Source organism: Canis lupus, chromosome 12 (genome assembly GCF_011100685.1).
Source record: "Canis lupus familiaris isolate Mischka breed German Shepherd chromosome 12, alternate assembly UU_Cfam_GSD_1.0, whole genome shotgun sequence".
NCBI classification, from domain to species: domain Eukaryota; kingdom Metazoa; phylum Chordata; class Mammalia; order Carnivora; family Canidae; genus Canis; species Canis lupus.
The window spans coordinates 3,125,194-3,263,544 of record NC_049233.1 but is presented as its reverse complement, the minus strand read 5'-3'; the positions used below and the strand labels follow the sequence as shown (position 1 = coordinate 3,263,544).

Below are 138,351 nucleotides of genomic sequence, written 5' to 3'. Positions count from 1 at the left end.
CCACTTGGCATCCCTACAAATTAGCTCAAGCCACCAGGCTTTGAGGAACTGAGAATGGACTAAAATGACACCCCAACCCCACCCTGTGCTTCGGAAGTGCCACGGCTGGGTCCTGTGACCAGGGCTGGGAAAGACATGGCAGGCTGAGGCCTCCTTCAGCTCCCTCTGGGGACCCAAGTGGGTGGCAGGAACCTCAGGCCTGGGTCAGGGCATGAAGGAGCTGGGACCTGATGAGGAAACTGATGGGAACTGATGTTCCTGATGTTGAGGAAACTGGGATGGGAACATCCTCATATAGTGGCCAAGCCAGGGCCATGGGCTGCCTTCCAGGTAAAATGGGGGCAATGAGGCAGAGAGCAGTGTCTGTTCTGGATCTGAGTCCAAGGTGGGTTCAGGGGAGTGAAGGCTGGGTGGGGAGGGCCACCATTTGTGGACCTCCAGGCAGGGGCACTCTGGGCAGCTGGCCAGCGTCCATGGGGCAGGCTTTTTGTCCACACTCAGCCTTCAGGGCATGACTCTGCCAGCCACCAGCCCCTCAACAGGATGATGAGTGCCCAGAGAAAAGACCTCTTTCAAAGGTTTTTAACTGTTGTGACTATAAGCTTCTGTGCTCGTCATCTAAGTATCTGCAAAAAAAGTGATGAGGAAATCCAAATAAGTCAGTCAAAAACTCACTTGCATTTCAATGATCAAGATAACCGGGAAGGACACGGCCTAGCCCTATGAGTGTTTCTCAGAGTATGTGCTGGGATTGACCAAGGCTGATTGGGGGGCGGGGGGGGGCGTTTAAAATGCATATTCCCAGGCTCCCTTGCAGATCTGTGCACCAGAACCCCTGGGATCAGGGCCTAGGAATCTGTATTCAGCATGTCCCAGAGTGAGATTCATTCATTCATTTATATGCCTTGAGCCCCAGGCACTGCTTCAGTCCTGGCTTGCCAAGACCTTCCGAGAGTCTGAGGCAAGATAGATGTATATGAGCACCACACACAGAGAGGGAGGGGCAGACGGCTGGTGTGCAGTCTGTGCATACCTCCCCTGGGGTCTCTGGAGCCGCAGGCCAGTGTTGCCCATCAGCTGTGGGTCACTGCCCATCCTGTCAGAGCGCCCACTGGAATGAACGTCTGTCCTTTCACAACCGAACTCAACCTAGTAAAAGGGTGGCAGGATCTTGCGTGGGGTGGCTCCTGCCCGCAGCATTTCACGCTTGTTGGACACAGCTCTGGAGCTGAGACAGACCGCCAGGGCAGTCACAGGCAAAGAAGGGAAATGTAAGAGGCTGCTTAGTCTCCAGGACCCCATCCTGATGCCTTCCCTGTGTCCTGTCTACACGTGCCCATTCCTCCACGGTGGGGGGTGTAGTGCAGCCCCACTCTCGGGCACCCTCAGGCACTGGTCTCCTGTCTAGACCCCTACTCTATACTCTGCCTCCCAATCCAGGTCGGGCTCATCTCTGGTACCTCCTGCTAATTTGATAGATTAATTGAAGCCAAGGCATCACAGCTGCACGTATCAGCGGTCACAGAACATGCTTCAACTTCTGTCCTGGGGCTTCACCTGGGGGATGGTGTTTCCACACGAGCCGGGAGGGGGCTGGGTCGGGAACCACAGGACACCCCTCAGGTGAGACCACATAGCCCTGCTGAGGGTGAGGCAGGGTCCACGGACTCGAGTGACTCCCAAACATGAGGTTTCCATGGTGCAGAAACGTGGATTCACTCAGCAGCCAGAACGTGATCTGCAGGGTGCCGTTGGCCAGGCACCACGTAATGAAACACACATCTAGGGAGACAGTAGAGAAAGGCCCAGAACCAGAGCCCTCACACTCTCAGATGCCTGAAGCAGGTGGCTGAGGTCAGGTTTTAGGTGGGAAAAGGTCCCTCCCAGGGCTCTCAGGCTGCGCAGGTTCTCGTTTCACCAGATAAGAAAAGTGGGATCAGCTAACCGTCGGTGCTCACTCAGTGCAGAACACACTGTAAATGGTTTCCACTATCAACTCAATCCTCACAACAACACTCTGAGGCAGGTACTACTACGATCCCCATTTCACAGGTGAGGAGACGGAGGCCCAGAGAGGTGACAGGACTTGCCTGAGGCCATGCAGCCAGTGAGAGGCAGAGCTGGGATTCAGAGCTTCGAGGTCTGGCTCCCAAGGGTAGGCTTGTGGCCATCAAGGCCTGCTCTACCAGCCACTGTTACCCAGGAGACGGGCTCCTCGGATGCCGGGGCTCAGGGGTCATCTAGCCCAATGAAGGAGGGGATGTGATTTGCCCAGTCACTCAACTGGTGACCTCAGGTCAGGGGGACTGCCACAGGGGGCCTCCCTTTTTCTCCCCCATGGGAAGGGCCCTAGAGAGAGGGGCAGTTTCTGTAGTGGCACTGTATGCCATGGAGCACAGCCTCTCCCTTCTCACTGCCCTGCTCTGATGGCACCCGGGAATGTAGGGCATGGACGTCACTCCAAAGGGTAGCCTCCCCATGCCAAGAGCACGCCCGGGCCTTTTGCTGGGCTCCTCGGCACAACGGCATCTCAGGGCTGCATCCCTCTGCCTCCCAGCGTACCTGTCAGCTTTGGACATGCAAGGACATACTTCTAAGTCTGGCTGGTGAACAGATAAGCCAGACTCATACTACAGACACCGGCGAACAGATGCTCTCACGAGCTTAAAAATAAATACAGTGGATGAAAAATCTAAATGTGACACAAGATTCCATCAAAATCCTAGAGGAGAACACAGGCAACACCCTTTTTGAACTTGGCCACAACAACTTCTTGCAAGATACATCATGAAGGCAAGAGAAACAAAAGCAAAAATGAATTATCGGGACTTCATCAAGATAAAAAGTTTCTGCACAGCAAAAGAAACAGTCAACAAAACTAAAAGACAATCTACAAAATGGGATAAGGTATTTGCAAATGACCTCTCAGATAAAGGGCTAGTATCTAAGATCTATAAAGAACTTATTAAACTCAAAAAAAAAAAAGAACTTATTAAACTCAACGGCAAAGAAACAAACAATCCAATCATGAAATGGGCAAAATACATGAACAGAAATTTCACCAAAGAAGACATAGACATGGCCAACAAGCACATGAGAAAATGCTCCGCATCACTTGCCATCAGGGAAATACAAATCAAAACCACAATGAGATCCCACCTCACACCAGTGAGAATGGGGAAAATTAACAAAGCTGGAAACCACAAATGTTGGAGAGGATGCGGAGAAAGGGGAACCCTCTTGCACTGTTGGTGGGAATGTGAACTGGTGCAGCCACTCTGGAAAACGGTGTGGAGGTTCCTCAAAGAGTTAAAAACAGACCTGCCCTACAACCCAGCAATTGCACTTCTGGGGATTTACCCCAAAGATACAGATGCAGTTAAACGCCGGAACACCTGCATCCCAATGTTTCTAGCAGCAATGTCCACAATAGCCAAACTGTGGAAGGAGCCTCGGTGCCCATCGAAAGATGAATGGATAAAGAAGATGTGGTTTATGTATACAATGGAATATTACTCAGCCATTAAAAACGACAAATACCCACCATTTGCTTTGACGTGGGTGGAACTGGAGGGTATTATGCTGAGTGAAGTAAGTCAATTGGAGAAGGACAAACATTATATGGTCTCATTCATTTGGGGAATATAAGAATTAGTGAAAGGGAATAAAGGGAAAGGAGAGAAAATGAGTGAAAATATCAGTGAGGGTGACAAAACATGAGAGATACCTAAAACTGGGAAATGAACAAAGGGTAGTGGAAAGGGAGGTGGGCGGAGGGTTGGGGTGACTGGGTGATGGGCACTGAGGGGGGCACTTGATGGGATGAGCACTGGGTGTTATGCTATATGTTAGCAAATTGCACTCCAATAAAAAAATAAATTAAAAAAATAATACATACATACATACATACATGCGTACAGGACAGAACATTCCTGGAGGCTAGGGAAGCTGCTTGGCCAACCCAAACTGCTGAGATGCTCTGGGCGACACTTTTGCCTGTAAGCATTCCTGTGCGCTCAGCTGGCAAGACTGCAGGTTGGGGAGCCTGGGGGCTGGTGACAGGCTCACAAGGCTCAACAGGCGGGGGCCGCACAGTGCCGGGAGCCCACATCCCTGCAGGCCCAGCCCCCATGGAAATACAAAGCAAGCCAGAAGCCGGGCCAGGACCGACATGACTCCTGACCAAAAACCAATCCAAGCCCCAAGGAGTCTTGATCCCACTGATATGCTGCTTTGGTGAATTGCTGGCAACTTGAAGTCGTCTGCAAGGCAGCTATCTGCTACAGGTCTCGGGCTTCAGAGGAAGGTCTGGGCTGAGATGGAGATGGCTGTGGGAAACGCAAGGAAGATGGACAGGCAGAGACACAGAGCCACAGGCGTGCAGAAAGGCGAAGCAAGGAGGCAGGGCCATGGAGTCTGGCTGGGTAGCTCTGACAATATGAGGAGTAGAAATGACTTGGATTTTATTGGGGCTATTTTGCAACTCTGCTCACCTCCATTTATTTAGACACTCAGATCTGATGAGATCAGACAAGAGCTGGAGCCTAGAGAAGTGGGTGAAGGTCACATTTCTTGTCCTTCCAGGGAGGCCTCCTGAGGCCGGGGGCTCCCCGAGACAGTGGTTTCTGGCAAGAGTGATACCATAGTCCCACCACGGGGAAGACCAGATGGTGAGCTGACCTTTACAAGACCCAAAAGGGCCTTGCCCTTGTCTGGCACACATCCTGGGCTCCCCAGGCAGCTGGGAGGCTCCAAGCTCCCCAAGGACAAGCACAGAAGCCAGAGCGCTCTCCTTTCCCCACTGTGGAGGGGTCGGCTCTGGGACCTGGTGCTGGCTTCCGGGTCAGGCCCTCTCCAGGGAATAAGCACAGCAACCCTCCAAGCCGAGGAACTAGGAATGGAAACATAAACACCATGTCCTGGGGCCTCTTGGCACTCCCAGCCCTCTGGACTGATGACCCTCTAAGGTACTGGGATCATGGTTTCTCTGTTCACTCTCACGGAACAGACTGGCCAAAACAAATCTGATAGGGACACAGCAGGAGTGTTCCTCACCTACCCACAAGTAAACACAGCATGACGACACTGCTCTCCCGATAAAAGGCTAAAGACCTCAGCTCTGTGTTACAGCTTCTCCCTTCTTCCATACCCACGTGGAGCATGGCCTTCTCAAGAGCTCCACCCCTACTGTGTGACCTTAGGCACCTTATTCCATCTCTCTGAGTCTCAGTGACCGCAGACAAGGGCATCACAGGCCTGCTAGAACTAGGTAGTAACAAACGAAAAGCACAGAAGCAGACACCTGGCACTGATTACTACCACCATGGTTCTTTCTCTGACCTGCCATCAGTCCCCTGTTCTCATGAGCGGAACACCTCTGGTGGGCTCCACCTGGGGATGCATGCCAGTGTTCAGGGAAACCGCAAAATGCCAGGTTCACGTATGGTATTATTAGTAGTATCATTATTAATTCACAAGACTCAGGGGCCTGACATGAGCTAAGGAAAAGCAGAATTCTTTTTAAGGAGCTAGAGAGAACTGAATGTCACTCTTGGGCTGCAAATTTAGGGCACCAGGAATCTGAGATGACAGGACTAGACCGGAGAGACCGCTGAGCTAGGCACAGATGGCCTGAGGAGTGACTTGCTGAATTATAGAGCAGCCCTGAAAGCAAGCGTCTGCACTGACCAGCCAGGGCAGGGACACAAGCAGGAAAATCAGATGCCCTGAGTGCTGGTGCAGCAGAAATTACCACATGTCCAGGAAAGTGACCAAGTGGCCGGGGGAGGAAATAAATACTTGAGAGGACATGATCACGTGCAGCCCCCCCTTCTCTCAGTCAGAGTGCCAGCAGAAAATGAGTGGTATATTGAAAGGGGTTTAAATGAGGAGAATTTTCAAAGGGACGGCTCATAGGAGTGCATGCAGGATTAAGAGGACAAGGGGGGGCTGATGAGGCACAGAGGGGCCAGCAGCACTGAAAGGCTGTGACCACCCCTAGGCCCGAAGGCCACAGAGAGGGAACGGTATTACTGACCCAGCAAGAGGGGGGCCCTAGAGGAAAGGATCATGCTGCAGCACCAAGGGAACCAGTAGGATAAATACCTCCACCTTTCTCCTGCCCCACCCCATCTCCTGCCAATGTCCTTCACTGGCCAAACCCCTGGGAAACCAGGGGCAAGGAAGCCACTGGTACACTCCACAGGGTCAGCCTTGCAGGCACAGAGAAAGGTGGGGACAGGTGGAGGGTAGCTTGGTGACAGAAGGAGCCAATAGAACAGTCATGGCATCAGCTGCAGGAAGAAGTCTAGAGATCCAGTCCTTGCAAAGCCATCTGTGTGGCTGTCTCCCATGCCACCAGCAAGAGTATAACTCCGACTCCACCAGAACTTGGGTGAGGCCAGGCACCCACTTAGCTCTGATGCTAAGCCTACTCCACAAGGGAACTCCTAGACTGTGCCACCAGAGCAAGAAATCCAAAGTGGGTGGCCACGGAGTCATTGGCATTCGTGCCAGACCTAATTACGTGACCTGGCCAATGTCCCGGAGGAGAAGCCCAATTAGCACATTTGTCCACTGGGTTCCCTTGCACTCTGACTCTCACAAGCAGCGAATGAAGCAGGCTGTTGTGTCTCCATTACAAACACCAACAGTCAGGAGTTACCGTAGCTGGAGAAATCCTACAAGTCTCCTGTTTCCTATCAAAGAACCATGTTCCATTAATAATATTCACATGCTGTGTGTCTAGCTGAAGGAGATGGCAGGCATCTGTGTTAAAGCCAGAGACCAGGGGTAGGGGTGGGGGTCTAAATGAAGGTGACACAGGTCCTGGAAGGCTGTCTGAGGTGGGCTTCCTGGAAGAAGAGAGAGGGAAAGGGAAGGGAGAGAAAGGATGATGAAGGAGGCAACGGGGAGGAATGGGATGGGCCCCAACTTCCCTCACAGCCACCCTGAGGCAGAGGGGTCCTCCCTACAGAGGACCAGCTCCAGTGACGCCAGGTTGTGCCCCGTGGAAACAGCTGTTTTGACGGGGAAGGTACCACTACTGAGGAGCCAGAAAGTGAGAACAAAATGTATGGGACTGACTTTGTCCAAAGCATGAAAGGGCAGAGAGATGCAATGAAGCGCAGCCTGTGCCCAGATCAGCCCAAGGCTATTTTCTGCAGGTTCCATGGCCCTGGGCTCATTCTGGAACAGTCCCCATAACTCTTCCTTGAGAGAAGAGTTAGGGAAGGGGTGGGGGGGTTGATCAGTGACATTACATTAAACTACAATTCAAAAGGATGTCACCTCTTGCAACACATCCACCAGGTAAATTCCATCTGGTTTCCCCCTCCCTTCCTCCCTCGTGTGCTCTGCAGGCACCATCACGGTGCACCTCCAAAAAGACAACCGAGGCCATCTCAGCCTGGTGGCCAACCCGCTGAAGGAGAACCGGGGGCCCTTCAAGGTCTCCACGGAGTCGGCGGCAGTGGCACTATGGCAGACTCTCCAGCAGACCACCAGCGGCAGTGGTGGCGCCCACTCCCTCACCCAGTGGCAGCTGGCACACTCGCTCGAGGAGAGGTGAGGGCCATGTGGCAGGATGGCAGAAATCCAGCAGGGACCAGTACCACTCCCACCTGCGCCAAAGCTAACGGCTCCCCAGTAGGGACAAGGGAGTGAGAGATTCACATGAAGTCTCTGTCTAGAAGCGCAATGGGACCCAGAAAAGGAATGGATTTTCTTTCCTGTGGTTTTAGAGGGAGGACTGATGTATTTACCTCAGAAGCTGCCGCATGTACAGAGTCCTATGTAGAGCAGGCATTCAGTACATATTTGTTTAATTAAATACCTGTTTCACCGAGACCAGGAAGTGTCTCTGGTGGGGTGTGAGGGTGGGGGCAACGCAGAAACCCAGAAGACTTGACACAAAGGAAAAGTGGCTAATGGCAGTCAGAAATCACCTTTCCCTAGCAATCAGGAAGGGAAAAGGAGAGGTCAGTGAAGTCCCCCCTGGGACCTTAGAGACACAGGCAGCTCAAGGCACCCGAGATCCCAGAGAGGTCTCCAAAACCTCTGATAATGTTAGCTGACCTTTCTCAGATGAAAAGGACCCCTGGGAACTTATAAAACATTTCTGGAAAACAAAAGGGAGCTAATACAATGAAAGTACCTCCCTTCCCCAAGGAGCTCAGCGGATCTAATTAAGCCTCTTGGCTCAGCGTCAGGAAGTGGGTACAGATTATCTCCATTTCACAGATGGGAAAGCCAAGATGCAGAGGACAGGAGAGAGGGTGGACCAAGGATCCAGGATTCCCACCCCTGAGGACACTTTGAGGTCTCAAGGGAACAATGACATGGCACACTCACAGCCTAAACCCCCAGTCTTCTGATTCTAGGGAGGGTTGCTCTCTCCACGCTGTGTCGCCTCAATAGCACAATAGTAATCCAGGTCACTTACAAGTGAATTTAAACCACCTCAGCCCTCTAAGGAGGAGATGACGTTTCCTAATGAGTTCTTCTGGGGTTCTGAGAGACGCCATGCCAGGGCTGCAGTGTGGACTGATCTGGTGCCCAGGGCCTGAATGGGGCAGGAGGGGCATACAGAGGCCCTGCAGGCATCCTGGAGAGTAGGCAGGGACAGTCCGTGTCAGGGCCCAACCCTGGAGAGCCCAGTCACAGAGATGGGCACCCTTCCCCAGTCCTCTGGCCATTGCTGGCCTATCATTCGCTTCTGTCTCCCATAGCCCGGCCACGACGCTCCTGAGGTCCGAGTTCCAACTCAATGCCCAAGTCTCCTCGCTGGTGGAAGATGCTAAAGGGAACCAGTCTGAGAGGAGGAGCTTTAACCCGTGGGGCCTGCAGTGCCATCAGGCCCACCTGACCCGCCTGTGCACCGAGTACCCAGAGAACAAGCGGCACCGTATCCTTGCTCACACTCCTACCACCTATCAAAGGGTGGGAGGATTGAAGGCGGGTGGTGGAGACAGACAGACGGGGTGTACACAGGGCCAGGGGAGGGGGAAGTGTGGGGAGACTGATGTGAGGGACACTTCAAGGCACAAGCCCTCAAACCTAGGACCTAGAAGAAATCTGATCCCTCCAAAAGAAAAATTAGAGAGTGTGGGGAAGTCAGACTGGAAATTGAGCTGAACACAGCGCCCATGGTCAGGCCACTGGCTGTGTCACTGCCACCTGGGCAGAGGGGGCTGGGCTGGGAGGTCTGTGTGTGCAGATAGGAATGATGACTGCCATGCTGGGTGGGGGCAGTGGGAGGCTCAGAGGGATGGGTCGGTTCCCCACACCCCAGCCTCCCTTTTATCCCTCCAAATTCTCCCTGAAGATGTCTTCCTATGGATCTGACGGAGTGAGGGGGGTGGTTCCCCCATCAGGGAAGTGCCCGTGAGGGAGACATTCCTCCCTCATTCTCAGGCTGCCATGTTCTGAGTACATGCAGGCTTGAAACGCCCCCTTTGTCAGCGCTGGGCTCCTTCCTGCAAGACGGGTGACTGGTTTCACAGTATTTACTAAGACACATCTGCAGCCCTAATCCCTAAGAAGCTTTTGCAGGATAATTACTCCGCTGAAATTAATATTCCTGCAACTCATCTCCAAAGCTAACATCAACCTACTTCTCCCAAAAGGTACTGGCCCGTTCAGTGACTCAAGGTTTTAGCCTTATGATTTTCTGCCATAAAATGTAAATTGGGCATGGTCTGCCAGGGATTTCACGCCTGCATTTAGATTTCAACCTCAGAGCAAAAAGGAAAAAGAAAGCTCACATAGTCATAAACTCCCCTAAATAAATGGACTTTTTTTTTTAAATAAATGGACTTATTAAAGCAGCCTGCAAAGCTAATACTTGGAATTCTTAAGAGGGACGATGGGCTTGTCTGTAAGGAGCCGAAAGAGAAGGAATAGCTAGCTTTGTGTTCCCAGGCATCCGCCAAGGCATGCTAACTGCCTCCGTAGGGGCAGTGGCCTTCATGTCGGCGGAGCCTTCCTGAACTTGGCATGACCAGGGTTTCTGCTGCTGGAAAACGTCGTGTCACAATATAAGCACCCCTGTATCCTAGACCTGAAGATGGGTACCCGGCAGCACGGGGATGATGTGTCTGAGGAGAAGAAGGCCCGCCACATGAGGAAGTGTGCGCAGAGCACCTCGGCCTGCTTGGGCGTGCGCATCTGTGGCATGCAGGTAGGTGCAGGGCTGGGCATCCTGGCATGTCCACTGTGGGGCGATGAGCGTGTCTCCCAGACACCTATGTGTACAGAGCCACACAGGAGGCAGCTGGGCACAGCCTGCCCAGGCAGGAAACGCTATCTACCCTAGGATATACTGGGATTTCTATAAGAGCCCCTTTCAGGAAAGTGCTGCCAAAAAGTCACTTTTTTTTTTTTTTTAAACTCTGTCTCAGGGTCTCTGGCAGCTTAAATTTCCCAGTGGCCACATGGGTCCTGTCCATATTGACAGCAGACCTCTGATGACAGTGTGTGAGCAGGGGCTGGGGAGAGACGTGAAAAAGAGCTTCCCTGTGCACTCCGTGACTTTCTCAGTCTCTTGAAAGATAAAGCTGAACCCTCTCCTTCTCCAGTGCTGTACAGCACTCTGCTTTTTGAATTCTTAGAAGCCATTCCTTCTTCCTACTCCACCTTTTCTGGGTTTTTGTTGTTGTTGTTGTTGTCTGCTACCTGTTCTGGTTAATGAATTAAGCAGATCGTAGCCTGCTGAGGCAAAGGAAAGTTAATTTTTTACTGCCCAGACTCTACCCCAGTTTTGCAGCTCTGATGTGGCCTGTGGCAGGGGCTATAGGAAAGGGAAGAAATAAACTTTCCCCACTCGTTTGATTTTGCAGTCTATCTCCCCAAAGCAAAACCAGACACCAATTTGACGGTACACGTTAAAGCTTTCCTTAATTGAAACTGCCACCCTTGAAGCTGGAAGTGGAGTCTATAAATTTGTTGCACAGATGTCCCTTGGAAGGTTTGGAATGCAGTCCTCAAGAGAATGGAGTGTGATGATTTGGGGTGTAAATGGAATCTCTCTCTGGACCTCCAATCTTCTGAAAATGATCTGATTTATTTAGACAATGACACCTGTCATGTATTTATGACAGCTAATTTAGCAGCCCATCTTCAGCCCTCCAAAGCAAGTCTATCATATCTTTCTGATTTTTTCAGCACTGGCTTCCCATAAACATACCACATAATCTGAAGGTAGGAAAGACCTGAGAAACTATCTTGGCCAGGTGTGGGCTGCCCTTCCCAGGTGTGCCAGGTAGAGGTGTGCCAAGTCACGGCCATGCTAGCCACTGGCCTTGGTACAGCCTCTGCCTCTGCCATCTGAATGAAATGGGAGCGGGTGCCACTGTCCCCCCACCCCCCATCAGCATCTCCTCCATCTGTTCCTTTCTGGTGGCCAAGACATGACAGGGGAGAGGAGGTGCTGGTGCCAAGGAGGAGCCACCAGTTCCTGGGGCTGCTGTGAGGCTCCCCTCAGCTGAGCTGGCTGCCTGAAAACCCCACCCATACCTGATCCAGCCCGTCTTTTGATCTTTTTATCTTCAGTCAACCCTGCTTTACCTCAGGAGCCATGATTGTTTCCTTAGAATCTGCAGAGAAAGGACTTTATAAACTTAATTAGGGAAATTTGAATCTAGTTGGCTTTCCAAGGCCATTGGCTGTGATTTCAGATTCCTACTGAAGCTTTCTAGCTTGGGTTTGCTAATATTTGAATTGAAGAGGGCCAGAAGCCAGGGTTTAAATCATGATTTGGAGGATGACACTGGAAATTCACAAGAAAGGTGATCCAAAGCTTTTCCTCCTGGGTGGAGGATCACCTTTGTGGGGTGAAGAATATTTAGACCCTGGATTCCTATTAAAAGCTTGCACAGAAAGCATTTTGAAATGTGAAAGATCCCCTGGTGCTTGATGAAAGATCATCCTTCCATTCATTTCAGCCATGCTTGCCCTGCATCTCCCAGAAAACTGTTTATATATCCTATTAGTTTCTGACACTGCAACCATAGCAGTTCCAAGTCTGTTCTTAAGTTGGCAATTCTTCACATTTTTTTTTATTATAAGGTTTATCAAGTTGATAAGAAGCACTTTCTCTGCAAAGACAAGTATTACGGAAGAAAACTCTCCGTTGAGGGGTTCCGACAAGCACTCCATCAGTTCCTGCATGACGGAACCCGCCTCCGGACAGAGCTCCTGGAGCCCATCCAGCACCAGCTCCGGGCCCTCCTCTCGGTCATTAGGAGCCAGAGTTCATATAGGTTCTACTCCAGCTCTCTCCTCATCATCTATGATGGGCAGGAGCTGCCAGAAAGGACCCCAGGAGGTCTGCATTCTCAGGAGGCTCCGCAGACGACCCATGGCATCTCTGCCGGAGGTCTCACCAAAGTTGACATCCGGATGATCGACTTTGCTCACACAACATACAAAGGCTCCTGGAACGAACACACCACTTATGACGGACCAGATCCGGGCTATATTTTTGGCCTAGAAAACCTCATCCAGATCCTACAGGATATTCAAGAGGGAGAATGAGGCTTGTTGGGCCTATCCAGATTTTTTTGGAGTCTAGATCTCAAAAGGGACCTACTGCCAGCCAGGGTACTCTAGAAACTGTTAGATGTCTTTGTAATAATTATATCCACATTCAAAAGCCATACATGGCAGGTATATTACTGGCTGCTAAAGAAACTAGCTCTGGAGGGAATTCCACGTATGCTGGCATCTTATACTAATGCTGGTCATTGGAGACTGGACAGTCAGTGTGAAATGGCACCATTTTGCAGTACATTGGAGGGCTGCGGCATGAGAGAGAAGCCAGCATTACAGTAAGATTCTGGAGAATTTGCGTTGAAAATTTTTTTTTTAATTTTATTTATTTATTCATGAGAGACACAATGAGAGAGAGAGAGGCAGAGACACAGGCAGAGGGAGAAGCAGGCTCCATGCAGGGAGCCCGATATGGGACTCGATCCTGGGCCCCCAGGATCAGGCCCCAGACTGAAGGCAGTGCTAAACTGCTGAGCCACCAGGGCTGCCCCAAAAATGCTTTTTTGTTGTCACACTGAAGTCTTGGCAAGCTATGAGGCAAAAAACTCTACTTGAAGAAGACCTGAACAGTGAGTTCACAAGTGTATGATTTTTCTGGAGCTCACGAATGACTGTCTCCTACCTTCCCAAGAGGCATTTGGGTGGGGCAGGAAGGAGTGGGGCAGATCTGCCCATCTCACCAGCTTCCTACCGAGGGTCTGAATGGGCAAGGGCAATCCAGACACAGCCCTGGCAAATCAAGACCCCAGGTTCTCCATTTTTGCCCATGGAGACAAGGGTCTCTTTCTAGACTTCCAAGTACCTATTGGGAGCGATAACTTGACTAGATCCTGGCCACAAAATGGCTCTAACCATGAAATGCAGCTTCCAGTGGGGGTGGACTGCACGAAAGGATGAGCTACTGATGTTAAATTATACTATTTGCTTTCTATTTATTTATTTTGGGGGTAGGGTGGGGGAATCAGGAGAGAGAAGGCTGGAGGGCCGAGGAAACCAGGTGTAATGTTTACAAGACTGGTGGACAAGTGTAAATACGGAAGAGCAAACAGTCCTAATTAATTAGTTCTTCTGCAGTGTGGAAACCCATTACAATGCCCTTGAGTCGAGCATGAAGATACGTTACCCAATTAGGGAAATAAATTTGTTAATAAAATTGCTGAGGTCACCAGTAATTATTTGGTGTGCCTTATTACCCTTTCTGTTTGTTTATTCTGATCACCACACTGTATGGCAGTTCCAATTTATGGGCGACTAGTGTGTACAGCAAGAACAGTTCCCTGGAAAAAAAAAAAAAAGAAAGAAAGAACAGTTCACTGATTTCCTACAATCCTTTGGAGATCCTGGGTGGAAAACGGTAGCTAATCAAGTATTTCCATGTATCTACAAGGATACATGGTACCAGACCTCATAAGTGGTCCTTTTATCTGAACTTTCTATAACATAGAGTTAAATAATTTTTGTATTCTCATGGCTAATTACCATCAACCTTCCAAAATCCACACTTAAGGAAAGAGTGGCTTGGATTAAAAAATTTTGTTTGTTTAATTTTAGGATATATTATATGGATTTCAAAGCAAGTTATTAACTTCCTTAAGTATGTGTGGCTGAGGTAACATTGTGATTAATTTGCATGCTCTGCACTCATGATGGGAGAACTGAGACAAAGTATGTTGGGTGGCAAAAAGAAGTCAACCAAAAACTAAATATTTGTTAAAGACAAAATGGAGCCCTAAATACTGCCTTTTCTAGGGCAATTCCTTGCTTAAAAATCTGGTTCAATCAAATCTGGAGCTCCCTGCCTTAGCTTCTGATTCCTGTCCCTGTTCTCAGCCCTGGGTATTGTGGGACCTGCCTGAAGATGGGGGGTGGGGGCGGTTAGCTAGAATATTAGTCTTTCAGGGCTGGCCATGCATGTCACTCTCCTGGCTCCTGTCCACGTGACCCTTTTTCCCTCAGCCAGTCCTTTATCCAACAGTGCCCTTCACAGGAGGCCTTCCCCCTCTGCCAAGCCCTCGAGGCCCAGACCAAATCCCACATACCCCTGAAGATGTCACCAACAAAGGTGGAGTTTGTTGCAAGGGGCAAAGCTGGCTACCAGTTTTAGACTGTGCTTCCCAGACTCAGAGGAGTCTGGGCTCAGAGGAGTCACCACTGTCTAGAAATGTGTACAAGGCTTTGCTAACCCAGCTGAAAGAGTCCACTTGAGCACTGAAAATCCAGGCATAAGGAGAAGATCAGAGAGATACGGGAAGAAGAGAAGATCGTCAGCATGAATGCATTTGATATCCAATGGCAGTTTACTTTAAAATGGCAAAAGAGGTGAGGGGGCCCGGAGTATCCAGTAACCATTAAGAGTACACTGAACTAAGGAGCTCTTCCCTGTTTTTGCTAAGCACTGAAGAAGATCCAGCTCTTGGGAGCATAGATTCTAGTATTCTAGGAGGCAAGAATAACACGTGTGAACTAACAACAAACCGTACAAAGAAGGTACCCAGTGATACAGAGGATTCATCTGTGTGGTGCAGATGATCAATCCTAAAGTTCACAGAGGTCAGCTCACAGCTAACACAGAAACACAAATCACAGAAACTGTTGGAGAGGGTGGGACTTCATTTAGGCCCTGAATGGTGATAAGAATGGGGAAGGAGCTGAGTGGAGAGAAGGAAAAGTCCAGCATGCTCATGAGTCTGAACAGACCAACCCATCCAGAATGGGGATTTTGTAGTTGGGAGTAGTAGAATGAAGAGGAAAGAAATGGAGTGAGCCCAGATAGTGGAGACACTTAAAAATCTGGCTGAGTAGCTCATTCATTTATGATTACATTATTCTGTCCTTTCCTTCCATTCATCCAACCAATAAATATTTCCCCAGTGCCTGGTATATACGGCACAGTGCTGAGACCTGTGCCAGAAACAAGGAAGTGTGTGAAGATCATGTCGTTATCCTTAAGAACCTTATAACGTAATGAAAAGGTGAATACCATCATGTGAAAATATCAGGGGTGCTTCAAACAAGGCCTGGGGACCATTTGCTCAGCCATGCAGACTATTATCAGGAGAGGAGAGGCAGGGAGAACTCACAGCCATGTGGGGAGTTCATGGAGGTGGTGTCTGAGCTGTGCCCTGAAAGGGAGGCAAGTCTCAGAGGTTATAAAGAAAGCAGGTATTATGAACAAGCACAGGGATAGGAAGCAAGCATTTTGCTCAGGAAATAGCAGGGTAGGTGTTGGCCACAGGGGTTGATGTGAAGAGGCACCAAGAGAGAATAAGATGGAAGTGAAGAAAACTCAGCACTTGAGGACCATCAAGGACCTCCAAACCTCCCGCCTCTTCTCTTGTCTGGAAGCGCCTCCTGGCTGGCCTCCCCTTCCCTGGACTGGGGAGTCTCTTCTTTTCTAAACTGAGAAATGCACAATTATTAGTCAGGGTGGGCCATTATAACAAACAATCTCCAAACAACAGTAGCTTAACATTACAATCAGGTTTAGTCAGCAGAGAGAGAGCCTCTCTGCTCCACACAGTCATCCAGGGACCTTCCTCAATCAACCAAAAGGTCTAAAAGTCAGACACAGAAAAGGCACACCCACATTCCAGACACAAGAACTAGCCCTGGGCTCAGATGCCAGCAGGCTGAGATGTACTTTAACTATGAGCCTAGAAAAGGAAATAGGTTCGAGGAGACCCCAGCAAATCTGTTATAACCTCCATAATCCTCCTGTCAGCAGTGGCCTGATGCAGATCCTTCGCCCAGCTGCATCCTCACACAGTGAGTATGAGCCCAGGGAGCTGGTAGACTTGCTTCACGTCTCCCGACCCCAGCTGCCCCCCAGGAACTTTCACTTGGTCCTCCAGACAGGTGACATAGAGGAGCAATCTGCTCCTGACCTCCCCACCAGGGAGGACTAGGACGGCCTGGGAGACAGTCACCCAGACCTGTCTCCTCCCTCTGGCGTTCCTGGTGTGATTGAAGAGGAAGCTAAAGAGCAGAATGTTATTATAGCTTTTCCATGACGCGATGTCATCAGGAAGCCCTGGGCCTCTGGGCAGCACGCTGGCAGTCCCATCATTCTTCCCCGCCGCATGGAGTCTTGTAGCCCATGCTGGAAAGGGCAGGAAGCAGTCTCCTAAAACAAATGGCAAGGCAAGACCACTCATCAGCAGCTCTGCAAAATGATCTAAGCTTCTGACTTTTGATTTACATCTGCATCCACAGTGGCCAAAAACATAAAACAGAAGATGAGGAAAGAACTAAAATGAAGGCATGGGTGCCAAGAACTAGAGGGACGGAGGGTGGGAGGGAGGGAAAGCAGCTCTGGGACAGTACCAAGTCGAGCACCAGCTGGGCAGGCTGACCTGCAGCCAGGTTAGGTCCTTTTCATTATAATGTAATTTCATTTCAGAACTTCTCCCTACTGTGACTAGGCTGCCCTGAAACGGCTAATCCAAGCAAGAAATCTAGAGATCCACTTGCTCCTGATGTGTCCTCCTACCTTTCTCCCTCAGACCTCTAGAGAGGAGTGTCTCATGGGGGCAGGTGTCTGGGTGGGAACAGGTAGGCGGGGATATCCCAGCTCCAGACTCTGATGTTGCCGGTTCTCTTCAGATTCATTTAGTGAGAGGTGACTCTCTGCCAGGGCCTGCTGTCCAATAGTGACTAGCGTTTTGCAGGGACCAAGAGTAGCAGGCCTATTCCCTGAAATGGGGGCCAGGGAAGGCCTCTCTCTGAGGTGACCTCAACTAGAGCAGAGTGAAGGGAGGCAGGGCCCAGGGCAGATGACAGATTTCCCACAGAGCCAAGGAACTGTGGGTACATTCACTGGGCTGTGCTTTAGGACACCACTAGCCTACCCCAGCACACCTTAAATACCTGTGAGTCTTCTTTTTAAGATTTTATTTATTTATTTATTCATGAGAGACACAGAGAGAGAGAGAGGCAGAGACACAGGCAGAGGGAGAAGCAGGCTCCATGCAGGGAGCCCAATGTGGGACCCCAGGATCACACCCTGGAGCCACCCAGGAGCCCCAACACCTGTGAATCTTAAAAAGCAGCTCACCTCCAGAGAAAGGCAGCAATATACCACCAGCCTGCCCCTTCTGGCTCACCTTTATGCAGGGGCATTAACTGACTAACCTCTTCCATGCAAGTCCAGACCACTTTTTATGGTAACATATCTAGGTATTGTAGCCAATTGTTTCCTCCAGTTGAAAGAGTTGAAAGAAGAAAAATCAGGCAACTATGCTCCACAATACAGCTAAGTGTTTAATTCGTTTTTAATGTTTACATTATTAACACCAGCATTACAAAACGATATTTTTACTTTCAAGCGATTTAAATGTGCAATTTGGTGTCTCAATTACCAGGATCATTATAATTTGAAAAACTGAAGCAGTGCTTACTTTCTCCCCTCCCCTCCCCTCCCCTCCCCTCCCCTCCCCTCCCCTCCCATGGTGTCTGTTTCTATAAAAAGCAACCAGGATTCCACAGAGCCCAAATACCCATTCCAAATGGGTCGGGAGGTACAGCTCTGGGAGGGAGTTTTCAAGGAGCCAGGGGCATTCACTGTGGAATGAGTGACAGTCAGCAGGTGGGTGTTAAAATGGTCATAACTCCCTGAGGACTGGAACTGCCAAGTCCCATTCCAGGCAAGGCTTATTAATGTGTCCAGAATGGCGCTGGGTGACTGACAAGCCAATGGGCCCAGACTCTGGCTCTGACCACCCACAGGCATCAGAAGGTGGGGGTCACAGGTAAAACAAGGCTGGAGGGCCCTAGAGCCCCCTGGGAACCTGTCACGTGTCCCAAAAGACACCATGTATGCAGTTCATGATAACACCGAAGGGGCCTCCTGACAGGGGGTGAGTGTGTAGGCTCTGGACTCAGTCAGCCAGGGTTCAAGTCCAGGTTCTGCCACTTACCAGCTGGTGACCTTGGCAAGTTCTCATCCTCTCTGTACTGTCTCCACCTCTGTACAATTGGAACAATAACAGTACTTGTCTCTGAGAGCCATCATAAACACTAAATGAGCCACTACTGTATGAGGCATTAGGACAGTGCCAAACACAGAGCAAATACCCAGAGAAGGGTTACTTTATCATTATAATTCCCATTTTAAGATGAAGAACTAAAGTTCAGAGAGATTAGGGCCGCCTGGATAGCCCAGCGGTTTAGCACCGCCTTCAGCCCAGGGCCTGATCCTTGAGACCCAGGATCAAGTCCCACATCAGACTCCCTGCATGGAGCCTGCTTCTCCCTCTGCCTGTGTCTCTGCCTCTGTGTGTGTGTGTGTGTGTGTGTGTGTGTCTCATGAATAAATAAATAAAATCTTTAAAAAAATAAAATGAAATAAAATAAAATAAAATAAAGCTCAGAGAGATTAAATAGCCCACTCAAAGCTGGCTGCCCTGAAGGCTTCTGCTGCCCCCATGCTAGGAAGCCACTCAGGTCTCTCTCATACACAGCCCTCCCCTAGACCACTCAGACCCACCCTGGCCCCAATCACTGTGCACCCAGCACCCTGCCTCAAATCTTATCTTGTTCACTTGCTAAACGACTTAACACATACAAAGTACTATTAGTATTGTTATCATAGTTCTGGGCAGCCCCGATGGCCCAGCAGTTTGGCGCTGCCTTCAGCCCAGGTTATGATCCTGGAGACCTGGGATCGAGTCCCGCGTTGGGCTCCCTGCATGGAGCCTGCTTCTCCTTCTGCCTGTGTCTCTGCCTCTCTCTCTCTCGGTGTCTTTCATGAATCAATAAATAAAATCTTTTAAAAAAAAGTACTATTATTATTGTTATCATAGTTCTGTTCAGTTGTTGTCCATCTCCACCTACTTAAATATAAAACTCACAGGATCAGGCCCTCGCCTGTCTCGTCTACCATGGGGGAGGAGCCCAGGGCTGCTTCATGGGTGTGTGACCTGTGTGGTCACACAGAGCCCTGAGTGCCCAAAAGCCCCATACTGGTTTAACGCTTGGCTGTTACTGTCTTGAAATTCTTTCTTTCTTTCTTTCTTTTTTTTTTTTTTTGTAAGATTTTATTTATTTACTTGAGAAAGAGAGAAAGGGCATGAGCACAAGCCGGGGGGAGAAGCAGGCTCCCCACTGATCAGGGAGCCCGATGTGGGGTGCAATCCCAGGACCCTGAGATCATGATCTGAGCCCAGGCAGACACTTAACCCACTGAGCCACCCAGACGCCCTGTCTTGAAATTCTTAATAATATTTTAACAAGGAATTTTATATTTTCACCTCATCCTGGGCCTCCACAGATTACATAGATAGTTCTGAATGAATGAATGAATGAATGAATCAATGAACAAGCCCACATTCCAACTCGGGTCTATAAGACGCCAAGGCCTCACTACTGAATCACCAAAACAAACAAGCCTCCAGCGGGTGAGAGAGGTGGGCAGGGCAGTCTGAACCAGGGACAACCACAACCCTTCTAGAAGACATTGTGCTAGGGAAAGGAGAGCCTGAGAAGGAGTTCCAGTTGTTCTGGAACTCAACTGTCTAGTTGTTCTCAACCTCTCAATCCACTTGTGCCTCAAGCGGAGTGAAAACTATTTGTTGCCACCTAATGCTACTCTTCCACTCACTGAAGACAGAGGGACCTCAGGCCCTGCCTCCTAGGGACTCTGTCAGCCAGCCAGGTGGTCTTCAGAGCCACAGCTGTGGTCAGGCCTCAGGCAGAATGACAAGACCTCTAGGTACCCAGCACAGCCCTAGGCACCCAGAACTTGACAGTAAACAGATATAATCCTTGACCTTTAGGCCTCATGGCAGCCATCAAAACTATGTGGCTATAAATACAGCTGATGAGGAGGATAGGGCTGGGAGGTACTGCTGGACTGGGAATGAGGTGGGGGTGCCCGTGAAAGCTTCATTTTCCACTCCTGAGCTCTCCTAGCCTCAGGTAGGCCCTCCCTGAACTCACTTACCTCAAGTGGGCAGTGCACACCCCAGGTCCCCAGAGGTTCTCATTCAATAGGTCTTTACTCTTAAGACCTTCAGAACAGTTCAAAGCTGACTCATTCCTGTTAAAACTACCCACTGATCTTTCCTCAAATTAAACCCCTCCCTCTCATTCCTGCCCCAGGCCTGGCTCTTGCTGCTCAGCAACCTCTTGTTCCCACTTACTCAAACCCTAACCGTCCTTCAAGGTTCAGCCCAAATGCCATCTCCTCCAGAAGCCACCTCTGATCTTTCTCCCCTTACTCCCCTGACAGCCAGAAGTAGCATTTCTTCCTCCAAACTCCGCAGCATTGCCTAACACTTCAATCAAAGCCCCTGTCACTTTGAACCTGTGTTTGGGTTGTGTGTTCACTACTCAACAGTCTACCCCTTGAAGGCAAGAGTCTCCTGAATTTACCTTTATATAGAAGGAGGGTGAGAAGGAAGAGGCCTGGGGGAGGCGAGTGTTGCATGCAGGGGATGGTCCTGGCTAAATGCAGACAGTGAAAACAAGAGCCTGGCTCAGCAAAGCTGGGCTGCGGATTTCTTAAGGGAACTGGTGGGGGTAGCTTGAAAAGAAAAATGATGACATTCCACATGATGCTGCAGCTGGAGATGTATAAGAAAAGACTTCGTGAAACAAGTTTCCCAGGCTGAATCAACCCAGCTGACTTTGCTCAAGCTGGCAAATCTGCGCCTCCCAGGGACACGTGCCCGATGGGGGGTTGGGGGGGGGGACTCCGAAAGGGGTACCAACAGGGGCTGGGGAAAGAGGAACGAGAGCTGCGGAGCAGTGCCAAGTCGTAGTGACAAGCACAGGAGCTGCAGAGGGGAGCAGCGGAGGCGAACAACAACTCGAGCATGCTACGGGATGAAGTCCACACACATCTTCATCGAATAACAATCTGCATTTACATGCAAATATATTCGTTTATGCAAATCAGCAGAGGTCTCGGAGGAAGTTTTTTTTAGACTGTGCAGTCACTGAAAAGAGAAGCAAACCTGTCCCTGGGGGTGCTCCGCGTCTCACCCGCCCCTGGGAGCGGGGCCAGTTCGAGGACGAGCACTGAACCAGCTCCACCGCAGAGACAGGAGAACAGCGCCGCCATCCGGAGAGCCCCGGAGCGCCCGCGAAGTCGCGCATGCTCGTTCCTCCCTCCCGCCCCGCCTCCTCAGGAAGCCGGAGAGCCTAAGCGCGCAAGCGCCACCTATTGCGCGGGCTCCTCCCTCAGGGGCGGAGGCAGGCGGGGCCCAAGATGGCGGCCAGCCGCTACCGGCGTTTCCTTAAGCTCTGTGAGGAATGGCCAGTGGACGAGAGCAAACGGGGCCGGGACTTGGGCACTTACCTGCGGCAGCGGGTAGCACAGGCCTTTCGGGAGGGAGAGAACACCCAGGTGACCGGACTGTGGGGTCCGCCCGCAGCGGGGCGGCGGTTGGGGCGAGGGGCGGGAAGGACGAGGCGCGGGCGGGGCCTACGAGCGGAGAGCGGCGGGGTCGGCGCATGCGCGCGCCTTCCTCCCTGGCCGCACGTGCGCGCGGACCCCCCGCCCCGGAACTGCGGAGGGCGGCGACCCAGCTTTGTTACTCAGCGCTCTCGTCTGGCTGCCCTTGGAATTCCTGAAGAAGCTCCTTAAAAATCTAGATGTCCGGAACCATTCAGCCTTCGGGAATCAGAGCCCCTGGGGGCGGGGCTTTGGTCTCTATTTTTTAACTTTCACCAGATGATTCAGGGTGCAGCCTGGGTCGAGACGCACAGCGGTCGCAGGTGGCGACAGTCACAGGCCTCTAGCTTCCCCGACACGGTGCTTTCCTGGCAGTGTTGTGCAGTGACCGAGCTAAACCTCAAGGACCTCTGCAGGGCCCCAGCTAAGCCCGTGTGTGCTCCCTGCGCCCCGGTGAGCCCGGTGCGGCAGGTTCGGGACCTCAGCCCCTGTCCCTGTGTGCGTAGCCGACCTGCGTTCTTGCTCTCCTCCAGGTTGGTGCTACAGCGGCTCTGGGCCTCATTCATACACAGCACATACTCACTGAGCACCCACCGAGTGCTGGGAACTGTGCTAGGTGCTGGGAGACAGACAAGCGCCTGTTCGCCTGAAGTTGAAGTTTACATTCTCCTCTGGGACACAGTAAGCAAGTGGACATAGGTCAGTCCAGATCAATACCGTGCTGGCAAAGCAGAATAGCATGATCAAAGGGTAGTACTAATTGAGGTAGAGAAGGCCTCGCTCAGGAGGTGACACAGAGATGAGACGCGAGGGAAGAGGACGAGCTGACTGTATACTTGGTCGGAAGGGCATTCCACCCAGAGGTCCTAGGTAGGAAGCACACTGGCCTGATAAGGAACAAAAAGGAAGGTTTTTTCGTTTACTAAGAGTTGAAATCATAGGACAAGAGCCAGGCGCAGTGCGGTCTTCTAGGCTCTGGTTAGGAGTTGGATTTTATCATAAGGCCAGCAAGAAGCCACCGGGAAGGGGTTGTGAAGACTAACGCGACCTAATTTATTTGTTTTAAAAAAATCATCTTGGTTGCGGGTGGTGAATGGATTATGGGGGCAAGGAGAGAAACAAGGAGGCTAGAGAAAAGGCTATTCTGGCAAGAAAGAATAACACCAGATGTTTTTTTGGCCTGAGCAACCAGGTGGGAGGAGGTGCCGTTTACTGAGATGGGAAAGACTAGATGAGGAGCAGGTAGGGTATGGGAAGAACATCTTGAATTCAGTGTGAGACATTAAATTCAAGATGCCAAGTGGACTTACCTCCCAAGTGGAAATGTCAAGTAGACAGTGGGATATTTGAGCCTGGGGCTCAGGCAAGAGGTCAGAGATAGGAAATGTGATAAACACAGGACCTGAAGAAAGGACTTTTTGCCAGACTTGGCCACAACAAAGCAGGAACATGGTTTGGTTTGGTTTGGTTTGGTTTTGCAACTTAGCCCAACAAAGAGCCAAGCCAGCCCATCTCAAGGAGTTAGAACATGCCCAGTGGCATCAGTGAAACCAGATTCCAGATTGGGTGGAGGGCATGGATGAAGGGTCTGGCTTAGAGCTTGGTGGGGGCACTCGGCCAACACATCTTTTACAAGGGTCTTCACTGGCCCAACATATAAAGATCTTGAAGGCAAGAATTCTATCTCATCCCAGCTCTGCAAACACCCTAGACTTCGTAGGGCACTGCTCCCTACATATTTTTAGTGTGAGCCTCCTGAGAGTAGAGAAGGTGCTGTTTATCTCCCACCCCCCCCCCCCGCCCCTGCCCAGTCTAGCATAGTTCTTGGTGCATAAAAGACAATCCGTAAATATCTGGATAGATTTTTAAGGATTTTTAAATTTATCTATTCATGAGAGACACAGAGAGGCAGAGACATAGAGGGAGAAGCAGGCCCTCTGTAGGGAGCCTGATGTGGACATGATCCCCAGATCTGGAATCACGCCCTGAGCCAAAGGCAGATGCTCAACCGCTGAGCCACCCAGGCGTCCCTAGATGAATAGATTAAATAAATGATCTGTTATGGCTCATGAGACAAAAATCATTTGAATGTAGTTGCAGGTGTGGTAGCATTAGATGGAGAGAAGCAGTGAAGAGTGAGAAGGAATATTTCTGTGTCCTGATGGTGAGAATTCATTTGAGAGCTTGAGTGTGTGGGGAACCTCAGGAACTCTAGAAGAGGGACAGTCTGCTCCTTACCGTCAAGAAATTTTATAGTCAGGTAGACATGCAATTTAATTTACTGAAATTCAAGTGGTGAAAGCAGCCAGCAGAAAAGCTGACAGTGGTTGGGCCCTTGGGGAGGTGAGAGAGTGTGATGTTCACCTACTTGACTTAGTGTAAGGGGATCCAGGAAAGGAGGGTAGAGCTTTCTCTTTTGGAGTTGTCATCCTTTGTCATCAGCTGGGGAAATAGTTCTAATCAGTTGAAGGCCCACACAGATTTGAGTCATGGTTTTAGATGCAAGTCCTGGCTCTGTTGATGGTTCTGGAGCCACTGATGAATGTATCCCTAGTAGAGCAAACCAACATATCATGATGGCAGCAAGCACATTACTCAGGACCACTGTCATGGTACCTCATCCTAATGTCACCTGAGAATACTTCTGGGCTTAGTAAATCTTGGTGATATTTTTTAGAGGGAGCAGCCCTCTTGCCAGAATTGAGAACATCACTGTGAGTCACTCCCACTGACACCCCCGGATCATTTATAAACCTTGAGAAAGAAAGGTGGTTCTGGTGGACTCCTCATTAAGCTGGCAGCAAGCAGCAGGCATTAGACCAGTTGGCTGATGGTTAGGGAACTCGCCCTTGGTTGTGCCAGTTGCCAGAAAGACCAGACCAGAGGGGGAGCCTCCTTGTTCCCGTAGAGGAGAGGGACAGGCAGTTCTCTCCGCCTCTTGGCTTCCTGCATCTGAACAGTAACACTGCACACGTGTTCCGTATGCTTTTGCATGCATATTCTCATTTAAATTAATCCTTAGTGCAGCTGAGTAAGTTGGCCATCACTTACTCCCATTTTACAGACAAGGAAACAAAATCAGAAACCGAAACCAGCTTAGGGTCCGCTGGGAGTAAGTGGCAAGCCAAGTAAGCAACACCTGGTCCTGATTTGGCGTTGCCTCCTTGGTGCCAGATCTTTCCTCAGCTGCCATTTCTCCAAGTGGTTTCTTGCTAGAAAGTCCTCTTGATCCATGAACCCCAAGCTACTCCTTTTCCCTCCTGTACAAACCTTTCTGAACCAATGACAGTTTTGCTGAAAGCAAATATCACCCTGTGTTTACCCACCCGCTTTTCTTTGCCCCAGCCGCGACCCCCCCTAGTACAAATAGGAAGAAAGATGACTCTCAGGTAGGACACCAGTGCAGAAGGGCCAGACTCCCTAGAAAGCAAATCAGTCTTTCAGACTTGAAAGCAGAATACAAAAACCACCGCCTCCCATTTATTCCACTTGAGATTGCCCTTTGGGGAGTCTCACGGTCCACCCAGAACCCACCAAGAGGGAAGTGATGGTGGGAAGCAGGAACACACTTAACACCTCTTACACCCTCTGTCCTTTTGTGCGGTATTTTGAAAGTTAATGGTTATGGGTTTTGCCCCCCTTTGAATACAGTTTCTTCAAGAAAACAGGTCCCCTGCAGCACCAGGAGCTTTAATAAATAGAATCACAACGTGGGGGAAGATGGCAAAACAACTCTAATTGTTAGCTTAAGTACAGGGAAAGGGGCTAGTCCTTCTAATGAGTTCCCTAGGTGCACAAGCAACCGCCTGAAAGATTCTTGACTGCGCACCAGCCAGAGAATTCTTGCATTATAGCCAGGGTTAAATCATACCAATCTCATTGGAAAAAAGTTGAACTGTATCTTGGGTTTGCAGTGATGTAAATGATGTTTCCAGTTCTCTGGGGGAGTATGTGAAGATTGTATATAATCCTGTTGTCTCGGTCATCCAGCAGAGCCCTGGTCCTTGGCCTTCCTCAGTGTGGCAAGGAGCTAGCCCCACAACTGCCTGGCCTGTGCCAGCGGCGGTGATACCATCTCAGCAGTGCCCACCCCCACATGTGGGCCTAAGGATGGCCTAAGGATAGATCATGCTATTTTTAGCTATAATATTGAACCCACTGCAAAACAGGAGTTGTGAGGAGAGTCCTCTGAGAGGGAATGCAGACGACTCCATCTTTTCTCTTCCCCGAGTTCCAGGTGGAGCCAGAGAGAGTTAAGGTAGTGTTCAGACCAAGGGATGTGAGTTTCTGTGCTTGTTTAGAGATGTACGTGCTCTTCCTCCTAGAGGGATAAATTATTGATCACTTTCAGTGGGTGTGCACTTTGCACAGAGCTCTCTGGGTCTGCCTCTGCCTCCTGGACAAGTGGCAGGCAGGTTTGTGAGGCCTTCACTGTCCTCTGATCTTTGGTGCCAGCCTGTGTTTTGCCCCTCACCACACCCCAGCATGTGCCCTGGCCTCTCCTTGCCTCCCAGATTGGCCAGCATAGAAGTGGTTCTTAACCCTTGAGAATATAGTGCTCTGAAGACACCATCCCCCCAAACACACAAGGCTTGCCAAGACTTGCTGCCTTCCCATGCCCTCGAAGCACTCCTTGGCTCGCTTAAGACCCTGCTTTACCTAAAACACCTTTGTCCTCTGCTTTTTCATGGGTTCTCCCAGCCACATCCAGCTCCAGCCTTGCCACTGTACTCCTCTCCTCGGTGTGGTACTCTGGCTCCCCCTCACTCTGTGAACTGTCACGGCAGTGGAACCAGACCCCTGCCATACCTGCCCTGTTAGTCAAGCCTGGTGACTCCCACCCCTGATTTTCTGTGTCTCTAGCACTCAATCACACGCTGCCCCAGGGCCATGTTCGATTTTTAATGCGTGCATTCCTTGTCTCTTCAGCTTGATTGCCAGTTTCTCCAAGGCCGAGGCCCAGTCTTTACGTCCTCTCACAGCCCCTAGCAGAGCAGTCTGCATAGTAGGTGCTCAAGAAATAGATTTGCAATTGAATTGAAGGGAAGAGGCTCCAGAAGTTCATTACCCAGCCGTGAAAACCTTTTTTCATAGATCCTCCTGGCCCGAATCCAGCTCTACCTTAATTAGCAAAGCAATATGCAACACCCTTTTCCAAAAGTGCTTATGCGTCCCTTTGTGTGACTAGAATCAGGGCCGCTGTGTGTACCAATTGCAGTCACCACCCAAAATTCAATTTTGAAAATGGAAATCATTGCCTGCGGCCCTGATGTAGATTTGTATGTATAAAAGTTTAATATGGTAAAGAGAAATTTTCTGACAACTGAGCAGGGGAAATGCAAAAGGAGCAAAAATAGAGCCATAAAGGACACTATGTCAGTTGAACATCTATTTTATTCACATTTAAGGAGCAGAGCTGAATTTTTCATAATGTCCCACTGCTGCCTTTTTTCAAACCCAGAGCTGCTATTAGTCCTAAAATGTCCATAATCTCATTAGGTGTGAATGCAAAATCAGGTAATTTAAAGCTTGTATATAAGAATACTTCTAAAAGTGCACAGTACATTTCATCAGGAAAACTGTATATTTCAAAATTCAGAAACGTTTGTGCCAGAGTCTGAATAAAGTGTAGGATGTAGGAGTGTGGCAAGGTTTCTGGAATTAGATAGATATTTCTATTGATACCTTTTTAAGTGGTAAACGAGACTGTTTTCATTGCTGAACTTGGGGTTGGATGTGCCCAGGACCCAGAATTGGCCATGGCTGTTCTGCCCTTTGGCAGTAACAAGTGGCTAGAAGTTGGCATGCGTGGTTCTCATCACCTCCATCAAGCTGTGCTTACAGCCTCATACAGACACCTTCTGACCTCAAATAAGAAGTTGGGTGATTTTTTGGTGATTGGTTATTGTTAGGCATTTGGTTCCTTCTTGGATTGTCAATGGAGCATCAGGCATCATGTAAGATATCTAGGAGGCTGTGTCGTTAATACTAAAAGGAAGGAAGAGGACACCTGCTCACCCTTTTGAGGGTATAGTAGGTAGCTGAGCTGAGTAGACCCATGGTAAATTCTCACTGTTAGAGAAGTCAAAGGAGAAGCAGGAGGGGAATTTGCATGGACAAGATTTCTAAGGGCGAGGAGCTGGTCAGATTGGGGGTTTGATCAAGAAACGTTGTTTTGCTGGCCTGACAGCAGTGATGGGAGCCCAGCAGAGCTGTGAGGAGGGCAAATCCCAGGTGTGAATGCCTTTCCTAAGACCTCGGTTGGGAAGGTGGTCAGATGGTGGTAGAGGGGGAAGGTCCAGACAAACAACCCATTGAGTAAGAAAGGTGCCACAGTTGACTGCTTATTTGGCAGAGACCCAAGGATCAGAGTTTCATCCCCACCGAGCTGACTGGGGTGCCTGGTGGCCGCAGGGACCACCAACAGGGTCAGAGCCGGTGGCATGATCAGATGGGGCAGTTATCCACACCTTTGTTACTTCTATGCCTAGCCACAGCCCGGTGGTCACACCAGCAACACTGATCCACCCAGAATTATCTCATTGCCTCTTCCCTGGGCATGTGCTTTAACTGGCCCTGTGCCTGGAGAGCCCCCACTTCCCTCTGGTAGCTGCTGCTCATCCTCAGCCATGACCCTCTGGCTGGCAGGTCTACTCTGGCCAGTGGCCACAGCACCCCTCATTCGCCTGCCCCAGAATCACCTGTCTCCAGGGTTGTCCTGAATGGTTCTACTCTTTCCCCTCATAGTCTGTGAGGTGGAGGCCTGCTACAACTGTTGACTACCAATAATACTAAGAAAAGCGAATCACTCATATTTATAGTGTTCTGGGCCCCAACTTCAGAGCAGTCCAGGCATTACCTCATTTTTTCCTCGCACTGCCCTCAGAAATAGGGACTATTATTATCTATTCTTTTAAAAGAAAGGTTAAGTTGGCAGGTGTGCTTCAAAAATATCGGTGCCTGAAAGACAAAGAAAGACTGGCGAATTGTCCCAGCTGAAAGGAGAAAGATGTACGATAGATAAATGCCATGGGTGATGCCAGGCCAACAGAATATTTTTTTTCCTATAAGGATTATTACTGAGACAATTGACAGAATTGGAATATGGATGATGAACCAGATAAAAGTGTTGCATCAATGTCAGGTGTCCTGAATTTGATCACTGAACCATCGTTATATAAGAGAATGCCCTTGTTCTTAGGAAACATCCTGAAATATTATGGCATGAAGGAGCATCACGCTTCAACTTTCAAATGGATCAGAAGGGAAAATATGTATATAGAGATGGAGTGTGATAAAGCAAATGTGGCAGTTTTTTTCTAAAGTGTGGGGGATAGGGGGAGAGTGTGATTTGCCCAGCATCCAGTATCTGATAGGTGAAAGAGTCAAGATTCCAGGCCAGGCAGTGCAACTCCACTGCTCTTCATAGCCATGGAGACCTGCACATACCTGCAGGCCGAGCACGCTGCAGGTTCTGGATGCATGATTTAAAAAAAAAAAAATTTTTTTTTAAGATTATTTATTTATTTATTTATTTATTTATTTATTTGAGAGAGGAAGGATGTGTACAAGTGGGGGGAAGGGACAGATGGAAGGGGAGAGCAGACTCCCTGCCGAGCAGGGAACCTGATGCAGGGCTCAATCCTAGGACCCTGAGATAGATCATGACCTGAGCTGAAGGCAGATGCTTAACCAACTGCGCCACCCAGGTGCCCGTGATTTTTAAATTTGTAAGTGAACTCGTTTACACAAGAATAAAAGCCACAAGCAGAAGATAAAAATGCTTGATTTTCTTTTGATAACCGACGTGATATTTAAACCTTGATGCTGGCATTCTTCTCTTTTTCCTTTTGTGTCTCGTACCCTGTTCTCCTAGCTTCCGTGTTAGCTCGCAGTTTTGCATGCTCTGCTGAAACCATAATGTTCAAAATGCTTTCCTCCAAAGTGCCAGCTGCAGAATTCTGTTCCAACTGGACATCCCCCCACACATCCCACCCCACCCACACCCCACTCTCCAGAAAAGCTGTCCTGCAGGGGTCAGAACCCAGTCCTGGTCTCATATTTTTCCATGCATTCTTTCTGTTTAGTCCACAGCACCAGTCCACCCAAGTAATGCCTTTGTTATTCAGCGAACACTGGCTACCTCCTCAGCCCAGAATCCTCTCTTTTCTGATGTGGCTACCTGAGCAATCTCGTGATGAGTGGCCTGAACCCAGGGATGGATCAAGTGAAACTACATGACAGATTGTCTTTTTTTGTTGGCTCTGAAGTGGGGAACCTCATTTGACACATGCACAGAGGCAGAAGCAGAACTGCCTTATTAAAACACTTAACTGCTGACTTATTTATGCTTTGCCTTCTTCAAGAAAGGATTTAAGTTGGAAAATCCATCATTTGAATTCTGGGGAAAAACATAAAAGAGAAAGGGTTTTGTTTTGTTTTTTTCTGGGGAGCTTTCAGAATTCTTGGCAGAATCATGTAAGGAATAGTAGGTAAATAATAGCAAGGGCAGAAGGAAGGGATAACTAAAAAGAGAGATGAACAGGGAAAAACCACCTCACATCTGTGTGTGTCCACCTTTCCTGCAATTTCCAGCAGGGGCACCAGGTTATCTCTTGGTTTTCTCCTCCTCTACTCTCATGGCATCAGTGTTCAGGGCCTCTCCTTTCTAGCAGGACCTAATTGGACTCTCCTCTGGATTCTCCTCAGTTCACCTATCTGATCTTAAACCACGGCCTTCGTCATGTTTCTTTCCTTGTAAAATTGCAATGGCTCACCACAGATGAAAGCTCAATTTATTTTGCCTTTCATAAAAAAATATTTAATACATTTTGTATTGAAGGTTTAACTCAAAAAGCTCTTGCTCTTTCTCCCACCCAGGCTCTTACCTACACATCAGGCCCTCAGCCAGACTGGTCTAAAGCTGAGATAGTATCCATGCCTCCGCTTGCTCATACCCTCCCTCCACCAGGAGGGTCTGCACTCTCCCTTCTGCTCCCCAACTCCTGTACATCCTTCAGAACCCAGCTTAGTGTCATTTGTGTCCTACACTGAGCACACGAATGCCCCCTCCGGTTTCTTGCAGCCCACACCGCCAAAAGGTTCACCCTCCTGATACTATATTTTCATTGTGGTGGCTTCCACTGCAGCCGTTGTAGTAGTCCACAGGTCACAGCTGCTCAACTGTGAGTACCTGATGCAGGTGCTCAACTGATGTTTGTTTGCCAGTTGATTGATGGAGTTTTTCTGAAGGTTGGAGAGTTGATCTGGTGGAGCCATTATGAAAAGGTGATTTCTAATAGCTTTCTAATAACTGGAGCTGTAGGCCAAGTTTGCTCCCCACAGAGTGGAGAAGCTAGTGCTAAGCTGCAGGCCTGCTTCATTTGAATGCCTTTATGTAAGTGGGGTCCATCCTGGAAGTACAGACCCTCCTTGTGGGAGGCAGGGCTTGTTTGCTCACATGGGGGGGTTTCTTTGTTTTTCAGATTGCAGAACCTGAGGCCTGTGATCAGATGTATGAGAGCTTAGCAAGACTCCATTCAAACTATTACAAACACAAGGTGAGTGGGCCAGTCTTTTTTATAACCCCAGCCCTCCTACTGGAAAGGACCAGTGAGAGTAAGTAAAAATCTGATTCTGCGGTGCTTTGTAAAGAATTGGGGTTTTGCTACTTTCAAATGTAACCAGTAATTTCAACCAAACTAACAGAGGCACCTGGTAGAGGCTTTTAGGTCACCTAAATAAAAGCTATTTATAGTTTTGAACTAAAGCCATGTGTTTTATAGACCATTGTATGCTCAGGGTGTATCTGACAACTGTTGGACCATACCCATATTTTCCCATCTACTCTGATGGAGCTGGCATTTCCCCACACTGTGATAAAGAGGGATGCTTCGGGAAAGTCCTGTCAGACAAAGCTGGGCTTTTCCTCAGCCCTGACATGATTACTGTCAAATTCCATTTAATGTGGTTTTCCCCGAGCTGGAGTATGTTGAGTAACTCCAGAGATATACACAGCCAAATGCCTAGCCTGCAGGGAAAAGGGATTTCTTCTAAATCCTCACAACTCAAAGTGGGGTCTGTGAGCAGCAGTGTGGGCATCCCTGGGGAGCTGGTTAGAAGTGCAGAATCGTGGGCCACACCCAGACACGAATCACACAGGCAGGATTCTTGGGTCCATTCAAGCAAGGCCAAGTCTTTGACCTCTAGGTGGCGCTGCTCTTCTAGCCAGTCTCTGGTTTGTAGAGGCCCACTGGTGAACCGTGCCAGGAGAGCAAGGCTTCTCCCGGTTCGTCAGGTCTCAGGTTGTGTGCAGAAGTAATCCCTCCTCTGTTCTCTCTCCCCATGTGACCAGTACCCTCGCCCCAGAGACACGAGCTTCAGTGGCCTGTCTGTGGAAGAGTACAAGCTGATCCTGTCCACAGGTACTGAAGCCCTGCTGCCCCTTTCTGGTTGGTTTGCAAATGATTCTTTGAGTTTGAGCAGCCAAGGGGAATTGTCTATTAAGACTGCTCTGCTTGATGGAAAGTCTTGTGGAATAGCCCAGAGGAAATTCTGAAGCTTCAGGGCATGCTTTTTGGCCATAGAATATGGAGAAGGTCAAAGACATTTATTTAAAAAAAGAAAATCCATCTTTAGAGCTTTTAAATTCAAGGCTGGGCAGCAAGGAACAGGGGAATACATATTTGCAAAATGGAAGTAGTTTAAATCAGGATGGAAGGAAAATAATTTTATTTTTATGGTCCTAAGGGAGCTTTATAAACAATGAGGGTTTTAATTAAAACAAAAAGGTATTCAATAAACTTGTACAGGGATATCGTCAAAGAGTTTTTTGACCCAGGGGACATGGTTTGTGGGTTAGATATGGGTTTAACTAGGTACATTTGGGAGTTGTTGACAGACCTCAATTAACAGGAAAGGAAATACCCTGCCTAGACATCCCCTCCTTACTTCCCCATCTCCATTGTCACCAAAGGAAGAGATGGGGGTAGTGACAGTTGGAGCCTGGGTTAAAGTAGGCAAGTTCTGGAAAATTACGATTTGTATTGCCAAGGCTAGCATATACAAAAATAGGCTAACCTTTTCTGGGAGGGCATAGCCCTGAAACATTTGCCTTCCGGTACTCTGGAAATTTCTCTTTCCTATTCCTTTGGCAGCTTTTTAGCAACTAAATTTTGGGGATTTGGCCTTCCAGAAAACACTTACCCTCTGAACAAGTAAAACCTGGTGGTGTCAACTCTGATCCTCTTTTTGTTACAGTACTCTGGAAAACTGGGGTAAAGATATTTTGGCCAAGCAGAATTACTTTATCAACAATTTTCTAAAACACATACATAAATTTATTCCCATCTCTGGGCCCACATAACCACCTGCATTGATGCCCTGTGTCACTCTTGAGGGTCCCAAAGGGTTTGAACAAAGTTTGGGCTTGAAACTAGAATGGAAATAAGTTCCAGAATCCCGGCCTCCATCCCCTTTGTCAGGGCCTGGACCCCTCTGTGAGTTGGGGGGGGCAACAGACTCCCCACTATCACCCTGTGCTGCAGCTTATTTTGGCCAGGAGTTCAGCTCCAGGAAATTTGCTGATAATTTGTTTTCACGATAAGCCTCATATTTTGTTGTGACTATGTGGCATAGGCTTACTGATTATTTCCCTGACAAGGCAAGATTACACACCATACAGTGTTTGAGGGCCTGGCGAGTCTGGGGCCCAAGTGTGTTCACCTGGGCTTGGGGTCATGGGCGCCTCTGAAAGAGGCCTCAGGGCTTACACATGGATGGGGCCCCTCAGCATCCCACTTTGTGCCCCTGAGGAAACCTGGACTTCTGGGAAGGTTTCAGGGTGGGATGTTGGGCTCCTGGCTGCAGTAGTGTATGTCCTAATTTAGTCAAGAGGCCACTGATGATAATCTAAGTTGCCTTTTTGTTCTAAAAGCTATTCTTTTTTCTCTAGAAGTTTGGTTAACCCGTGAAAATCCAGGCTGAAATTTAAACAATACTGTGTGAAAATCTAAATTTAAAATACAGATAAAATTAGGTAGTGTAGAACTTTAGCCCTGGAGAGACTTTAGACTGCTGGTTCTCCACTGGTTGGGGGGTGGGGGGTATGACAAAACTGCCACATTGCCATGTGACAGTGTCTGGAGACATTTTTAGATGTCACAGCTAGGGGCCGGGTAGGGGGCTGCTACTGACATCTAGTGGGTAGAGGCCACGTTGCTGCTAAACATCCTGCGATGATCATGTCAGCCCCACAAGAAAGGATTGTCTGGCCCAAAAGGTAAGTAATGCTGAGACTGAGAGAGCTGGTTGTGGTGCCTATGGATTGTGAGTGTGTTTGCGTTTGTGGGGTCTTGCGGGCCAGCGTACTGCCACCTTTGTAGCTATGAAGCTGGCCACCTCTTAGCTATGAAGCTGGCCACCTCTTCTTGAGTGCAGGCCGGGTGCCAACACATTCTTCTATTATTTCCTTCCGTCCACGACTTTTGAGGCAGGAGTTTCAATCTCCACCAGATGAGGAACCTGAGGCTAGCAGGGTTAAATCATTTGTTTCCCAGTGAGGAAATGATTGGTGGGGATCCCATCCCAGGTCTGTTCCCCCACACCCATCCCCACCCTGCTCCACCACTTCTGAGCTGTGCGACCTGAGCAAATTACCTCACCTCCCTCTGCCTCCATTTGCACATCTGCAAAGTGGAGACGGTTAGGTCTATGTGACACAGGCCAAGTTTTGAGTGAAAGCCTCTGGGCCCCTGGGCCTGCAGGATGTGTCACTGACATGGCAGTGCCATTTCTTTGCTGCTCCTGCAGAACCAGGCAGCAGGGGCCCCAGCTTAGATGGGGGCAGAGACTGGCCATCGAGAGGTACAGAGTGCTTCGCATGGTGCCTGCTATGCAAGTGCCCCATCCATACGAGCAGTGATTTTTCTCTTAGCCCATCTGATTTGCTTATCAGAACTTGGGGCCGCACTCCCTCTCTCGGGAACACACAGTGTGAAAATCAAGGTATATCTGGATGGCAAAAGCCTCTGGGGCCAATTGACATCACCGAATTGTAAAACGCAGTCTATTTATGTATTTATTGTCTTCCCCTATTACAGACACTTTGGAAGAGTTTAAGGAAATGAATAAAGGAATGTGGAAGAAACTGCAGGAGAAGTTTGCCCCCAGGAATACCGAGGAGAAGCAGAAGGCCTGGGCTCGGTCCTTGTCTCGCCCGCACACCTAAGTGTGGAGTCTTGTATCTTGCCATCATAAATAAAACTGTCCTGATTTCCCCATCCTCGCAGTTTGGGAATCTTATCCAGCCTTCACAAAAAGGAAGCCCCTGCGCCTCTAAAGGAAGCTTCTGCCTTCTTTTTTTTTTTTTTTTTTTCTTTTTAACTTCTGCCTTCTTTAGAAGGGAGGCCATTGAGCATCCACCCCGCCCACTGGTCAGGTAGGGAAGTCTTCAGAGGAGAGGAAATGAGGGCCTCTGTCTGGGCCTGAGAAGGGAAGGTGAAGGGACCTCTGGGCAAGGTGCTTCCTGAGCAGCCACGGGAGCCCCACCTGCCAGCTGGGGGGTCTGGCTGGCTTCTGGCAAGATTCTCAGGCTCCCTTTTGTTGTAGGAGCTCCTGGGGAGAGCCAAAAATAGCAGTAAATATTGAAGAAGGCATCCTGCTGCAAAGGGAAAGATGGCAGAGATGAGAAGAGCCCACTTGGCCCTCATTCTCACTGATTCAGGAAGATGCAGCTCAGTCCCCTGCCCCTGACCTTGTAGGAAAACCAGGTTGTTTCAGGTTGGCTTAAAGGCTGGGGCAGGGCTTCGGATGGGCCTTGGCCAAGCGGGGCCTTGGGTTGCAGTCAGCTTCAGCACTCTGAGCAGCTTCTGTGGGAGGCCACAGGACAAGAGCCCCCGAGCCAGGGCCACACATGGGATCACCTTACTATGGAACCTTAGCTCTGTATTCAGTGTTTGGTCCCCCACCTGCGCTTTCTTCTGTTAAGGATAGAGCTGAGAGAAGGTGTAGGGCAGGGGCTGACAGCACCCCTCGGGAACAAGGGCAGGGGAGTTCTTAGCCTCATCTGTACCCCTCAGTATGCTTTGAAATACATACAATAAAATACAAACCAGTTACAGTGCAGTACAGCTCTGTCCAGGAATTGCTGTGAGACAGGATGCACCCAGGGCATCTACCAGGAGCCCAAGGTGAGGTGAGGCCAGGGGGCAAGGGCTCAGAACCTGTCCTCTGCCTGGGTGCCACATGAAGCCCCTCAGCCCCTGGGGAGTGTCGGAAACCACATCCCTTTCTAATGGACTAGAGTTCTATTAATTTATTTAAGGCAATTGCCATATTAGTTCTCAGGCCAAAGGATTTGTAAAATGTTACACCAAGAGATCAAACAAGCAGTCAAAAACCAGCCACTCGAACACACCCCTGCCCTGTCCTCTAGGCCAACAACTCTTCTCAGCTGCCTACTAGGAAGAGGCAGGTCCCAGGAGCAAGGCTCTTTGTCCTCAGGTCACCAGTGTACCTGGGCCCGGGCCAGAGGGATGGCCTGGACAGTAAGGTCTCTGTGCAGTCTACAGCAGATCTGAGGCCCGGGGAGCCTTGCAGCCGCGGCCAGGGTTGAACACGGCACCCTCGAATAAGTTAAATAACGAAGCCCTAAGATCACTAGCAACAACAGCATTACTGCACCTCCCCCCGGGGGCGGGGGGGGGGGCGGGCAGGCAGAGAGCAAATGTAGTGCTTAGAATAAAGAGGTGACCTCACTCCTAATGACCCCCGAGGAGGAACACAGGAATGTCAGGTACTGTTCTAAGGGACAAAGCAGTCCTTCCGGAGACTTCCTCTAAGGCATTAGGGTAAGCTGAGTCCCAGTGACTGTCTAGTTGTCTCTCCAGCTCTAGGCAGGACTGCCGGCTCTGTGGCTCCCCACTCCGTGCTGGCCGAGCCTGGGATGGCCTGGGGGTGTCCGGCAGGGTGGAAGCCAGGGGCCGAGTGGGCACTGGGCCTTGCGAGGCTGGTGGGCTGGTGCCACCCGACCCATGGGGAAGGGCAGTATTCCAGTCACACTGTCCGGGATGACCATCCCCTGTCGGGGCCTCGGGTGGCTCTCAGCGGCTCATGCAGTTCTGGACATCCACAAAGCCCAGGCGTTGCCTGCGTTTGCGCTGCTCCGTCATCTAGGATTAGACGGAGGCCTGCGGGTCGGATCGGGCTGCCCAGCGCCCGCCCTCCACCTCACCGCCCAGCCTCTTGCCCACTGGGCCCAGCTGCTGTTCAGCACTGGCAGCAGGCCAAGCCCCCCTCCCCCCGCCCCCAGGGTACACGGAGGATGTCAACCCCAAACCCTTGTCCTTAATTGGTGCATCGCAAACCCCTGATGCGCAACTGGGAAACCCCCCCCCCCCCACCTAAACGAGGCACTGCCTAAGGCCACTTAGCCACTGCCAGCTGGAAAGAAGGGTGTTCTAGGCAAGAGGAGGTCTTGACAAGTGGAAGGATGCCTTGACTTCCCCAGTCACTGGTAAACCCCTCAGAGAGCCTCCCTAGCAGCTTCTAGGGTAAGGGGTGGGCAAGGGGGAGGACCCCTCACACAGCACCAAGGCTCCACTCGGCCATGTCCTTCAGGGTGCTTACAGGGGCTGCGAACCCCAGTCTAGCTTTCCACGGGGGGAAAAGCGTACCGAACCTGTCTTCCACCCCAAACCCAAGAAGGAAAGGAAAGAATGTGAAGGTCCCAGCACCCTCCCCTCCCCGCCGTGGCAGGCTGGGCTGCAACCTCCCAGTGAGGGTCTGGAGCTGCAGAGTATGGGACCCTAGGGTGGGGCCAGCATAGGCCTGGGTACACACCTGCTCCTTGAGCTCGTTGAGCTGGGCAGTGAGGTGTGACACCAGCTTCATGGTGGAATTGAGCTTGTCCTGAAGAATCCGGATCTCATTCTGCTCCCCTTCCCCCTCATTGCTCACCAGTGACATGGCCCTCATGCGGGGGAACCAATCCAGGTTCTTGTTCTGAAAAAGATCCCGGGCAGGATGAGCAAGCTTGGGCCTGGCCTCGGAAGGCCTTGTTTATAGAAGCAGTAATGTAGGGGGAGCCTGCTGTCACATCCTGGACAAACTGCTCCCCAGGGATATGTCACGGGAAAATCTGGACCGACGGGGTCCTCCCTGGAGCCAGAGAGCTGGCCGTGAACCCTCAATGGGGTGTTGAGGCCAGAGCGTGGTGACAGGCCAGTTTCCATTAGACAGCCTCAAGTCCCACTGGTATTGACACCATCTGTTTACTCTCTTCACACCCCACGAGAGGTGGAGGGGGGCCTCTGCATCAGGCCCTGAAGCTCCTTCCTTCCTCCCTCCCTTCCTCCCTTCCGCCCCACCCCACCCTACACGCCCTACACCCCAGGAAGCTGCGAGCCAGACAAATGGCACGCTGAGGGACAGGAGGCTCTGCCGAGGACAGCTGGCATCTGACACGTGTCTGAGAGGCAAGGCCACGTTTCCCAGGACAGAGGAGACACAGGAGAAGACCACCAGTTTCCTGGCCCCTTGTCACAAGCCATGAGTTCTCAGACCGACAGATAAACCTATACTAAAGATCTGTTCAAATTACAAACTTAAGAAACAAATAGAACCCTCCCCCCGTCCCCTGCCCCTGCCATGCTGCTAAATACGTCTTTTCTCTTAGCCTGCAATTTATCCATTGTGCAAGAATTTGAAGATGTACTACATTTGATGGAATGGATGGGCTTCATTTCCCCAAAACACTGCAAGATTTTTTTTTTTAATTTACTGCCTTCCCTCCCTTCATCACTACAGAAATTGCACAGATTAACTTTGATTCCTCCTAGGTCTGATAGTTTCAAAGTTTTTCCAAAAGCTCTGTCTCAGCCTGACCATACAAAGCTCAGGGAAGCTGCCCTTCCTCCTGCTGAGCTGGCTCCCTGAGGATGGTCCACGGAGCGGTGGCCCCTGCTCCCCGGATTCCTCAGGTTCGGGCACCCACAGGCCCTGGGGACACCATGTACATTTTTCGGGGCTGGCAGGTCAGCTGTGGGCTTTTTCCAGACAACAGCGCCCAAGCAGAAGAGCTCAGAGTCCCCTCCGGCAGCATAGGCAGCTGGCGGGGCCCTGGTGAGGATGGCATCCCCACGAGCGTGCCCAACTGTCCCGCCCACCCCCGGGGTCACACCTTGATCATCTGGGCCACGTAGCTCTCGGGCCCTGTGTAGTCCGTCTTGTTTTTCACTCGGACCAGCACAATGAAGTACAGGTAGTTCCACATGTTATGTTCAAACTTGATGTGCTCCTCAAATGACACTGTCTTGTTATCGAATTTGTCTCTCTCCAGACCTGTGGGGGTGCAGAGGGGGAGTGAGGAGGACAGAGAGCCGAGGTGGGGCCACCTGGTGGAGTAGACACCGCCTCGTGGTGTGTAGCGGGTTTGTGTCCTCGGCCTAACAGGCCAATGAAGGTGAGTGACGGCCCCCCCGGCCCCCACAGTCGCAGCCCTCCACCTGGGGGCGGAGGCCCAGGGCAGCCAGCGCTCCCAGCAGCTGGGCAGGCAGGAATGGCCGAGAAGGGTCTGTCCCACAGGTGACACCTGCTCCTTAGCCTGTGGTGAGCCACTAGCACTTCACAGCAGGAGCGGGAAAAGCCCTGGAACGGGGGTCAGAGAGCCTGGGTTTCCTCCATAAACTGAGAAGGCCCTTCTCAGGGCCTTTCTGAGGCCCTTTCCCACCCCTTCTATGACCTCAAGTTCAGGCAGGGTCCTGTTCACCTCAGGACTGGCCTGAGCAAAAAGTCCCGGAGCCACCAGCCCCAGGGCAGGGCCCTCTGGTGGCCACGCGAACCTGGGAAGGGCCAGACTGAGGCTGCCATGCCCCCCCACACACGCCCAGTCAGCCCGGGAGGCAGGAACCAGGCCTCACCACAGATGAAGCACGTGGTCTTGAGAATTTCTTCCTTCTTCTGCTTCTCGCTGCGCAGGTCAGCGAAGGTATCGATGATCACCCCAAAGATGAGGTTCAGCACGATGATGATGACAATGAAGAAGAACAGGAGATCATAGACCACTCGGGCTGGGAAGAGAGACTCCTGCAGGGGTGAGGCAGGGAGGCTGGGCCCAGTTCACCAGAGCAGGCCAGACTCAGGCAGGGGGCAGGGCAGTGACAGAGGAGGCCAGGCCCTCAGCAGAGGGGAATGAAGGCCTCTGGCTCCCAGGACCCTGAGGGAGGCCAAGCCCACCCAGCCAGGCTCACTCTGAGCAGCAGGGCAGCGAGCACTGCAACCGCAAGCCCTGAGTGCAGGTCAGGAAAGAGCAGATGCCGGATCCCAGCTGGGCTGAGCCCCATGGAAGGAGTCCAGCACAGGGCAGTAAGGCTGGAGGTCGAGGCTTGTCTCTGCCCCTGACTCTTGGTTGGGGGCAGAGCCAGTTCTGAACTCCTCTGCCCCACCCTGGGGATGCCTGGCCTCACACATTCTGGAAACTGTCTGGCCCAGGGAAGTGGCTTCTCGCTCCCATGCGACCGGGGACAGACTGACTACCGGTGATGCCTGGCTGCCTAAGTCAAATCCTGAGGCCTCCTTGTGGAGCCAACTCAGCTTCCCCACCCTGCCCACCCCAAATGTGGGCTGGGGCCCTGCCTCACAGAGGAAGCCAGTGTTGCCGGGGATCCGCCCGATGTCTGACTCATGCCTTCCCTAGCCTGGGCAAAGCCTGGTTGCCAAGGTTTTAGAGCAGCTACGGTGAGCTGGTGGGGGGTACAAGCGGAGTGGGGCGGGGAAACCCAACAAGCTTGGGAGCGCTGCTTGACTTTGGCTCGGTGGGAGAGCAGAAGGGGATGCATGGTGGGGACCAGCAACACTGCAGATGGTGGGAGGGCCAAGCTGCTTGCTCTGCCGGCCTGTGACCTGAGGGCAGGACCCCACCATGGCTGGCTAGGCCAGGCCTTGGGCAGCATGGATCTGGGAGTGGGGCCAGGGATGCTCACGTCTTTGGAGGGCTTGCGGAGAATGTCGCCCACGCCACCTCCGTTGCGCAGCCCGTGGTTCATGACGGTGACGATGCACATCAGCAGAGTGTCACAGGCCCGCTCCGTGCTCTCCAGCTCTTCGTTCCCTACAAGCAGAGTGTGGGCGCACACCCACATCAAACCACCTGCCTCCACGCCCCTCCCCCAGGCTCCCTGAGACACACTGCGCTCACCTTCCAGGACCTCGGGTACCGAGACCCCGGAGTCACAGTTCAGCTGGTCCCCACTGCACGTGCCCACAAACGTGGCAGCTCCATGTGGCATCCCCAGGGGGCTGGCTAGAGAGGACAGGGCTGAGGTCAGCAGGATAAGGACATGGCTGGCCTGATGTACCATTCCCCTCGTCGTGTCCCCAGCATCACATCCTCCACGAAGCCTTCCCCCATCCTGCAAGCTCCCCACTGTCAGGCTACGAATGAAGGGTCTTCATGCCCTGTCCCCCCCGCCCAGCTCCGGGCTGTGTACTGAGGGCAGGAAGGGGGTCCACACCCTTGAGCCTGGCACACAGGCAGTCCCTGCAAATACTGAGTTTAACATGAATGCCAGGGTCTGCAAGCAAGAAGCTCCTTAGGGAGCCGAAAACCAAGGCTCTCCCACCCCCTCAGCCTGTGCCAGGGCGACTGGTACGAGCTAGCCCTCCACAGGACCCAGGAGGAGAAACTGAGGCAGGGAGCCTGGTTGGATAAGCACTCCCAGGGCCTGATCATTTGTGCAGTCCCCCTCCCCCCACCCATCACAGAGAGGAGCACCAGACCTCCTGAGTGATTGCCGGGCAGCCGGTCAACCTCGAGGATGAAGTCATCCTTGAGGAAGAGGAAGCCAACGATGGAGAAGAGGTAGACGAGGATGAGGGCCAGCAGGGCGGTCAGCAGGATAGAGCGGCCATTGCGGGTCACGCTCTTGATGACATTGAATAGCGTCTCCTCACGATAGATGAGGTCAAAGAGCTGCAAGGTGGGGATACGGCCTTGAGGGCCTGCAGCAGCCACCAGCTCCCGGTGGCTTCCCACAGGCTCTACCCGAAGGAGCTGCGCTCAGGCAGGTGGAACCAGCCTGGAGGACCTGGAGGGGGAGGCCACTCGGAGGAACCTGGACTTCTAAGCCCAAGGGAAGGGAATGGCCCCGGAGAAGGCGTAAAGGGTGAATGGGCAGACAAACCCGCACAGCGCTGGGGAGATGGACAGCTCCTAAAGTGTGCCTGCCATCTGCCAGGACATACTCTGTAGAGTTTTAATGCATTAGCTCATTTCAGCCTCATGACCATTCTAGAAAATAGGTGCTGTTAATTATCTGTGATTTACAGAGACAGAAAAGGAGGTGTAGGGCAATTAAGAAACTTGCCCAAAATTACAGAGCTGAGAGTGGCCGAGCTGGGAAACAAACCTGGGCAGTCCAGCTCCTCGGGAGCTGGGCCAGATGGGAGTCAGGAGTGGCCATCAGGGCTCTGAAGGCCAGGCTGGGGTCAGGCAGAGGAGGACTCTGGAAGTCCATGCCTTCCAGCCCCGCAGCAAGAGGACTGGACAGAAAGACCAGTGCGGGGGAACCGCTAGCAAGCTGAGGGGCACACGCCCCTGCCAGCCCCACCCCCAGCAGACTCACCAGGATGCTGTAGAAGAGCTCATGGACAAAGAGGCCCAGGACACTCGTCAGGATGTAGCCCACGTGGTAGAGGAACTCCACGTCCATGACCATGGCCTTATAGCCTCGGATGAACGTGCCGCGGTTGCCCACAAAGCTCACCACAAAGACGATCTTGTTGGTCAGCTGAGGGCAAGTATAAGGCATGGGGATCAGTGTCCCACCACCCACCCCAGATGTCCACTCTCTGCAGCGGTGCCCCTTCTGTGGAGCAGATCTGAGCTGGTCCTGCTCACACTGGCAGGCCTGGCATTAATGAGACTGCTTCTGGAAATGTATCTGGGCTCCTGGGATAGAATAGGGGAGAAGCCCCTGGGGCCCCTGGCTCCAGGAAGAAAGTGAGATATAGGTGAAGGAGGATAGAATCGGATAAATCAACCTTGGCCTTTATGGTGACTTGGTAAGTTAGGAAAAGGCGATTTACAGATCTGCCCCACCGCCCACCCTTGCTCCAGGTACTTTTTATTTCCAGCTGTCAGGAATTGTCAGAACATACACATCTTTGATGTCTACAGTGTGAATAGTGCCCAGCAGACACCATGTACACGGCAGCCCTGAAGCTGGTGCCCCAAAGTGACCCCTAGCTGACTGGCTCCAAGTGCCTGTTGCCCCAGGTTGTCTAAGGAGATGGAGGAGGCACAGATCAGTCCTGCCCCTGGATTTTTAACAAGCCTGATCCCAACACAAGGACAAGGGGGGCTGGGCAGAGCAGTGGCTGCTGGGAGGCGGCCGGCCTGCGTGAGGGCCAACAGCACCATGAGCATGGGGGAGGCATCAGGCACTCACGTTGAGGGCACCCAGGATGTTGAGTGTGGGCCCAATGCCCAGGTAGTAGATGGAGCGCAGGATGAGTGCCACGATGAGGGGGCGGATGCTGTAGCGCTTGGTGAACAGGGCCACAATGGAGAAGCAGATGAGAATCCAGAACAGCAGTGAGATGAGTGGGGAGCCCAGCACACCTGGGGCAAGGGGGCAGGGGTGAGCGCTGGTCAGCTAAGCCCACCACAGCCCCAGCCCCCACAGACTCCAAGAAGCCACCCCCTCCTGGAAACCTTCCCTCATAGTATGTTCTTGGTCACCTGGTAATAGGGCCCCCACCATCACACCTGCCTGTCTAGGTTTAAGGCAGGAGGCCCTACCCAGCTGCTGCTACCATATCTGAGCTCTGCCTCATGTTTGTGTGAGAGAGAGACAGAGAGATTTGTACTGTCTCCAGAGGTCAAGGACCCTGCCTGTGCCACAGACCACATCTCTCTCCCCACAATGGAGTGCAGAGCCCAAAGAGCAGTGCAGGGGTGCTCTTCCCCACTCAGCATCTGGTCCCCTCAGAGCCTGGCGGCCCCATGGCTCTGCCCAAACCCAGGGAGGGGGCGTGGTGGGCTGCCAGCCTTGCATCCCCACCTGTGGACGCGCCCTCCATGTAGGGGTAGAAGAAGGCAATGATGATGTTGATAAAAACTGCCAGGTTGAAGGAGATACTGCCCCACAGGGTCATGCGGCGGGAGAACCAGTAGATCAGTGGCATGCCTGAGGGAGGAGGGTGGTGGCAGGCTGGCGTGAGTGGGGGTCTCTGATCAACACTGTCCACCCACCGCACGCAGGCCCCTGGTGCCTGCACGAGTTCCAGGCCCCACTGCAGGAGGAAAACGTGGCTGGAGCCCTCCTAGGGGTGGCATGCGGTGAGACAACCACGGGTACGTGAGGGGGGGGTTCTGCAGGGGGCATCACTGAGCAGCTCCAGGCCCAGCCTTGCCCTCCCGCCCTGCTGGGGTCCTCACTGCGGAGCTTGCGCTGCCATTCCATCTCATTGTGCAGGAACGAGGACTGGTCGAAGAAGTCGCTCACTTTGCTGCCCTGCTCATCCTGCTCCGTGGTGGTGAAGAGCCGGTGCTTGGTCTCCTCGGTCAGGAACTGACAGATGCCAGGCACCGGAAACACGATCTGCTCCATGCTGCGGTCCTGCCGCACAATCTGGGTGCACACAGGCACGTGGTCACACCTAGGCCGCAGCCACCGAGGGCCAGGTTCACCGCCATCACTCACAGCCCCCTGCTGCCCTCAGGCCCACCTCTATCTGGGAGGTGTGGTTCTCGTAATAGGCCAGGGGGTCCTCCTCCTCCTCCTGTGCTGGCGCCGAGGACTTGAGCATCTGGGACAGCTGCTTGTTGTTGAGGCTGAGCTGGGGGTAGAGGGGCCGCTGAGTCAGGCGGCAACTCCCTACTGCTAGGCCTGGCCCCGGAGCCCAGCCAGACCCAGCCCAGCCCAGCCCAACGAGGATGAAGCCCCAAATTAAGAGGGGGGAGGGGGAGAGCCATGTCCAAACAACCCCACAGGACAGTCAGCACCCTCCGCTGTCCTGCTCTGGGCTTCCACTCCGTCCAGGTTTCACCCGGGGCCACCAAGGGCCACCGGGCCGGCTCCTCCCGCCCTCAGCCCTGCCCTCTCCCCCCCAATTCTAGCTCTTTACTCAGCTTCAGGCCACGTCCCCGCCGCACTCCGCCCGGAGCCCCTGGCGCCGACCCGCCTCATCCCGGATTCCCACGGGCGCCCATCGCCGCCCTCAATCCCTAGCCTCACCCCCAGATACCGGCCGCTCCAATCTCTCGCCCAGCCCCGCCCCTAGATCTAAGCCCTGCCCCACATCCTGCCTCATCCTCGGGCCCCCACCATGGAAGAGATGCCCTCGGCCTCCTCCTCTTGGATGCGCCTCACCGGCTTCAGCAGGTGCTGCAGCTGCTTGTTGTGCCTAGAGAGCTGCGAGAGGGCGGGGCCGAGTCACGGGGCGGGGCCGAGTCACGGGGCGGGGCCGCCGGGCGGGGCGTGGTCTCGGCGGGGCGGGGCGGGGCGGGGCGGGGCGGGGCGGGGCCGGTACCTGCAGCGCCAGGATGTAGATGTTGTGGCCCACTTCCCGTGGGCTCACCTCCGAGTTCTCACGCTCGTCCTCCTGCAGGTAGGCTTTCTTGATGACGTCCACCTGGTGGGACAGGGCCTGGTTGAACGCCGTCTTCCTGGGGCTAGGGAACTACCTAACACCCACCCACCCCAGCCCACCCGCACCTCCCCCAACTCCCGCCTTCCCACCTGACCCCTGGCCCAGCCTCACCAGCTCCTGGGGCCGCAGGCTGATGAGGATTCGCTCCGCGTTTTCACTGTCGTGCCGGCTCTCCATCAGAGCCAGGAGCAGCTTGGAGGCATTGTCCTGTGGACAGGTGGGGAGGAGGGCAGGCCACAGTCTGAGGGCCCCCATAGTGACCCCGACAAACCCTTCCTCTGTCTACTTCACAACAGCCTCCCCCGGCCCGCAAGATGTGTCACCACCTTTGCATTCCCCACTGTTCCCCAGGACTTGCTGAGAAGTGCCCTGCAACGCCAGCCCACCCGCTGGCTGCCTTCACCCCCACCCTGAAGCGGGTGCACACAGTCCCCCAGATAGCAGACACCTACACAGGAGGCCCTCAGATAAACCCAGAACACGTTTGCTCACACTCTCATTCGTGTATGCTTATGAACACGTACACATTAAACACATCACCACACCCCAAATGCACACTCAACACATGCACCCACGTCACATGCACACTCGTGTGAGCTGCCAGGAGCCCCACCTTGAGCTGCAGCACCAGATCCATGCGGTACTTGCACAGGGGACTGATGTCATTGAGAATCAGCGCAGTGATGATGTCTATGCCATTGGACTCGTGTGTCACGATGCAGGTCTGGCAGGAGGCAGTGGGGGTACATGGGGCCCGGGACCCTCAGAACTGTGGCAGCTCCGGAGCCCTCAGTCTCTCCCCAGCCCTGCCTGCTCCATCCACCCACACGTCCACGCTGCCATGATGGCTCACCTGGTTCTCGTGGCAGGGGCCCTGGCAGTACTCAGTGAGGGTCTCCAGGGTCTGGATGACGAGGCCCACATTGTCCTCATTGATGTAAAGGCCCAGCAGCCCCAGGCCGCCGGTGGTGCTGCCGCACATGATGTCTAAGAACTGGAGTGTCTCACACACCAGGTTGTAGTTGGTCTTGTTGTTCTGAGAGCGCAGGAAGTTCTGCAGGGCACAAAAGGGTGGGCACAGCCGTCACAGGGAGGGAGAGGCCTGGGATGGCGGCCCTGTGTGCGGCAGATGGCAGGCGTGGTGGTGGAAGGGGCAGGTGCTCACCTGCAGGTCCCGGTTGTGATTCTCACAAAGCAGCTGCAGAAAGCGCAGGATGGGCTGCATGATGAGCACGGACATGCCCATCTCGTTGCTCTGTACGCGCTCACCCACCTCGTGGCCCCGGCGCAGGCTGGGGCCCAGTGAATAGCGGGACGGGGAGCCTGGCATTGAGAAGGAAGCCACACGACCTGCAGGGCAAAGCCTGGTGAGGCTGGGCTGCTGGAAAGGACCTCACTCTCACCCTATGTTCACCCTATGTTCCCACCCTCAGGCGCCTGCCTGCACCTCTTGCCCTGTGACCACCGCACCCTATACCCTCTGACCCCGGCCGGGCACCCCCATCCTGTACCGCCATGACCTCTGACCTTTGGTGGTGGGGCCTGCCGGTTCCCGGTCTTCACGCGGCTGGCTGCCCAGGTCGTTCATGTTGACAGCCACCGTGGACTTGGTCTCCTGCTGGGCCCGCTTCATGCGGTCGTGCAGCACTTTGAAGAAGCGCTCTGACTTCTTGTCAGTCATCATCAGGTTGTAGAAGGATTTCTGGGGAAAGGGTGGCTCTCAGCACTGGGCCTGGCTCTGAGCAGCCCCCGGTGAGTCCCTGGAGGGCTCTATCCCTTGCTGCAGGGATGAGGTGGTGCCACAGATGGGTCCCCAGACAGGCTCTAGGACTACTGCTGGGGCTGGGGTGGCCGGGATTGGCAGAGGCGGAGGGGAAGGGTCCCAAACTGCTATCACAGCGATGCTGGAGGCCTGCACCAGCCTCCTCACACTATCTGCATGTACCCTTGGCCCTCCATCAGCTCCCCACACAGCAGGTGCCCCTCGGAAGTCTGAGTCTTGTCCTTCCCCTGCCCGAAACCCTGCAGTGCCCCATCTCACCCACAGGAAAAGCCGCACCTCACAGCAGCCACAAGGCCATCTGAAGGCCTGCTACCTCTCTGACCCCAGGGCCCACCACTCTCCCCTTCTCTCCCTTCTCCTGCCACATCAGCCACTTCCCCTTCAAACTTGGCCCCAGCTGCCTGCTCCACCCTGATTGTTGTCCCAGCACCCCCTTGGCCCTTCACCACTGTCTAACACACTCTCTGCATCGTGTAGGGATTGTAGTTATTGGCTAGTGTCCCCCCCAGGATATAGGACCAATCCACAGGATGTATGGATTTTGTCTTTCTTGTTCACTGCTGAATCCTTAGTGCCTTGAACACTGACAGGCACTTGGAAGGCATGAGTATAGCCTTATTAAAACAACACGTGGGGGCAGCCTGGGTGGCTCAGTGGTTTAGCGCTGCCTTCAGCCCGGGGTACCATCCTGGAGACCCGGGATCGAGTCCCACTTCGGGCTCCCTGCATGGGGCCTGCTTCTCCCTCTGCCTGTGTCTCTGCCTCTCTCTCTCTCTCTCTCTCTGTGTCTCTCATGAATAAAAAATAGATGATAGATAGATAGATAGATAGATAGATAGATAGATAGATAGATTAGATAGATAGATAGATAGATGATAGATAAAATTAAAAAAAAAAAAAAAAACATCACATGGAGGGTGCCCGGGTGGCTTAGTCAGTTAAGCATCCGACTCTTGGTTTCGGCTCACATAGTGATCTCAGGGCCGTGTTGGGCTCCACGCCTGGCAGAATCTGCTTAAGATTCTCTCTCCCTCTCCCTCTGCCCCTCCTCCCTTGCTCACTCTCAAATAAATAAATCTTTAAAAACAAAACAAAACAAAAAATCCAAGGCCTGAATGAACGAATGGGGCTAGAGCAATCCTAGGGGACTTTTCAGAGGAGGCAGTCCTTCAGTTAGGCACCAGAGGCCAAGGAGGATGTAGAGGGGGAGGCAAGGAAGCCTGAGCAGAGGCTGAGAGGCAGGGATGATGGATGTGATGTGGGCAGTGTGCTAGGGAGACAGGCGCAGGCCTGGCTTCAGCAGGATGGTATGCGTGGGTAGAAAGAGGCCACGTGACACGGGGACAGTCACGGGGGGGATGTGTGTGGACCCGCCCACGCACAGCCAGACCGTGCAGGCCCCCAGCGCCTGGCCCTGCAGCCAGGCCCCGGCGGTCCCAGCAACATGGCACACCGTACCTCCTCCTGAGCAGGGGGTGAGCCCCCCAGCACCCCCAGCCGCTCCACACCTGGATCTCGGTGTTGCCACCATCCAGGAGGCGGATGGCCAGGCCAATGCTCTCCTGGAAGATCTTCTCATTCTTGGTGCTGGTGATCAGGTCACATACCAGCTTGGTGGCCCCCTCCTTGTCCAGCCGGCACTGGGTGGCCGCAATCGCCGACCAGTCTTGGTCCAGGCCTGCAGTTGGGGAACCCACGTGAGGGGGCGAGGGGCAGGGGAACAGAAGGGAGGGCCACCCAGAGGCCCAGTGGCAAGGAGGCAGTACTGACCGGTGCCCATGGGGTCCGGGAGGTCCCCCCTAGAGCTGGACTTGCGGTTCTGGAGATAGTTCTGTAGCAGCATCTTGCGCAGCTGATTGCCCTGTGGGGAAGGGAGTGAGGCCCCACACTGGCACATTTCACCCTTTAACCACCAGCCCCGGAGCTGGCCCTGAGTCCTTGGCCCTTCTGGCCGGGCTCTCATGACGTCCAGCTCACCGGGGCACTCACCCGGTCCCCGTACTTGGCCTTCTTGAGCAGCATTTGCTGCAGGGTCCGCAGCACCTTGACACACAGCTTCTCCTCCGACTCCATGAGGTCCTTGGTATGCTGGATCAGCCTAGCGGGTGAGGAAGGGGGGCACGCTCGGGGCATCCCCAGCCGCCTCCCTGCAGCCACTCCCCCTGCCCCGTCCCCGGCAGGAGCGCACACGGCCCTCCGCCCGGGGGCTGTTGGTCCCCACGGGCCCCTTCCTGCCCTTTCCCAGGCTGCCTTGCACCTGCCGCTCCCACCCCCGTGCCCGGCTCGGCATCTCGCTCACTTGGACAGGAAGCCCCCACTCTCGCAGCGCTGGTAGGCCTCACTGCCCTCCAGGAAGAGCAGCTCAGGCCAGTGCAGGACGTCCACCAGCACAGACAGCTCAGCCTGGACCAGGGGCCGCAGCCGCTCCTCCAGGGCCGTGATGATGTCCTGGGCAAGGCACGGCTCTGTCACTACTGGGCCAGGTGCAGGCCACCCAGGCCCAAGAGAGGAGTGAGGCCATTTCTCCATATCATTGCTCCTGCCCCCACGCCAAACAGCCCTGCGATTGCTCCCAGCCTGTGTGAGGGGCCCTCACCCACAGAACCACCCTGAACAGTGCAGGTTGTCTGCGGGCTCAGAGCCCCTGACTGGGAGCCACCCACCCAGGCTTTTCTCCCAACCCCTCCTCTGGCTGTGTGACCTGGGGCAAACCCCTCGTCCTCTCTGAGTCTCGGCCTCCTGCTGTGGATAGTAAGAAGTGTGTAGACCGTGGACTGGAATGTGTTGCATAAACACGAAGTGTTCTCAGGACTGAGAGGTGTCCTGACCCCCTTTACGAGCACCCACCCTACTAGGGGATGCCTGGGTTCTCCTGGCTTCCCCTGTAACGATGCCTCACGGTCCCGTGCCCAGGGCCAAGCCCCACAGCCACCTGCAGCTTCTCGATGATATTCTTGTAGTCCCACTGGTTGGCAGTGGGTGTGACGCGGGGGAAGGCCCGAGTGGCCGCCTTGTAGTTGGACGCGTTGCGCTGGGCAGCGGCTACACAGCTGGCACTGCTGCTGAGCAGCGAGCTGATGTGTGCGTCCAGGTCCATAGGCAGGGAGATGGCCCGGCCTTTGGCTGGGGAGAGAGACGGGGGCGCTGGAGGGCACTCGGGGTGCAGGCTTGGCCAGCCAGAGGGGCCAGGGCTGCCGTGCTGGGGGCAGGGAGAACTAACTGAGACTCGGGGACATGCTGGCCCCCACTTGGCCTGAAGTGCCCTCTTCCCCTTTCCAGGCAAAAGGAGGGAGTGTCTGCCTCTTTGATTCTACCCTGCTCCACCCTGACCCATCCCTCCTGTCTCCCACCTCTCAGTCCCCTTCCCCAGTGTTCCCCAGCAATCTGCCGGCCTCCCTTCTGCCTGAAACCATCCACAAGCATGCAAGAGACCTTGGCTGGGGGATGTCACACATCATTGTCCTCCGGGGAACTGACTCAAAGCTCAAAGGAGATAAAGCTTCTGTCAATTGCTAAGATGCCAAGAAGGACTTACTGAGAACTACCTGGGAGCAGATGATGGGGGAGCTGAGGAGTACAGAGTTTTATTTGGAGGGCAGGTGTCCCTGTGGTGAAGGGAGGGGCAGGGGTTGGACTTAGCCAGTCCCCAGGGCACACTCACCCACCATGGCGAGGGTCCGGATGCAGGCCTCCACGGAGCCCTTGTGCTGCTGCTGCAGCCACGGACACTCGAGCAGCCGTGTGGTGGACTGCAGCAGCTGCACCACAATGGTCTGGTGTGTCTGCAAGAGGCAACACAACCACTGCTACAGCCTGCCCACCCTCTGCCCTGGGCAGCCCTAGGCCCGGTGACCAGGGCCCACTGGGAGTGGGCATGACGGAGGAAGAAGGCTTCTAATAGCTACCATACGTCTCTGTGCCGGTTGGAAGAAGGCACCCCTTTTCCTCTTGGAAGTGCACAACCTGCCCAACCGTACGTGCAGCCCTGTGAGAACTCCCTGAGGTCCAGACCTAGGGCTTATAGACCTATTGCTGAGCCTTTACTTCCTTTAAAAAATTTTTATAAAATAAATCAATATTGCAAAAAGGTGATATAATCCCATGGTTCAAAACCGAAAGTATGCAACACAAAAGCATGACTTTGAAAAGCCTCACCCCGGCCTTGATCCCATCAGCCCATTCTCCCACTTCTGCCCGGGATGGAGAGGTGGGAAAAGCTGACACAAATCATTCATAGTCCCGAAGAGGTCCCAGGGTCCAAAGACGTGTGTGTCAAGACAACCCGCCCTTGTGGACAGACCAGGACCCATTCCACCCTCAGGCCCTCTGTGTGTAGGTAACCCCTCTGTGGGTCTCTTGTGTCCATGCGGGGACTTCTGGTGTTATGATTTATGATTTGTTTTGCGGGCTCCCTCCTCCAGGGAACCTGCCTCTCTTGCCTTCAAGGGGCTCTGGGCTATGAAGTCTGGGGATCCGAGAATAATTGAGGGGACATGACTCCAGTGACCAAAGGCAAACTTCTGCTCCCTAGCCTCGAGCCTTTCTGCTGATGCAGGTGAGACTGCAGAAGGCTGTCTTTTCGGGCCTGGGGCACCCGATCAACTAAGCCAACACCAAAGATCTCTGCATCGGGCCCTCTGGATTACTGCTCGGGCTCTGCTATCCATCACAGTAGACATGACCGTCCTCTCTTTGGTGAGGCGGTGCTGCCAGCTCTCCCCTGCCACCCTGGGGCCCGTCATGCGAAGTCAATTTAGGAATTCCTGTTCCAGGGTACTGTCCCCACTGTAATTCCTGACCCACAGAAGTTATAGGAGAATAAATGTTGTTTTAAGCTGCTAATTTTGGGGGCAATTTGTTACACATACACAACTAACACACACATGTGTGTCCTTGTGCTACGTCTTTATGCGCCACAAGCAAACATGAGTATTTACTCTCCTTTTCCCCTTCCCTGCACACAAGTTGTGCGGGTGGGAGAAGCTCACCTGCAGGGAGGTGCTGTTCTCAGAGAATGGAGAGCTGAAGAAGGCATTGATGGTGTCCAGCACGACTGTCAGCACGTACTTCTCCAGGGTGGGGTCAGCCAGGCGCTTCTCCCGCTTACTGCAGACCTGGGGTAGGAGACAGGCCCCTCCACTCACTCCCCCTGGAAGGCTGCCTGGACTCCCACCCATGACCCTGCCTAGCACGGCGCGCCCACAAGCCCACGCCGCCCCCCGGGGACAGACCCGAGCCATGTCCAGGGTGAAGTTCTCAAAGAGTGTCCAGATGTGATTGCTGGTGTAGATCTCCTTCATCTCCACCTCTGTGTCCACGTAGCAATGATTCACAAAGTTCACGTAGGCCATTTTCACCTGAGCAGCCAGGAGCCAGGTCAGGGGCGCTAGGGGGGGCACCTGCCCAGGCTCTCCTCTGCACCCTATCGATTCTCCCCTGACCTCCCCGCTTGGTCCTCTGGCCATGCCCCTCCCATCACCCCATGCTCCTTACATCCCAGGACTGAGAGGCTGCCCCCGCCTGGCTCTACCACTGCCCTCCGCCGCCTCTACCCTGGCCCTCCTCCACTCCCCCACGGACCACCTCTCCCAGTCCCCAGAAGACCTCCGTGATGCAGTCCTCATGCGTCACCACAGACACCACATCCTCCAGGGGCAGCAGAGAGGTGCACTTGATCTCAGTGTAGACGTTCTTGCCCTCAGCGCAGGCGGCCAGCAGGTCCACCAGGGAGATGTGGTACATGAGTGGGCTGTGGTCCTCCACGCCGTCCCGGGCAGCCTTCATCATGTCCAGCAGGTGGGCCAGTGAGGCCTTGTCATTGTAGAACACGACCACGTCGTCACCTGCGTTGGTCAGCTGCAGGCAGGAAGGGTGCCCCGTCAGACCCCCCCGCCTCCCCAGTCCAGCAGGCAGGCCCCAGGCTCCAGGGAGAGATTGGGACTCTGACCCCGGCCCTCACCTGACTACTCAGGAACACCTTCCCCTGCATGGCCCCCAGGGCTGTGGGCTGATGCCTCGGGCCCTCTACCATTAGGGCTGAACCTGGACCCAGATGAAGTGCCCCCTCCTCCAGATGCTGGGCCCATACAGAGAGCATGAAGGATGGTGCCCCCCTGACATCCCCCAGGTACACATGGCCCTTGGCATACAGCAGCTGCTTTAACAATTTTTAAATACGTGATAATAAAAGGATAAAGAGAGGAGTGTTTGGGTGCCTTCAGGCCTGCCGTCTGAGTCCTCCTAGACCTGCCCCTGTGACCTAAGTTCTCCCTCCCCTGGGGCTAATGCCTTCAGTGTCCCTTCTGTGACTTGCTATCTGACTTGTCTTAACTTTGGATCCTGCCTCCTGAGTTCCCTGTCTGCAGCCACCAGTGGAGCTCCCCTGCGCCCCTTGGCCTCGTCCTCACCTCGGTCATGATCATGTCCTGGCACTTCTTGACGTACTTGCCCTCGGCCTTGATGACAGTGTGCAGGAAGTCCAGGTACTGAACGTGCCGCCCGTGGGTGGCCAGCAGATGCACAAAGTGCTGCAACACGGGCTCGCTGATTTCCGAGCACAGCTGATAGTTGTTAAGGAAGATGTGCTGCATGGTCTCCGCCTCCAGGAGCTGTGGGCAGGTGGGCAGTCATGAGAAAGGGGGATCCAGGTCCTGCCTCCCCCCGCAGCTCCTCCCACCTTGTGCCCTTACTCCCGGCGTGAGGAAGAGGTGCAGGTGCTTATGCAGCAGGGCCTGGTTGCCGGGGTTCCCCGCACAGAACTTCTGCAGAAACTGGTGCGTGTAGCGCAGGATCTCCATCATCTTGGCATCTCCCTGGGTACCAGGAGGGGATGGGGAGTGAGGCCGGGCCTTGGGCCTGAGGTCCAACAAGTGTGGCAGCAGGTCAGGGCTTGGGACTGGGACCACAGGGAGGCCGGGCTTAAGGTGAAAGCTGGGCCTCCAGGTCAGGATAAGGAAATGTGTGAGGGGCTAAGGGTCAGAGGCTGAGGTGAGGCTGGCATGGGGGAGCAAGGCTGAGGGGTCAGGGTCAGGGTCAGGTGAACCCTGGGTGTAGGGCTCAAGAGCCAGTGAGAGGCTTGGCACACATCAGGATCAAGGTCAGTCAAGGTGAGGCATGGAAAGTCAAAAGGTGAAATGATGCTGAATTTGGAGTCTGGGGCCAGGGTGTGTGGGAGTCAGGTCAGGGTGAGAGATCAGAGCGAGGCTAGGGTATGAAATCATCAGCAGCAGTCATTATGAGGAGCTGACCTCTGAGTCACAGACAGGCTGGGATCGGATTAGGATCAACATGGCTCAAGATGCAGAGACAACAGTCAGAGGTCACAGGGAAGCAGAGATGGTCAGGATGTAGCCAGAGAGGGAAACTTACTGGGGTCAGGGTCAAGGATTGGGGTGAGGCGGGGCTAGGTCAACATTCGGGGTTACTGTGTGGTCAGGGCCTGGCGGGGAGCTGCCCCAGGGAGCCAGAGGTCAGAGGTCACCTTGTCATAGGGGATCTGCAGCAGGTCCAGCATGACCTTGTGGGCATCCATGTTCTTGAGCAGCCTCTGCTGCTTCTTCCTCATCTGCTCCCCGACGCCGCACATCTTGTTCAGCCGCTCCAGGATCTGGCAAGGGTGGGGCGGTGAGCCTGGAGCGCCTTCCCTCCGCCCTGGCCCCCCTGCTCAGGCTGGTCAGAGCCCCCTGCCGGCCCAGCCAAGCCCCAGGCCACATCAGGGACGGGAAGGGGGAAGGAGGCCACGGTCACTGAGTCAGATCACCGCAACAAGGCAGGGGAGCACTAAAAACCCAATTCTGCCCATAAAAGTAAATAGAACAATATGACTGTGAAATGGAATTTCATTAAATTCCTTTAGCTTTAAAATACTTCCATCTGGACCTTGGCAGGGTTGTCTTTAAGGCACATGCAAAGCCAGAAGATGTGTACTTTGAGGGCCAGCGGCCGGCGGAGTGGGGAGGCAGGAAAGGCCCGGCTCTGGGGCCTCCGGGGGACCTCAGGGCCCCAGAATACTCACGCCCTTGACGATCTGGTAGTTCTCGCTGCTCTTCTCCCCAGGTGGGTGCAGAAAGCCCTCCTCGTCCGTGGGCCGCTGGGGACACAGGGAATGGGGCCGGGGAGGGGGCAGGGGCAGTTAGCCAGGCCCAGCCTCACCGGGAGCCCTGGACTTCCAGCTCCCTGTCGCCCCGCTCACCTCCTTCTTGTCTTTGGCTGCACCTGTGTCCACCTCCTCGCCCTTGCCGCTGCCCTTCTTGTCCACCCACAGCTCCGACTTTTCCACCATGGTCCGCAGCCGGTCCAGCTCCGATTTGATCACCTTGTAGTTCTCCACATCCTGAGCCGAGATCAGCAGCTGGACCTGAAGGTTGATGGAGGGCGTGCCAGGTTGGACGGGCACCCCGGCTCCACCGCCTTGTAGAGACCACCCCCCATACTCGGGGACCTGCCCTGTTCCAGGCCTCCACTCCCGGCATCTCCATTCCACTTCTGCTCCTACCCAGGGCTGATGGCTCCGCCATGGTCCACTGCCTCCAAGAAGCCTTCCCTGATGGCTGGAGGCTTCCCTGTATTCCTCATCTCAAGCCGCCCCGCCCCCTGGCTTCAGTTACTCACTGACTTGTGCCACTAAGGCCTGTCACTTGGTCACTTCGACCCCGAACAGGGCAGAATCAAGCACACTGGCATCACTGAATGCCGGCTACAGGAGGTACGTGAACCTCGGCTCCCACTTCACTCGCCCTGGTCAGGGTGAGGGAGGAAAGCTTCCTGGGCCTCCACGCCCCCTCCATAAAACAGGAATGAGAGTCGTAACCACGTTGCCAGGGGCTGCTGCTTGGTGCCTGGCACCTGCTGGTGGAATTTCCGGGGGCGGGGGGGGGAAGCTGTCAAGACCACACGACACAGCAGTCACAGAGCCAACCACCTTAGCGAGAGCTGACTGCGTGCCAGGAATGACTTGAAGCACCCAACAAAGGCGCATGTGGTACGGTTTGTAAACTCTAAAGTGCTGTCCACTTCATAAAAAAGTGACAGGCCTTACGTCAGGCCAAGAGGTCATAAAGGTGGCCAACCGCGGGCCTTTCTCTTTAAGGACCTCAGCAAGACCGAGAACACGAAAGAAATATCTTGAGCTCCCCAGAGCTGTGAGCTCCTCTGCAGTGGTCAAGCCTGAGCGCCCAGCACCAGCCAGAGCAGGGCTGGGGCACCCCACCACCACTCGCAAGCCCCCCAGGCCCAGGGGCTCAGATGGGAGCGGCACCTGCTTGAAAGTGTGCATGGCCTCCTGGCGCTGGCTGAAGTGTTTGAAGAGCAGCTGCAGGGCCCCCGAGACGAGCGGCGCATAGTCGTGCATGGTGAGGTGGATGAGCACACGCAGGAACGTGCGGCCGCCCTCGTCGTCCACCTCCAGCATGCTGCTGGTCTTCCTGTGGTGCCGGACGAGGGGCACGGTGGGCACACGAGCTCCCCACACCCCTTTGCACATGCAGCGCCCAGTGTCACACTCGCTCAGGACAGTGATTTCTGCCCAGTGTGTGCAGAGCCACCAGCCCCGAGGGATCCCCACATCCGCTGAGACCCCGCAGGGCTCCCCTGGATGAAGCAGCTCAAGCAGCTGCTCCCGTGGGGAGACCCACACTCACCCCCAACAGAGGTTCGTGGGGATGGGCTGAGGGCCAGGAACGGGGTGGGGAAAGTCACATCTCTGGGTTGACCTGCCTCCAAAAGGCAGTGTTGCCTCCAGCGAGAGGAAATTAGCAGTACGTATGATTTTGTCACCGAGAAAAATCATAGATGTTCTCACACCACCTTACAGTTGTTACAGGAATTGTGAATACCGTTTACATTCATCACTACTTCGAAATCATGCTCCTAATTATACCCCCGGCACAGCTCGTTGCTTAATGTGTTAATAAAGAGCCAAATATCTGTCACTTCAAATTTGTTTTCTTCAATATTTTGATAACTGCATCTCAAAGCTCTTGGTTTCCTTTGTAATTCATGCACTTTATTTTGTGAATTTATAAATGCCATTCCGAGCAGGGTCCAAGAGCTTCACTAGGTTCCAAGGGCAGCAGAGAAGTGGTTAAGAGCGCCCAACCCCCCGGGGCGACCCCTCCCCATCGCAGCCCTGCCTACAGGCCCTATCTTCCTCCCTTCGTCCCCGCCCCCTCCGGCTCCTGGCCCTGGGCCCAATGCCCACACAGCCATGACGGGCCTGGTGAGGGCAGTGGAATGACCAAGATGACATTAGGGCCCCAGTGGCCCCCACGTCCCTGGGGCCAAGTAGGCACGAGAGAGCAAAAGCACACAGCCAAGAGGCTGCAGGGGGTGGGAGGAGCGGCCAGCCCCAGCCTTGGAGACCCAAGAGGGGGTTCTCACACCCGTGCTGGCACCACCCACCAGCCCCACCACCCCCCCAGCCTCACCCCACTCCGAACATGGCCTCCGCCTGCTCCCCGATGCGGTCCAGGTTCATGTTGGCAGCTGCGGGGAGCAAGTGGGTAGATGAGGGCAGGTGGCAGGTCCGTGCCCAGGAAAGATGGGGAGCACACAGCTGAGGGAACAGGGAGGACCCCAAACCACCCCAATCCCTGTACTCCACTTGCATGCTCCTCGGTGGGGGTGAGCCAGCCAGGGCAGGGGCCTGAGCATAGTTCCAAGCTGGGCCCCAAGAGACCTGGGTCCTGGCCTGGTTCAGCCTCTGACAGGCTGTGACCCTGGGCAAGTCCCCGCCCCTCTCTGGGCCTCTGTTTCTCCATTTAGGAGATGGAGAGAATGATGTCTGCCCTTGCCCCTTGCCGCGACAGTTGGATGATCTGGGAAACAGGCAGGGCTGGGGAGCTGGCCTCGAGGCATCTCCCAGCCTCCACCCCACTAATGTGCACCCCTGGGTGAGTCATGAAGCCTCAGCCTGAAGGTGGAAGGTGGGGGGAGGCGGGGGGTGCTCACTGGTGGAGTCGAAGGCCGGGGCCGTGCCATCAGCCCCGCTGTCCTGCATGGGAAACACTTCCACAAACTCCTTCTTGAAGACGGACAGCAGGTAGGAGATGCGGTAGTCCAGGCGGACGTTGAGGATGAACTGGAGACGTGGGGAGGATGGGAGTGAGGACGGGGCTGAGGTGGGGAGGCCAATTGTGCCCCAGGACGGGGGAGGGGGACCCAGAATGAGCTCAAGCACAGGGATCTCGGCACTGATGTTCCAGATACTGCAGAGCATCAGAAGCTAAGAAAATCCAGACTCTTCTCCCTGGGGAGGTCCAGAGCACCCTCTCCCCCGCTCCTGCCTCAGTGCTGAGGGACGATGACAGCGCCTCTCCAAATGAGGCAGAGACCACTCTGTCCCTCCTGCGCAGGGAGGACAGTGACGGGAATGAGAATGAAGCTCCCCGGACCCAGAGGCCAACCTCATCCTCCTACCCTGCTCTGCCTGGGGCTGGACGGCAGGGGGCTTGGAACTGAAGACCCGGGGAGGGGGTTGCAGGAGATGCCAGTGTGGGGCAGGGGGTTGGGGACAGATGGTTTGCAGACACCCTTGACTGGCCTCTATCCTTATGGGCCACAGAGCTTCTGACCACACCCCAGGATGCAGATCTGGAAGCCCTTAGCTCCTAGAATGAATCACATCCTCTGACTCCCCTGCCCAGGCCCCTGGCCAGCCTGGGTCCCCAAGGAGATCACTGCACTACCCTTCCCGTCCTCTGGTGGCAGCAAGGCAAACGCAAGCATCCTTACCAGTCCTGGGGATCCTACAAGCCCCTTCCCCAAGTGTTGGGGGGGTTCTCAAACAAGACCCAGAACAGGAAAAACTGTCTGCCTCACCAGGAAACGGGCTCTCAAAGCTCTAGCTTTGCTTCAAAATCTCTGGCCACTGGCAGTAAAGTCCCTGCTTTTCCTTTCCTCAGGTGTACAGTGGAGGGACGGAGCTAGGCTCTAGAGCGCACCAGCCATCACCTGGGAGGCTTGTCACAGCACAACTGTGGGCCTCCTCAGGTGCTTCTGTTCTGCATGTAGGTCTGGGGCAGGACCCAAGAATATGCATTTCTGAGTTCCCTGGTGAGGCTGCTGCTGCTGTTGGTCCAAGGACCACAATTTGTTTTGTTTTGTTTAAAGATTTTATTTATTTATTTGAGAGAGAGAGAGAGAGACCGAGCATGAGCAGGTGAGAGGTGGAGGGAGGAGCAGGCTCCCGATTGAGCAGGGAGCCCAACTTAGGGCTCAATCCTGGGCTTCTGGGATCATGACCCATGACCTGAGCTGAAGGTGGACACCCAACCCACTGAGCCACCCAGGCACCCCAAGGACCATACTTTGAAAACCAATGGGCTACACAACCAATCACTATGGAGCCCTACAGTACTTGATACTGTGATCTGAGCTGGGGTTCAGCTCCCCACAACCTCCTTGTCCCGGGACCCAGTCTCCTGCCCTGTTCCCAACACCTCCAACTACTGTCCTTGCCCAGCTACCTGCAAGATCTCCAGGATCTTCAGCTTGGTCTCCATCACCACAATATCTTCATTGTTCTCGAACTTGCTTCTGTCCAGTGGCTCCGTGGCACCAGTGCCCCCAGACAGGCTGGGGGCACCAAAGACAGATTGCTTTCGGCTCAGCACCATGGTGGACATCATGTGGCCCACGCCCTGGATGGACCGCCGCACGTTCTTGCCTGTGGAGAAGCATGAGGGGATCACAGGGGGTGCACAGCAGGGCCCTGCGGCCTTACTCTGTCTCTGTCAGCTGCAGGGCTAACCCAGAAAGGCTTCCTGGGGGAGGTGAGCTTCAAGCCAAATCTGAGTAAAGAAGGACTGGCCAGGGCAAAGGTACATTGTGTGGGGAGACCAGTGAGAACCCTCATGCAGGGCACCCTAAGGGCTGCTACAGAGCATGCACAGCCCAGGGGACACCATGTGCAGAGCATGACACACCAGGTGTCAGACTCTGTGCACATTTTGATTAGGGTTTATGCCCCCTAGGGATGCCCCTGAGGGCAGGGCCGTGGCTGCTGTCAGACGGTGATTCCTCCGTGGCAGGGCTATTTCCCCCACCTCCCCTGTATGACTGGGAGCCCCTCAGGCAGAGCCTGTGTCTCCCGTCTTCCCCCATCATCTCCCCTCAAGACCAAGCCGCGTTGGAAGGCGACTCCCTCAGACCTTGGGGTCTCCACAGAGCCTAGAGAGGGGCCCATCTGGTCCAGGAGAGGCCAGAAGGCAGGCTGCTCAGGGGGCTGATCAGAAGGGACTTCGGCACTAGGAGAAGATGGAGGAAGGCCAGGGCTGGGGGTGACCCTGGCCACAAAGCCTCACCGCCCGAGTCATCGTAGGCCTGCAGCATGGCCGGGGGGCCCTGCACACAGTCGATGATGCCCAGCAGCGTGCGGGTGAGCCGCAGCAGCTCACTGAAGCTGTAGAAGCCGAAGTAGATGAGATTGTGCGCTAGGCTGACCACCTGCGGGAGGGGGCGGGGCCGAAGTGAGGGGCAGGGCGGGACTGGACCGGAAAGTGGGGCCCAGCAGGTGTCAGGAGGTGATGAAGTTCCTCCGAAAAGGCAGGACCTCCGGGGGAGCACAGGGCTGCAAGGATGCAGCCGCCCACGGTGGGCTGATGAGGCAGCAAGGACCGAGGACCACAAGGAAGGTTACCCGGGGAGCCCCAGCGGTCTGTGCCGTCTCCCTGAAGTGGCTGGGGCATAGAGGGAATGGAGGTCATGGAACCCCGGGGACACCCCTGGGGACAGCTGACTCCTAGTGAGGGGGCAAACCAGAGGCCCCCTTGCACCCCCCTTGGCCAGAAACCTCGAAGGTGAGCTTGTTCTTCTCCTCATTGGCAAAGGGCACGGCTTCGCTGACCACGTTGTTGAGGTAGTCCTCCACGAAGTCCATGGTGCTGGCAAACTTGTTCTTCTTGTCATCGCGAGAGGCATTTAGGTTGGAATCATAGCTGGGGGTGAGGCAGTGAGGCATGAGGGTCACAGAGACGCCCCCCAACCCTGGCCTCGCCTGGCCCGCCCTCCCCTCCCCATCTCACTCCTTGATGGTGATGGCTGTGGGGATCTCAGTCCAGAGGCGGGCGAACTTGACCGGCGTGACCAGTTCTTGGGGGTCCCTGTCCACATGCACGTGCAGCATCAGGTGGCAGAAGGAGGCGCGTAGGTCAAAGGGCAGCATCTCATCTGCCATGCACAGGAAGATCAGGTCAACACCCAGCTGCTGGGAGATCTCATCGATGGCCAGGTACTGGCGGTCCAGGCACATGCGGGCAAAGAGCTTCAGCTGGTACCTGCGGTGGGGGGAGGGGGCACAGGGTGAGCACACGACAGGTGAGGGCCTAGGAGGGCTACCAGTACTACCTGAGGCCTTGGGAAGGTGACCAAGGGATTTAGGGCAAACCGGGCACCCGCCAACGCAACAGGAAAGACACAATTCTGAGTGAGGATTTGCAGCTTTCCCCTCCTCGAGAAGGAGGAGGGCACTTTCTGGCTCAACCAGAACAGGTCATCATGGGAGGAGAGCTGGCTGAGCAGAGAGGCTGGGAGCTGCAGGGGAGGGAAGTGCAGCAGGGGGACGGGCCTCGGCAGGGCAGCAGGTACAGGGGTGAGCTCCGAGCAGAAGAGGGGCTGAAGGTAGGCTCTCAGGTGGTGCTGCTCTGCACTGGGTGCTGGCCTGCCCTCAGCTTCTGGCTCAGAGCCCTGCCTCACTCACTGCGGCCCTGACGCCAGATTTGTACTGTGGCCCACCACTAAGGAAGTGTGAGCTCTGGCAAGCTCTTTCATCTCTCTGTGCCTGTCTCCCTAACTTTGAGGGTGCTAATAGTCACAGGGCTACAGTGAGCCTTCCCTGAGTGGCCTGGGATATGGCCAGCATTTGCTAAGTGTTATCCACTAATTTTTTTTTTATTATTATTTTTTTAATATTTTATATATTTATTCATGAGACACACACACACAGAGAGAGAGAGAGAGAGGCAGAGACACAGGCAGAGGGAGAAGCAGGCTCCATGCAGGGAGCCCGACGTGGGATTCGATCCCTGGTCTCCAGGATCACACCCTGGGCTGAAGGCGGCGCTAAACCGCTGTGCCACCCAAGCTGCCCTAATCTTATTTTTTAAATAAATATGTTTGGGGACAGGTCTGGGGTGCTTTCAGGCCCTGTCACTGGGCTGAGCTCTCAGGGTTACACAGTCATCCTTCCCTCAGTCTCCACGGTGAAGGCCACAAAGCTGCTTGAGCTCATCCCTCAGCAGGGGTTGGCTGACAGCCTTCTGAGAAGGCCCAAGGGCATGGGGAGCGCTGAAGGACAGGCAATAGCTGGGCCCACAGGCACCTGTAGTAGCTGAGCACGTTTTCGTCGTGGGCATTGCCAGCCCGCGCCTCCTGAGCCAACTGCCTCACACTCTTCTCGTGGTGCTCGTTATTCTTGTCCGTCCAAGTGAGCCACACCTCCTCCTCTGAGTACTCGATGCTCAGATACTCATGGGACTGGGCCATCTCCTTCACTGGCCGCAACCTGCAAACCAGGGCCACCCATCACAGGAGGACCCCCTGCCCAGAGCCCTCCCCGAGCATGCCCAGCCACAAAGACCCTGCCTGGAGCTCGGCCAAGTGCCAGCTCAAACACACTTCTTAGACAGTGAGCTTCTCCAGGACAGAGGATTTGGCTCATTCCCCAAGGCCCCTTCCTCACAGGGGCCCCCTCTGGTCCAGCAGAGGCCAGAAGGCAGGCTTCACAGGGGGTTGGGCACAGAGCTGGGCACGCAGCAGGCAAGGGTACACATCCAGAGAGCCCAGGGCCAGTTCTAGCCCAGACATGCACAGGGCCCAAGCAGGGCAAGGCAGCGGCTCACTCGGTCTGGATGAGAATGTCGCTGTTCTTAGGGTCCAGCACACACTTGCAGATGAGCTCCTGGGTGACGGCGATGGCGATGTGGTTGGACACACATAGGTCAGAGAGGTAGTCCAGGAACCTGGCGTGGTGACAGCAGGGGTGCGAGGGGACTCAGGAGCCTGTCCCCAGTGGGGATGAAGCCCACCCTCCTCCTCCTGTCCCCACGGGCAGCACAGGCTCCCTGGAGCTAGTTTACTTGCTTCTGTTCCTGCCCCAAAGCTTGGGAGATGGGCGTGATGGACTCCAAGCTGCCTGGGGAGGGACAAGTCATGGGCATCACCCTGATCACCCTGGGCAGGGGGAAGCCAGCTGGGGATCCCGGGGGCCAGGGTAAAGGGGGCACAAGGACAGGAGGGATATTCAAAATATTTAACAACTGGCTAAATACAGACACCAATTTCGTCACCAGAGAAGGGTCTTAGGTCTTCTCCTGTATCGGGTGTCAACTCTCTTGTTCCAAGATTGGGTCAAATTTGGGAGGGGTCCAAGGAAGGGGCTGCAGAGGCCAGGATCTCAGACACGTGGACAATTTACCCATGGAGGCCATGGTTTTTCACTATTTTAACGACCAGCACCAACTGCCTCTGTGCCCTGGGAGGACCGGGAAGAAGGGAGTGGGCGCAGTCAGGGAACAGGTGGGCTCACCTGGGCTCCCGGTTCTTCCGCACGAGGCTGACGAAGGTCTCCACCTCCGTCTTGGTGATGTGCTTCTCTAGGAGCTTGCGGTTGTTGTGCAGGAGAGCAGTGATGGTGTCTTCGGCCAGGATGTCATAGCCGATCTGGGACTGCATCATCCCAAACTGCTTGGCAATGTGCTCCTGGAGACCAGACGAGCTGAGTGGAGGGGGGGCGGCTCTGCTCTAGCCCACTACCCCAGGCAGGGAACCCCAACCCTAGTCAGGTGGAGGTCTGGGAGAAGAAACAAGCACTGGGCAGAAGAGTGGGTTCACATAACATAGTTCTTCAGCTCACAGCCTGTCTCCTGACCAGAGGGAGGCCTCCATGAGGGAGGAAATTGGCTGGCAGGACTGGCTACATGATTTGTGCATCCCTGTGCAAAATTAAACAGCCAGACCCTTCTTCAAAAACTGAGACTTTCAAGATGGCAAACCCATCTTGAGGCCCTTCTGAGCACGGAGCTGGATTGCACACCCAGGAAGCTGATGCTCCTGTCTGGTTCCCTGCTGCATCCCTGGGGTCCTGAAACAGTGCCTGGCACACAGCAGGTGTATACCTCAGAAAATGTTTGCTGAATGAACAAAAGCAGGAGGGAGGGAGTGAGCAAGGCAGTGAGCAAGGGAGTGGGGCTGCCCAGGCCAGGGAGGGTCAGGCCAGGGTGAGCCTAGCACCTGGTTCTTCTTCTTCTTCTTCTTCTTTTTTTTTTTAAAGAGAGAAATGGTGTGGCGGGGGAGGAGCAGAGGGAGAGGGAGAACTTTAAGTGGAGCCTGACATTCACGGCCTGAGTCAAAATCAAGAGCCAGACCCTCAACCAACTGAGCCACCTGGCGCCCCAGCGCACCTGGTTCTTGCGGTAATCCTCCTGGGAATGCCGCAGCACACGGTAGCAGAGGCGGAACATGTGCTGGTAGGGAGCGTTCTTCTGGTCTGACAGCTCCTCCAGTCGCACCAGGGGGCCCTCACCACCCTTGTCGCGGAAAGGGGCCTTCAGAATGCCAAAGATCTGGGGGAGCAGAGAGAATAAGGAGGGATCCCCTACACCCCTCATTTTCCCAGGAATCCTCGGCCCCAAACTCACCCTGCCCCAAGGCCATACGGACATGAATGACCAAGCTGATTCTAATCTGGAGTGAGACCCCAGCCCACCCACCATCGGCCCCACTTCCAGCCCCCACTCCCTTCTCCTGGCCGATATCCCAACGCTGGCCTCAGCCCACTCATCCCCACATGACTAATCTCCACTCAGATCCTGGGCCTGGCTCAGCATCTGGGGCTACCACAGCTCAGGGGTCTGAGGCTAAGAGAAAAGGCAGGCCAGGTCAGTGTGGCCAGCACCAAAGAGCCCAGACACAAGCCTGCCTCATCAAAAAAAAAATGTTGATGTAGTTAATAAATTTTAAAAGCATGGATTGGGTGAGCATGAAAAACTGTTCTAAAACAGAAACCAAAGAAATGCAACCAAATGGAATGAGAAAACCTTAGTGAGATCCTGGCTCAAAAAACAGGCTTTTTTTCTTTTTTTTTTTTTAAGATTTTATTTATTTGAGAGTGAGAGACAGAGATAGCTACAGAGAGCACAAGTGGGGAAGACAGGGAGAAGCAGGCTCCCGCTGAGCAAGGAGCCCAACACGGGGCCAGATCCCAGGACCATAGGATCATGACCCGAGCCCATGGCAGATGCTCAACTGAGTGAGCCACCCAGGCACCCAAAAAAAAAAAAAAAAAAAAAAAAAGAAAACAAGCTTTAAAAAGACATTTTGGGTAAAGGAGAGAAATATGGTACAGATCATCAGATCAGTATTATTACTAATTTTTTACATTTGATAACAGTATTATGTTTATGGAGGACAGTGCTCTTATTCCAGGAGATGCACGCTGAAAAACTCAGGGGTGAGGTACACCCCATTTGGAAATGCCAGGGTGGAAGGGCAGATGTACACATGTACAGTTACATAAAGCCAAAATGGCAAAATGATAACAGGTGGATCCAGGCAGTGGTTGTACAGTGTTCCCTATACTATTCTTTCACTACTTTCTCAATATTTGAAAAGTTTCACAATCAAAACTTAGAAAAAAATTTTTTAAGATTTTATTTATTTAAAAAAATAATAAAAATAAAAAAATAAAGATTTTATTTATTTATTCATGAGAGAGAGAGAGAGAGAGAGAGAGGCAGAGACATAGGCAGAGGGAGGAGCAGGCTCCCTGCAGGGAGCCTGACATGGGACTGGATCCCAGGCCTCCAGGATCAGGCCCTGGGCTGAAGGCGGCGCTAAACCACTGAGCACCCAGGCTGCCCAGAAAAAATATTTTTTTAAGTAATCTCCACACCCAGCATGGGGCTTGAACCCATGACCCCAAGATCAAGAGTCACATGCCACCAACGGGCTCAGCCAGCCAGGCACCCCAGAAAAAAAAATGTTTTTAATTTTATTTAAAAGTAAGTGCACAAACAGAGGGGAGGGGCAGAGAAAGAGGGAGAGGTAGGCTCCCCCCTGAGCAGGAAGCCCAATGTGGGACTCAACCCCAGGACCCTGAGATCATGACCTGAGCTAAAAGTAGACACTTAACCAACTGAACCACCTAGGGGGCCCCTATTTTTTTTAAAAGCACAAGTTCTGAGGACACCTGGCTGGATCAGTCTGTTGAGCATGTGACTCTTGATCTCCAGGTGGTGAGTTCAAACCCCACATTGGGCATAGAGCTTACTTTAAAAAAAAAAGAAAAAAGCACAAGTTCTGGACGAAACATCCTGAGTTCAAATCCTGATCCTGCTGCTTCCTAGCCTCATACTCTTGGCCAAGTTACTCCAATCTCTGTGCCTTCACCTCCTTACAGGTAACATGGAGATAATTACTGTACCTCCCCCAAGTGGAGAGGATCAACTGAGCCAGGACACATAGGGCACTTAGGGCAGTGCCTGGCATGTGATCAGTGTGCAACAGATACTAATTTTCTACAAAGGGGTGAAGAGAAGCTGCAGTGAGACTGCAGGTCCACGGCAGATGGGACAAGGCTCCTGTTCTGGACAACCCCTCCCCAAGGCCTGGAGCTGCAGGGCCCAGATGCAGCCCACCCCATCCCCCACACGTGCACACAAGCACCTGTTTGAGGATGTTCTGCTCCCTCATCAGCTTCTGCCGCTCTCGGTTGGGCTTGGTAACCATGATGTCCAGCACGTTCTGCCCATTGTTGGGGACGTCGCTGACAAAGAACACCAGGTCCTCCAGCAGTTGGATGACAAACCTTCATGAAGGGACACCAGAGATGACAAGCGTGAGGCACTGATTCTGGGAAACACCCCCCGGGGACCCACCTGTCAAGTGCCAATCATGGGCAACCAGCCCTTCCCCAAACATGCTCTCATTGAGTCACCCGCCCACCCGGCTATCCAAAGCACAGAGCCCATCATCAGCCTTCAACTTCTCTTCCTGGCTTCACCCCAAAAGGCTCTCAATACATCCCTCGCACCGCCCCCCCAGCCCCCACCCGCTGGATTCCAAAGTGCCCAAGACAATGAATCTCAGTATACTCCATTCTAGAAAGGAGCAACAGGGCACCGGGCGGGGTTTGGTGTGACTCTGCATTTCCATCCTGACCCTGCCACTTACTAGCTATGTGACCATGGACAAATCTCTTAATCTCTCTGAGCATCAACACAACATCAGGGTGAGTTCTGGGAGTACATAAGCAATAAGGCAAGGGCCTGGGGCCCACATCTATCTCCCCCATCCCAGCCAACCAAGCCTGCCCAGCATCTTCTTTGTTCATGAAACACAGACCCTTCGAGGACCCCGCCCAGTGGCCCACCTGCGATCATTCTGGCTGATGAAGCCCTCGTTGAGCTTCTCCACGGCACTGGCCAGCATGGAGCTGGCATCGTTGGCAAAGTCCAGGTCTCGGATCTCGGATACAGGAACAGACACGATGGCAAAGGCCTCCTTGTCCTCCTTGGTCGGGCAGGTGCCCAGCTGCGGGGACAGAGGTCAGCAGGGCACCCAGGAACAAACCAAGGGCCCAGCCCCGGCCCCCCCAGCCCTGGGCGGCCCGCACCATGAGCCGAATGGGTCGCTCCTCCTCAATGTCGATGGGCACGTTGGTGCTCTGGATCCATGTGTTGGTGCAGAGATGCCGCAGCCGGACATAGGAGTTCCTGCAGGCGGGGCCGGGGCAGGACACAGGGGGCATGTCTTGGATCATATCCCAGCCAGGGTCTGCTCTACCCAAGGACGGCCCCACATCCCCCCTGACTTCACAGCCATGGGCGGGAGGAGCCCAGGCCAGAGCAGAGGGGCCAGCAAACAGCCCCCAGGCAAGCGTCTCACCTCCACTCCCAAACCCAGAGCATCCCAAAAGCCTGAGCTTGTTTGTAAACTTGAAACCAAGATTCATTTAGACAAATGAGACTATTTAGACTATTTATCCCACTTAGTGTTGAGATCCACACATCTCAGAGCAGAAACACTCTTGTCTCTTATTATGAAATGTAATTACCTTTCTGAAATAGAAAACAATCTGAATCTGAATCTCAACATACACCTGGCCCCAGGATTTTCAGGTAAGGGTGGGTGGGCCTAACGGTGACTCTGTCACTTCTCCCAGCAGCCCTGTCTAGGGTGGACTCCATATGCTCACTTGACAGAGCGGGAAGTCAGGGCAAAGTGATTGGGTAAGCTGCCCGAGGTCAGACAGCTGGTAAATGCTAAAGCTTGAGTGACAGCCAGGAAGTTTGTTGATGCTATGTCCTAGCGTTTCAGGGTTGGGGAGGGCCTGAAAGATCAGGGAGCCTGCACCCCTCAACAGTGCACCGTGGACAAACTGGTGCAGCCTATGCTTGAATATGCAGACCAATGGGGGCAGGTGGCTGATAAGAACTCTGGAGAGAAGGCATTTTGACAAAGCAGCTGGCACAAGGCAGCATCCAGCATGCACTGAACCCAGGGTCAGGCACACAGTGAGTGTTCGTGGTGGTCAGCTGTCCCCAGCTCTGAAAGCTCGGACCCCAGAGGGACAGGACACGCAGGTCCTGAGGCCAGAGGATGTCAGGAGCACAGAGGAGGTAGGATGCAGGGAGACAAGGGACAGGACAGCACAGCCTGGGCACCCCCGTCAGCCCTTGGGGCACATGGCACTTACTCACCGGGGCACAAAGGAATCAGTTTTCTGCAATGTGGTGGGGTCCAGCTCAAAGAGGGAGGCAATGTCGTTGCCATGGGGCACAGCCACCAGGCGGTACTTGATCTTCTCCCCAGCATTCCGGCGACCTATACGACCCTGAGCACCCTGGCATGAGCATCCCAGCTCAGAAGCCCCTCCTTGCTCTTGGGCCCCACGAAACCACCTGGGGTCCCACCTGAGAGTCCTTCCCCCTCCAGCTCACCTCCCAGGGTTTCATGGCCAGCCCCCATGGTCCCTCTTCCCAGGCCCTGGTCCTCACCATTCCTGCTGCCTTGGGTTCACAGACATCCCCCTTGTAGCTGGGGTTCTCCTGGATGGAGACACAAGGTGGGGCAGCTATTGGACACTGAGCTATGCTCACATGACCCCCATCCCAAAACAAGGTCCACACAGAGCCCTAGGCTGGGGCAGAGAGCCTCCACCGTCCCAGGGGTGCCCACCCCAGCACTAAAACCCAAGTCACTCCTGAAGAAGCCACCAATAAGAGCCCCCAGACCCTGCCCTTCATGCCTCTGTTCATGGTTCCACAGATGAGTACACACACACACACACACACACACACGCCCCAATACGCACGAATGCCCCAGTATACACAAGCCTGTGTGGTGGACAGACATACATATGGAATGTAAGTTATACGAGCACTGGGAATCTGGCTCACTGTGGTACCCCCAGTGCCGAGAACAGCTCCTGGCACGTAGTAGAGGCCCAGTAACATTGATTAGGCTTATTTGCAGTCACACAATTATCTGATAGTATTTGTTAAATGTAAGAGTGCAAATAAGTCACAGAGACACGTGTGACTACGTGTGCAGACGTGCACCAGGCCCGCATGCTCATGCATGCCCACATGCATACAGCCTGAGCTCCCAGGGGGCCCTCTACCTCCCCACTCACCTCAGCAGCCAGGTAGTTGCCCGTGGCCAGGTGCTTGAAGCGGTACAGGCCATTCCAATGGCCAGCTCCTCCGCGGCAGGGGTCGTGGTGGACCACCTGGGGGGTGCAGGGGTGAGGCTGGGAGGAGACACTGGCCAGGGAGGGGTGGCTCACACTCTAGGGAGGCCTGGAGAGCTCTGGGTCAGCGGCACCCAGATCCCTCCCTGGCTTCACACCCTCTCCCCTATAGGGTGATGGGAGAAGAAGGGGCGGGCCCAGGGCTGGAGAGGAGGGTTGGGTCTGGGGTAAGGCACAAGTTCTGACCTCCACCTCCCAGAGGGCATTGGAGCTGGTGGCCGAGGTGGCAGACTGGCGCAGTGTGGTGCGCAGAAACACCTGCAGCTTGCCCTTGTACTCATCACACGTCAGGAACTTCTCCTGCTCCGCGTGGAACAGGCGCACCACATCACCCTGCAGGTGTGGGTCACGGGCTCAGAAGGGGCCAGGACCTTCCCGGGGGCCAGGCCCAGCACCCCCACCTCAGATGCAGGGGGTGAGATGCATGCTAAGCCCCACTGGAGGGTGGCCAGGGCCAGAGGCACTCTGCCCAGATCCCACATCCAGAACCTCCAGATCACATGGTCTTATCCAAAGCCTTCCTCGGCTTCCTCGGTCAAACCCACCCTTGATCATCTTCTTCCCTGAAGGGTACCTCTAGAAACCCACTCTATGAAGGCAAGAGAGATATCACCCCACGGGGGTCCCCCCAGGCCCATGGCTGTACCTCCCTGGGGCCCCTTCTGCCTGAATATAGGTAGTTCTTGCCCATTTCTTCTGCTCCCACAGGACTGGGACAACTGGAGGGCAAAAACTGTGGCCTATTCATCTCCAGGGTTTTGGACACAGAGACCAAGCATGGATCCTGGTTCTGCTTCACAAGCTGTGTAACCTTGGATAAGCCCCTTAACATCTGTGAGCCTCAGTTTCCTCTTGTGTAAAATGGGGATACTATGGCCTCCTTGCAGACACTGCGAGGATTAGAAATTAGAATTCACAGTTTTTTTGTTTGGTTGGTTGGTTGGGTTTTTTTTAGTGGTACACTCAAGATGCGGTGCGACCATCACTTCTGTGTACTTTTTTTTTTTAAGATTTTATTTATTTATTCATGAGAGACAGAGAGAGAGACAGGCAGAGGGAAAAGCAGGCTCCATGCAGGGAGCCCGACGTGGGACTCGATCCCAGGTTTCCAGGACCAGGCCCTGGGCTAAAGGCTTCACTAAACCGCTGAGCCACCCAGGCTCCCCAGAATTCATGATTTAATGAAGTGACACTGTATGCTGCCCACGTGCCAGCTGCGGTGTGAGTACCTTACATGGACTTTCTCACTTGACCCTCACACAAACTCCCCGGCTGCATATATCATTATCCCCACTTTACGGGCGGAGAAACTCAGGCAGAGCAGGTAAGTGTCCTGTCTAGGTCACATAGCTAGGGGCACTAGTTAGATTCACCGAAACCAGTCCAGGCAGCACCCTGCTTTATTATCTAAGTGCCACACAGATTTGGGACGGGAATGTGTAATCAGAGAAGGCTTCTGGGAGGAGGTAGCACACAGACTGAGGCTTGATTGGTATGTGGATGGTATGCAGGCTTAAGGGAGGGAAAGAAAGGTACTTGGACAGAGCATGGTGGACAGGAGATGGAGGGGGGCGGGTGATGGGACACAGTAGCCTGATGGGGGCAGTAAAGTCTGACACAACAGCCTGGCTGGGAGCAGAGGGTAAAGGGAGCCAGGGCAGGCTTCTAAGCAGGAGAGGATGCAATGAACACAGAGCAGCCAGCCTCCTCGGGTGGCTGCTCTCAGGCCTGTCACCTGTCACTATGTGTCCCTTTCACGGCCAGGTGCCTGCCAATTCCCCTAGCTGAGGAGCCTCACCCTCTGCTACCCCCAGATCTGCCCCTCCCATCTGCCCCTCTGCATAGGACCTCCACTCCAGTAGGCTAGTTCGATGCCCTAAAGCCCACCTAAACCTCTGAGCCCCCCTCTCTCCACCACATCGCCACATCACCACATCGGGTTTTCAGGGCTTTTCTACTGGCCTCTCCAGCCCTCCTTCCCCATCACTCTGCTCCCTCCATAAGTCATTACCACACTACCCACCAGTACCCTGCCTCACAGGCTGAACCCCTCTGTGTCTGCCAACCCCTATGTCCCAGCACGCAAGCTAGCAGGTCTGGAACCAGGGCACAGGCCCTGACTCACCAGCCTCAGACCCTTGCCTAAGAGGGCACAGGGCAAAGGGCAGGGCGCCGGGCCTGGATCCATGGAACAGGCATGGGGGTGGGGGAGCTGGAGAGGTCAAAGGATGCAGGCCCCCATGGTGAATGGATGGGGACCCCTAGTCCACTGGCACACCCTTAGCAAGAGACAAAACTGAGGCTAGCCAGGACCCCGAAGGGATGGAGAGGGAGGAAGCAAGGTTAGAGACAAGAGAAGGGGTTGTCCAACTTATGGAGGGGGGTCTGGGGTGCCATGGGGGTGGACGGTGGCTGAAGAGGGTGCAGAGCCAGAGACAGAGGCGCATGGAGGGGAGGGCCAGAGGAGGAGCAGAGCTGGGTATGGGGAGGCGGAGGGAAGGTGAGAAGGGGGACCTGCAGGGGAGGGGCTGGGCAGCCAGCAGGCAGGTGACAGCAGTGGGGGCCCCCAGTCCTTACCCCTTTCAACACCTCCTCCAGGTGGTCTCGGAACTGCATGAACAGGTTGATCTTCCAACTGGTGTTACAGTTCACGGAGTTGACCTGGGGAAGGGCAGAGTGAACCTAGATGCAAGGCTGACCCCCAGCGGTTGGAGACTGGGGCAAGTGAAAGGCCCCAGGTGAGGGGAAGAGCAGCCCATTTCCCATGAGGGCACCAGGAAGAGGTGTCTGCTCTCAGCCAGGGCCCCCCAGGCCCCACCCGGCTGCCCTGGGGCTGCCAGCCCGGAGGGTGCAGAATAGGGCAGAGGTGGAGAAACAGGCAGAGGAATGGAGAGAAGCAGTTCATGCAGCAGGCAGTGGGGGATGGGGGCTGGGGGGCTGGGGGATGAGACTGCAGTGAGGAGGGGCTGTCTAGGCCCTCAGGGACCCCACTAACCCACTCACCTCCTTGCAGCCCACGTTGTCACTGAGCTCATAATTGCTGGCATGCAGAGGCTGCCCGGCGTTGACAGGATTCAGGATCACCTTGTCCCCCACAACCACCTATGGGGACAGGCGGGACAGGTGGAAGGTGGGGGGGCCAGGTCTGACCCCTCTAAGAAATGGCCATGACCTTACCCAGTCCTCTCATCAAAGACCCCTCTGGAGCTGTGGCCTGAGCCTCCCATCAGGCCCCTCCAGCCAGGCCCTGTCCTTACATTGTCCCCGTTGCTCCGCAACTTCCAGAAGGGCTGGATGAAGAGCCAGGAGCCTTCATTGCCTGTTGCATCCAGCGTCACCCGCATGGCATTCTTCTCCAGTAGGGCAGGCAGCCGCTTGTTCACGGTCAGGTACTTATTGCTCTTCATGTGCAAGAGCTGGGGGGCAGGCAAGGTGCAAGTGAGGGTGCCAGGCCCCAGGAGGCCAGCTTGTCAGGGAGGGGCACTCTAGGGGGCCCACTGGTCACAGCTGGACACACATACAGGGTCAGATACACAGACATAAATACACAAATGGAGACACATGCAGCCACAAGCACAAGAACACATATCTTCCCGCATCAGGTACCCAGGTGATCACAAAAAAGGAAGCCAGCATTTCTAAATCCTTTCTCTGTATTAATTCGTATAATCTTACAACAATCAAAAGGGAAGTACTACCACTGGCCTGATTTTACAGATGGGGAAACGGAGGCACTAGGAAGTTAAGCAATTTGCCCAACCAAGGTCACAGAGCCAAGATTTGAACTCAGACTCCAGAATCTGTGCTGGTAACCAGTGTGCCAGAAACATGCCCATGGGCACAGCTACTTGGGCCACACAGCAAGAGGTGCACACAGAGCAGATATGCAGTCACAGAGACAGTCCCAGGGCCACCCACTGGGGATGCAACCCCCAGAGGGCATGCTGCTGGCACCCCCACCCCAACACCAGCCCAGTCTCTTCAGGGGGAGATGCAACTGGGTCTCACCTGGATTACACTGCCATACTTCACAACATCCCCATGCACCTTCTTGTTCTCTGTGTCATTCTGTTTCTGCTCCATCTGGGCTGCATGCTGCATAGACATGCACAGAAGTGGAAGGCAGGCTCAGAAGCCTGCTCCTGCAGGGTGACATCCCCTACCCCCACACATGTACACATGGGCATGCTCACAAACACATAGAGCTCCTGGCGCTGGACTCAGAGTGACCCTCCCACCCACCCAGGGGCTACCTAGCCTATTCCCTCCCTCTGTTGATAGGGTCTGATAGTCAGGGTATGGAGGGTCAGTCGGAGGTCGGATAGCATGAGGCCCAGGGAACTGAATCCCAATCCCCTGCCCCTTCCTCCTTACCTCCTCTGGAGGGGGCATGCCAGCAGGCCCTTGGGCTCCCTATGCCCTCTGATACCGCCAGCAGACAACCTAAGCTGTGCCTCACTACCCCCATCTTAGCAGACTCCTGATGCTCCCAACACAGAACCCCTGCCACAGCCCAAACCCTGACAGATGTGCCTGGTGCTACTTCCTCCTCCTCCTCCACCCCTCTCCTCTAAGACACTCCCTCCCAAAACTCTATGTGCTCCTGGCCACTGCCTCCAGGAAGCCCTCACTGGTGGGCCATATCCCACTCTGGCAGATCCAACTCTAGTGGCCTTGAGGATTTGGGTGGCTTCCCATTAAGGACCTTTTTCTAAGCACTTCTGTCACATCTGACTGGAAGCTGCCTAAGGATAGACTGACTCCATCTCCTCTGTCAGACTGGGGTTCCTGGAGACAGGGCTCCGTCTCCTCCGACAGACCGGCGCTCCCTGAAAGCACCGGCCCCTCTGCCCCATCTTCTCCTCAGCCCCATTATCCAGGCCTCACGGCTGAGACTGGGATGAGGGTGGCTGTTAGGGAAACTAGCCACATACCACATGACTTCCCACCAACCTACAGTGTGTGACGATATGACCATGTGTGTGCACACATGTAAGCGCCCTTACACCCAGGCCAGGTCCCCAGTTCAGTCTTGGCCCATGTTGGCAGCAGGAAGGAAGCCTGTGACAGCCCCCAGCCCGGGAAGAAAGACGGGGTATTTACAACAGACCTCAGGCAGCCCCCCCACCGCCCCGTCTCTTCAGCCCAGCTCACAGCTCTAGGGGGAGGCCCACCCTCTCCCATTTCCCACCCACCTCATCACAGAAGGGGACACAGGGAAGCAAGGTCTACAGGACAGGGGGTGGGGCACCAGGCCTGAGGGAGGGCCTCAGAAAACAGGCTGCAAAGCTGCTGACCACCCAAAGCCTCCTCCTCTCTTCCCGGGGACTGGGCCGGGGCCCTGGGGTCTGTCTAGAGAGGGCTATCTAGGATGTCAGCTGAGCCACTGCCCCCAGGAGGCCCATGACCAACCACCAGGCACTTCCATTGTGCACTGTCCGTGTGTTCAATGAGCCCAAGGTGGGTCAGAGACCTGGGGCCATTCAGGCCCTACCACAAACTCACAGGATGAGCATGGACACCCCGGCCCCCTCTAAGGGCCCCAAGATCCAACTCCATAACATGAGGGAGGAGGTAAAGATTGGTTCTCGGGGTGCCTGGGGGGCTCAGTTGATTAAGCATCTATCTTCACTCAGATCATGATCCCAGGGTCCTGGAATCAAGTCCCACATGGGCACCCTGCTCAGTGGGGAGTCAGCTACTCCTTCTCCCTCGGCCCCTCCTCCAGCTTGTGCTCTGCTCTCTCTCTTGCTCATTCATTCTCTCTCTCAAATAAATAATTTTTTTTTTAATTTTATTTATTTAATCATGAGAGACACACACAGAGAGAGAGACAGAAACACAGGCAGAGGGAGAAGCAGGCTCCATGCAGGGAGTCTGACATGGGACTCAATCGCAGGACTCCAGGATCACGCCCTGGGCTGAAGGCAGCGCTAAACCGCTCAGCCACCCTGGCTGTCCCAATAAATAAAATCTTTAAAAAAAAAAAAATGACTGGTTCTCAAATCAGGTTCCCTGGAGCCACGGTCACCAGGAACTACTGGTAACTCCATGTTCAGGCTGTTCACTGCACCACAATGTTCAGCTGAAGGGTTGTAGGGGAGCTGAAATCTAGTCCACATTCCACTCACTGAGCCATGTGCCCAGAGCAGAGGGCTATGCCAGCCTGGAGGAAGGAGCACCTTCTCCTAACTGGCACAGAAGGTCATAGAGACGAGCGGATCACCGGGAAAGCACTCTACTTCCCCTCTCTCACCTCATTCACAGCCCAGCATACCCATTGCTCTCATACTGGGGTTTTTGACTAGGCCACGGCCCCCTTTGGCTTCGATGAGCAGCGGACCCCCGGTGTGTGCCCAGTTCCCGCAGTACACATGCAGCTGCACACCTGAGCACACCCACCTGCAACTTCTGGAGAAGGACCACATCGGCGATCTTCTCCTTGTCCTGCTTGGTCTGTTTGGCCTTCCAGTACTGCTTCTGGGCCGAGTAGCGGTTCATGGGACACACCTTGAAGAGGCAGTCTGTGGGAGGGCGATCAGTTCACGCGGGGCTCGGCCCGTGACCCGGCCCCCAATCGCACCTCCACTCTCCCCATCCCTCCTCAGCCTCTCTGCCCCACCAGGGTGGAGAGCTAGTGGTTGGAATAACCCCGAAGAACTTGGAGAAGGCGTGAGAGCAAGATCCCACATGGAAGGCCCTCTCCCCCATGGCAGATTCATCAGAGGCTCCTGGGGCCCCACCCCTTGTCCCATCTGTGCCAGCTCTTGTGGACATTGGTGGCTGCCAGCTAATACCTGCCATCCTTCTCTGACCCACTGCCTTGTCGCCCACAGATGTCTGGGAAGTTATAGCCTATCCCCCACATGGCTCAGGAGCAGCTCGCTCCAAGTGGCTGACACAGGCACAGAACCATCTGGCCTCTGGAGGTGACCTGTCTGCACTGCTGGTCACTCCCCAAATCCCCGCAGGACCAGGCTGAGGTTCCTATTCGCCCTGAAACCACATCCTTGCTTGGCTCTTCCCCTGCCCTGAATGGGCAAGGCTCCCTCACTCCGTCCTCTCAAGACCCCTCCTTAATCAGTTCTGCTTCCAGGGATCTCGACCTGAGATCAAGCCCATCAAAATTTCAGAAGCAGCTTCACCATTCTTATTTTTATTTTGCAAAGTAGACAAAACACCTATGATTTTATGTAAGCCCAAACTCCAGATAGGGCGTCCGATGTTTCTACTTATCCAAAGGAGGCATGAGTTGGAAAATCCTATTCTAAAGCACGGCAGGGGCACCAGGGTGGCTCAGTGGACTAAGCATCTGCCTTCGGCTCAGGCCATGATCCTGGGGTCCTGGGATCGAGCCCCACAGCAGGCTCCCTGCTCAGGGGGGAGTCTGCGGCTCCCTCTGTCTCTGCCCCTCCTCCTCTGTTCGTGCTCTGTCTCTTGCTTTCTCTCTCTGAAATAAATAAAAGGTGTGGCAGGAGGAGATGGAAGGTTCTGGGTCATGGGGAAGTGCTAGCACAGTGGCTGGGCCGCGTTGACAATGCCATGGGCTGTGCTACGAGGCAGCAAGTTCCCTGTCACAGGAGGGAATCACAGCCTGGACAGGGAGCTGGGTTCATGGCCTGTGAGAGCTCTGCATGACTGCTCAGCCTCCAGGGGCATGTGCCCAGGACGGGGATGGCTGTGCTGGAGCACCTGGAAGGGAGCTGCTGGGGAGCCCCTCCTTCAGGCCCTCTCCTTCTGCCCTCCGAAAGAAGGCCAGATGCCTGCTCGGGTCAGAGCTGGTCATCCAGCCCCCAGGAACTAAAAGCAAAACTGGGTTTTCTATCTAGCCCATGAACAGGCAGAAAGACTGAATGAGTCAAAATTCAAAGACAGAATTTCCAAGAAGGGAGGGGGGAAACACAATTCCATAAGTGGATAGAGTCACCAAGGCCTGCCATGCCTGGCCCACCTTGGCACCACCAGCACGAATGGCCATCACTTCTGGAAATAAGCACTCAGTTTGCTGGGGAGAGTATGTCTTTACAAGGACCTGCTTAGCCCTCAAGAAGCAGCTCAGGTGTCACCCCCTCCAGGAAGTCCTACTGCTTCTTCAGGCTGGGTTGGAGCTCCCAAGGGCTCCCCAGGTCCCCCAGTTACCACATGGAGGCCACCAGTTCCCAGCAGAAGTCGGAGAAGGGGACCATGCCAGGGATTGTTTTGCGAAGGGGTAGGGAAAAGTGGTTGTCCCAGTAGAGGTAACAGTGGGCGTTCAGTGGTCAGGACAGGGATGCTGACCACCTGCACCATAAATATTGTCCGGCATGACTCCTGCCGAGAGCATCCTGCCACACTCTGGCAGGTAGATAGCCGCGGGCAGGGCTGTGAGCCCAGAGGGGCACACAGAAACACAAAGCATTTTCTGCATGGTTTTAGCAAATGCTGAATTGTTTGGGAATGCAACTCAGATATAAACTGAGGGAATTTGTGTTCTTTGTATTGTTCCAATTTTACCAGGAGTTTTTTTGTTTTTCTTTTCATTTGTTTTGCTGTTTCAGAGAATGTATCACTCGTGGCTGGGCCACATGCTTGCGTTTGTGGCTGCCCTATTCATGATTCACAGGCAAGCTCTGACTGCTTCCTTGGGTCTTCTAGTTGTGTCCAACATCTACTTCTAAAATGTGTATTATTTCATTATAAATTGCTCCCCTTTATTCTTTTTTATCACACTTAGGACATTGCATTGACCTCGCTCCCTCCTCCCAGCTCCAGGGTCACTCAGACCCTGCCCCTGGACGCCCATTTTATATTGCATAAATATAGACATGCATCGATTGTGTTATTTTTGAATTCTACTTCATAATACTCTGATTCTGACAGGCTCATCTGCAGGTGGGCAGGGCCATGTGGAGCTCATCACCATGTCCCCAGCCTCTAGCCTGGGCTCAGCGAGTATCTGCCAGATGAATGCATGAATCTAGAAATGACTCTCTCATGTGGATGAGATGGGGCTGAATTTATAGCCGAGAAGGGAGGAAAGGGATGAGGCACTGCGAATGGAGGGACGGGCAAGAGAGTGGTGGAAGGGGCAGTGAAGTGACAGCAGCCAGTCACACTTGGGGTCTAGCCAACTGGGATGGGCGGAGGCAGGCCAGGGCCCTGGGTCTGAATGAGCCTGGAGCCCGCAGGTCTTGGTGATCATGAGATCCCTGGTCTCCCTGCACCCCTACTCCTCCACACCCCCACCACTCCCAGTCCAGAAAGGCGAACAGAAGGAAAGAGAGATGCTGCCCCAGGTCGCCCTAGAGCAGAGGTTCTCAAGCTTTCTGAACTGGCTCACCCAGGAAATATAGTTTTGGATCACCATTTCATGAAACAACATGGCAGGAGCATCTGTCCCTGGTAAGGGGGGCAGGCTCTGACAGGGCTAAAAACCGTGGTTATGATATCTTTTGGATCAATCCAACCAGAAAGCAACTAACACAACTGGATTTTTCAAATGGATATTATTTTAAGACTTCTTAAAGAACTGACAAAATAGTGAAGAATTATTGGGCCCAAGCAGAGGATCAAAGGGAAGTCAGAAAGATATAGAAACACCCAAGCTACTTTCACCCTGAGGATATTCACTGATTCCAGAAATAGGCTTTTATTTGGATGGCTTCATCAGGTGATGGAGGGTGGTGGTGCAGAAATCCAAACCCAGGCCCACAGAAGGTGAGAATCTAAGAGGATACCCTCCGTTCAATAAGCTGGAACTGCGCTGGGCTACACCCCCAAGTGAAGGCTGAACCCGAGGCAGAACAGCTCCTTCTAGAAACCAGAGCCTTGCTAGAATCTCCTGGATGCTACAGAAACCCCAAACCTGAGCCCAGCTTCAGGCAGTCTTGGACAAGTGGAGCGCCAGGAGTCTCGTAATAGGATACACACACACCCGTCCTCTCTGGAGAAAGGTACCTTCCTCCTAGTCCACAACCAGTCACACCAATTTTTTCAAACACTGACTGCACTCCAGTGTGCAGTCAAAGCTAACCAGGAACTCTCAGGAACTAGCTGTCATGAGAGAGAACCAACCCACCAAACAGAGAGTAGAAACAGACGCGAAGAGACTTCAGGCACAGACAACATCTGCAGAACAGATAGCCTACTCTGCTTAAATCCACAAAACTTTGAAGATCCCTGCAGAGAGGAGGAAACTATAAAAAGTAACATAAGTAACATCAAAGGCTGAAAAAGAACGCCATGGAATCTCTAGAAATAAGAAAGCTTCAATAACCACATTTAAAACTCCTTGAACATATTTAACAGGAAGGAAGGAGCTGAAGGAAGAATTAATGAAATATGAACGACCCCTCCTATGGTGATGCACTCGAATTCTATTCTATGCAGGTCTTTAAAGGATGGTGGAGCCCCATTAGAGGGACCTCACACGGCCACTAAAGGGTCAGAGCCTGAGTTTGAATGAAACACCCCGCCCAGGAGCATCCTGGGAGTGGGAAGGAAGCCAGAAATGAGCCCTCCCTACTCCCGACTCTCCTGTCTTGGAAACAGACTCCCTAGCACTTGTCTAACCTGTCTCTTTCTCTCACACACAGATCTCCCTTAGAGCCTTGCCCATAATACCTGTCAGGAAATGCTTGTTGGATGAACGAATGACTTGAGTCCCCTAAAACGTCTGTGGCCCATCTCTACACACACCTCCATGCTTTCACGGTGCTTTCGGCCCAAAGGCAGCCCTGCCAGGACCCCAGAAGGGGCTGGAACCTTTCTTCTCACCAAACCACAGGGCAGAAAGGCAGAGAAGAAGAAAGATGGGAGGGTGGCCAGGAGACTGGGCTCACACCGGAGCAGCAGCATCGAAGGCCAAGAGAAAAGTCTGGGTCCAGGGAGGACTCCAACAGTAAGGACTGTGTGTGTTGGGGGACATGAACTTGCAGTTGAGGGGGCACAGGGCCTGTGAGGCTGCAGACAAGAGGATATTCACATAGTAAATGAAGTCGAGTGACCTTCCCTTAAACTCAAGTTTGTAATACTCCAAAAGCTACTGCCAGTGGGGAAGCTTTAGAAAACAAACTCCTGGGGCACCTGGGTGGCTCAGTCAGGTGAGTATCTGACTCTTGGTTTCAGCTCAGTTCATAATCCCAGGTCATGAGATCGAGTCCTGGGTCGAGCTCTGCACTCAGCATGGAGTCTACTTGAGATTCTCTCTCTCCCTCTCCCCCTAACCCTCCCCTAGTTCATGCTCTCTTTAAAATAAATTAATTAGGGACATCTGGGTGGCCTTCAGCTTAGGCATGATCCCAAAGTGCCGGGATGGAGTCCCACATCAGGCTCCCTGCATGGAGCCTGCTCCTCCCTCTGCCTGTGTCTCTCATGAGTAAATAAATAAAATCTTAAAAATAAAATAAGTAAAATGAAATAAATTAATTAAATCTTAAAAAAAAAATACAAACTCCCAGGTCCTGCATAGATTCATGAGCCTGAGGGGTATGCATTAGTAAAGGCACCCCTGACCCCAAATAGTTCTGCTGCTCCGATACGATTCAAAAGTACCAGTGCTGAGGACTCGAGATGAGAACAGAGCACAGGGAATAAAGTTCTACAGTCATAGTCACATATAAGCTCAGTGTAAATCATGTAAACATCTGCTTCTAATTATTTTCGACAGTTAGAGACTCGACCTATTGAACAAAACACGGAAGACTTCATTGTGGTTACAGAAGAGAAAGGCAAGGTTGTTCAGTCTCTATGTAAAACTGAAAGTGCACCTGATAGCAGAGGGAGGGGGTGTGGGGCAGCATCCGGGGTTGCTGGCTGCAGAGAAATGAAGGTGGAACTGATGATCCCTGGGTTCCTGGAGGTGACAATGGGGAATCGCCACCAGGCTGCCTAGGGAGGATGGGGCAGAGGAAGTGGAGGAGTGGCCAAGGGAGCTAAATTCTCCTGGAATGAGCTAAAACACTGAGAGATCTGGGAGGGAACAGAAGGAACAATGGAGAGTTGGAAGGGGCTGCCTTCTCCTACGACACTGATTCCAGCTGCCCCTGCCCCTCGACTCAGCCATCTCACTGCTGGTCCACCTTCCAAGAGCGCACCTCCGTTTGTACAACATGACAAAAGACAAGGGTCTTCACCCACAGCACTATTGGAGAAGATGGAGATTAGGAAGAGCCCAGGTGCCCATCAAAGGGGACTGGCTAAATACATTCCAACAGAGCCACATAATGGAATGCTCTGCAGCTGCAAAAGAGAGAGAGAGGTCAGAAATTCTGACACACACTACACGTGAGTAAACCTTGAGGCTGTCATACTAAGCAAAAGAACCCAGTCACCAAAGGACAAATATTGGATGATTCCACTCATGGGGGTACTGAAATAGTCAAATTGATAGAGATGGAAAGTAGCATGGTGGCTAAGGAGGAGGGATGCGGTGGTAATTATTTAACAGTTTAGAGATTCAGTTTTATAGGAAGACAAAAGTTCCTGGATGGTGGTGGTGGCTGTAAAACAGTGAGAATGTGCTTAATGCCACTGAACCATACACCTAAAAATGGTTAAAGATGGGAAACTTTTTCTTTTTAAATTTATTTATTCATGAGAGACACAGAGAGAGGCAGAGACATAGGCAGAGGGAGAAGCAGGCTCTCTGTGGGGAGCCTGATCCAGGACTCGATCCCAGGACCCCAAGATCACGACCTGAGCCAGAGGCAGATGCTCAATCACTGAGCTACCCAGGTGTCCAAGGATGGAAACGTTTTGTTATGGATCTTTACCACAATTTTAAAATAAATATTTTCTAAATGTTTCAAACCAGGCAAGTCGTAGAAACACTATTTTCACACAGTTGTCTGGGATACAGAACAAAAATGAGTGTTTAAATGAAGGAAAAAACAGAGAAATCTCTATATGCTAATATGAAAAGGTCTCCAGTAGGATCCATAGTAAGCTTTATAAAGAACAACAACAAAAAAGAATGGCGTATACAGAATCCTACCTTTGTGTAAGAAAAGTAGGGGGTGGGATCCTGAATATATGTTTATATTTGAAGAAACCTGGAAGAAGCATAAGTAACTCAGGAAAGTGGTCACTGGCAGGGATCATGGTAGAGGAGGGAAGTGAGGAGACCACGCAGGTGGGAGCAGACCCTCTATACTTCTTTGTACAAAGTTTTGATGTTTTAACCATATGAATAAATTACTAAGTCTGTTTTTCTATATGGTTGCCCCTGGAAAGTGTTTGCATTACTTTTATAAACTGGGGGTGCGGGAGAGGGTGGGCAGGTAAGTACAGAATTTTAAGTGGCCAATAAACATGAAAAGATGCTCCATTTCACTAGTCATCAGAGGAATGCAAATTAAAACCACAGTGAGATGCCATTTCACACCCAGCAGGCTGGAAGAAATTTAAGTGGGACAGAACCAGGTGTGGCAAGATCGCTGGTGGGAGTGGGGGGGGGGGCGTGCCCACAATCTGTAGGGGGATGAGCACACACAGCCCCAGAGGAAGGCTCAAAAGGGCCTCCTCACACCAGGGCTCCCCCTACCTCGGAACACACCCAAGAAACTCTCGGGCACACGGGCCCAAGGAGACATGTATGGGAATGCTCACTGCAGCATGGCTGCCAGCTGCCAACAGCTGGAGATGAGCTAAATGTCCATCCACAGGAGAAAGGATAAATGGCTTGCAGTTTATTCACCCAGTGGAATATTACACAGCAATTAACCAGATGAACTAGAGCCACATGCATCAACATGGAGAAATCTCAAAAACAATGCGGAATAGGGACGCCTGGGTGGCTCAGTCAATTGAGCGTCTGCCTTTGGCTCAGGTCATGATCTTAGAGTCCTGGGATCGAGTCCCACATCTGGATCTCCACTCAGTAGTGGGGGAGGGGTCTGCTTCTCCCTTTCCCTCTGCCTGCCACTTCCCCTGCTTGTGCTCTCTCTCTCTCTTCATGTCAAATAAAGAAAATATTTTTTTAAAGTGCAGAATGAAAAATGTGCAGAAAAAATTTAATATACAGGGTTATAAAAATGGGAAATACTCTGTGTTAGTTATAATAGCCCTATGTATTAATAGCGAAAGTATAAAATCAGGCTCTGGAATGATACACAACAATTTCTTTTTTTTTTTTTTTTTAAGATTTTACTCATTTACTTGAGAGAAAGCATGAGCAGGGGATGGGGGGAGGGGCAGAGGGTGAGGGAGAAGCAGAGTCCCCCCTGAGCAAGGAGCCCAACATGGGGCCCCATCCCGGGACCCCAGGATCATGACCTGAGCCAAAGGCAGACACCGACCTGACTGAGCCCTCCAGGCGCCCTGATACACATCAATTTCTGATGAGTATTTGCCTCTGGAGAGGGAGGGAGGGAAGAGGGGTCAGGGAGAGGACCGAGGGCCTCAGCGACAGGCATAAGATGCTTTAAAAATGACAAGGTCGGGATCCCTGGGTGGCGCAGCGGTTTGGCGCCTGCCTTTGGCCCAGGGCGCGATCCTGGAGACCCACGATCAAATCCCATGTCGGGCTCCCGGTGCATGGAGCCTGCTTCTCCCTCTGCCTGTGTCTCTGCCTCTCTCTGTGTGTGTGTGACTATCATAAATAATAAATAAATTTTTTTAAAGGGTCATTTAAAAAAATAAATAAAATAAATAAAAAATAAAAATGACAAGGTCTGGGCAGCCCCGGTGGCGCAGCGGTTTAGCGCTGCCTGCAGCCCAGGGCTTGATCCTGGAGACCCTGGATCGAGTCCCACATCGGGCTCCCTGCGTGGAGCCTGCTTCTCCCTCTGCCTGTGTCTCTGCCTCTCTCTCTCTCTCTCTCTCTCTCTGTCTCTATGAATGAATAAATAAAATCTTAAAAAAAAAAATGACAAGGTCTGGGGTACCTAGGTAAGTCGGTCGATTGAGTCCAACCCTTGTCAGGGCTCACGGATGTGGATGGAGCCCCGCATCAGGCTCTGCGCTCAGGGTGGAGTCTGCTGGAGACTGTTTCCCTCTCCCTTCCCCTCAGCTCCTCCTCCTAGCTGCGCTCCCCCAGCCCCCCCATATATATAATAAAAAAACAATAAACTGGGCTTGGAAGGCAGGACATGTAGAGCAGAAGCACAGCTTGGGGGAGTTGGGGGGCACCCAGCCATATAAACACAGGAAGGCCGGTTCATCAGCCTCCTCCCCAACACCAACTCCCCACTGCAACGGTCTCAGGGGGTAAGTGGCCCCTACATACATTCCTGGGGTCCCTGTAGCTTGGTGTATGGGCTCTGAGCCTCCCTAAGGTAGACTGGGAGGCGAGAGCTACCCCTCCCCATGCCCCCACATGGGAGGGAACATGCCCAGGCTCTGGACCCAGTCAGCAGCACACAACTCAGAGCAGCCATCTCCCCAAGACTCCTACAGCAAAGCAAAGGTCAGGGATGGTGGGCTGGAGTGAGGTGCCCTACACATTGGAGCACCAGTAGCCTGGGCCTCCCCACAGCCTGCAGACTCTGGAAAGAATTCCCAGAACATGTGAGGGCTTGGAATGGCCTCAGATGATGGTTAGAGCTGAAACCACAACCAAGAAGCCAATCAGGGGCTGATGGAGGCAGGCTGGGAGCTTCACTGGGCTTTGCCCACTCAGCCTGGGGGCCTCCAGGGTCAGCATGGGAGGACAACCAAGCTGTAGCAGGAGAAAGGGTGAAACCAGAGTTCCTCGCAATGGCGGGGTCCAGCCCAGGATGGCAGGACAGTACTTACGGGGCCTCAGGACACAGCCATCTCTAACAACATCTAGCCAACTTCCAACACACCTGCCATGGTCCCCATGGCTCTGCCAGGACCTCCTTCCAGTCCAGGGTATTTAGGGAGAGATGCAGAACAATGAGAACCAGGACTCCCAGGCGTGAGGCCAAGCTCTGCTTTTCTCTCCTTCGGGCTTCAGTCAAAATGAACACGTTGGAGGCCATGTCTCTTGTCCCAAGTTCTAACACTTCAACTGTACACACCAGCCACTGGGCTGCACAGAGCCTGGGTTCTGTCTCAGAAAATCAGTTTTTCTCAGGTCCAAATAGGGCCACAGGGAGTTCAGATGGGCCTCTGCTTCAGGACACCTGGGGCAGAGAGGGCAGGGAGGAGGCTGGAGGCTGAGTCCTCTCTCCCACCTCTCTGAGCTGGCTGGGCACGGTGAGGCCACAGGGACCATGGGGCATTTCCCTCTCCCCCCACCCCGACCTTGGGGAGGGCCCCACTCACAGGCTTTGGGATGATGGAGAGGAAGAGAAAGAAGAGACTAGGAAGGACCAATGGGAGAGGAGGATGAGAAGTCAAAAGAGTATTTGTTCTGCTGAGCGGCTTTTTTGTGTCAGAAATTGGCCCCAAACTCTGTCCACTGGAACTCTAGGGCAAATCTTTCTCTGTCACACCCACCTCCCTGTCACCACTGTCACACCACACGGCTGGCTACATACACCTTGACACATGCACACACCTTCCCTTTCCAGTCCCAGGCCCCTCTCTGCCCTGGCACAGCCCACCCTAGGGACCCTCACCCTTACTAACTTCTTCCCAAGAATTTACCTAAATCCCCCAACTAGAGTGGAAATCTGCCCCTCTGTCAGTGGCTTCAAAGCTCTCCTACTTTTTTTTTTTTAAGACTTTATTTATTTATTCATGAGACAGAGAGAGAGAGAGAAGCAGAGACACAGGCAGAGGGAGAAGCCTGTAGCAGGCTGTGTGCGAGAAGCCTGATACAGGACTCGATCTCCAGACCCTGGGATCATACCCTGAGCTGAGGGCAGATGCTCAACCTCTGAGCCACGCAGGCATCCCCAAAGCTCTACTACTTCTGCCTCCAGGAGAGACACAGGCCCCGTCTCAATCATCAGGACCCAGAAGCAGGCATGGTCAGAGCTGTGCCTCCAAGCAGGGCACCCCGCACGAGCACCCTGAAATCCCCAAAGCCCGGGCCCAGTGCCTTCAAGGCTGGGTTCAGCTGAGAGATTCCGGACGGGTCATCACAGCAGTGGGAACTAGAGCAGCCAGGCCTGAGAGAGGTGGCAGGGGTGGGAGGAAGCCTGAGGAGGGGCTGCTGCCTGCATTTATTCCTCAGATGTGTACCACCCACTGAAACAGTGAACAAAACAACCAGAATACCTGCCCTGGTGGAGCTGACATTCTAGCTCCACGGATGGAAAACAAATAACTAAAATACGCGGAGTGTGTCAGACTCATGCCGTGAAGAGAGGGAAAGCAGGGAAGAGAGACAGGGGTGCAATTTTATATGAGGTGATCAGGGACGGGCCCACTGAGGACAGGAGACTGCCGTGCAAGCCAGGTGAGTATTTGGAGCAAGAACCTTCCAGGCGGAGGGAACGAGTATAAAGGTGCAGAGGTAGATACATGAAAACAGCAGGGAGGCAGTGTGGCTGGAGGGAATGAGGCAGGGCAAGGGGTAGGGGAGGAGGTGAGAGGGGCAGCGGGGCCAGATGGCGCAGGGCCGAGGCGTGTTCAGTGGTGAGGCACGTCCAGTGCCAGAGGCGGTTCCCACACACCTGGGCACAGCCTGACCTGAGACCCCCACACAGCCCCACTCAGAGGCCTGGGAGAAAAGCAGAAGCAGAACAGCAGGTACAGGGCCCCCCTGCGGGCGAGGAAGGTCCCCCTCCCTCTCCTCCACCCTCCGGTGGATGGGCAAGGCCCCAGCAGACAGACGGCCAAGGATGCCACAGGATTATCTTAAACCCCGCTTCCCTCCCAGCATCCCCCTGGAGGACAATCCCAGCTAATCTCTCCCCAGAGGAGCAGCCACGTGGGCAGGCAAGGTGGCAGCAGCCCGGCATGTCCCTGCTTGCTCCCACCCTGCCCACCACGCCCAGGATCCGTCTGATTGTCTGTCTCAGCCTCATAGGCAATCACAACAATACCTCACCCCGGCTGGGCACGGTGACAGCAGGATATCATTTAATTCTCTCAGCGCCCTTGGGCCTGCGGGGCGGCTGAGGAGCCCACTGACCACGGAGGACACGGAGGCCCCTGCCCAGTGTCAGGCAGCAGGGCCCTGCCCGGGATCCATGAGTTCCCCCAGGGCTGGCGTCATCCACATGGGGCTGGGGACACAGCAGGGGGCAGGAGAAGGGCCCAACAACCTCGCCAGGCAGATGAGGAGACCAGAAGCCCCCAGGAAGAGCTCTCACCCTGGGCCTCCTGAAGCCTGAGGAAATTCTCCCACACCCCTGCCAGCTAAGAAAATGCCCAGTCAGGCAGACAAAGGTGGCCTTGTGGCTGATGGGGGGTTTGGGGGAGGACGGCCCTCTGCCAGAAGTGGGTATGCCCTTGAGAAGTTGGGGGCGGCCCCAGACAACCATGGGGGGCTTCCACAGAGAGCAGCATGAGGGCTGCCGGGCCGTGGGAGCGCTGGCTGGGGTTGAACGGGCTCGTCCCAGGTCCAGGACCTACAGCCTCGGAGGGGAGGCTGGTATGGGGACGGGAGTCTCACCTCGGAACTTCTTAGGGGGGTTGTCCAGGTCCCCCGCGGCCGGCTCCACCACACAGCGGTCATCCACCAACCTGAGGGACAAGGCAGCTCGGTCAGTGGGAGGGAAGACGCCATCTCCCCAGGGCAGGGGATGCCAGGGCACCAGGGAAGCCTCCAAAAAATCCCTCTCCATCACTGTCACGCTCCCCCCTCAACGCATCAAGGCTTTCCCTTTCCTGGCACGGAGGTTAGAAGGCAAGGTCTTTGGGGGCTGGGGCTGGGGGACCCCAGGAAAAGCACAGAGACACACCCAGGCCACCCCCTCTGCCTGACAGAGCTAGAGCTGTCTTGTGAGGGGGGTCTCCTCCAGCCTGGGCTGCCACATGCTGTAGATGCAACTCCCGTGAAAGCCCTGAGACCCTGCCGCCCCGACCTAAGGGCAGTGGGTAATGGAGGAAGGAGAGGGAAAGGTGCTAAGAGAGACGGAGATGAAGTCAGACAGATCAGAAGGGAGAGACAGAGAAAGAGAACAGAAAAGATCAATAGAATCAGAAAAATAAGTAGGATACAGAGGCAGAGAGACACTAGAGATAGACAAACAGAAGTTTATGAGACCTCAAACTAGGGGGACAGTCCTTTGGTCTCCAAGACAGGACAATGAACCTTGCACTTTCTCAACCTCAGTCAGGCTGCATTCCATTCCCTCCCTATAGGCCTACCCTAGGGCCCCAAATCCCCTCCCCCCTTAAACTGCAACTGGGCTTAATCCTGAATCTCTGGAGGACATCTACCCACCCACCCATCTATCTATCCAGCCAGCCACCAATCCATCCATCCACCCACTCACTCACCCACCCATCTACCCTTCCTTCCATTCCTGCATTTAAAAGTCTTCAATGCCATCCCAGCCTCTAGGATACAGTGATGATAACAATCCACCATTTCAGAGGCCAGGTCTATTTCAGCACTTCACAACTGTTCCCTATGAATTCTCACCAACTTCCTCCCAGGGTCTAGTCATTAACACCATTTAACAGAAGAGGAAACTGACTTTGAAGGTGAGATAATTTGCCTGAAGTCAAAGAGCTGATTCCAAAACCTCCTTCTCCTCCCCTCCTTGGGTTGGCTAACAAGGTCTTTTGTGGTCTGACCTCTATCCATTCCCTAGCTAGCCTCACAACTTCTTGCTCCAACCATGCTAAATCTCCAGTTGATCCCAAGGTCCCTGGAGCTCTCATCTCTACAGAGGTGACCACCTCTGCAGTGGCAGCCTACAATGCCGTTCATGCCCAACCCATCCTGGCTTCCCACCAAGACCCAGGCCTAGCAGACCTCACTTAATTCTTCCACACTCAGACCCTCCCTCTACTCTGTGAAACCTTCCTTGGCCAGTGCCAGTGCCCTCCTTCCCACTGGGCCTCCTTCCTCCATGTTCCCGAAGCACCTGGTCCTGCCCCCCCCCTCTCTTTTTTTAAAGATTTTATTCACTTATTCATGAGAGACACAGAGAGAGGCAGAGACACAGGCAGAGGGAGAAGCAGGCTCCCTGTTGGGAGCCCGATGCGGGACTCGATCCCAGGACCCCGGGATCATGACCTGAGCTGAAGGCAGACGCTCAACCACTGAGCCACCCAGGCGCCCCGGTCCTGGCCTCTCCTGTTGCCATGTCTCTTCCTACTGCAACTAGTTGCCATGTCTACACTATGGGCTTCTTGAGGACAGGACCCTGTTTTTCTCTTTGGCATCAACAGCACTTATGTCATCAATAAGAATAATGAAAGCAAGCAGGATTTTGTTTCTAATATTTTCATATATCATTATTTAATTTTCTAAATCCACTTTGTTATTATTTCCATTTGGTGAGCAGGGAAGCCAGAGTACAGAGAGGTAAACAATCTGGCCAGGGACACACAGCCAGCAAGCAGAAGGATTGGTTTTGAAGCCGGCTGAGAAGCGTCAGAGCAGATGTTGTGCAGGACCTCACAATGATGGGGAGCAGAGAGGCAGCTTGCTCTGTGAGGAGGACCCTTTGGTCTCCTTCCCTCTCTCTGGCCCGCAGCACTGGCTCAGAGCTTGGCCCTCTTCCCTCTGCTATCTGCTCGCATATCCTTCCTTGCACATCTCAGCCACACTCACAGGTTCAAAGGACCACTCAGACACTCATCAATGACTCCCATATCCATCTCCCCCACAAAGGCCAGATCCTACATCTAACACCTCTGCTTGGCTGACCACGGGGATCTCAGACTCAACAGGTTCAAAACTGAGCTCCTCGTCTGCCACCTAAATGGGCTCCTCTTAAAGTCCTCCCAATCTCAGTTGGTGGCAATCCATCCTTCTCACTGCTGGGGCCAAAAAACCTTGAGCCAATCTTTGGCTCCTCTTCCATTCACCTCTCACACCCAATATGTGAGGAAACCCTGCAGGTTCTATCTTCCAGATCTGTGTGGAGTCTGACCACTTTTCATCTTTGCCACCACCACCTGACCCAAGCCCCCACCAGCTATCACCTGGATGTGAGTAACTGCCTCCTCACTGACCTCCTGATGTGCCCCCCTCATCTCCCTAAGACCTGTTCTCCACACAGCACACACACACACGCCTCACACCTTTACGTTAAAAGGTGAGTCAAATCAAGAACATCCTCTGCTCACAACCCTCCAGAACTACCTATCTGAGTAAAAGCCAAGAATTCACAATGGCCTGAACCTACATGACCCAGCCCTCACCTCTCTGACCTCATCCCCTCCCTCTACCCCCTGCCCACTTCACTCCAGCCCACAACCCTCCCCTAGGTTCCTCAAACCTTCCAGGAGATTCGGCACTAGTTCTTTTGTCTGCCCTCAGACACCCTTCTGGCTCCCTCCCTCACCTCCTTCAGATCCCCACTCAAATGGCCATTCCCCTGAACACCCTCCCTTCCTAACCATTTCATTTTCATTTTTTTTTTAGGATTTTATTTATTTATTCATGAGAGGCACACAGAGAGGCAAAGACACAGACAGAGGGAAAAGCAGACTCCCTGCAGGGAGCCCGATATAGGACTCGATCCCGGGACCTTGGGATCACAACCTGAGTGGAAGGCAGACGCTAAACCGCTGAGCCACCCAGGCACCCATCTCCCTATCTGTTTTTGTTGTTGTTGTTTTGTTTTGTTTGTTTGTTTGTTTTTAATTCATGAGAGACACACAGAGAGAGAGAGAGAGAGAGGCAGAGACACAGGGAGAGGGAGAAGCAGGCTCCATGCAGGGAGCCCGACGTGGGACTTGATCCCAGGTCTCCAGGATCAGGTCCTGGGCTGAAGGCGGCACTAAACCGCTGAGCCACCGGGCTGCCTTCCCTATCTGTTTTAAAACTCAGAACTGCTCTTTCTCACACTCCTCATTCTTCGCCGCCGCCTCACTATGCCCATAATATTTCTCATCACCTGACCTGTTGTATATTTTACTTATCTATTTTGGTTACAACCCCCCTACACTTGGGATGGAAGATCCATGAGGACAGGGATGTGTCTGTTTTGCTTCCTGCTGTATCCCCAGAATCTAGACCACTGCCTGGCACAGAGAGGGCATACATGGAATGAATTAATTCATTTGACTAGCTGCTGAGGAAAGTATTTGAGAAGCAAAAGGTAAGGTGGGTCCCTGACTCGAGGAGTTTAAAAATCTCCTTGGGAAGACAAGTCACATTCTCAGAAGAGTTAATGTTATGAAGAATATGTATTAGTGCCAACTGGTGGTACCAGCTGTGGATTTTGTCCAAATTCAGGGAAAGAACAGGTCAGAGCTTGGCCAATCAGAGAAGGTGCGAAAGAAGAGGCAGGAGCTATACAGAGCCTTGAATAATTCATAGAGTTTCCTGTAAGACATTAGTGAATCAGATTAGCTGCTTGTCTCTTAGCAAAGCCCTGAAGGGAGGGAACCCGAATGGCTATGTTTGGATGGGGGAGGGGAGGAGGCCCTGGCCTAGGACCTGGCACTGCCAAGGGTGCTGGACAGCCACAGGGCATCATGGAAGTGAGTGTGGTTGAGGGCAGGCTGGGGTAGCCCGTAACAGCCCCTATCTTGTCCAGCGCTCAAGCCTTGGGGAGTCCACCTCCTCAGAGCTTCTCTGACCGAGGAGAAATCCATCCTCACCCTGACCCCTCCACAGCAGCCCTGGAAACTCCTCGTCTGGGCCACACGTGCAGGAAAAACACACGAAAATTCAGATGCCTGGCATGCTTTTCCTAACCCCCCTGGCACAAATCTACCCCGCGATCCGGGGCTGTCCGTTTGTCCCCTCCCACTCTGGCAGGGCTCCACGCAGCCCCTCGCAGTGCACTGAGGTCTACAAAGCATGGTATATTTTGGGAGCGTGAGCTGAAACCACATAGGGGAAGGCAGGGATTGATCAGGAGGGGGACATGGCCTCAGGAGGACTTCAAACAAGGTCAGGAAGGAAACCATCCTGGACCCGCCGCAGCTGAGGGACCTTGTGTAGGAGGGACCAGAGGAAAGAAGCAAAGTGGGAGGATACAAGAGGCAGGGGTGTTCCCCGAAGGTATCAGGAAAACAAGGGCAGTAGATGGGGACTTCAGGGGTTCCTCCTGGTTCTAACGTTGCACAGCCTGCGGCCTCCATGTGCGGTGGGGGTAGTGCACAGTCCATGCGGCCTGGGGACGCTGGGCTTCACCCCGACCCCGTCCCCTCCCCGTCCCCAGGAGCGTCTGACCGCGGCCCCTTGCCCTACTCATCGCTTTATTTCCCACCTGGTGCCTAGGGCAGCTCCCCACGTGGCCGGCAAGCAGAGAAGCCATCGGCAGGATGTGTGGAGTCCCAAATGTCCCCAAGCGCCCCGCGAAAGCCTCCCTCCATTCCTGTGTGTTCTCATGGGCCGGGCCGGGCCGAGGCAGCCCCGTGGGAGCCCGGGCGCCGGCGAGGGGAGAGCAGGCCGCGCCTATCCGACGGGCTGCGGGGAGACCGGGCGGGGGGAGGCCGAGTTCCGCGGGCGCAGCGCCTCGGAAGGGAGCGCGCTGGGGGGCCGGGCGGGGTCCGCTGGGTGCTCTCTGCCCGCGCCCCAGCGAAACCCGCCGCCCCACGCGCAGCGTCGCCCCGCCTCGCCCCGCCTCGCCCCGCCTGTCTCGACTGCAAGTGCGCGGGGGCGGGAGGGTGACGAGCGCCGCGGCCGCGTTCCCGAACTCTCCCCCCGCACCCCGCGCCGGCGGCACCCACGGCCAGGGCCGCACCCCCCACTCTCCCTCACCGGGGCATCTGTATTTATTAAACTGGCCGGACCCGGGTCACAGGTGCCCGGCCTCGGTCCGCACCTGGCGCGGTGACCAGAGCCGAGCTCTCCGGCGAAAGCGGCGGCGGCGCCTCACCCTCCCCAGCCCTCCCGAGAGCCCCGGTCTCCGCCCAAGGTCCCGGCAAAGGCCCGCTCCCACCCCCCGCCGCCCGCTGATCTCATCGTCCCACGTCCAGGCGTTCGCACACCAGAGCCCTGTCCGAGTCCTGCCAAGTCCTGCCGTCTTCAAGGCCGTGCCTAGGCTCCTGCAGAGTTCCCCGCCTGGTCCTACCACGACACCGCCCCTCATCTAAAAGCAGGTGGCACCCCAGCCTCGACCACAGTAGAAAATCCAACCTTCCAATGTGCTGAACCTGTTTTAATTTATAAGCTGTTTTTATATCCAATACCTAATTCTATTCTCACCACAGTTTAGTGTGAGGTTCACTGAGTAAAACTCAACACCACACCACCATCCCCAGCCCCACCCACCACCCCATGCCCCTGGCCGGCACTCACCCCGCTCTGGTCAGTTGATGGCACATGTACAAGCTAGATCTCCATGCATTCAACAAAACCTTACAACGAAGCCATTACGGGCGAGGTGGAGTCAAGAAGCTCATAACCACCATGCTGATTGCCCTGAGGACAGGGGCCACTATGTCCTAGACCCCTGCATCTACCCACCTCAGGGCCTGTCCAGAGGACACTAGGGAGCTTTGAGGACAGAGCCTGCTAGGAGCCTTCTACCCACTGGGAGGCACAAAGCCAGTTTGAGCCTGGACTACACAGGGCCCAAGAGGCCATCAGCAAAGTGGGCAGTGGGATGAGGGTAAGTGGGGAGGGCCTGACAGGAGGCCTGTGTTCAGGGCTGCCCTGGACCCTTTGTTGTTTGGGGGTTTTTTTGTTTAAAGATTTTATTTATTTATTCATGAGAGACAGAGAGAGAGAGAGGCAGAGACACAGGCAGAGGGAGAAGCAGGCTCCAGGCAGGGAGCCCGATGCGGGACTCAATTCCAGGATCCCGGGATCATGCCCTGGGCTGAAGGCAGGTATTCAACCACTGAGCCACCCAGGGGGCCCTGCCCTGAACCCTTTGAAAGGAGATGGTTGACAAGTCTGCACTACAAAGTTGTGGAGGAGGGTGCCGTCCTTGAAATGCCCATGGGGTCTGCACCCCAAGAGCTTGTTTGGGGGGAAAAGAGGAAGGTAGATGCATCCAGTGACCTGAGTGGCCCCATTTTGCCCTGGCTGCACTTTGAGATCCAGGTGGGAGCCACAGGAAAGGCAGTGAGGCGGGTCAATGCTGTCTGGAAAGATTAGGTAAGAAGGAAGAATTGAGCTAGAGGTGGAGCAAGTGACGATCAGACGAGTCTGAATCAAAGCCTGCACCCACCAGCATGGCCACCCTCAGAGCAGCCACAGGACAGGGAATCAGAGACTCTAGACAGCCCCCCCCCCCAATCTAGCTTGGAAACTGAGGCACAGAGGGGAAACTGACCAGGTCACACAACAAGTCAAAGGAATAGCCAGTTCCAGACCCCAGATCTCTGACTCCAGCCCAGGACACTGGCCACTGCCCCACAAATCTAGGCCAGACTCAAGGAAGGCCACTCCCAATGAAGCCACTGTTAGACTACTAGGATTGGCTTGTGGTAGACACAGGCCTTGGAGTCCCTTTCTCCAAATACCCAAAGTCACACCCACTAGATGGGGGTGGGGAAGAAGGTTGGGAGAGGAACCTAGGTTCACTGGCTGGGATCCCTGGCTCATCAGAGAAAAGAAATTCATTTCTGCATTCCTGCAAAAACATCCATTTACTTAACCTCTCCCTATCTTTCTGTACCAAGGATCCACCATGTGCCGCCAGAGGGGCCAGTATATGGAACTTAAATGAGCATGGATCAATAAATGTTTGTTGAATGACTTCATGAAGTCCGACGAAGGCTGAGAGATAGACTCTGGACCAATAGGCAGGCAGGTAGGCTTTCTCTTCAGAGAGCTTACATCTAGAAAGGACAGGTAAGCCACATGCTCAGGGAACCCCGAGAATCTCTCCAGTGATGCATGGAGGTGGCAAAAATGACAAATTTGGCCCAAGAGAAAGAAAGATCCCTGGCTAAATGTACAAGGCTAAATGTACAAACCTTCTACCCACAGGCCTGGGTTTCTGGCTCTCAGGACTGGTGGGCTCTGGCAAGGGCTGGGGTCTCAACAGTGCTGCTGGGGACACAGGAAGATATGCCTCTTAGGCTAAGAAGAGGGACAGGGAACTAGAGAGACATGAGGGGAAGCTGAAAAGGGACAGAGGAGGTGCAAGCAGGAGCCATGCCCCTGGCCGGCACTCACCTCATCCACTGGGCTTGCCAGGACCAGGCCTTTCTCCTGCTCTCTGGACTCAGCCTGTCCTGCTCGCCAAAGTAACTGAAGCCTCAGGGCTCAGCCAGGCAGGCCCCAAGGCCCCGCCACCCCGCTCTGGACTGCCACAGAGCTCTCTGGGAAACAGGGCAGCAAAAACAGCCCTGACAGATCCAGAGAGTGAGACAGTCTATGGCATAACCAGCCCTGTCTTGTCAGGAACTCAGGATCATCATGGCAAAGAAAGAGGTGGGGGCCTAAGAATCAAATGTAACAAGAGGTGGGGGCCTAAGAATCAAATGTAACACATGGACTTTTTTTTTTTAATAAAGATTTTATTTATTTATTCATGAGACACACACACACACACACAGAGAGAGAGAGAGCTCGCAAGAGGCAGAGACACAGTCGGAGACACAGACAGAGGGAAAAGCAGGCTCCACGCAGGGAGCCTGACATGGGACTCGATCCCGTGTCTCCAGGATCAGGCCCTGGGCTGAAGGCGTTGCTAAACCGCTGAGCCACCCAGGCTGCCCCAATAATGCGTGGACCTTGACTGGATCCTGAACTAAAGAAACCAGTGGTCAAAGACACACTAGGACAATGGGGCACATCTGAGTTCAGGCTGGGCATCGGATAAATTATTAAAGGGTGTGATGCCAGTACTATGGTCACACAGGAACATATCCTTATTTCTTGCAGCTGTGTAATGAAGTATTTAGAGGTGAAAACACGCAATTATGTAATTTACCATAAAATACTTGGGCAAAAAAAATGGATTCATCATATATGGCAAAATGTGGACAATTATTAAGTCTAAGTAGTGGGCATTTGAGTGTCTTGAATTATATGTATGCCTCAGGCCAGTGGTGAGGGGCCAAAGTGACAGGTAAAGGCCAGAGCCACCGCATAAGAGCTCAATAAAGTCTACCCACTACCAGCAGCAGCAGCATCTCGGAGATGCAGACTTGATTCTGCCTCCCATGACCTAAATCACTCTGGTCACCCATTTCTAGACTCACGGCCTGAGAGGACAGCACTCCTGCAGGCTGGAGGAAGGGGGTGCTAGCTGGCTGGCTGAGTAATGGGAGGGATTTGTGAACCAAATACACACAGGTGTCTGCACCAACACCTGCAGCTGCCCACCCCCACCCCCCGGTGGAGGGGGGGAGCCTGAGATTTATGTTCACTGCCTCTTCTGGCTCTACCCACCTGCCAACCCCCAAATGCCCATATTTACACACCACCGGGATCATTGTACTCTGCTCCCTGCAGATTCCCTCCCTGCCTATCTCCCCAAGTGGAAACCCCTCTGCAAAGTGTCCCTACCCAGCCCCAGCCCCCACCCACACCCTGGGCTCGCTGAGTTGTCCAGACGTAGACTCATCTCTGTGGCCCACAGTCACTGGTGTGAAAGACCCTGCGGCCTCCTCTCTACAGACCCGTGCTATGTGACCTGGGGCAAGTCCTTTAGCCTTTCTACCCCAGGGGTCTTCACTGCAGGGAACTGTGACTGTCGGGGGCAAATGCTGGGTACCAGTGCCAGCGTGACCAATGTGACACACTCAGGGCAGCTCAGAGCTCACACTCAGAGGCCAATGATGAAACTTATTTGAGATCTGGGCTCTGCCCTACTCCCCTCTCCCAGACCTCCTCTCCTCCTCTCTCACAGCCCCCACTTCTAGGGCGGAGCCCCTATCTCCACATGGGGGTGGGGGGAGCATGGACAACAGGCCTGGAGTCGACTACAGAGACTCCGGACCCAGTCTCAGAAGCAATCAAAACTCAGAAACCGCCCCCTGAGCTGTGAGCAGAAGGCTGGTGTGGCCTCACCTTAAAATCCAGCACATCACCCCACCCCCAACCCAAGCCACTGCCCCACCCACCCCACAACCCCACTGGGAAGGGAAGGGGATGTAGGGTCAGGAATGTGGGGCAGGGCAGAGTGTGAAAAGTGGCTACAGCAAGATTCTTTAGGGCCAGGGAATTGGATGCAGCCTGGGTCCCTGGCGTCCCACGGCCGAACCCCGGGGCCTATTCTGTCCTCGAGCAAACCCCACACAAGCTCCTCTCCTCACTTCACCCCTCTCCATCACAGCCACCACATCCAACTTCAAGGGCGGAGGCTGATCTTTCTCCCCATACCTCCTAGTACCACACTCTCAAATTTAGGCCATGAAGTGGAGTCAGAACCCCCCTGGGGCACAGGGCCACCTTTGCAGCACCTCTACCACCACATAGACAGAGTTAGAGCCTATGAGAGAAAGATGGGCCTTCCTTTTGATCTCAGAATTCCACTGCTGGGAATTTAGCCCGAGAGGATAACTGGACAAGTGTTCGGGCATGTATGGACTAGGATGTTCTGTGCAGATTGTTTATAGTGCAAAAATTTAGAAACAACCTGAACGCCTAAGACTAGAGTTGCTTGAATTAATTAGGATAAATCATACCGTGCGATGCTGTGCAGCCATAACAATGGCCTGTCGGCATTAGAAAATACAGCTTAATGTATCCTCCCAAAATGACAGAATACGAATCTACCTGTGCAGTTTGACATCGTTTTGTAAACGTTTGTGTAGATCGAAAGTTAAAAAAAAAAAGAAGACTAAAAGATCCACATACAGAATGTTCATGTAAGTCACAGTAGTATCACACATAATTTTTTATTTGAGTTTTTCCAGTTTTTCCATGGGACATACATTATTCTTGAACAAAAAAGAAAACATATTTCTTTTAAGTGTGTGTTTTTGTTTTTGTGTTTTAAGTAGGCTCCATGCCAAGCATAGAGCCCAACATGGGGCTTGAACTCAGGACCCTAAGATTAAGACCTGAGCTGAAATCAAGAGTAGGATGCTCAACCAATTCAACTACCCAGGTACCCCCCAAAATATGTATTTTTAAAAAATAAGTTACATGAATCAGCCTAGCTGAGGCCAAGACCCTGCCCTGGGGCACAGGACAGGGGGACTTCCAGTATCTCCAGGGAAATCACGATTAAAGGAGAGCCAAGGGCAGGTCTGAAAGTTGCCCCAGAAATGCAGTCTGCATGAGAGGGGCAGTGCCCTCCCCCCTGGGATTACATGTGTCTCAGAGATTTAAGGTTGAAAGGGCCCTTCCAGACCTCCTCACCCAGTTCTCCCAGGGTATAGACTAAGACAGGCTGGAATTATCTTGGGTACTATTGATTCCCCAGTGCCTAGAACAGTGTCTGGCACAAAGTAGGTGCTCAGTTAATGTTTGTTGAATGACTTACTGAAGTCTGAAGAGGGCTAAGAGATGGGCTCTCTGGAGCAAGGGGCAGGTGGATCCAACAGGTAGGCTTCCTCACAGCCTATCAGCTGAAGAGGGCCCTTAGATCAGGGATCCCCACCCAGGTAAAATCCCTGGGGAGTTTAAAACAACAACAACAACAACAACAACTGTCAGATCCCAGCCCTAGAAATATTGATACAATTGGTCTGACATGGGACTCAGAAGCTGAAATGTTTTTTAAAGAACCCAGGGGGATTCTCGGGTGCAAACAGAGCACCTTTAGAGGCTATCCAGACTGACAGAAACACACTCTGAGAAGGCAGTGCCCTGCCAAAGTCACCCAGCGAGTTAGTGACAAGCCAGGAAAGCTGGGCCCCTGGGGCTGCCAACCCAAGGGTCCTGACCCTGGGGAACTGGGCCTTCTTCCACATTTACCTCTGTGTTTTCAGGGTGCTGACCTCCAGTGTCCACCCTCCTGGGGAAGTGAATCAGGCTGGAAGGTGGACAGGGAAGCCCAAGGGGAGGCCCCTTTGGACCCTACTCCCTGTGATCACCCAGCCCTGGGTGACGCAGGTTCAGAGGCCCTGAGACCCCCCCCCCAGATGGTGCTCCAAGGCACTTTGACAAATGTCAGGAGCTCAGCCTCAAGACCCAGCTCACCTACCCTCCCCAACTGATTCCCTGTGGGTGGGGGCCCACCCCTCTGGTCACCCAGAGGGATCTTCAAGAAACTGGATGTCAGACTCTGAGCGGCCCACCCTGCACACTCAGGACCAGTTCCTCACATCTGCTGGCCAGGAACAATCATAAATTCTCTACCTTTCACTGCTCCTTTTCAGTCACTCCAGCCCTGGCCTCACTCACCCAGGGTGAGTTGTGAGGCAGTGGCCCTGGCCACACAATCCTGCCAAGAACAGGCGTGGGCCTGCTTTCCCTTCCCTGCTGAGGTCTTGACCTGCTCCAGGATCTACGGCCCAGACCCCTCCCATCCTCCCAACCCAGAGTTAATGTACAATCTGCACCAGGAGCTCTAATTATTCAGGCAGCTCTAATTGACCTCCTCTACTTCACCCCATAGAGTCTGGCCAGAATCTGAAGGCTGCCCAAGACTCCCTCCTCCACCAAGGCCCCCCTTCCCACCTCCCAGCTGACCAGCCCCTCTGCCCACCAAGACCGCCCCTGTCTTCAACAAATTCATTTTGTCCAGCCTTTACTGGGCACTTCTCAGACATCAAGTGTTAGGCTAGCCTGGGAACTCAGTCAAATCAGCCTTCAGGGTTCACAGACATGGGCATCAAGAGCCAGGGTGAAGGCTTCAAAGGGGACCAGAGTTGAAGACAGGAGCAGAAAGATTCTAATGAGGGGTGCCTGGGTGGCTCAGTCAGTTACATGGCTGCCTTTGGCTCAGGTCATGATCTCAGGGTCCTGGGGATCCAGCCGTGAATCGAGCCTGGTTCTCCCTCTGCCATGTCCCTCCGCTTGCTCATACTCTGCTCTGGCTCTCAAGAAAGAAGAAAGAAGAAAAGAAAGAGAGAGAGATAGAGAGAAAGGGAGGGAGGGAGGGAAGGAGGGAGGGAGGGAGGGATCCCTGGGTGGCTCAGCGGTTTAGCGCCTGCCTTCCGCCCAGGGCATGATCCTGGAGACACAGGATCCAGTCCCACATCAGGCTCCTTGCATGGAGCCTGCTTCTCCATCTGTCTCTGCCTCCCTCTCTCTCTCTCTCTCTCATGAATGAATAAATAAAATCTTTTTTAAAAAAGGGTGGGGGAAAAAAAAAAGGGTGGGGGGAGGAAGGAAGGAGAAAGAAAGATAGATTCCGGTGAGGATAGAGCAGAAAGAGTTTGAGGTAGAGCAAAGCAGCTCACACTTGAAGGCACCAAATGCCACGAGGTCCAGCACACAGATTTTGCGGGACGGGCAGAGGTCTGCGGTGCTGTATTTCTAGCTAGCATCTAGGTGAGGCTGCTGGACCGAGGACTACACTTTCAGAAGTGAGGACTTAGCAGGGTTTAGAGACCATTCTCTCACGGACTCTAAGTTCCAAGGGGGTGGGACCCACTGCTCCCTCAGAGTCTCAGTGGCCAGTACGGGGCCTGTGGACACGCTGAGCGGATGAATGGTGTAATTAATTAGTTAATCCCGGCAAAATGCCCAGCATTAGATGGCCCTACAGAGAACCCTCCAACTAATTGTGAAACACAATACCGGAGAGGAGTCTATGCAAAGCCACGCAAAGCACAAAGGAAGAAGGGTTAATTCTCCCAGGTTGTGGGAGGAGGAGCTGAATCACTCAAAAGAGGTCACTTTGCACTAGGTCTTAGAGGGTGGGTCAGATTTACCCAGGTGGAGGCTGGCCGAAGGGCGGGGGCAGCACAGGTGCAAAGGTAAAGAGACCTAGAGCCTGGGGTAGGTTCCAGGAATCAGAGTAGTGTCACCTAGGGCTGCAGAGTCTATGAAAGGGGAGGTAGGAAACACAAAATAGAAAATTAAGTTAGGGGGAAAAAATGCAGTTAGGGTGTGAGAGCACCAAGCTGGGAGGTGGGCATCCATCGGTGCAAATGGAGATGTTGGAGATGTTTGCACAGGGAACAGGCACCCTGGAGTAGAAGTGCCATCAGAGGTCACCAGGTCCTGCCCGGAGGAAGTGGGGAGGAAGGGAGTGCAGCAGAAAGAGCAGAGGCAGGAGGAAGCTATGTTGGGAGGCAACAGAATGTCTTGTGGGGGGATGAGACTTGTGTGGAGGGTGGAATGGGATGCTTTCCCTGACTCTGACAGATCTCACAAGTACTTAAAAACTGCCTACTCTGGGCTGCCTGGGTGGCTCAGTGGTTAAGTGTCTACTCAGATCATGTTTTCAAGGTCCTGGGATTGTGAGATCAAGCCTGCATTGGCTCCCTGCTCCATGGGGAATCGGCTTCTCCGTCTCCCTCTGCTTGCCGCCTCCGCCCCCCAACCCCTGGCTTGTGCTCCCTCTGTGCTGTCAAATAAATAAATTAGTAAACAAAAACAAAAAATCCACCCACTTTGTGCCAGCCCTGACCCAGGCACTGAGCAACGGAGAAGATGATCATTTCCCAAAAGCCCCCAGTGCTGTTCAGGCAGTAGGAGGGGGGCTTCCACCATCTGCCCGCATTTCCCCCACACTTGTCCTTCCCCCAGCGTTGTCAGAGGTGTTTACTGTGTGCCTACTGTGTGCAGGCTCGCTGCAAGCACAGCCCTGGCCAGAGGAGCAGTCAGGACCCCCTGGACAAGTGCTCTGGGGAGGCCTGTCCAGATGCTGCCCACGTGTGGTTCCAGCCCCATCCTCTGGGGAAATGAGCAACATCTGTCCGATCCAGTGCGGGGAGAGGCCCTGTGGCTAGGGAATCCACGACTCAGTGGGGAGGGGAAAGAAACGTGAAAAGGGTGGCAGGACAAGGAGGGCAGGTATACTGAAATTCCCAGTGAGAATCCCCTGCTGGCCGAGCTAGTCCTCCAATCCCCAAAGGCCTGTTGGATTCCCCTTTCCAATGGGACTAGAGCCAAACTCCCAACAACCCTGGGAGACACCAAGAGAGCCAGGTGACTCCCACTTCCCAGGCTAGGGGGAGCCAGGCCTGGGGTGAGGGAGGGTTCCAGGGCTGTCCTCCAAAGGCTCCAGGGAGGAGGGACCTTGTGGCTGGCTGGGGTCTGAAGAGTAGGGGGAGCAGAGGAGGATGGGTCTATCCTAAAGGACAGCTGGGTGCGGTGGGGAGGATGAGACAATTTAGCACAAGTCCCCGAAATGAAAATGGGACAGAGACAGCAGGCCCTGCCCAGAAGCCTGGCTGGAGAGGCGGAGAAACCACGCTACCCCCACCTCCAGCGACTCACCCAACTGCTCCTTTGAAAATAAACCTATTCGTTCTGCCTAATTCCTTTCCTGCCCTATGCCCCGCTCCGGGCCTAGACCTCTCCAGGGATCTGAAGAGATTCCCTGCTATCCAGACCCCGGGGGGTGACGTCCAGAATTAATTAATGTTTGTAAAGTGCCCGGGAGATCCTGGGACCGGGGACCCCGGGGCGCCAGGAGAGCCGCGCAGGAAATTAACAGGGAGAGGCGGGGCGCGGGGCGAGGGGGGGGCGGGGGCGGCCAGAACCTGGGACTCCTGGAAGGGGGGCGCGGAGAAGACGCTCCGACGAAAGCGGGCAGGGCAGGAGAGAGCCGGAGGGAAAAGGTGCGAGTGGACCGTCACTAGAGGACTCCGGGCTCCAGGCTGAGCCTGCCTTCCCCCACAGCTCCGCCCCACCCCCAGAGCCAGTCACGTCCAGGCCCGGATGCCTTTCCCCAACTCAGGCCCCAGCCACCCACCTGCCCCGCCCGGGACCACCTGCAGAGGAAGTGGCCTCTCCCCGGGCTCCGAGACAGGCGAGCGGGGTGTCTGCAGGGGTGCAGGCTTCGCGGAGGGGGCGCCCCCGCCCAACAACTCCCGCGGAGGGCTCCGACTTCTACCTGGGCGAACATTTCACTTCCTTTCTCCAAAAGAGAGGCGAGCCGTTACCTCGCTCCTTGAAGTTGGGGACTTCCAGGTCTTCCGTCCGGGGGCGGCGGCAGACGCACGCAAATGGCACCCGGGCCCCCTCCCGGCCCGCGCCCCCTCGGACTCGGCTCACTCACCCCAAAGTGCTGATGAAGCCATTGACGGAGCCCTCGGCGTACAGGGAGACGATGTCCCCGATGTGAAGAAAGCTGGACATCTCGCTCATGGCTGCAGCCCGCCGGGGCCCCGGGGCGGTGGGGGCGCTCTGGGGCGCGGGGCCAGGCTGGGTGCAGAGGACGCCGGTGACCGCGGAGGCCGGAGGGGCGCGCCCCCACCCGCGAGCGGGGCGCTCGGCGCGGCCGGGGCAGACTAGCGGCCACCGGAGCGGAAGGCGGCGCGGCGCGGCCCGGGAGCCGCCGGGGGCGTCCGGGCGAGGAGGTGCCCGCGTCTCGGAGCGCCCGCCCAGCCCGGCCCGCGCGTACCTGCAGCGTAGAAGGAGCAGGAAGTCTGGGGCCGCCACACACACATGCAAATCCCGCCCGGGAGGCGGGGAAGCCACACCCCGCCCCCCCGCACCCCGCCGCCGCCGGCCCGCGGGCACCCATGTGCGCCTGCCCGCCTCCCTGCGCCCTGCGCCCTGCGCCCCTCGCTCGTCCGGGGCCGGGCCTCCCGGGCGCGAACGAGCCGCCGGCCCCGCGCCGCTCCAAGGAGTCCTGGGGCTCTGGCGGGCTTCCCGTTTCGGAGTTCCAGCTCCAACGAGTTCCCAAACAGACTCGCGGAACCGCCATCCCCGGGAGGCCCGGCCGTGGTGGGGGGCTCCGCGCCCTCGGGGTTCCCCAGGCGGCCCTGCCCTCGGCCCTCGGGTCGCAGCGAGCCGGGGCGGGCGCGCGCGGAAGGGGGTCCAGCGCCCCCGCAGGCTCTACCTGGAGCAGCGCGCGGAGCACCCGGGAGCGCCCCAGCTGAGAGCCGTCTCGCACCCAGAGACGCGCTCGTTCCTTCGCAGCGCAAATCGGGATTCATTTTTCTCAACGTGAAAAGCCTTTTCATTGCACAATAGAAGGCGCTTGGGCTTAGAGGGGAAATGAAGCAATGGGGTGGGTTTTGTTTTTTTCTCTCCGCATTCCTGTGTACAAAGAGATCCAACTTCCGAATCAGTTCAGCCGCTCCCTCTCCAGGAGTTGGCTCCAAACTCTTGGCTCCTTCTATCTTTCTTTTTAAAGGGGGGTGGGGAGGTGACAAAAGAGAAAGCTACCTTCGCTGGTTAATAGCGCACCGAGTGCCAACAACGACAAGGCCGGTACCGGGCCTCTGGGAGTGACCCGCTGCGGTGTCGCCACCGAGCTCTGGTTCACGGAGTCCAGCCCTCAAACCCACGTCTCCAGCTCGCCTACTTTCTGTTCTGTTCCCGAGTGCTTGGGTGTTTGCTTCTTAATCATTTTATCTTAACTCCTGGAATCGAGTGTCCACTGCCATCCCCATTTAACTCTCTTCTGAAACCCCCACCCGGACTTCCTGGGAAGAGGGTGGGGTGGGGGGGTTGTCCCTGGGAGAAAGGGAGGAGGGGACTGGATGGAAGCAGGAAGAAGAGAGACCCAGGGAGGGATGGAGGCAGTGAAGAGTAAAGAGACAGCTGCTGACCCCGGGGGAATGAAGAGAAGAGTTCTGGCTGTGTGGCTTTTCCACAGAGACCCCTAGAATGTGGGGGCGGTGGGGGGGGCACCTGCGGGATTGCTGAGCTCGATGTTTGACGGTTTGTTACCAAGACCCACAGTAATAAATACGTTTTACATCCACAGTCCACACAGCTATCTATATATAATTGAAACAATAGTTTCACAAAACAATACTTACCCTGATGACCTTTGATGCACTCTGATATTTTCTGTTCTATTTCTGTATTTTGTTTCATTTTACAATACTGATTGTGACCCATTTAATTGCTTTTTTTAATGTACCTCACATTTAACTGCAGTTAAAAAAAACCTCATCCAGATTTCTCTGCCAAAAAGAAATGACAAAAGCCCAGAGAAAGAGCACCAAACCTCAAGGTCACACGGTATATTCCTGGTAGCCCGAGCCAGAAGCCCGGCCCCTGACTGGCAGCCCCATACTCTCTCTAGAACTCCATACTGCACTGGACGGGCACTGTCCATGCCTGGAGCCCTGCTGGAACAGCCTCTCTGGCTCCCAGGAGTCAGGCCTCCACTGATAGGAGGTAAACCTATGCATTCATTTCATAAATGTTTATTGAGGGCCTACTGTGTGCGGGGCCTCTGCTGAGCACCAGCCTCTGATGGAGCTGAACCCTGGCCTGCTTTTTCCCCTCCCCACCCAGCAAGGATGAAGAGGGATGTGCTGGAAGCACCCTCTTGGTGGCCACACTCAGGACATGTGCCTCCCTTGCGCCCGCCACATCCAGGAATCCATGTTCTCCGCTCCTGAGATTCAGATGGATGGTTCCATAACTTAGCTAAGGCCTCCCAGCCAGGCAGTGGAGCTCAGGTCTACCTCCCCACAAAAGCACATGCCACTGTTTCTCCCTCCGTACCCAGCCTGGGAGTACTCTGAACCTCTGTCCCTCCACCAACCAGGAGGACTCGGGGAAAGAGGGAGAGAGCACAACTCTCATCCAACTGAGAAGGGAGGCCACTGCCAGCCTCCTGCCACACACACCACTTCCAGGTATTTTTCTGGAACATGACATCCATGCTGTGTTCCCAGGGGAGCCATCCCTGGGCTCTAGGCCCCCATCACCAGCTTCTGCCAAATCAACTCCACCATAAGCTCTTTTAGATTCTGGGTTCTGAATTAGAGTCTGCTTAAAGAAAGGTTCCGTTGGTTAAAATATATTTTTAATAAAACATTTTTATTTTATATTTTTTATAATATATATATATATATTTTTTTTTTAAGAAACAGATGCTATAGCTAGAGTGAGTTCACTCCACTATTCCCCTGCTTGAAATCCTCCTGAATCTCCTCATCACTAACAGAATCAAGTCTACACATCTTAGCTCAGTGCACCAGATCCTGTCTGTCTCCACCCTTCCCCGCTCCTCCCTACCCCTGCTCCCTGGGCAGACACACAGCTCTTCAAGGAGGAACCATCCTGCAGACTGCTCAGAGCACAGGCTCTGACTCACAGGCTTGGGTTCGAGTCCCAGCCTCTGTTTCCATCTGGAAACCGGTGTGGTGCCAACATGGGAGGGAAGTGGGCTAAAGCCATCACCACAGCGCCCCCAGTTAGGAAGGACTAGGTGTTCATTCTCCCTACTCAGGGCCTCATCCACTCCTACCACTGCACCTGAGCTCAATGGTTTCCCTCTCCACTCCACCCTTCTACTCCCATCCAGGAGTCAGAAGAAAATCTCCTTCCCTTATGTTCTGGAACATCAGTCCCCTAAGCATTATTATGGAATATTTTAAGAAGTAATAATATTGGGCAGCCCTGGTGGCGCAGCGGTTTAGCGCCGCCTACAGCCTGGGGTGTGATCCTGGAGACCCGGGATCGAGTCCCACGTCGGGCTTCCTGCATGGAGTCTGCTTCTCCCCTGTGTCTGCCTGTGTCTCTGCCCCTCTCTCTGTCTCTATCAATAAATAAAATCTTAAAAAAAAAAAGAAATAATAATATTAAATAAAATATTAAAAATATAGTCAGGGCCTGGTGCCTTTCCTCTAACTTCGCCAAATGTAAATATTTTGCAAAATTTGGTTCCAATATATTTTTTAAAGATCTGAACCTTAAGATGCAGCTGGGTGGCTTAGTTGGTCAAACATCTACCTTTGGCTGAAGTCATGATCTCACGGTCCTGGAAGGGAACCCGAGCCCCACATCTGACTGCCTGCTCAGCTGGAAGTCTGCTTCTCCCTCTCCTTTGGCCCTGCCCTGCCCCAACTCATTCTCTCTCTTTCTCTCTCAAATAAAAAAATAGAACCTTTTAAAAAAAAAAGAACTGAACCTTAAAAATTGAGTTGAAGTCCCCTATGTTATCCCTCCTCAATCCCATTCCCTTCCCTCTCCCTGCAGAGGTGACCACTATCCTGATATGGGTTTCACTTTGTACAGTTTTTATGCTTATGCCACATAGGGATGTATTCATAAATGATATGAGTGTATCACAACTATAATCACAATTCACCATCATTCTGCAGGGCTTTCCATTCTAGATGGCTTCAGATGGTTTCACCCTGTGTGTCTCTTTTAATACATGGGGCAGTAGTGTGACAGTGTGATAGTCCATTCCTGACCATGTCACAACACCATATCCATTTTGTTGGTAACCGTGAAAGCCCTATTTCAGTTTTTGCTGTGACAGCAATGTTGCAGTAAGCCTCCCTGTCTCCTGAGAGCATTGTTCAAACCATGGCTTGAAACCTATTAATGGGTCAAATCAATTTAGCAGGTGAAGATCAGCATTTTTAAAACTCGAAACTGATTCAAAAATAACATACATCACACGTCATCAGGGTAACTATCAGGGTGAGAACTGCATCGTCATGAACGTGCAATATATGCTTATTTGAGGATACTGTCAGAGGTTTTGAAAAACTCTAGAGAAAGAGCTTAGAAAGTAGAATTGCTGGATCACAGGGAAGTTCCTCCCTAGAACTGCCAAATCACTCTGCAAAGTGGCTGTTCTAATTCCCCCTCTCATCAGCCACTGGGAGTGTGCCCACTGACTCATGTCCTCACCAACACCTGGCATTGTCAGACTCTTTAATGTGGAATTTATACCCCCCCCCATACTACCAAGGAACATATCACGGGCTATCTTGAACTGTAATGATCTCTCCGCTTTCTGGCCCTCCCCCAGGCAACTGTGAGCTCTTCACTGGAGCAGGCCACTATGTCCACTTCACTTTATGTCTCCAGGCCAGGTCAGGCACATAATAAATGCTTAACAAAGCCATGTTTAATTTTTTTAAAAAATAAGCTCTACACTAACATGGGGCTCGAACTCACAGCCCTGAGATCAAGAGTCGCATGCTCTGCCAACTGAGCCAGCCAGGCACCCCAAGATTTGAACAGTCAAGGAGAAAGAAGATGGCGAGAGTATATAAATTACATCAGGAGGGACACGTGGGTGTCTCAGTGGTTGAGCGTCTGCCTTTGGCTCAGGGCGTGATCCTGGGTCTGGGATCTAGTCCCACATCGGGCTCCCTGCGGAGAGCCTGCCTCTTCCTCTGTGTCTCTCATGAGTAAATAAATATAATCTTTAAAAATAAATAAATAAATTACATCAGGAGATAAAAGGATACTGTGGGAGCCCCAGCTCGGGGTGTCTGTCAGGTGCCTGGGTCTCCTAGGTGGAGGGCAGGGAACTTCCAGGGATGCTGAGCTAAAGAGGTGAAAAGAAGTAATGGGCCCCACCCCTCCTGGGTGGCTCGAGCAGGATGCTAGGAAGCTGGGGCCAAGTTCAGACCCAGGAAGGAGGTCACCACCATCCCCAGGGCAATTGGGTGCCTTATCCAGGCCCCAGTGTCAATGGCTGGATATCTCCTCATACCCACCTCCCACCGGAACCTCTCCCAGAGGGGGAAGAGAGGGGATGGCAAGCTCTAGTAAGAAATCCTGAACTCAGGATTCACAAGGAGCCAGCAATTGCAGGGGCCTCTAGGAGGGGGAACCAAAGAGGGGATGGGGCTCCATTGGGAGGAAATTACCTTTGGCTCACTCCCTTCTTAACTTTTGAATTTTGGACTATGTGAATATACAGCTTCTAACCCCAAATAAATAGAAATAAAGACGTTCAAAGCATCACCCCCAAGTTCCAAGAGCCAGCAGGAAACTTCCAGGAAGCCCACCTCCACTCTCTGTCCATCCTGGGCCTGTAAAAAAGAACTGGTGGTGGTCCTCAGACCCTCTCCCTGGATTCATGGTTTCACCTAGGAGGTGGGGGTGGGGGGACAGAGGACAATTGGACCTAGGAGGGGCTACCAGCTGTGAACCCTAGGCCTCCTTCACCAGTATGTCCCCACCCCCACCTCAGTTGCCTCCTGGAGACACGTTCCCAGCTCCCCTGTGACTTTGCACAGGGTACAGACAGACCTCTCTGGGCCTGTGACTTCTTGTAAAGAGAGTTCACATCCCCTTCCCAAGTTTCACCCTTGGCTCTGACTGTTCTTTAACCTCTTTCTGTCCCTCCATGACTGCAGTTGGGAGGGGTGGGAATGCTACCCCCATGTTAGCTAGCTGTGCCATCTTGTGGTTTGGAGCAAATAACAGGTAGTTCTGAAGGGCTTCCTCAGCCCCTCTCTCCTGATAGGGCAGCAAGAGGGCAGGGGCGGAGCCAGGCCAGAGGGCTGACTCAGTGCAGCAACCACCCAGCCGTCACCCGCGGTGGGTGGGGTGCCAGCCCAGGCCCTCTGGGGTTCCCAGAGAATTCCTTCCCCATGCCATAAGCTGCCCCGGGCTGGCACCCCAGCCCACAGTAACCACTTAGCCACCACCAGGGCTGTCGCCTCAGGAGCGTCCACTCACACTCTCCCTCACACACACCAACACTCACATCACACACAAAGTCACACACTCTCCCTCACACATTCACACACTCACACCAACACTCACATCACACACAAAGTCACACACTTTCCCTCACACATTCACACATTCCTGTCACACACTCTCCCTCACAAACTTAGTCTCCTCACTCTCACACCAATACTCTTCCTCACATACTCATGTACTCTCCCTCATATATGCTCTCTTACGCACTCTTATACACTTCCCCTCACGCATTCACTTTCACACACTCCCTCATTGTTTCTCACACACTCATTCTCACACACACCCTCTTACACACTCTCCCTCACACACTCATACCAACAACCTCCTCACATACTCAGACATTCCATAGTCACACTCTCCCTCACAAACTCACATTCTTCTTCTCACACTCACACTCTTCCTTATGTACTCATGTATTCTTCCTCACCCGTGCTCTCCTACACACTTATACACTTTCCCTCGCACATTCACACTTTCACAGTCTCCCTCACACACTCACACCAACTCTCACACTCTCCCTCACACACTCACACTCACTCCTACACTCTCATCCACACCCTCACACACACTCACACACTCACCCTCCCAGGAAGCCTAAAAGGAAACAATACTCATTCTGTTTGCTTTCACCCCACCCCCACGACCCCGTCATTGATGCCATATCTGTGTATTTCAGACATTGCTAACCACCTTCACATGCAAGGGACCAGACAGGAAACAGATTATAAAAATGTGGTCAGCTAACTTGAACACATGGTCCCATGCTGGTGAAGAGAGAGATAAAAGAATCTTCTGGGATTCCCTCTGGTCCCAGAAGGAAGCATGATTCCTTCTAATTTTAATCTCTTGAGAGAGAGGCACTCTGGCTCTGGAGTCCTGAAACCAGGGGGCCCTACTCCAGGCCTTCCCTCCTCCTCTGCCCTGAGGTGTGCTGGCAGGCAAGGCGTGACCCTCTCCCCAGGCACCTTCACAAACAGAAGCGAAAGGCAGAAGTCCTGGGGCAAGACCCCTGGAGTCCTGGCCCTGACCACCTGCCAACAGGTACAGAGAAGCTGCCCAGGCCCTCTGGCCCTCAGCATTCTCGTGTGTAAAATAAGGATCTGGCACTGTTGTAGTGAGAACATGGCAGGAAACTGCCAACACATCCCCAAGGAGGGACTGAAGAGAAGTTCATGAATGGGGCCACCCACAGAGGTGCGGGCAGGTTAACCTGCCCCAGGAGGGGATGATGGGAAAGTGCCATGCAGCTAACAACTGTGTAGAGCCATGACCACTCCAAGCCTGAAAAGTAGCCAATGGAACAAACACCTGGACCTCTCTCTCTTCCTGCCCTCCCTTGCCCTCTAATTGCTCAAACGGTGAGGGAGTCTAAGTACTTCAGGCCACAGAGGTCAGCCTCCCAGGGCAGAGAGTAAGCAGAGAAGAGTGGACAGTGGACCTGGAGGGCAGGGCTGAATGTCTAGCGTAAGGAACTGCTTTGTAAAGCCCTTAGTTCTGTCAGCAAATATTCTCTGTAGCAAATATTGTCAGCAAATATTCTCTGTAGCCTTTGCATAGTCCTGAGAGATCTTCATAAAGAGAAAGGCTTGTGGGTCTAAAGGAATGACAATCTAATGGTGGATTTTGTTTTAGAGGAGACCAAGGAGGAAACATTGGTAAGGCACAAGATTTTATCAAGCTCTCCACAAACCATGCCTGAGGCCTCCCCAACTGAACAATCAGTTGTTTGAGTGCCCACTTCACCCACTGGCCAGGAGGAGGCTGGACTGAGCATCAAATGTCCCTGAATTCTGAGGGAGTTGGGACTGGTGGAGGTTACAGTGGAGGCTGACTACAGTTCCCAGTCACTGTGACGTCACCCCATCCTTGGATCCAGGTCAGCACAGTGGAGCTCCCGAGAAAGGAGAAGGCTTCTGGCAACTCTGCCTCTCTCCAGATTTGGGGGAAAGGGCCCTGCCCCTTGAGGGGAAGCTGCGCAGGCCTCTGCACTTCACCTGCTGAAAGGGAGGCCATTTAGAAGAAGGATATCATCTCAGTGATCCTGCTAGGAAAGGGGGCCAGCATGGAAAATCTCCCTGGGGCCAGGGCCAGGCAGGAGCAGCCTTTGTCTGGCAGGAGACGGAGAGGATGATGTCAAGTCCACCTGGGCTGGGTCCTGGCCTCCAGCCACGCCCCACACCCACCTTGGCAGGGCTGGAGCCCTGTGATCCGGCCCTTCCTTGCCTGGGCTCCTTGGCCGAAGCTGGGAATGGCTGAAATCTAGGGGTTCGCCCACCAAACAGGATCTGCTCCTATTCCAGCCTCTGTTTCTGGATAATATGGAAGAGGTCCTGCAGCAAGGGGTGAGCCATGCCCTTCTGAGGGGGCAGGGAAGGGTCACAGCTGAGGCACTCTGTAGGGGAGAAGGAGAGAAAGGCCTGCTGTTTGCCCAGGAGCCAAGCAGACACTAGGGCCCTTGTCCTGGGGCAGCGGGGGAGGCTGCCGGCCAGATGGAGAGCAGCGGGCGGGAGAGGAGGGACTCCTGGGCTGAGCAATCAGCCTCTTCCTCCCACACCCCCACGGAGCTCCTGGGGCTCTCTTCCTCTCCAGCCCAAGACCAAGAGAGGAGCCTCACAGAGGCCGGGCGAAGCCCAGCCCCCAATCCCACCCCAACACGAGAACAGTCCCAGGGTGCACAGAAGAACCCTGAGCTGTTGAGCAAGGTGCTACCTTCCTGGGGCCCCAGTGCTGCAGAGCCCTCTGGGTCTGGGCCATTGAAGCTGGCCAGGCTTTTCTTTGGAAGACCTCCTGGTCTGCCATGAACAGGCCCAGCCTCAGACCTTCAGGGCAGTCTGGTGAGGAGTGCTGCGTCCAGCCGTTTGACAGATACCTACTGAGTCCCGTGCTGTGTTGCTGGCCACTCTGCAGGGGCAGCAGGGTGACAGCTCCCCAAGGACCTAAGCATCTCAGTCGCCATGGCACCCAGCTCCTGCCCGGCACCTGACCCAGAGCAGACCTCTGAGCAGCAGGTCTTGGGCCAAGCTGGGCCTCAGCAGTTCCCTCTTTAGTCAGCACTGCCCTCTTTCTGAACATAGGCACACCCAGGAGCGGCCCCCAGCACCTCAGCCAGCCCTCTAGAATTGACTGGGCGAACTGAGAGGAAGGCGCTCTCTCCAAGCTCTTGGAGCAGGAGTCAGAAACAGAAACTATTGCTGACCACTGCCCCTAGGTGGTGCTATGGCTGCATTACTGCCCTTAGGCTAGCCTCATCCCTGCCCCATTTTACAGATGAGAAAATTGAGGCTCACAGAGCTGAGCAGACTTGAAGGCAATCAAACAGCTAATGGATCATCCCCACGCTACCGAGGGAGTGGAAACTCATCTATCTAACAGGTTGGTGAGGGCTGTCCACTAGTAAGGTGTCCCTATGCTGCAGATAAGGAAAGCTCAGGGAAGTGAAGGGGCTTGTTCAGTGCCACACCGCTAATAAGTGACAGAGCTAGGACCCAAACTCAGGCCTGCCTGACCCGCAGAGCCTGCCGGCTTAATCTACCCTCTGCAGAAGGGTTGCAGACAGGAGGGGAATGTGCTCACCCACGAGTTACGCCCACGAGAGGGCAGTTCCTTTGCCTTCACAGTCCCTACCTAGAACTCGGCGGTGGCTGGGAGGAGACCCTTACCATTGGGACAGGGACTCTACCAAGGCCTATGGCTCCAGCCTCCTTCTAAATCTTTCCTCCGACTCCAACTTCCAGTGGGCCTGGCCTGGCTCCCTCCATTCTGAGCCAAGTGGGCCTCCATGCCCAGGATGGCTTCTGTCTGGGTACCACAGTCTGCGGGACACATGGAGGCTGCACCTGCTCTGATTCCTGCAGACTCCAGCACCAACCACCATGATTCATTAGCTCTCCCTTTGTCCCAACAGACAAAACGCACAGCAGGGGGAAAAGAAATTAGACAGCAGGGATGACTTCCAGGTTGTGGGTAATGGAAGGTGCCGGGGATGGGATGACAGAGGTTGTGGAGTTCTTTAAAAGAGGCCTATGCCAGGCTGCCCGAGTAAAAATCCAGATTCAAGGGTTCCAAACTAATTAGCTTCCTTTGGCTTCTCCAGCTCGCTCCCCTAAGGGCTTGAGTGCTGGGAGTGGCAGCTGGCAGGCTGACTCCAGAACCTGTTCAGACCTCCAGCCAGGACACACCTAGCAGCTCACACTGCTCTCATTCGGAGCCAATAAGAATGAGCATTTTCTGAACCTTACCATAGTCCTTCCATGTCTCTATCGATGCACTGATTCTTCAAATGGCCCTGTGGCAGGGCACTGCTGCTGTTCCGCCCACCTGAAAGGTGAGGAAACCAAGACCCTAAGAGAAGCAAGAGGAGGGATCCCTGGGTGGCGCAGCGGTTTGGTGCCTGCCTTTGGCCCAGGGCGTGATCCTGGAGACCCGGGATCGAATCCCACATCAGGCTCCCGGTGCATGGAGCCTGCTTCTCCCTCTGCCTGTGTCTCTGCCTCTCTCTCTCTCTGTGACTATCATAAATAAATAAAAATTAAAAAAAAAAAAAAGAGAAGCAAGAGGAACCTACGTGGCCTTTTTTTAAAATAGTTTTTTTTTTAATTTTTATTTATTTATGATAGAGAGAGAGAGAGAGAGAGGCAGAGACATAGGCAGAGGGAGAAGCAGGCTCCATGCACTGGGAGCCCGACGTGGGATTCGATCCCAGGTATCCAGGATCGTGCCCTGGGCCAAAGGCAGGCGCCAAACCGCTGCGCCACCCAGGGATCCCTTAAAATAGTTTTTATTTTATTATTATTTTTAAAGATTTTACTTATTCATGAGAGACACACACACAGAGAGAGAAAGAGAGAGAGAGAGAGAAAGGCAGAGACACAGGCAGAGGGAGAAGCAGGCTCAATATGGGACTCGATCCTGGGACCCCAGGGTCACACCCTGAGCCGAAGGCAGATGCTTAACCGCTGAGCCACCCACGCATCCCTATAACTTCATTTCCAGAGTCACATGGCATCACCTCCATTGTATTTTACTGATGGAAGCAGCCACAACCCTCACAGATTCAAGGGAAGAAGGACATAGATCCCACCCTTCCCTGGAAAGAGTGCCAAAGGATACTGGGACCATGCTTCTAAACTACCACAGGTAACATTGCAGAATGGGTCTCTCCCTGCGCTAACAGGGACCTCACAGGTTAGAGGCCTGAGAGTTACCAAGAGGCCTTAAGTCAGCCCCTATCCTACAGATCTGAAGACTGGGGCTCCCAGAGTGCAGAGCTTGGCTGTCACTACCTGCCTCTGCCCCATCCTGCCTGTCCATGACAACGAAGGCCAAGGAGTCCTCAGGCCCTACGCCCAGGGGGGGTCGGCAACTGGGAGAGGTATGTGGGGGGATGCATATGCCCAAGGGGTATTTAAGTCTGTGCCTGCTTTGTACAAGCACTGGCATGTGTGCCTGAACAGGGGAGGGTTACTCCACTCACTAGAAGATACTGTGCCATGGCCAAACTCCCCTCTTGTAGGGCACAGACTTTCCAGCGCAGTGGAGAAGCTGAGGCAGGACCAAAAGGATGAGAGGGGTTCAAGAGGAAGGGGCTGAGTCAAGAGTGTGCTGAGCCAGAAAAAGGTCCATGAGGGTTGGAGGAGCTAGCGCTCTGGTCCTGGGGTCTTGGGGCTCAGGGTTCCCAAGAAGCTAGCAACAGCTAATCATCAGAAACCACTGACAGTTTCCTGGGAGCACAGGGAAACATTTGCAGATTGGGAGTGGAAGACCTGGGGGCTCAGGCAGGCCTGGAGAAATGCATGGTCTTCACTCCTTGCCCTGAGGTCAAGAAGGGAGCCACCTCTCCAGTACCCCACCTGTCCCCGCTGTCCCTGGAGCTGATCTAGGCCTCCAGTCCAACCTCATACCACAGGAGCCCAAGGCAAAGCAGCCAAGGCAGGCCAATGTCCCAGGGTGTGGCAACCTGTCACCCAGTCTCCCTCATCCCCTCCAAGGCAGGGACTTGCACAGCCATATTTCCAACAGGCTCTCAATAGAGTTGCTGAGTGAAGGAGGAGTGGGTGTCTGCAGGAGTTGGTGGCGGGCTGGGGTCAGCCCCCCGCGGCCCCACCCTCTCTGCTCAGCCTCCAGGCAGGATGACTACAGCCCTAGGCCTCATGCCCACTCCAGAGGCCCACCCAGACCCTCAGGCACTTCCTGAGCAGCAGGACACATCCTGCCCTGCATGCCCCTGGAAAGAGGCCGCTTATCAGAGGGAAAAGGACACTTTGTTCAGGCCTGGCCATCTGCCTGGGCTGCGGGTGCCCTACTCAGGGCCTGGCTGGCAGAGGCAGGAAGATCCCTGTAAGCAGGGATGGAAGGCCTTGGGGAGAGCAAATGAGCAAGGCTCCATGCCTCAGGCCTCTCCCTTTCAGAGGTCAACTTGGCCTCTCCCTTCCCCTGCACCATTCTTTCTTCTTTCCATTCGTCTCCTACCTCTCTGACTCCTGATGGAGTTTTTCCCTCGCTCACTCACTCCATTCATTCACTTAAGCAATATTTAAGGAACACTTAGAATGTGCTAGTAAAGTTCGAGGCCCTGTGGACACAGCAGCAAGCAAAACAGGCAACAATGTCTGCCCTTATGAAGCTTACGTTCCAGTTGAGAGACAATAAGCACACATACACACAAATGAAATAGGTGCTACATTAGATGATTAAAGTGCTTGGAAGAAAAGCAAGGCAGGAGCACAAGGACAGAGCCAGTTTCAGGGAATGAAAGGGAATAAATGCCTCCCCCCCGCCCCCCCACAACATATACAGTGGATAAGAAGCCCTCCTGAGAAGGTGACAGCCAAAGACCTTAAGGAGGCAAGGAAATGAATCACATAAATTCCTAAAGGCAGAGCCTCCAAAGCAGAGGGAACAGCAAGTGCAAAGGCCCTGAAGCAGGAGTGTGTGGGGGGGGCAGGGGGGAGAGTGTTTGCAAGGAACAGCAAAGAAGCTGGTGAGGCCAGAGCACACAGAGCAAGGAGGGCAGCAGGAGAGGGGGTCAGAGACGGAGCAGCAACTAGATAAAGAGGGGCCTTATCACCCTTGGAAGGACTTTGGCTCACACTTACTGATGGGGAACCAGTGTGGAGCTCTGAACAGAGGATTTATGTTTTAAAATAACAGTAGCTCATGTTACATAGTGTATTGTATGTATCAGCCACTTTTCTAAACACCAAACATGTATTAACCTGTTTAATCCTCCTAATGACTTTTATTAAAGCTGAGGAAACTGAGCTAGAGAGGTCTCTACACACTAGATGTTAGTAGCACCCTCCCCTAACTTGTCACAAACCAAAAATGTCTCCAGACAGTGCCAAATGGCTCCTAGCAGAAAGAATGTCCCTGGTTGAGAATGACTACCTAAGTGTCCTCCTGTCCACCCCATCTGCCCCTGTCCCAGCTCAGGCCCACACCCTTCTCACTAGGACACTTGAGAGCCTCCAAATTGGCCAATCCTGTCCCCTCCACCCTCCACAGTACATCTTACCAAGCCATTTAGGATGGTATTAGTGGTCCTATACAATCTGGCCCCTGCCTATCTTTCCAGCAATAGCCTTGAGCCCCTCCCCTCCCTTCCCCCCTCAGTCTAGCAGCATGTGTTGAGTCTATTGTGTGCCAACCACTACAGTGGACACTGTAGACACTGCCGACGGGAGCCCAGGCCCCCCAGGACCCATCCTGTCCTCACAGAGTATCTGTCCAGGGTAGGGAAGAGCAGGTGAGCTGACAGCTCCTGCTCATGCAGAGCCAGGGAGATTTGAGTGCTCCAGGAGAAGAGGTGCTGGAGCTGAGCTGTATGACATGGGCAGGGCTTATTGAGGAGGGGCAGGGAGGACCTGGGCATGGTGGGGCAGCAGCTTAGAGAGGCCCAGGAAGCTGTGGCTGTGATTTGGGGCTCCAGGAAAGGCCTGGAGAGAGCACGTGTGAAGAGGGACTGATGGCAGGGAGCAAAGGATGACATATGAACAGGTGGACAGAACAGGAGGCCCAGGAGAGACGTCTGGGATGGCTCACGGAGGTGGACAGAGGGATGTGGTGCCCACTGGACACTTTCCCATCAGGACAGCGTTCTCCTGGCAGGCATGCCCTCCCCCCCCCCCCATTTCATCCATCGAATTCTCCCTCCCCCTGCTAGTCCAAATCACAAATGGTGCCTCCTCCTTGAAGCCTTCTGGATTCCTCCCTGCTGATATGACTGGCTCCCTCCAGCATACTGTCCGAACCTCATCATCTGCTTTCATTGCAGGAGTCTGCTGTTACCCCACTCCCCCGACTGTGAATTTCCTGTGAGCAGGGAGGTATCTTATCCTCCTCTCCCCATGAATTAAGTCAGACCGCCTCTGGGCTCTGCCCCTGCGAGGGGCCTGGGGGTGGGGGCAGGGGGCCAGGCTGCATTTGCGGCACCTCGCACCTCAGTGCTGCCCTCGCACTGCAGTGGCCCACACACGACTGGGGCCTACCACTAGCCTTCCTGGGCCTTCTCCCGCTCCAAGCCCAGGGTGCCCCTCTCTGCCCTCAGGGGCGGGGCTGGGAGGTTGCCCTGGGGGAGCCCCTGGCTGACTGCTGCACAGAGGTGCGGGCCAGGGGGCGCTCCCTGGTGGGAGATCCCCCCCACAGCAGCCCCCAGTCAGTACCCCTGTAATAATTACAGCAGTGAGGCCACCTGCCTCACGACTCCAGCAGCCTCCCTGCTGCAGGCTGCAGTCCCTGCCTCTATAGTCTCATTCCCCCTCAGCAGCCAAGGAGGACTCTGAAACCATAAACCACATCAGGTCACTCCTCGCTGTGTTCAAATAATCCCCAGAAAAAACTCAGATGGGCTAAATACATGTCCTCTCCCTTCCCTCCAGACCTCACCTATTATTCCCTCTCCCTCACTCCCTGTCCCCACCCCCCACCCTCCTTCTTCCCCTTCTTCAAACACACTGGAGCCTGCTCCTGCCTCAGGGCACCTGCACTTGCTATTCCCTCTGCTGTAATGCCCTTCCCCCAACACCCCCCCCCCTTCCTCCAGGTTCCTGCTAACACATAATCTCCTTAGAGCTGCCTTTCCCACCCCATTGATCTAAAACAGCATCCCATTACCCAGCTCATCTTTCTTCATAGTACTTATCACTCCCTGATGTATTTTGTTGTCTATCCTTCTAGCAATATGATAAATCCTCAAAGAAAATAATAAAGGTTCTGTACATCTTCTCTGCTCTATTCCCTAGTGCCTAGAATAGGAGGGGGATATAGTAGGTGCTTGATAAATATTTGTTCTACGCCGAATAGCCAACCCGAGAAGCCCCATGAATTGCCCATGTCATGGATGTGGAAAGTGAGACTCTGAGAGGTATGGGTCCTGTATGCGATCACATGAGCTTGCCAGCCTTGCAGCTGGGGCTCCAACCCAGTGAGTCTCTTCCCTCTGCCTCTCTGTTCTCCATTTCACCACCCACCTGGAAAAGAATACAGGTGGTTTTGCCATTCCCTTGCTCGGGCACAGGCAAGATTGACCAACAGTGACTCTAGATATGGCCCAAGGCAGCATCTTCCACAGAGGTCCTGCCCAGGAGCCCGCAGGGAGAGAGATTCACCGGCTCTCCAGGCAGGCCCAGCTTTGGCCACTTTTCCCTGGGACCATCTGTGTCTCCCCACCCCCCCATCACTCCCCTCTACCTTCCTTTCAGCCACCTCCGGGTTTCAAAAATGCCCTCAGAATAATCGCAGGCTGCTTTTCTTACCTCTATCCCACCAGAGATACAGTAAGAAAGAGATAGAAACACAGAAAGAGAAGTATGAGGGGTGTGTATGTGGAAAGAGCACGAAACAGAGCCACACATGCAAAGACAACAGAGGGAAGACGAAACCCAAAAAGGAGCCGAGACCGGGTGAGTTCCGAAATAACGGCTCCCCTCAAACCCACAGGCTGGCCCAGGGCCACTGTCAACCCAACTGGTGCTCTGGAGTGAATCAGAGAGAGGCACCCTGGCTGGGTTCCAGAGCCCTCTGGCCTTTGACCCAGCCCTGCCCTGCTGTGTGCCTGCGGGGGAGGAGGGCCACTTTCAGTGCCACCCAGTCCACAGATCTGACCCACAGATGCAGCTACAGAAGTCCCTGGAAGCCTCTGGGAAATGCCCGGTTCTCTCCCTGTGGCCGTGAGCCTGAGTCCAGCCCTCCGCACTTGCCCACTGGGCCTTCCCCCACAGCAGGTCCCCAGGTCATGTTACCCCTGCCTTCATCACTCATGAGTGTCATCCCACCCACACAAGCCAGCCAAGGACTTCAAGGGGCCGAGATGAGGCCCTTGTGCCTGCATCAGTGCGCAGACCCTCTTCCTGCTTCCACAGGATACCTCCCAGCCTCAGAGACCTTCTCTGTAGTTCATGGGAACCCTCCGGAGGTAGGGGGGCAGGAGGTGGCATGACCCTCACTGAGAGAAAGGGAAAGGGAGAAGCAGAGAGGGGAGTGATCACTTCAGAGTCTCTGATACTAAATCAAGGTTCCTGCCCCCTGCCTCCCCAGCAGCCACACTCCTGTAGGGCTGAGGATGAGATGCTCCTTCCCTAGGAGCAGAGGTGACCTATGAGTGACGACGTGGCTCACACGGGCAGCCAAGGAGCCTGAGCTGCCAGTGGGGACCTAGCCTACCCCAACCCAACGTAGGGCTGTCTGTGCACTCCACTGGCTGGTCCCACCCAGAGGGCAACGGGGGAGCAGACGTTCTGTCCTGCAGTGCTCTGGGCCCTGGATTCCCCATCCAAGCCTGGGCATGGCCTGGCACAAGGTCAGGGGCCTATGAGGATGGAGGTAGGGCACAGACAGGGTCCATGAGGAGTGCTCCATCTGTGCTGAGGGTGATCAAAGGGCCCAGGTGGAACCAGGAACCCCCACAGGCCACTGTCTAAGGCCCCCACCCTTCCCAACAGCCAGCACTCTGGGACAAAATAATTAGGGCACAGGTGAGTCATATTGTCACGAGGCTGCTTCCTGGCTGACTCAGGGGACATACAGTCAGAAGGGCCCTTCCACCAGCCCCTAGCCCAGAGCCTGAGTCAAGGATTCCAGGCAAACAACACCTTCTGGTGTCCAAACTGGGCCTGGCCCTCCCTCCCACTGCATCCCTGAAAAGCCAGGTATGAAGGTGCACCCTTCCATGGCCACTAAGGGCACAGCATTTCCCCCAACTCAAGCCTATCCTTGCTTCCTGGATGAAGATTTGGGTCTTCTAAATGTCTGGACCTCCCTCTGGCCAAGATCCCCTGAGGCACCTAGCACTGAGCATGGCATAGAGGGGCTGTAACCAGGGGCAGCAGGATGGGGCCTGGCCCCCACCCCTATAGCAGCGGCCCTCCTGTGTCACTCCCGGGGACCCCTTACCTGCCCCCAGCCCAGTCTCCAAGCAGCTCCCCATGACCCCAAGGCTGCTTTCCTGGCTTTGTCCCTGTGGTAGCTGGGCAGGAACTTCCTGCTGCAGAATTCCCGGATCTTCCCCGTGAGGCCGCCTGCCTGGCTTGGGAACTTTGGAGGGAGGGAAGTCAGGGATGCTCCCACTCACAGGGTCTGGCCCTGTGGTCACAGGGGCTTCCCTGGCATTCTGGACCACCCAGGCAGGTACACCAAGCCTCTGACCCTGCAGCTTAGATGCCCCACTGCAGCCCCTCCGCTAGAACCCAGGGCTCTGTGGTTAGGGCTGCCACACTGAGGGCTAGACTGAGATCCTGGGTAAACTGAGCTGGCACCTAGCCTGAGGATGAGGAGTGAGCTCCAGAGATAGCCAAGGAGGCCAAAGTCAAAGAGGGTTTTATTAATAATAGCACAGGCCTGAGTCTGGTGGGTGGAGACACTGCTGGGCAGCCCACCCTGCAGATGCATGAATACCATTGATCTTAAGACCCCTTGGCCCCAGGGGCGCCTCGGGTGTGCCCTCATGAGAGAGGCTAAACTTCTACTGGGGCTGAAGGGACCTGGGAGCAAGCAAACTCGGGCCAACACCAGCTTCACTATGGGGGCCAGTTTCCCATCTCGTCCATCTCCTCCAGGAGCAAGTGCTAGGGTTAGAAATGGATGAAGAAAGAGGCATCAGCTCGGTGGGCTCACCCTTCCTGCTCTGTACCCCCAGAGATAAGCACCCTGAGGCCATGCCAGACCCTCCCCCATCTCCCCACAGCCAGCCCAGTCCACCTCCCTCCCACTAAATGAGGGATCCTCCTCCCTCCAACTTGATGGGGGAGGTGGTCCTTGGAGCCCCAGGAGTCAGGCACCCCAGCCAAGCCCTCCCTTCCCTCACCTCTGTCCTGGATGCCACACCACGGGGACTCTGCACCCTTCCCTCCAGCCTAGAGTGGTGTTTCAGCTGCCTCAGCACCCCCCCCCCCAGGTCCCCAGCATTTCCCCAAAGGCTGGTGGGTGGCTTCCTTCCCCCTCAGCTTGGTGTCCTTGAGGGCAGATAAAGAGAGAGTAGGGAGTGGTGATGAGGACAGGACCCTTGAAATACCCATAGAAGGAAGACATTCCTGAGGTAGCTCTGTCCCCCAAGTGAGGACTGGGCTGGGCCCCGACCTGCCACAACCCGGAAACTCCCTACGGGCCCCCAATACTGCTCAGGCTACCCCAGGACCGTGATCCGTACCCCTGGGACAGGGGCAGACTGACTCAAGGATGGTTCTGGAGAGGATAGGGGTGAGAAGAGGGCAGGAAGGGTGACTAGAGATCCCTTTAGCGTGAAAAGGCAAAGCAAAGGGCCCTGCCAGAGCTGACCACCCTCTGTAGTCTAGGATGGGGTGCACAGCCTAGTTCCCTAGAGCACAAGGGAACATTGTGACTCAGGACAATGAGAAGGCTGCCCCTCAGTGCCCAGGGGATGGGGACAGGCATTCCTGGTATTCACTCCCCGAAAGGGGAAAGTCACATCCCTAACACCAGAGTGCCCTTGGCACTGCCAGGCACCCCCTCTTCATCATGTTTGATCCTTCACTCACTTCTCGGTCATTTGGCTAAGATCAAGTGCCATCTGATCCTCCCACCAGTCTCCCTTTACAAGTAAAGATGCCACAGCCCGCATCCAAAGCACAGAGAAAATCCATGCCAAAACAAGGCTTCAACTAAAGCCTTTGGCCTCTGAACCCTACACTCTTTCCTTCATTTTTCTACAAAAGGAAACTATAGAGGCTATCTGGGCCAAATGTCCACAGAATGAAAGAATGAGTTGTTGAATGAATGAAAATTAATTCAAAAAGCACATCAACACTTCTTTCCATAACAGATCCACCTGTATGTGCTCAGAGAAGCTGGGACAGGCCTGACCTTGAAGGCTGATGTCAAGGAGGGTGGGCAGTGAGTGGGCCATGGTGCGACACAGATGGGTAACCGATGAGCCTTTATGGGAGGAAGCATGGGGGATTGGGAGAGAAAACAGGAAAAGAGCAACATTATGGGGTCAAGTAAGAGATGGAGAGACTGCTGGGCAAGTGTGTGTGCACCGGGGGTCAAGCCCCTACTCTCAGAAATACTACCAAGAGGGAATCATGCCTTCCCTATCCAGGCCCTGGGAGGTTGAGGCCAGGGCCAGGGGCCTATGGAGGTAGGAGGCCCTACTTTCTCCAATGGCCTCAGGCAGAGGGGTGGTGGTTGGGACAGGCCAGAAGTACCTGGCCATCCACAATGCCCGCCTCCTCCAGGGTGATCTCTGGCTGGGTCAGCAGCTCTTGGCCCTCATGGCTGCCCATCTTCCAGAGACCAGACTCCCGTTGAACTATCAGAAGCTTCTTTAACTCCGACTCCACGAAACCTGAGAATCAGAGAGATGGGCATGGGACAGGCAGGAGAGGGTGGAGAAACCTGCTGGGGATGGAAGAAAAGGCGGCTCCGACTCTCCAGACCTCATCCCAGCCCTGTGCAGTCCCTGGTCATCTCCAACCCCAGCCCCTACATCTCCATTACCTGGAGCCAGCCACACAGCTCCTCCCCATCTCCCTGACATCCCCCTGGAAGCTCACTGGCCGTGGGCTCCCTCCTACATGCATGAGTGTGAGTTTCCTCACCTCCTGGGGAGAGCATGCCAGGGACAAACACCTGCCCCCACTTTCCACCAGCCATAGACTCAAGAACAAGGATCTGGAACTACCCAAACTCCCCTGGTTCAAATCCCAGCTCTGCCACTTACTAGCTGTGTGACCTTGGACAAGTTACTTAACCTATCTGTGCCTCTGCTTCCTCACTATGAAGTAGATATTATAATGGGACCTACCTTGGGGTTGTGATATGGTATTTCATGAAAAGTGTTCAGAAGAGGGTCTGGCCCATAGTAATAATGGCTATGTAAATGACAGCAATGATCACGTTATGCTATCATGTTAAGCTATTCCCATCCTTGCTCACTGTGTCTGGGCAGCAAGGGGCACCAAACAAGTTAGAATTCTGGGCTCAGAAAGGGTGATGCTCCTGGAGCGCAAGCCCCAGTCACAGTCCCCACCTCACTGCCTCCCAAATGCTGAGAAAGGACTCTAGCCAGACTAAGCAGGACTCAGGCCCCGCCAACCCGGCTCCAGTAGTCATCTTAGGTCCTCTGGTCCCACCTGGTGGTAAGAACTGGTATCACACCCATGAGCCTCAGTCAAAGGGGAGCCCTCTGGGCCTGAGGGCGGGTTGCACGCTGCACTTCCCCACTGTATTTGTTGATCTGAAAGTCTTATGCAGCGGTGACTGCAGGGGGACAATGCCTGGGACACAGAGCTTGAAGGAGCTGTCATCTTCCTCCATTTCCTCTTCCTTGCCTTTCTCCTCATCAGACAAGCTTTCCTTGAGAAGAAACTGAGGGTATGCCCGGTTGCTGAACAGGTGAGGAGGAAAAGAACCCAAGCCTGCAGCCCCGCCCCCACCCCCAGATAAAACAAAAGGCAGGAGGGAACAGCTCCCCAAGGGCTGAGAGGGGTCTGCGCAAGCCACAAATCCCGGGGCCTCACAACATGTGGGTTGGGGCCCCGACCCAGGCTTCACCCCCTCTATTGCCCCAGCCTAGTCCCACAGACCTTTGGCCATGGCTGATTTCTGAAGCTGCTTGTACAAGGTGAGGAGTCAGTTCCAAGGAGTTGCCCCGACCTTCGAAGAGGCCAGCCTGAGGTCTCCTGTGAAGGAGCAGTGTAACTGACAGGCTGACAGGAACGAGGGGTAAGCCCAGGCCTAGTTGGGCCCAGCAGGATGGGGACACACCAAGCAGGCTCAAGTGAGGGTGAGGTGCCTCGTTTTGTTAGCAAACAACTCCTATGTGCCAGGCATAGCACTAAGCACTTTCCAAAGAGCATCTCACTGACTCCTTGCACCTGCCCCCTGAGGTAGATACTGCTCCATTCTCATTCTGTAGGTAAGGAAACTGAGGCACAGAATGGTTGAGCAACTTTGCCCCCATCCCACAGCTTGGCATAGTGCACCAGAAGGGATTCAAATCCAGGCAGCCTGCCCCCTCCCTCCCCTCCTTCCCTCATACCTATCCCTTGTCCTTCCATTCCAGGCCCCACACCCCTAACGAGTCTTAGGACAAGGGCCTATTTCTGGCACTGTCTCAATGCCTATGGCCACCACACTCACCGTCAAGCAGACACTCCTTCTCCTCCCTGGTGAAGGTCTTGGGGCAGACCTCCAGTGGCCCCACAGCCCTCTGTGGGGATGCTGTTCCACCTCCAATGCTTGGACAAAGTGGCCCCTGACCCCAAAGCAGAGTCAGATGGGGGTGGCAGGTGGAGCCAGAGATGTGACAAAGGCTTCCTTAAACCCCCCAAACTCCCTAAGGCCCTCCCATGGGCCCTGCTCAGGCCCCTCCCCCCTCCCACCTCCAACAGATCCCTGCTTGGCCCTCTAGGGTCTTCACCATACAGGGGGGTATCCCTCCTTGAAGGCAGAGTGAGAAGGAAGGTGGGGAACAGAAGAGGAGGTGGGCCCTCTTCCTCACAGGGAGTGATGCCAGGTCCCCATGGGAGTGGGGACCAGGAGGGAGAGAATGGGGAGGGAAGGTAGGGTAGAGTGGGGACCAGGAAGGAGCTGGGAAGCCATGGCAGCCTGGCTCACCCTTGCACTTGCCCCTCCCGATCCCCAGCCTGTCCTTCTCTCATCTTTGGTGCCTCCACCCACAACCTCTGACTTGTGGGAAGACTCACCCCATCTCTGGTCCCCAAGCCCCTCAGGTTCCCTCCTATCCTCGATATATCTGTCCCTTCCGCACCCAGGTGAGGGCCTTACTCCAGTCCTCTATCCATCTGAAGACCTATATTCCTGGACCCTCCTCAATATGGGTCCTCCCATCTCAGCCCCATATCTTGCCCCAGTCCCCCCATCCAAGGCCCCTACCTGCCCCCCATAGCCCAGTCCCTCACTTGTCTGAGGTCCTTGTATCTCCGGAGGCCTCCCCTACTGCCTTCTCTTTCTTTTCCCTTTCCTTCTTCTCCGATGGGCTGCCCAGCATCTTCTGGCTTCCCCTGGACAGGATGGGTTTCACCTCTCTACCCTGGGCCCCCACTCTCAGGACCTCCATGGGAGTGGGGATCTGGGCCCCTGTGTCCCCCATCCCTAGCCCCAAGGAATTGTGCTGTGGCAAAGCCACAGAGAGCGTGTAGGACAGTGTGGTGGGCGGCCTCAGCTCCTTCCTCCCCACCCCTCCCTGGCAGTTTATCATCAGGGGGGTGGCATCTTGCTCTTGTGAGGGGCATGCCTGACTCCCCATCAGGCCCTTGTCAGAGCTCTTTAGGCTGCCCTTGCTCCCCACCAGGCTACGGAAAAAGCGGAACATGGAGGAGCGGCCCAAAATTCGGGATTGAGGGGTTGAAGCTGGGGTCTCCATCCTGAGGGACCCTGACTCCAAGGGAGGGGCCGTAGCAGCCACCTCCACCAACTGCTTAAGAACAGGAGGAGTTTCCAAATTAAAACCTCCAGTTGGAAACTTCCAGGAGTTCTAGAAGGCAAAGGTCAGATGGAGGGTGGGGGGGATGGGGAGGCTGGGAGGAAGACATGGTAGGGGGGATTAGCTGGGGGCAGAGAGGGAAGAGTCATGAGGCAGGGGAAGGAGGTATGAGGCAGTGGATTTGGGGTAGGCTCCAGGAGGCATGGGGGGTGGGGGGGCCGGTAGAGGAAGCTGGAGGTACCTGGACGGAGAAGGGGGCAGGGGCTCTTGGGGCCTCTGTACACACCCCTCTCTACCTGGCTTGTCCTTCCCTGGTCGGGGCTGCCCCTGCCCTTGAGAACCAGTCCCTACAGCTATCTGTCCTTCCTCTCTTCTCTCCTTGCAGCATCCACTGGCACGTGCCCAGGTGGTACCCAGACACCCCTGTTTTCATCTCTGTCTACCTGTCTGTCACCTTCAGGATTTTGAATCTCTGGAGACCACCAAGGTGCCTTGGGTACACATCTCAATTGCACGTGGAATCTCAATTTAGTGGTATTATTCCCCACGGCATCCACAGACTTGATTATAAATCCAGCTTAGTGACCTAGGGAGTTCCTTAAACCCGCTGAGTCTCAGTTTGTTCATCTGTAAAACAGGTGTAGTGGACAGAACCTACTTCCAGGGGTTACTGAAAAGATTCAGAGGGATAAGTGTCCCTCGCTAAAGTGCAAGGCACACTGTGGTGCTTAAGAAACTCTGCCATCCTGGCTTTTTTATTGGTACTGTTTGATGAAAGGGGGTGAAGATCAAAGGCCGGGACTGGGCATCAGGAGTGGGAGAGGGGAAGCCACACTGCCTGACCGGGGCCAAGTGTGGGGGGTGGAGCGCCTCCCCCACGTGAGAGCCTAGACCGACCCCCAAGCCACGGGCTCAGCATCCGCATCCGGCGGCCACACAGCAGCTTCCTCTAGGGGGAGCTGATCGGAGCCGGAGCAGCCGGCACCTCTAGGATCACCGCAGCACTAGGGCCACGCCGTGACAGGCTGAGGCTGCGTCCAGACTCCAGGACTCTCCTGACGCCTGTTCCTGGAAGCTGGGCCTGGGCACCCAGCCCCCGGGGAACAGCTGCTGGCCTCTCAGGATCTTTGGCCTCGGCCCTGTGAGCCATCCCAGGCCTGGGCTAGAGTCGGGCAGGTAAGGTAGGAGGGTCTTGCCCATCCTCGCAGCGTTCAGCAGCCCCAGACCCAGGAGTCTGCAGGCAGCCAGGTTGGGGTGGGGATGGGGGGGGTGGGGGGGAGGGTAGGTCTGGAGGCTTGCCTGGGCAGCCAACCCCTGCTGGGGCCGATCCAGGCAGGGCTCCCTCTGGCTGCCCCTCAGACAGTTTGCCCCCCCACCTGCCCACCCCCGAACCTGCCCTGGCTCTGGGCACCAAAGAACCGGGTCCTTTTGCAGTGGGGGCTGGAGGTGGAGTTGGGAATCAGAGGTCAGAGCCAAGGTCAAGGGCAGGGAGAGAACTCACATGATGCTTCTTTCTGCCCCAGGAGCCTCCCAAGCAGGCATCTCCCCCTAGGGAACATCTAGGCCTAGCAAGTGGAGAGCACTGGACTCCCCTTACCAGGAAGTCAGGCCTTTGGATGAGGGCAGGATGGCACAGGCCTCTGGCCCTGGGGGCTGCTCTGACACCCCTCCTACTTCCCAGCAGTGAGACCCTGGGCTAGGGGCAGTTGGAGTTGGTTGTGCAGTCAGCATCCTCCTGCCGGGGTGTCCTCGGGGTGCCACTTTTGTTTGGGGACAGGGGAGAGGGAAGGGCATCCTGTTCCGGAAGGAGCAGCAGGGGTGGGGGTGTGCCAAGCAATCTGCACTGGCTCCCAGGGCTGGAGGAGGGGAGGCCCTACCTTCTCCCTACCCCTGCCCCCAGTAAATGCTGGGGCGGAGAGCCCTCCACACCCCTTCCTGAGAACCCCTGCCTTGGGGCACTTTCAAAAATGGCCCCAGGCCTGAGAGGCAGGAGGTAGGCGGGGAGGGTGCTCTCAGGTCCTCCAAGAGGGGAGGAGGAGGTGGCAGTGCTTGGCCCAGGGTTGGACTACACCTTCCCCAGGGGTGGGAGGAGGAGCACTTCCCCAAAAGGCTGACAGAGGCAGCCTGGGGGGGGGGGGGGAGTTGGCTATGAAGGGGTGCAAATTGAAAGTGAAACAGCTCACGTCCAGGAAACACTCCCTTGGCCGAGGGTTCACAGAGCAGATCAGGGCTGTGGCCAGCACTGAGCAAAGAGGAAAACGGGGCTGGGGACAGGAGAGCAGGAGCAGGTATGTGGTAGGTGACCTGTGGGGTGGGCGGGGGGCAGCCGCAGAGAAGGCTTCCTTAGCTCACTGCAGGCAGGAATGGGGAGAGCACCGGTGGGCTGTACACAGGTCTCCTCGCCTTGAAAGGGTACCCCCTGAGGCCCACAAACTGGAAAATCAATCTTAAGTTAGAATTGAAGGTATGAGCTCCTGGAGGTTCCCATTACCGACCTGACTCCCTTGGGCCCCTCCCTAACTTCTTGGTCCCTCACTTCACCCCCTGTAGAATGGGTCTGCTGATGCTTACCTTGCTGAGTGGATGTACATTTTCAGTGTCTGGCACCCCTGGAGGAGTGGGAGAAGTAAGTAAGGCGAAGGTGCTCAGGAAATGTTCGTGGCTAACAGGCCTGAGTTGGAAATCAGGCATGCTCTGGCTGGCCAAGGGGAAGTGGGCCCTTCAAGCACAGCCTTCATGGGTCATTGGCTAGAAGGTGGCAATCCTGTGGTAAGCATGTGCTAGGTAGGGTGCAAGAGGCCCCAGGAGCAACAGAAAGAACCCTCGGCCTCTAAAACTCCCCTCATTTGCCCAGGAGTGAGGTGAATTATGACTTGAGAGCCACAAGGGCACTGCTGCTCTCACCCCTCCCCAGGGTCCTGGCTGCAGGCTCCGGGTCCCTAGATGTGAGTCCTGACTGCCCTGCCTTTCTCCCTCTCTTGAAGGACTGCTAGTGAAATGCTCAGGAAGTTCTGATTCTGCCAGCAGACTCCACAGGGACCCAAGGTGGTGAAATGAGAGGCGGCTACAGCTAGGGCCATGGGGTCTTCTAGGAGTGGGGGCCCCTCCTCCTTTCTCTGTGGCTGTGGGGCTGTGGGAATGTCTTGCAACAGCCCCAGCCCGTCTCCATCTCTGCTTTTTCTCACCCATCCCCACAGGCTGACCCAGTCCTCCACTGGGACCTGAGAAATGGCATCCGGGCAAGGCCCAGGGCCTCCCAGGCGGGAGTGTGGAGAGGCTGCCCCGTCTTCTACTTCTGGTAAGGGTCTCTCTGCCCCTCACCCATCCCATAACCACCAGGGCTGTCGGAGAGGATGGTGAGAGCAGAAGTGGACAGGGCCAGGCAGGACTTATAGGCAGGCTCTCCTGCCCTCTATTCACTCACCTGGGATAAAGGAGAAAAGCATCTCCCCACCCAGTGCAGGTGGGTGTGGGTGGCCTCAGAAGCTGGAGTACAGTCCAGGTTAATCCCTGGGAGTGGGGAAGAGTCTGGGCCTGGGGGCAGGGTGGGGCGTGGGGGGGCAGGGGCTAGGAGAGCCCCCAGAGTGAGTGTGAGGTGGGACACAGCACCATCCTAAGGAAAAAGGAGCAGGGAGGGGTGAGGAGAGGTGAGAAGAGTGGGGTGTGGCTCTCCTATTCCTACAGTAAGAGAAAGAAGGAAGTTCCTAGGCTTATCACCCTGTCAGGCGTGCTAACTGGCGAAAGCAATTGTTAGTGTTACGACTTTGGGGAGGAAGTACAATGGCTGCCCTTCTTCCCTCTTCCAAGGGGACCATCAGGGAAGCCTGCCATCCCCAGACCACTACAGACTGCTCTCTGGGTGTCGGGCTCAGGGCTCCGCTCGGTCACTATGTCCCTGCGTGACTTTTCTGGGCCCAAAAGCTACAATTTCAAATTTCGCCTTCCATACTCTCTGAGCCATAGGGCCAGGTACCATTGCACACTAAGCTCACACTAAAAATCCCACATGCCTGGGTTAGGCCCTGGTTACTCCGTGGCTCGCTCTGTGTGACCTCGTGCAGGTATGTAACACCGCAGGCCTCATCTTCCCCATCTGTACACTGGTGCTCACCTACTTTGCAAGGCTGTTGGGAGGCTCATCCCAAACAGAAATCGCTAGCTGTTAACGAAGGGCTGGAGCAGCTAGCACTGTCCTCCGTGGAAGACACAGGAGAGGCCGGCTGGGGCCTTCAGGAAGGGTGACCCATCCACAGAGCACGGGGCTGCCTGGTCCAGCCCTTCCTCCCTGACTCCTGGCTTTGATCCTTAGAGGAGCAGGTAGCCCGGGACACCGAGGAGGTTTTCCGCAGCTATGTTTTTTACCGCCATCGGCAGGAGCAGGAGGCTGAGGGGGCGGCTGTGCCAGCTGACCCAGAAATGGTCACCTTGCCCCTAGAACCTAGCAGGTGAGCAACAGCCCCCCGGGCCCTCTGGGACATCTTCGGGGAGATGGAGGCTCGTATGGGGTCAATGCCCTGCAGGTCGGGGAGCTGGGGAGGCCTTGGGTGGGGGTCCGGGGGTTCCTGTCCTTCTGCCATCATTGCCTTTTTCATTTGGGCTTCCACCTCCATGTGGGACCTTGCGCCCTTCATGGCAGCATGTGTGCCCCATGACCCCAGGCTGGGCCTGAGAACACGGTTAGGAATCTCCAAGGAGGGGTCCACGAGGCCGGAGGCATCTTAGGTGGAACCCCTTCTCCGTGAGCCCAGGCCCCAGCCTTGCCTGCCCTGTGCTCACCTACCTGGCTCCCATTCCTCCAGCACCATGGGGCAGGTGGGTCGGCAGCTCGCTATCATTGGGGACGACATCAACCAGCGCTATGACTCGGAGTTCCAGGCCATGCTGCAGCACCTACAGCCGACAGCAGAGAATGCCTATGAGTACTTCACCAAGATTGCCTCGAGGTAGCCCCAGCCCTGGCCTCTCTACTGTGCTGTCGCCTTCACACGGTGTCCTGCCCATGGGTTGGAAGAGACACGCTTCTCTGTCAGTGTCAAGAGACACCTGTGCCATTCCCGTACCTGCTGTTAGCTCACGCATGGTGTTGGGCCCCTGTCTCTCTCTCTCTCTGGGCCCAGACTCGTCATCTTCAGTGTATAAGCTCACAGCTTCTGTGAGCTGAGGCACCGAGGACTTGACGGGATAGATCAGGACTCGAGAGGTGCCCAGGATCAGGATGTCCCCAGAGCTTCCCAGCCTCGCCGAGACACAGCTATCCTTCCAGTTTGGAATCATATTCCCTACCAAAGACAGGCTGCTTGTGTCCTGGAAATGACTTCCCCTTTACTACCATCTGGTGTCTGAGAGGCAGTCTGCTGTAGTTGACCACATGCCTGGGTCAAATCTCGGCTTTGCCACTTACGGGCTTTGTGAAACCCTCTGGCCCTCAGACACCGTGTCTATAAAATAGAGGAAGTAGGCTTAGAACAGTGGCTGTACTTACTGGTGTCATCTATTGTGAGATCTGGGTTAGGAGTCAGCCTCAAGGTGACTGACGCTGCGGTGAAGGTAGGGGTAGGCAATAGATTTAGGGTTAGTGCTCAGAGCTGGAACATCATGCCCCGTCCTTCGAAGCCACACCTGCCCCTCTCGGATTCCAGGACCTATCCTAACTTCCTCTTTGTCCTTCTCTCTCTGCTGTCTCTCGGGCTGCCAGGCCAGCAGCAACACCCACAGGTAATCTCCCCGCTGCCTCCGTCTGCTTGCTCTGCCCTCCCTGCTCTCTGCCCCTCTATGCTCCCCACGGCACTGGGGCCACAATCCAGCAGCAGCGCCCTGCTCCTCTGCCCTCTGAGTTTTTCTCCTTTCACAGAGATGCAGGCTCTTCCCAAACTCAGGCCAGGCTGGGGCAGCCTCTGCCACCCTGATTACAGCTAAGCCATTTTGCTTTCCAGCTGGGAGCAGGGCGGGTGGGTACCAGATGGTGGGAGAGGAAGAGCAGGCCACGGGCCCTCCGGGGGTCTCCACTGACAGTATCACCATTCTGTCTGCAGCCTATTTGAGAGCGGCATCAACTGGGGCCGAGTGGTGGCTCTCCTGGGCTTTGGCTACCGCCTGGCCCTGCATGTCTACCAACGCGGCCTGACCGGCTTCCTGGGCCAGGTGACCCGCTTCGTGGCCGACTTCATGCTGCATCATTGCATTGCCCGGTGGATCGCGCAGAGGGGTGGCTGGGTAGGTGCCCAAGCACTGGCTACCTCCTCCCTGCTACTGGGACACCTCTCTCTCCCAGCTCTGCCCCAGCCCTGGAGTGCCTATATTTTCTGTCAGCCCCACTGTGACCACTCTGTCTCTCCTGGCAGGTGGCAGCCCTGAACTTGGGAAACGGCCCCATCCTGAACGTGCTGATAGTGCTGTCTGTGGTTCTGTTGGGCCAGTTTGTGGTACGAAGATTCTTCAAATCATGACTCCCAGAGGGGCCCTTTGGGTCCTAGCTGACACCTCTGCCTGGACTTCAGCCAAGCCTTCTCCCTCACCCCCTCCCCAGCAGGGGCCCTCCTCAAGATTACAGAAGCTTTAGCAAGTGTGCACTCCAGTTTGAGAGGGTCCCTGCCCAGGGTCAGTCAGGCTGCCAGGGGTGCCCCAACATTGCATGGTGCTAATGGGTCCCCTCTCTGGGCCCCATCCTGTCAGAGACAGGCTGTATCCTTCTTCCTCAGCTCTCTGGGGCTCTCTCCACCCTATCTTTGGGTACTGGGGAGACTGACAACTTGGGGAAGCAAGAGGCTGAGAGTCACTTTCCCCCAAATTTTTAACAGTTATAGCTTTTTTATAATGCCCTTGGAAGGACCCTCCCCACCATACCCACCACTCTGTCTAAGCCAGGATGTCTGAGGTGTGGGGGGTTAGTAGGCCACTCTATATTCCGTAGGACTCAGCTGTTCTAGAAGGCCAGAGCATGACTACTGGGCCTGGAGCCCAGTCCTGGCACTTCCTAAGCTCTCCCCCCTGCTCTCCCACTGCCCCCACCTCATACTGCCTTTGCAGCAGACTCTCAGGGATTCTGGGTCTGGGTGGGATGAGGATGGCATGGGGGTGCAGACCAGAGCTGTCACAACTTCATCAGCACCCCCTAAGTCTGCCTCCTGAGATCCTCAGTGTTCTTCCTTCCTCTCACCTATTACCATTTAAACCCGACCTATTCACTACAAGTGAAGCCCACCCTGGCCCTATCACTTCAAACAAGGAAGGAGGGGTCTTGGATAAGTGGAGTGCTGAGGTCCCCTTCTTGCCCAGACTGTAGAGTTTAGAACTGGTTTGCTATTGTCAGGGAAAGAGGGTAAGGAGCTCATCTGGAGGTTTCTGAGTGAGAAAAGGGCTGTTAATGTCCCTAGGAACCCCAGGGTTGGGATCCTCCCTTGTGGCCTGGGCACAGTGTAATCTGGGGGTGTGGATGGAAAAACTGAATACTTGAACTCGACCCCCCAACCCCCCACTTTTCACACTCCTCACCTGCCTAAGCCCCTTCTGTGAGTGGGGGTGGAAATACCTTGTCTATCTTGCACAGCCTACAGGTCTGGGGGAAAGGAGAGAGAAGTTCATGATTAAGCCAAATGCAGGGAGCGGATGCAGATGGAGCCCGCTGACCAGCCCCCACCCTCTGAGTGTGTCTGAAAATAAACTGTAATCCCCTGATTCCATATGCTAATTTCTGTATCCCCTGCTACCCCTCACTCCACCAGGCTGGACTAGGAGAACCCAGGCATGCCTGGCATTCACCCGGGTTATTACTGAATTAGAGCTCATTATTAGGCCTCCACAAACCTGTAGAAGGCTGGGTATGATTCTCCCAGGCCCTAGCTCCCTACAAGGCCTTGGTCCCTCCCCAGGCACCTCCCTCATCTCTTGTGTCCCAGGCAAGTTTCCCACCCCTTAGGAAATTAGGGTGCTGGGCTCTGTCTGTGGACCTGGTAGGGCAGTTGCATGTCTGGGGACTCCTAGAGGCCTCCGCCAGGCCTGATTTTAATGCCGCTCCCCGGGGCCACTATCCATCCTGGCCCAATAGACCCTTCTCCCTCACACCTGGCTCTCCCTGGGACACAGTGTCTCAGTCCCCTATTCCCCATGTCCCCCACAACTAGCACACGTAAACACACACACACACACACACAGGGCTTTTTGTTCCAGGAATTTTGTGCTGCATCCCAGTCCCTATGGGAAGGCAACGAGGGGTGATAAAAATAACAAGCACGGGGGCGTTCAAATGTTCCTACTAAGTCTTTCCAGTCCTGGGCATCCCGGTCTGTGTTTCTGACACCCTTCCAAAATGGTCACATGCAAGTCCTAAAGGGCTTAGGGGCTTCACCTTCACTGCTTGAGGGCATCTTGCAGTCCCCTCTCCCTTTGGACTCGGGTCTTACCAAAGTCCACTACACACTTCCCTCGTGGAGATCCCCCCCCAACAGTGGTGGCTACAAGGCACCCTGCAATCTGCAGGAAAAGCTCCTAGACGACCTACAGGGAACACACTCCATGCCAGGCCATGTGCTGAGAATTTATCATACACGCCCAATCAGTAAGTATTAGAATCAGTGACCTGAGGGGTTGGGAGGTGAGGCTGAGGCTTAAACTCCAACTTTACAGATAAAGGAAACTGAGGTACCTGCCCAGAGTCACCAGGTAGAAGGGGCAGGAGCCGGCACTTGCCCCCTCGATACTGGCTCGAAGTTTTACGTAGAGGCCGGCCAGGTGGGGACGAGGCCGTCGGTCTCCAGCACAAGACCGCCAAGCCTCAAGAGAGGCCGGGTGGCGACTCGCCTCTCCGTGCACCCGCTCGCAGCCGCGGCGCCACCGCCCCAGGAAGGCGGAGACCGCGAAGGTGGGCGGGCTGCCAGGATCCAAGATGGCCGCTGCCGCCCCAAGCACGCCAGCGTGCCCTCTGGTGGGCGGGGCCTCAGGTGCACCTGCCCCGCCGGCCCCGCGGGGTTTTGAGAACCGCTTGAGGGCGTTTCTAGCGCTAGAAGGAAGGCGGGCGGGCAGCGGCAGGGGCTGTGGCTTTCTCTGTCCCTGTAAGGGAAGAGTTGGAACTTCCTCCTGAAGGCGTGGGGAGCCCCAAAATGTTTGGCCTGAGTCTACCCGGACCCCCACCACTCCGCCCTTTGCCCTGCCTGGATGAAGTTTCCAAAACCGAAATCTCAGCGCATTCCGGGGCTGCCGGAAGCGAGACGTGAGAAGTTGGGAGGCACAGAGAAAGGCAGAGGTCCTGCGGGTGCAGGGGAGCAGATGGATTCTGCGGGTTTTAAGGAAGTTAAAGTCTCAAAATTCTGGTTCTTCTGAAATTGTAGCTTCTTTCCATCAAAGAGGTCTAGATTCCTGTCTGTGGGGGCACTGCACGGGGACAGTACAGCCCCAGGAGAGAGGCGTGTCCAGGTGTCATCTGCTCAGCTGTGCAGTGTGGGTATAAAGCCTGCCTTACCTTGTACCCAGAGCCTCCCTTGTCTCCCTGCCTCCCCACCCCACCCCCACAGTTTACCTTCACGTGTCTGCTGTTTTACCTCCTCCTTTTGTGTCCATCCAAACAAGAAAATTCTTCCTTTGCCCAAACCACTCAGTGAATTGAAAGTAAGTTTTTATGACCCAATTGAGTAGCATTAAAATAAAATTAATTCATTCACTAATTAAAAGAAGCCATCACCATATCCTACTCCAGTTGTACATACCTCAGATGTAAAGGCCCCTGATCAAAGACACTTGTAAAATATGGATTTAATTCAGTCTAATCCGGTGTGTGTGTGTGTGTGTGTGTGTGTGTGTCAAAGAGAGACAGACAGTGAGGAAAAGAGGAAGAGATGGAATGGAGTTACCAAAGATTGCTGGAAGCGTCCAAAGGAACCAGGAAACTAGCAAACCCAGCTTCTGGGGCATGTTCACCAATTGCTAGACATGTTAAAAAGGTAAACACCAGGGATCCCTGGGTGGCGCAGCGGTTTAGCGCCTGCCTTTGGCCCAGGGCGTGATCCTGGAGACCCGGGATCGAATCCCACGTCGGGCTCCCGGTGCATGGAGCCTGCTTCTCCCTCTGCCTGTGTCTCTGCCCCTCTCTCTCTCTCTCACTGTGTGCCTATCATAAATAAAAAATAAAAAAAAAAATTTAAAAAAAAAAAAAAAAAAAAAAAAAAGGTAAACACCAGACCCCTGGCATATTAAAAATGCCGGGGTGGGGGTTCTGCCCTCAGATAATAAGGAAACAAAAAGCAGTGATCTGGCCTACTGAGCATATATGACCGGTAGCAGATCCACAGCAAATTGTGTGAATGATCCAGTAGATAAGCAGCTTCATCAGACCAAGATCAGGTGATGAACTAATGTGAGAAGAAATGAACTTTTCTGAGAAAAGTCACTTAAGAGCTGAAGGGACTAAAGCCATAGCAGGGGCTGTGGCTTCCTCTGCCCCTGTAAGGAAAGAGTTGGAACTCCATCCTGAAGGTGTGGGAGCCCCAAAATGTTTGGCCTGAGTCTACCCCGAACCCCTCCACTCTGCCCTTTGTTCTGCCTGGATGAAGTTTCCAAAACTGAAATCTCAGCGCATTCCGGGACTGCCAGAAACGAGGTGTGAGAAGTTGAGAGGCACAGAGAAAGGCAGAGAGACCCCTGCTGTCTCTCTCTTTCAAATAAAATCTTTCTCCACCTGAAGTATGGGATTTGGTAACCAAATGGATGCCTATGAGGATGTGAAGGCATGTGTGACATCTAGAGAATAACATTTGTGGGTTTTTTTATTTTTTGATTGTTTTTTGATTTTTGATTTTTGTTTTGTTTTTTGTTTTTTAAAAGATTGTTTTTTATTTTTTTATTTTTTATTTTTTAAAAGATTTTTTGCTTATTTATTTGAGAGAGTGAGAGAGAACAATTGGGTGGGGGGGGGAGAAGAGGGAGAGGGAGAAGCAGACTCCACTGAGCTGGGAGCCCAATGTGGGACTCGATCCCAGGACCCTGGGATCATGACCCAAGCCGAAGAGAGACACCCAACGGACTG

The 138,351-nt window shown here is 54.2% G+C and overlaps 5 protein-coding genes and 1 long non-coding RNA gene across 27 annotated transcripts in view; 4 read left to right on the top strand and 2 right to left on the bottom strand.

Moving 5' to 3' along the window:
• The window catches only part of IP6K3 (inositol hexakisphosphate kinase 3), a 23,848-nt gene extending 10,105 nt beyond the window's left edge, over positions 1–13,743 (top strand). For 3 of the 4 annotated variants that reach the window (XM_038553766.1, XM_038553765.1, XM_038553764.1), the window contains 4 exons: positions 7,362–7,566; positions 8,730–8,905; positions 9,999–10,180; positions 12,067–13,743. In XM_038553766.1, the coding sequence (XP_038409694.1) occupies positions 7,362–7,566; positions 8,730–8,905; positions 9,999–10,180; positions 12,067–12,534 (1,031 nt within the window). In that variant the 3' untranslated portion in view covers positions 12,535–13,743. The remainder of the gene's footprint in view (positions 1–7,361; positions 7,567–8,729; positions 8,906–9,998; positions 10,181–12,066) is intronic. The other variant, XM_038553767.1, reaches the window with a different exon arrangement.
• Positions 13,744–21,709: 7,966 nt separating this feature from the next.
• On the top strand, positions 21,710–35,225 carry UQCC2 (ubiquinol-cytochrome c reductase complex assembly factor 2). The gene is made up of 4 exons (XM_038553763.1): positions 21,710–21,895; positions 31,429–31,503; positions 32,298–32,367; positions 35,044–35,225. Exons 1-4 carry the CDS (start codon positions 21,758–21,760, stop codon positions 35,169–35,171), a joined length of 411 nt encoding a protein of 136 aa, XP_038409691.1. The 5' UTR covers positions 21,710–21,757; the 3' UTR covers positions 35,172–35,225.
• On the bottom strand, positions 35,004–104,222 carry ITPR3 (inositol 1,4,5-trisphosphate receptor type 3). Of its 6 annotated transcripts, none has more exons than XM_038553760.1 (58): positions 104,067–104,222; positions 88,577–88,647; positions 76,528–76,649; positions 74,134–74,220; positions 73,383–73,541; positions 73,129–73,227; positions 72,703–72,786; positions 70,312–70,458; positions 70,009–70,104; positions 69,371–69,421; positions 69,074–69,216; positions 67,987–68,086; positions 67,744–67,904; positions 67,038–67,179; positions 64,775–64,936; positions 63,901–64,073; positions 63,215–63,334; positions 62,695–62,877; positions 61,400–61,651; positions 61,168–61,312; positions 60,680–60,821; positions 59,843–60,042; positions 58,326–58,455; positions 57,803–57,860; positions 56,635–56,800; positions 55,570–55,734; positions 55,393–55,467; positions 54,859–54,984; positions 54,068–54,190; positions 53,786–53,986; positions 52,959–53,234; positions 52,610–52,735; positions 52,367–52,492; positions 51,040–51,160; positions 50,311–50,501; positions 49,678–49,826; positions 49,368–49,476; positions 49,149–49,239; positions 48,887–49,056; positions 47,123–47,297; positions 46,761–46,945; positions 46,449–46,649; positions 46,209–46,319; positions 45,707–45,802; positions 45,476–45,577; positions 45,271–45,357; positions 44,672–44,782; positions 44,382–44,574; positions 44,005–44,130; positions 43,390–43,562; positions 42,565–42,729; positions 41,720–41,912; positions 41,139–41,243; positions 40,924–41,051; positions 39,862–40,027; positions 39,123–39,283; positions 37,784–37,945; positions 35,004–37,113 (listed from the first exon to the last, which is right to left on the bottom strand). In XM_038553760.1, exons 1-58 carry the CDS (start codon positions 104,153–104,155, stop codon positions 37,045–37,047), a joined length of 8,040 nt encoding a protein of 2,679 aa, XP_038409688.1. In that variant the 5' UTR covers positions 104,156–104,222; the 3' UTR covers positions 35,004–37,044. The 6 variants fall into 6 exon arrangements, with proteins under 6 accessions (XP_038409688.1, XP_038409690.1, XP_038409684.1 ...); XM_038553762.1 differs by having other exon boundaries at positions 52,983–53,234; XM_038553756.1 differs by lacking the exon at positions 104,067–104,222 and adding an exon at positions 93,306–93,442.
• Positions 104,223–107,789: 3,567 nt separating this feature from the next.
• On the bottom strand, positions 107,790–132,229 carry LOC111098223 (gametogenetin-binding protein 1-like). 14 transcript variants are annotated; one of them, XR_005367573.1, is made up of 9 exons: positions 126,814–128,591; positions 126,032–126,146; positions 125,476–125,571; positions 125,023–125,257; positions 124,096–124,235; positions 122,736–123,823; positions 121,826–122,496; positions 112,621–112,829; positions 111,931–112,434 (listed from the first exon to the last, which is right to left on the bottom strand). XR_005367573.1 is itself a non-coding variant. In XM_038553753.1 (7 exons), the coding sequence occupies exons 1-5, from the start codon at positions 132,182–132,184 to the stop codon at positions 122,449–122,451; spliced, it is 408 nt and encodes a 135-aa protein (XP_038409681.1). In that variant the 5' UTR covers positions 132,185–132,229; the 3' UTR covers positions 111,931–112,434; positions 112,621–112,829; positions 121,826–122,448. The 14 variants fall into 14 exon arrangements, 4 of the variants coding, with proteins under 4 accessions (XP_038409681.1, XP_038409680.1, XP_038409682.1 ...); XR_005367571.1 differs by lacking the exons at positions 111,931–112,434; positions 122,736–123,823 and adding an exon at positions 107,790–109,758; XR_005367574.1 differs by lacking the exons at positions 122,736–123,823; positions 126,032–126,146; positions 126,814–128,591 and adding exons at positions 129,909–129,946; positions 132,118–132,229.
• On the top strand, positions 112,328–119,647 carry LOC111098224. The gene is made up of 4 exons (XR_005367578.1): positions 112,328–112,779; positions 113,705–113,809; positions 115,430–115,573; positions 115,674–119,647. It is a non-coding gene; the product is annotated as an uncharacterized LOC111098224 (long non-coding RNA).
• On the top strand, positions 130,555–133,793 carry BAK1 (BCL2 antagonist/killer 1). Its single transcript, NM_001020808.1, has 5 exons — positions 130,555–130,635; positions 131,647–131,782; positions 132,137–132,280; positions 133,370–133,550; positions 133,679–133,793. Exons 1-5 carry the CDS (start codon positions 130,566–130,568, stop codon positions 133,781–133,783), a joined length of 636 nt encoding a protein of 211 aa, NP_001018644.1. The 5' UTR covers positions 130,555–130,565; the 3' UTR covers positions 133,784–133,793.
• Positions 133,794–138,351: the final 4,558 nt, after the last annotated feature.

What these genes read in the sequence shown, in the direction of transcription:
- UQCC2 (XM_038553763.1), top strand. Translation starts at nt 21,758, where the DNA reads ATGGCGGCCAGCCGCTACCGGCGTTTCCTTAAGCTCTGTGAGGAATGG. An exon ending in GGGAGGGAGAGAACACCCAG is followed by an intron (nt 21,896 to 31,428) that starts GTGACCGGACTG and finishes TTTGTTTTTCAG; the next exon opens with ATTGCAGAACCTGAGGCCTG. An exon ending in CAAACTATTACAAACACAAG is followed by an intron (nt 31,504 to 32,297) that starts GTGAGTGGGCCA and finishes CCATGTGACCAG; the next exon opens with TACCCTCGCCCCAGAGACAC.
- ITPR3 (XM_038553756.1), bottom strand. Translation starts at nt 93,427, where the DNA reads ATGAGAACACACAGGAATGGAGGGAGGCTTTCGCGGGGCGCTTGGGGA. An exon ending in TCCTTCTCCAGAAGTTGCAG is followed by an intron (nt 74,221 to 76,527) that starts GTGGGTGTGCTC and finishes ATGTCTATGCAG; the next exon opens with CATGCAGCCCAGATGGAGCA. An exon ending in GGCCTACGATGACTCGGGCG is followed by an intron (nt 60,043 to 60,679) that starts GTGAGGCTTTGT and finishes GCTTCTCCACAG; the next exon opens with GCAAGAACGTGCGGCGGTCC.
- LOC111098223 (XM_038553751.1), bottom strand. Translation starts at nt 127,277, where the DNA reads ATGGAGACCCCAGCTTCAACCCCTCAATCCCGAATTTTGGGCCGCTCC. An exon ending in GATACAAGGACCTCAGACAA is followed by an intron (nt 126,147 to 126,813) that starts GTGAGGGACTGG and finishes CTTTGGGGTCAG; the next exon opens with GGGCCACTTTGTCCAAGCAT. An exon ending in GAAATCAGCCATGGCCAAAG is followed by an intron (nt 125,258 to 125,475) that starts GTCTGTGGGACT and finishes GCATACCCTCAG; the next exon opens with TTTCTTCTCAAGGAAAGCTT.
- BAK1 (NM_001020808.1), top strand. Translation starts at nt 130,566, where the DNA reads ATGGCATCCGGGCAAGGCCCAGGGCCTCCCAGGCGGGAGTGTGGAGAG. An exon ending in TTGCCCCTAGAACCTAGCAG is followed by an intron (nt 131,783 to 132,136) that starts GTGAGCAACAGC and finishes CCATTCCTCCAG; the next exon opens with CACCATGGGGCAGGTGGGTC. An exon ending in TTCACCAAGATTGCCTCGAG is followed by an intron (nt 132,281 to 133,369) that starts GTAGCCCCAGCC and finishes TTCTGTCTGCAG; the next exon opens with CCTATTTGAGAGCGGCATCA.